Here is a 144,179-nt window from a genome sequence, read left to right as displayed (position 1 = left end):
AAAATTCTGAAACAAATTTCAGTGGTCAATTTCTAGGACAAGGGTAAAAGAATTATATAGATAGGGCTACACCATGTAGCTGCTTACAAATCAGGCACTGCACAATCCACTCGCTGCTGAAAGACTGCAGTAACAATAGGTTTTTTTAGGATTCAGTGGACATGGAACCATTATCAACAGAATTTGTTTAATCTTTCCTGTATGCTAAGTATATGTGCAGAGAATTAAGGAAACATTAAAAAAAAAAAAGGATTTTCTCCGAATGCAAAACCCACAAAAGAGATGTTTCTGAACCAAACTGTGTCCAGAAAGAGTTTAAAAAGTACGATCAGCTCCATTTACAATGGAGGCAGCATTCGAAACTCAGAATGCCTGATTCCCTATTCTGTCTCTTTATATTATGCTGGGATTTGATGCCAGCATTGTAACCACACCGGTGCTGCCATTCCAGCAGAGAGTACGTCATTACAAAAGGAGGCTGCTGTTTATTATAATCCTTTCAGGTAACATTAAAATAGCACAGGTTATAGTTCTTAACCAGAATGCTACCCCAAGGAGGCAATATGAAGACGCGAGGCTTTCTTAGCAAATACCTTCAAGCAAGCCAGTCAAAACAGAGGTGTGATGGCTGTATAACTGGCCTAAATGAAAGCTAGCTGGTACTTGTTTGGGTTAAATGGTCAACTCTCTTTTGTTTCTGTTTTTTTTTCTGCTGTCTCAGCTTAAAGAAATATTTGAAATCTAAAACCCAGAAGCTCTACTATGGCTTTGAGGAACACAAAACCTTTTTATGCAAAATATTTCAAACAGCTTAACTGCAACATACCGCTGGGATAGCATAGGTTTCAGAGTAACAGCCGTGTTAGTCTGTATTCGCAAAAAGAAAAGGAGGACTTGTGGCACCTTAGAGACTAACCAATTTATTTGAGCATAAGCTTTCGTGAGCTACATCCAATGAAGTGAGCTGTAGCTCACGAAAGCTTATGCTCAAATAAATTGGTTAGTCTCTAAGGTGCCACAAGTACTCCTTTTCTTTTTGGGATAGCATAGTGATTAGCACCAGGGAATGGGACATCACCAGAAGTCTATTTGTGGCTCTATCACTGAAACATGCATGACATTGAGCAAATCACTAGCCCAAACATCATCCAATGTGGAGCTCTAAAGTTAAACATACCAATCTATATTTAGATACCTACATTAAAAAAATATATATGGGCCAAGATTTCAAGTGACTACTGATTTTGCATGCCTCAAATTGTGTGCGCTCAACAAACACAACTTGAAAAGGAGTCTGATTTTCAGAAACTGCTGAGCATTCTTCCTACTCTAGTTATTCTATTTACTTTAATCTATTTAAGTATTTTCATAAAGCTCCCACAGTGTGTCATCTGGGCAATACTCCAACAGTTAAAACAACATAAATGTGCTGTTGACATGACCTTACAGTTGAATACATGTCAGGCACATACTCTTTCTGTTGCTCCAGCTGGCATGAAAGTTCTGAGTTATTCATCTTTCAAGTGAATCATGTATAATAGATTCTGGCTGAATAGATCTAAAACCTGGTTCAATAATTGAGCTTTTTATACACATAATAGACATGATATCTTTGTAATCATATGATGGTTGATAGACTTGTGTGGGTGGGGGGGAAATCTATAAATAAACACCAACAAGGTAGAGAAATATTGGTGAGTGTTAAAAGGGGGCTATAACTAATAGTGAAGTATAACCTGGTGTAGCAACCCTTTAAGGCTGGTGAGGGAAGCCTCTGTGGCTAGCACTATCCCATTTGGTGGGTTTTACTTGGGGAACATAGCTGTGGGATATGGGACATGGCAGCTGAAGGAGAGGCAGATGTCTCAATGTAATAAATTGTGATTAGGGAGGAACCCAGACAGCTGACTCTGATTAGGGCCAGACACTAGAGTTCCAGGTATAGGGTAGAAATACGGAGGGATTTCTCCGGAATGTAGTTTGCTGTCAGCTAGCTGTAGACTTGGGTTAGAGCAAGGCATGTTAGTACATGAGGCTACATAAATCTGCCTTCTCCCAGAAGAGAGAACGAGACTAGGAAACAGCCTGAAGGGCTGAGAAGTCTCTCTTCAAAGAAACAGCAAGTAACTCACTGTTTTGTTTGATTTTTGCTCATTTGGATGCATGGAGGCTCATGGATTGCTCTGGTAGGTAGAGTTTTATGGCCAGGTATTTCTGGAGCAGTGAGTTCTAATGCAGAAATACCAGCACACAGAGCATTGGTGAGGAAGATGGCTCTTGCCTGAGGAGAAAAGACATTAGCATCCATCAGTTAATTAGATAAGCCTGTTACACGATTGGCTTGACTTGAAGCCGGAGAGGTTAGGTATAGCTATTCATCGGGAAGGTGCCTTGGTGCCAAGTATAGTCAGAAAAAATTTAAAAGAGAAACAGATAATGGGCTGCCAGCAAAGCAGACGACTACTGATTTCCCTTTAGCATAGGGACAATTCTTTTCAGTTTGATGCAATGAAAGGTGCTATAGAGTTTACTCTTGCTGCCATGGATGGTAATAGGGGAAAGAAGAGGTGGTGGAGGCTGCTCTGCCCTGTGGGGCCTAGGGTGGTGGAGGCATGAGGCCATGAAGGGCACAGGCCTGGCTCCAATGGACACTGTTGGTACAAAAGATTCTGTTGGAACACATATGATGCACAAGCCCACATATAGAACTGACATGGACAAAGACTTGAAGAACTGGTAGTTCACAGAGTCTATTTAGTACAGGTTATGTCAGTCACCAACTGGAGAAAAAAAGATATGTCCTACTTATTGTCATTGGTCTATTGGATGTATGATAATGCTGTACATTTTCTGACAAATTTATAAATGGGTAATGGTGAGAGCTCCTCGATTTCAGTATAGTCTTATAGTAGTCATGGCCTAAACTCCATTGATGTAGACTTTTAAAACTGGATAGGACAAAGCAGCAGACTGCATAGTGTAGGCAACAATCCTGTGTTGGCAGAGGAGTGGATCAGAATACTTAGAAAGGCTTTTTTATCTTTAAATTTGTAACTACAAAAACCTTTCTGAATTTACCTTCCACTCAAAAATAATTTCTCACAGCCTGGGATCTAAATGATCAAGTTAGCTAAGACATAGACCGTCATCCAGTAATGGACATAAAGCACGTGTAATTTTCAGCAAGTGAATCAATGGGGCTACTTGCATACTTTACATTTCACTCTTTTTATGTGCTTTGCTGGATTTGGGCCTCTTAAACTTACTACATCAGAGACTAGAACTACTTCAAAGCTATTGAAGGAGCAAAATAACTTCCACTGGAAAAGGTCAAAACCTAGGCAACAGCAGCTAGGAAGCTAACCATTATTATCATTAACACTGCTGGAAAAACTCATTCCAGACTGGTATCTGGATTTTTACTTACATGGGGAAAATGATCACATTAAATTGTTTCCTAATATTTTAGTCTTTGTCTAAATGAAATGCAATGTTAAAATGTCATCTATATGAAAAAAAATGTGTATGTTAGGGGAACACATTGACAGAATGATATTTCCTGTCTGAAATCCCATGGGAATTCTATTATAACTGAAAGAAAATAAATAGGCAATTGTATGTTGGAAAAAAGTCTTCAGTGTTTTTATTATTTTTTGTTGAGCTGTTTTAATGGATAAAAGCTTGTTAAAGGCTTTGATTGGCACAGAAAAGTGAGTCATTAGCTTATGTATAAGGTTGTTTCTAGATTAAGAAACAACCAACACTTAACACACATTCTGTACACACTTTATTTATTTGTTTAAGAATTTGAGTGGTTTTAGGAAGGTTAAAAAATGGGGCTGCTCACCATGAAGTAATTTCCATTTTCCCATTGGGATAGGATGGTTTCCTTTGGATGCCCAGAGAAAAATTCCTAGCTCTGCCTACTACCAAAACTAGTTCTGCCTCACTTCCCAAGGTAAATTAAGTTCTCTACAATATGTCCATATAAAACAGATTGAGTCTACATAGCTTCTAGACCCCTCTAGTGCCAGCAGTCCTGCTTCCTGTGTTGTTCCCAGTCAGCAAATTCTGCCAAATTCTCCCCTGGGACAACTCCACTGACATTAATGAGATGAGTCACCAGAGATTAATTTGGCTCATTGCTCCCACAATCTATGTGCTGCTGGCAGTGAATAAATTGGTAGCAGAGTAAGGAAAGCCGACACAAGGCCAACTGGGAGTCGGAAAGGTTATAACTGCTGGAGTCTAGGGATGAAGTGGTTCATGCCAGTGGAACACTGCCTAGTTCTATTTGTGTATGAAGTAGTGCCAAGTCATCTTGATGGTATAATAAGGTACTGCTGCCATTAACAGAATCTGCAGGTAGTCCCAGCTCTAAAAGGCAGCAAACAGAACATGCTATTGTGAAACAAGTGCTTTTGACCAGAAATCTATGGCAGGCTTTTCAGGAAAGTTTGCTAAAGAGTTTGAATGGGCCACAGCTGAAATATAAGGCTGCTTTAGCTTCTGGGAGTTGGTGAGAGCTCCCCAGGGGTGAGGATGAGGAGCCCGGGTGGGAAAGACAAGATTGGGAACAAGTTGAAGGGAACAGAGAAAGGTATGTGTCCAGTAGGGCATACTCCCCCCTAAAGCCTGAAATGGAACCCAAGATTCCCAAGTTTCACCATTTCTTCTTCTGCTGCCAGAAGATACCTGTGAAACCTACTGGCAAATTAACTTATCCCCCACTAGTGCTGTCCACATACTGTCTCCTGCTCTTAGTTACTCCATTAGCTCAAATGGCAGATGTCTATGTGGTAGATCTGAAGGTTCCAACCCTGCTGATGACTCACAGGGGTTTCAATATAATGCCACATGATGGAATTTCTACTTTTTCAGCTTGCTTGTAAAAATAACTCCATTAAAAGAACTGGGTTGGACCTATTCTGGGGATGAATCAGGGTTGTGTAGTGAAGGAGGCTGTTGTCTTTAGCATCCCTGCCCCATTTACTAGAGAAGTTGGAAGGTATGTCATCAATGAGGCAGGGAATTGTAGGATGAGAAAGGAGGGTCTCATGGTTATAGTAGTTGAATGCTGCCCAGGAGAACTGGAATCTACCCTGCCTAAGCCACACAATCCTATGTGATGCTGGACAATTAATTTAACCCAAACTTTTCAAAGTGGTCACTATTTGCATGTTCATCATTTTCTGGGTGCCTAAATTGAGACTCTGGGATCTGATTTGCAGAAGTGGTGAGCACTGAACTGCAACTGAAAGTCAATGGGAGCTCAATCTCTTTGTCTCAGTTCCCCTTCTGTAGAATGGGGATAATACCCATTCATCTCACAGAGGTATTTTAAAATAAATTAATTAATTTTTATGAAACACCAAGTGTTACAGAGATGATCACCATAGAAAAGCCCGTGAGGAAATTAATAATTCTGTATTCACAGCAGCGTTTGAATACTGAGCAGACTTTAAGGCATGGGGCTGCAAGCTGAACAATGAGAAGACAAAATACCAAATAACTGCTTGTTAAGTGAGCACTGTGGGAAAAATAGCATGAGATCATGTAATTATTGGTTGTTTAATAATAAATACACACAAAGCAGTGGAAGGGGAGAACAGAATCAAGTTTGCACAGGCAAACTTAATTCTGTTTTTTTCTAAATTTTGAGTGCTTGACTTTGCAACTGTAATGTTCTTTTCATGTAGTTTTTTTCTGTGTGTAATATTATATATAGGTTCATGAAGTGATAAAAAAGGTGCGGAAACAATCAACAATCTACAAATAGTTGAAGGATGTTATCAGGAAGTGGGAAACGGGGAACAATCTATTGTAATACCTGGGGTGTAATGAGACTTAATGGAACAAAATAAAGAAAAAGAAAATTAGACTAAAGCTCTGCAGAACACCCTGAAATTGAAAATAGTCTCTTGAAGGATGTGGTAGAAATCATGTTGCTTGAGACTTTAAAAACTTAGTTGGGTCAAATCACTAGAAAATATCATCTAAGTTCCTAAATCCCTACTGAAAATTAGATATAGGCTCCTAAATCAGTTAGGGACTGTAATGCTGAACACAGCAATGCCTACATACCTTTACCAATCTGACCCTAGTAAATGCAAAGATAAAAGAGAATCAGTGTTGTACATAGCTCTCCACAAAGAAATGCAGAAAATTAAACACGTCCTAGTGAGAGAACTGTTAAGATCTGCGGAAAGGTCTGAAGACTTTTCCCCGTTTTTAAACAGGATAAAAACAAAAGTCACCACTGTTACGAGAGTAGAAAGGTTTGTTTGAAAACATTCACACACCTAGATAAGTTGTTTCCAGATCTCACTAGAAACCCAAAACTAACAGTGATCATATTTCCTGATGTGTGTCCAGAAGTTAGCTCAGAGAAGACCTCTTCTTTCTTAAAGGAACATTTAATTGTTTAGTAAGTAATAACATCCACTGCAAGGTCATAGTCTTTAAAAAAAATAAATTAAAAAAAAAGCCCTTTTGCTTTTTTCCCCAATTAAAAGGAAAAAAGTTCAATGCAACTAAAGTGGTTGTTACAAGATCCCATTTCACACACACATCATGGTAAGCAAAATATGTACATAAAAAAAACCTAAACCACTACCCACCAGGACATAAACATACAACAGCTCTGAGCTCCAGACATTAACAATACATGCTGCCAGATGTATAGATGATATTGTCATTACATATAACCATGACCACCTAGTCCAGTTTGGAAAGTGATTAATGTGCATACCTCATCATACTCCCTCCCCCCATCCAAATTAGGGTGTTCAATTCTGTATTATTTCTTCTGCCCTATCACAGTTTGATTTTTTTTTAATAATGGGGGTGGGGTGGGGTGAGCAGGAGGGGAGAAGAGATGAAAGAGCAGGTAGAAAAAAAATTAAGCCCGCAAGACAGTTTCTCTTTTAACATCTGGCTCTGTGGTTGTCCTTGAGAGGTGTCACTTCAGGATTCAATATGGAGCCAAGTGGCTCCACGGCTCAGAGTTCCAGTGCTTAATTTGTGCTTGGGCTGCGCCCTGGCACCTCTAGGCTTGGCATTCATAGCCCCGGCACCTCTGGGCTCCTGGCCAGTAGCAATGCTGATGCTGGAGGTGGCATTGACTTCAGAGCTGGGTGGCTGGAGAGCAGTGACTCCTGGCTGGGCGTCCTGCTCTGAAGACAGCAGCACAAAAGTAAGGGTGTGACCTTGCACATACAGCGTGTGAGTGGTCACGCTGTGTGAGCCCCGGCACCTCTTTCTTTACAAATTAAGCCCTGAGGATTTCTAAGAAGGCGGCATAAACATATTAGATGGTATCCCAGCCAGTTTGCTTGTGGGCAAGTAAGATATATTGTGGATATCTGCAACCTCTCCATCAAGCTGGATTTCAGGCCTGGCTTTTTTTTTTTTCCAAACACTAAAAAACATGATTTGTAGGGAACAGACATCTAAGTTCTCCTCTCATTTACATTTTTTGAGCCAATGTCCTTACACTGGTGTAAATCTGGCCCCAGGCACTTAAAACTGAGGTTTCAAGCTTCGGTAGCTGTGCGATAAACTTAAAATATTGCAAATATGTTACTGCAGAAACAGAAAGTGATGCCTGTCTTTGGATCAATTGCTATTTTTGGATTTTAACCAAGCAAAATCCTGCATTTTGGAATTTAAATTACTAGAGAAAAGAAAAAAAACCCAAAACTTTCCTTATATACACTGGGCTTAATTCTATGTCATTTTCACCCATGAACTTGTGCTGAAGTCAGTGGGGTTGAATAGGTATCAGTCAGCAGAAGTTGGCCCTGAGGGCTAAATTAGCAGGCTAGATAGTTTAAAAGAACATCAGTTTTCTTTATTTCCACCTTCGGTCCTCAAAACTGGAAGCAATGAGGGGCTGGTTGGCACCATCCCAGAGTACATTATGATTGGTTTCCTCAATATGGAAATGTGTGGCTAACTTTGCATTTTGTTTTTGCTTTTCAACATTGTCTTATTGTTCTCTCCCCTTACACTGAAGCACATTTTGTTCAAACAAAATACATACCGTTTCCCTGAAGAAATAAACCTAAGCACACTCATGAAGAGAGCTATTCATAGTATAGGCTTAGAAGTAATCAAAAAAATGTCCATATGTGTAACAGCAATGACCCCTGAGTCATGAAATTACTGAAGGTCGATACTCCTTTCTTAAAGAGTTTTACAGCACCATGGTTTAAACAATTAATTTCCCCCTTAAATATTGACATGGACATTTATTTTTGCTCATTTTGTTGCAATCCACAGAAACAAACTCACACTCTTCCACTGTTTTCATACCGACCCTATTGATACTACTGAACTAACCTGTGCCCGGTGCACATGGCCCTGCATTTGGAGGCTGCGGAGTGCACAGCCTCAGCAGAAGCCTGGTACACAGACACAGCTCCCCTACTGCCTCACCCCTTGGAGAGTGCAGTGGTCATTACCCTTTGTGATCGGCCAGCTCTCCTCCCCTCTCCACGTTCTTGCTTTCAAAGCAATAGAGGAGAAGCTGGCAACTAGCTGAAGAAAAGAATCCCACTAATTTGACTACAGTTATATCCTACCCAATACACTTAAAACTTCCCCCCTTCCTTCAGAATATGAATTTGTTTCATTCTTGGTTTGCAACAGAACTGGAGAGCAGAAGAGACAGAGAGCAAGTTGCTCTACCATGGGGTCAGAGGCACAAAACCAGCCCAGCGACATAACACATGGCAACACGTGCTCAATATCCACACACTGGTCTCTGTAGTCAGTGTTAAAGGGGCTGTTCTTTGCTGATATTCAGCTCAGCTGGCATGATTTTGGTAGGTCTTACTTTATATTTGGTGAGACAAGGTGGGTGAGGTAATAAGAGGACTCAGGGCTAATTACTGCTGTTTATTGGTCCAGTAAAGATATTACCTCACCCACCTTTTCTCTCTAATATCCTGGTGCCGACACTGCTACATATTTTGTTGTAGGCTAGGAGTCAAACTGTGTCCTTAGTATTAATATCTCTACAATGCTGCTGAGACTTAGATACAATTACACATGTGTACCTGAGAGCAGAATTTTGCCCTATGGACCAGTGAAAGACTGTACATATATGTGATAACCACCATCGTAGCCTACACTGGGAATTGGACAAGGCACCCGTAGAACTGAAAGCTTGAACCTCTACAGCTTGAACTAAAGACCTGGATTCTGGAGCTGGGGGAGGTCACAGACTCATCCTCTGTAGATAATGCACAGAGGGGACACTGAACATGCTGATCAGTGGGTTACATACGCACTACTTTTCTCAATATCTGTTCTGCTGTCACTGAGCTCACAGTTCTCACTAGAACGTCCACCCCACGGCACTGGTAGTGACCTAGTGCTCCCTTTTGTCCTGTGCCATAGACATCTGATGTGGAGTCTCTCTTTGCTCAGGGTGTTAGCCTCTGTTGTCATAATCACAGTCCAGCTATTTGTAATTGGCTACTTGCTTTGAGAAGAGTAGTGGAAATATCCACTGATGGAGATGATGCCTGTGCTAATGTGTATTTTTTCACAGCATCAAGGTTTTGAGAAAGTACCACTAACAAGATTAAAAATGTGAAAAATACCCATATGTGGAAACTACCAAAATACTGATCAGTAATTCCTTTGATGACGTTAGCCTCAATGTCAGTGAAATGAAGCCACCTTTACACTGCCTAGTTTTCTACTTGGATTTCTGTTATTTTGGTGTAAGCAGAGTCAGGATGAGCTCCACCCTAACATCTGGTGGTGAGGTGTGGCAAGTTGTGGAAAAGAACTTCAGGGGCTTATCTCATTTGCATAGGCACACCCACCCCGCCTAGAATGAGGCCATAACTGCCCAAATGGTCACTTTAGCTGTTGTGGGATCCCCAGTGTCTCTGTTATTGGGGCAGGAAGAATAAAGTGTTATTACCCTGATTATGGGAACTGTGCTTGGCCTTTTGTTATGATGGAGGGACTCACCATCAACTAAGTAGCACTCGCTAGGCAAGGGACATGGGAATGGTGACTCGCGGGACAGACAGCAGGTCGACTGTGCGGGTGTTGAGTCTGCTTCAGACATGGTCTAGGACCATGAGGACCAGCAGCCAGTGGAGAGGGCTGCCACTCCGTGGCAGACTGCCTGGACCGCGGAGCTAAGAGCGACAGCTTCCTTCGACGACTTTGACCTCCTCGTAGACAGACTCACCCAAGACCTGTCTGCAGAAACTGCTCCCAGGAGACATCCCACCCATGAGAACGCCCCGCCTGCCCACAGAATGCCTGCTCCAAACCCCAGCACCACCACCGGGGGAACCAGAAGGAGAGGCGCCAACCGCCGCTACGATCCAGCAGCTGCTTCAAGGATCCAGATGCTGTACCGGGCAAACCGCCCCAAAGCCATGAGAGAGATCCTCGACGGGCCCTTGCCCTACTGCACAATCCCACCTGAGCGCCTCTACAGCTACTTCAAGGATGTATTCGACCACACAGCCCAGGATGGCGCGCTGCGCCCTGAGTGCCTCCGCCCCCTGCCCCGTGTCGACGAAGCGGGCGCCCTGGTAGCTGACTTCACGCCCAAGGAAGTGTTGGCCAGGCTCTCAAAAACAAAAAACACAGCTCCCGGGAAAGACGGCATCCGCTACAGTCTCCTGAAAAAGCGAGATCCCGGCTGCCTGGTCCTCGCCACACTCTTCAACCAGTGCAAGCGATTCTGCCGGACTCCCAGCTCCTGGAAGAAGGCCATGACGGTTCTGGTGTACAAGAAGGGTGAGCGCGATGACCCCAGCAACTGGAGGCCCATCTCCCTTTGCTCCACGATGTACGAGCTCTATGCCAGCTGCCTGGCGTCGAGGATCACGGAGTGGTCAGTGCATGGGGGGGCCATCAGCTCCACCCAGAAAGGCTTCATGTCCTGCGAGGGCTGCTACGAACACAACTTTGTCCTCCAAACCATCATCGAAACGACCAGAAGGGCGTGGAGGCAGGGTACGATAGCATGGCTGGACCTGGCCAACGCCTTTGGGTCCATGCCCCACCACCACATCTTTGCCACGCTCCAGGAGTTTGGGATGCCAGAGAACTTCCGCCGGGTGATCCAAGAGATGTACGAGGGATGCAGCACCACCATTCACTCGGTCGAAGGGGAGACTGCCGAGATCCCGATCCGGAGCGGAGTCAAGCAGGGCTGCCCCGTCAGCCCCATCATCTTTAACCTCGCCATGGAGCCGTTGCTGCGAGCGATCTCCAAGGGCGCAGGCGGCTTCAACCTCCACGGCGAGAGGGTGAGTGTCCTGGCTTACGCGGATGACCTGGTCCTGACCGCAGATGACCCAGAGAACCTCCAGCGTATGCTAGATGCCACCAGTCGAGTTGCGATTGGATGGGGCTTCGCTTTAATGCAAAGAAATGCGCATCCCTCCACGATGGCAGCAAAAGGGACTCCGTGCAGGGGACGGAATTCCAGATCCAGGGCGAGCCCATCATCCCCCTGGCAGAGGGGCAGGCCTACCGACACCTCGGCACACTGACGGGTTTCCGTGTCTGACAGACGCCCGAGGACACCATCCAAGAGATCCTATAGGATACCGCCAAGATCGACACCTCACTGCTAGCACCGTGGCAAAAGATAAACGCCCTGAACACCTTCCTGATCCCCCGCATCTCGTTCATCCTGAGGGGATCCGCCGTGGCAAAGGTACCCCTCAACAAGGCGGACAAGGTCATCCGGCAGCTGGTGAAGAAGTGGTTATTCCTTCCCCAGAGAGCCAGCAACAAGCTGGTCTATATCACCCACAGGCATGGCGGTGCCAATGTCCCCCGCATGGGTGACCTGTGTGACATCACAGTAGTCACCCACGCCTTCCACCTGCTGACGTGCCCCGACGCCACGGTGAGGAGCATCGCAGCGACAGCCCTCCACGACGCAACGCAAAAGCGGATCGGTAGAGCCCCCTCCAGCCAAGACACCGCCAGCTTCCTGAGCGGTTCCCTGGACAGCGAATTCGGCCGAGATGGGGGCGACATTGCTTCGCTGTGGTCCCGCGCCCGCAATGCCACGCACCGCCTGGGGAAGCGCATCGGCTGCCGCTGGGAGTGGTGCGAGGAGCGCCAGGAGCTGGGTGTCCTGGTGCCACAGATCAGGTCCAAGGGCAACACCATCGTCACCCCGAGCGCCAGGGGCCTGCTGGAGAGGACCCTGAAGGCAGCCACCCACTCACTGTACGTAGAAGCCCTGAAGCGCAAGCCGGACCAGGGAAAAGCCTTCGAACTGACCAGCAAGTGGGACGCCAGCAACCACTTCCTCCCCGGGGGCGGCTTCACCCGCTTTGCCGACTGGCGGTTCATCCACCGCGCCCGGCTCAACTGCGTCCCGCTCAACGGAGCCATCCGCCACGGGAACCGAGACAAGCATTGCAGGAAGTGCGGCTACTCCAACGAGACCCTGCCCCACGTCCTGTGCAGCTGCAAGCCCCACTCCAGAGCCTGGCAGCTGCGCCACAACGCCATCCAGAACTGCCTGGTGAAAGCCATCTCACCGAGCCTGGGGGAGGTCGCCGTGAACTGCACCATCTCCGGTACCGACAGCCCGCTGCGACCCAACGTGGTTGTCACCAACGAAACCCAGAAAAAGATCATCCTTGTCGACATCACGGTCCCTTTCGAGAACAGGACCCCAGCCTTCCGAGAAGCTCGAGCTCGGAAACTGGAAAAATACGCCCCTCTGGCCGACACCCTGAGAGCAAAGGGCTACGAGGTGCAGCTGGACACCCTGATCGTCGGAGCCCTGGGCACTTGGGACCCCTGCAACGAGCGTGTGCTGTGGACCTGCGGGATCGGTAGACGCTACGCACGGCTCATGCGGCGCCTCCTGGTCTCGGACACCATCTGATGGTCCAGGGACATCTATATCGAGCACATCACCGGCCACCGACAGTACCAGGAGGAGTGAGCCGGCACGACATTGTGCACACACTGTGGGAAAGAGACTGAGAGGCCTTCCCCATCAGACCGTATGAACTGGAACCGTAAACCCGCTGATCATTAAACCCCACCAAATGAGGGTAGACCCATCCCCACCCCCGTATTCACTCACTGTACCCAGCATACTGAACATAGCCGCTGTGTGGATAACTTATCCCATTTCTCGATGTCTGTACTCTGACCAGTTAAACTTTTCCCCCAGTCGGGGAGATTGCAGGTTATTATGTGATCCTTGCTCCACCAGCTCCTAAATCGAATTTTGCACCCCTTCATAATCTGTAGCTTATCCCCTGACAACCAGAAACTTCTATGCTTGAACTCTGTACCGTTCCTTATTTCAACATTACTTCAATAAAATTATTAAATCTGGTGGTGTGGGTCCCTTTGTGAGGGCCTGAAACATCAATTGTACCTCTGCGTCTCTCCACTGTGGAATGTCAGAGCTAATTTTGGGTCTATTAAGAGTCTTGCTACAGGTACTGTGCTGAATTCACTTTGGCCTTATTGTGCACCAGCACTAAGGCTCCCGCTACTATGAGCTGGAATCACTGAGCGCTGGAATCATTGAGCACTGTGTCAAGTAGTGGGGAGCCGGAAGACCTAGAGTGCAGTGGTGCTGTTCATGGATAGGCTGGTGGCGTGTTCATGAGATGGTGAGGTGAGCTGTGCAGAGTGGAGCCGTTCGTGAGACAGTGGAGCGTTCATGAGATGGCAAGGCAAGCTGTGCAGAGCGGAGCCATTCGTGAGATCATAGAATCATAGAATATCAGGGTTGGAAGGGACCTCTGGAGGTCATCTAGTCCAACCCCCTGCTCAAAAGCAGGACCAATCCCCAATTAAATCATCCCAGCCAGGGCTTTGTCAAGCCTGACCTTAAAAACTTCTAAGGAAGGAGATTCCACCACCTCCCTAGGCAACGAGATGCCTAGATCTCTAGATGGCGAGCTGAGCAGAGCGGAGCCGTTCGTGAGATGGCGAGCTGAGCAGAGCGGAGCCGTTCGTGAGATGGCGAGCTGAGCAGAGCGGAGCCGGTCGTGAGATGGCGAGCTGAGCAGAGCGGAGCCGGTCGTGAGATGGCGAGCTGAGCAGAGCGGAGCCGGTCGTGGTGGAGCAGAGCCCTGTGGGGCAGTCAGCTTCAGGACACGTAAGGTGCCCCTTACCTCTTTCCCCCACACCCAGGCATATTTTAGCCAGATTGGGGAGTAACACTCTGCAGATGAACTTTTGAACTCTGGGGCTGGACTTTTTGGACTTTGCGTGATTTTGCTGGACTCAAGAGACGTTTGGGTTCTGTGACTCAAGAACCCAAGGGAAAGGATGTGGCCCAATTTGCTGGGCTGAGTCTTTGTTCATGGTTTGGTTAATGAACACTAGTTGTGGTGTTTCCCCAATTTAATGCTGATGTCGTTTACCTCATGTTATTAAAGATTCTCTGCTACACTGAGACTCTGTGCTTGCGAGAGGGGAAGTATTGCCTCTTTGAGGCACCCAGGGGGTGTGTAAGATTTTCCCAGGTCACTAGGTGGGGGCTCGAGCCAGTTTTGCATTTGCTTTGATGAGAGGGAACCCCTGTGTACTGAACCTGGCCCTTGCTGCTATCAACTTGGCCTGGCGGAAGGGTTACATTTTTGGGGGCTCGTCCGGCATAAGACTGGGTCAGTACCCCTCGCAAGCACATATTAGGTCAGTCATTAAATTGGGAAAACCCAAAATCTGGTTGTTGTTGTTGTTTTGATCTGTTATATTTGGGAAAGAAATTACAGTTTGTATAATGGCCCTACACTTGCTAGAGGATTGGTGCAGGGGGATGAATATTAACCCTAGGAACTGTGTCCTGGTGACCGGGGTGCCGGAGGCTTTCGATGAAGGCTCAATAGAGCCTGCCTTAAGGGCATCCACTGAGTACCTGAGTAAGTGTAAAATACGTGGGCGCATGTTTGTGAGGGAGGACGGAGATTTTGCTGTACTGTGTGAGCTGTTGACAGCTGTGGACCCTCTACAGGTTCCAGGCACGATAGCAGTGGACGATGGTGAGTGGACGGTAATAACTACTGGGAGCCAGCCCTCACCAGCCCCTGCCTCTGAAGTGGAGTTTTTAAAGAAAATGTCGGCCTTTTCGGGGAAAGAGGGGAAGACCTTGGCTGATATGCCTGGTCTGTTGGGCCTTGACCCAGGAGTCCCACCCCGGGAGGCTGCTCCATCACCCGATGAGTGGGTGAAGGCTTTGGGGCAAGCATTAGAGAAGGTTGTGCCACCCCACCCTGAGTCAAGCCCCTATCGTAAACTGAGGTTGTTTTCTGCGGGTCCCACCCCAATACCTGGGGAGGAAGCATTTGAACCCTGGCTGGAACACACCACTGAAATGCTGCAGGAGTGGGCAGGACCTGATGCTGAAAAGAGAAGGCGACTAGTAGAGTGCCTCCGGGGGCCAGCCCTAGATGTGATTCGAACCCTGAAGCTCAGTAACCCTGGGGTCAAGGTAAAGGACTGCCTAGAGGCCCTTGATCATGCCTTTGGGAGAACCGAGGGCTCAGAGGATGTTTATTGCAAGTTCCTCAATGCCAAGCAACAAAAGGTAGAGAAAGTTTCTGCCTATATACAGAGGTTGGAGAAATTATTACAGAGAGCCATCATGAGGGGAGCAATAGCGGTTGAGCAAATGGACTGGACTAGATTGGCTCAGATTGTGATGGGAATTCAATATCAGAACCCAATCCTTCTCCACCTTCGATTAAGGGAGTGCCAAGACAATCCACCGGGTTACTCTCGGCTGATAAAAGAGGTCCGAGAGGAGGAAGAGAGGCAGGCAGCTGGTGAGGTTTGGGAGGTTCAGCCACACCAGGCAACTGCCACAACATCCATATGAACACCCAAGGCACTAATGGTGAATCCTCAAGAGGAACTTACCCAACGAGTGCAGGTCCTGACACCGAAAGTGGCTGAGCTAGAGAATACCATCGATTCAGCAAAGACTTCAGGGTACAAGGAACCCCCCCATTACCACGGTCCAGAAGACTACATTTAGAACCTCTGCCCCAGCCTGGCAACACGGGAAAGGGCAATCCTTCTTCTGCTACCGGTGTGGCCAGGATGGGCACATTGCTGCCAGGTGTCAGAATGCAGAGAATCCCCCGCTAGTATACCAAAAGCTGAGGACCACCTGGGGAAAGTCGGGAAACAGCCCCAGGGCCTGGGAAGGGAGCCGCCTAGGCCTGCAGGGTTTGGAGGCTCCCCTGCGAAGAACCATGCCACCCGAATCCCACTAGGATTGATAGGACCTCGAGCAGAAGTCACTGTAAAGGTTGAAGGGACAGAATGTAGAGCAGTGCTTGACACGGGATCCCAAGTGACTATCATATTCAAGTCTTTCTACCAGCAGATGCTTACGCATCTGCCTATACAGCCCTTGACAGGGCTTGGCCTATGTGGTCTCAGCATGGATGAATACCCGTATCAGGGGTATGTCATTGCACACCTGGAATTCCCAGAAGAGATCGCTGGGGTAAGACAGGAGGTGGACGCTGCAGCTTTAATATGCCCTGACCCTAAAGGTGTCTCTGATGTGTCCGTGCTAATAGGGACCAACTCCAGCCTCTTTAAGGTACTTGCAGATTACTGCAGACAGCGAGCAGGGGACCAATACCTGAATACCTTGGTGATACACACACATTGTGCCGCAGCCTACAGAAAAATTGAGGACGCAAAAAGAGTGATGCCTGATTTGCCGGTGGGAGCATTGAGGTACGCAGGCCCGGTCCCCTTAGTGGTGCCTGCAATGACAGAAAAGGAGGTGATTGTCATGAGTACCTGCCTGAAAGGCAGTAAGAGAACATTAGCAGTGGTAGAGCAGCCGAGGGAGGGCTCCCTGAAGGAGTGCTGGTTCTTAGTGGAGTCATAACCCTACCTGCTGAAGCCCAGGAAGAGGTGACTATACTGATTGTTCATGAAGCGAGTCGTGATATTTTTGTGAAGCAAGGACAAAAGATAGCAGACCTCTTTGAGCCTGAGTCAATTGTATCACCCCAGTGTGAAACTCAAGTTCCGATGATAGACCCAGCAAAGTTTGACTTTGGAGATTCACCAGTGTCCGAGGAGTGGAAAGATCGCCTGAGGAAGAAACTTTGTGAAAGATCTAAGGTGTTCTCACTGCATGAGTGGGATGTGGGATGTGCAGAAGGAGTAGAGCACAATATCAGACTACATGACTCTCGACCTTTCAGGGAGAGATCTAGGAAGATTGCTCTCTCTGAGATGGAAGATGTGCAACATCATCTTCAGGAGCTGGCTGCGAATGGCATCATTACAGAGTCCCGCAGCCCATACGCCTCACCCATTGTGGTAGTCCGTAAAAAGAATGGGAAAATGTGTATGTGTATTGACTACCGCACCCTAAGCAGCCATACTGTGGTCGACCAGTACACTATGCCTCGAGTGCAAGATGCTTTAGAATGTTTGCTGGGAAGCCAGTGGTTCTCTGTGTTGGATCTTCGAAGTGGATACTACCAGATCCCTCTGGGAGAAGAAGATAAGGAGAAGACAGCCTTCATCTGCCCATTAGGGTTTTATCAGTTCGAACGCATGCCCCAAGGGATTTCTGGAGCACCTGTCACCTTTCAACGTCTCATGGAGAAAGCTGTGGGAAACATGAATTTATTGCAAGTGTTAGTTTATTTGGATGACCTGATTGTGTTTGGAAGAACCTTAGAGGAGCATGAAGAAAGACTTTTTAAAGTGCTTGATAGGTTGGAGGATTATGGTCTGAAGCTTTCAATTGACAAATGCCAGTTCTGCAGAACCTCAGTGAAGTATGTGGGTCACATCGTGTCCCAAGAGGGTGTGAGTACTGATCCTGATAAAATAGAAGCACTCACTACATGGCCACGTCTAAGTAACTACAGAGAACTCAAGACCTTTCTTGGATTTAGTGGCTACTACCGCAGGTTTGTGAAAAGCTATGCTACGATTGTAAAGCCTCTGAATGATCTTACCAGGGGACATCAGTCCAGCAAGAACCAATCTAAGACCAAGAATAAGGGGAGGTCCCCAAAGCCTCCTGTGCAGAGATACTATGGCCCCTTTGAACCATTTGGGCCACGGTGGGATGAGAGATGTGAAAGGGCTTTTCGAGAAATCATTACTTGCCTAACTCATGCTCCAGTCCTAGTTTTTGCTGGCCCAAGCAAACCATTTATCCTGCATACTGATGCCAGTTTGGAGGGTCTGGGAGCAGGAAGTGCAAGGCAAACATAAACCTGTAACCTTTGCCAGCCAAGGATTGTCTGATAGTGAAACTCGCTATCCCACCCACAAGCTGGAATTCTTGGCCTTGAAATGAGCCATCACTGAGAAATTTCGAGACTACTTGTATGGTGCTCAGTTCCAGGTGTGGACAGACAACAATCCACTGACTTATGTGTTAACAAGTGCTAAGCTGGATGCTACAGGGCAGAGATGGGTGGCTGCCTTGGCTAGCTATGAGTTCAGCATTCAGTGCCGATCAGGGAGAAGCAATGTAGATGCAGATGCATTGTCCAGGTGTCCGCAGGCTCCAAAAGTTGCTGTGATACCTACAGATGGAGTGAGAGCTATTTGCAGTGTGAGTTGCCGAGAGCCAGAGGCCCGTGAGAGCCTTAAGGGATGTGTTGCAGAAGCTTTGGGCCTGCCCCCTGAATGCATGCCTTCTGCTTCAGTGAACTATATTGCATTGGACCAATCTCCTTTGCCCATGCTCAATGCGGCTGACTGGCAAGAAGCCCAGCGGCAAGATATTGACATTCGTGATACACTACTTGCCAAAAGGGAGGGGCGAAGCCCAGCTGCGGTTGTCCCACCTAACCCAGAGGGTAAACTACTATTGAGAGAATGGACCAAACTAAAACTGATTCAGGGAGTGCTACACCGAATGACCACCGACTCTTTACAAAAGCAACGAGCACAACTAGCACTGCCAAAAAAGTACAGAGCCCTGGCCATGAGGGCCCTGCATGATGACTTTGGGCATTTACGGATGGAGAGGACCCTGGAACTTATTCGTAGTAGGTTCTATTGGCCCCGAATGGCTGAAGATGTTCGCAGGAAATGTGAGACTTGAGCTCGATGCGTTCAAAGGAAAACTCTGCCCACGAGGGCTGCATATCTCAAGAACATCACCAGCAACAAACCTTTGGAATTGGTATGGATTGATTTCTTGTCTGTAGAGGTAGACAAGAGGAATGTTGGGAACATTCTAGTAGTGACTGACCATTTTACACGGTATGCACAGGCATATCCCACACGTGATCAGAGGGCCACCACCGTTGCTCGAGTATTGTGGGACAAATATTTCTCAGTCTATGGATTCCCGGCTCGGATACACTCTGATCAGGGGCGGGATTTTGAGAGTCACCTTCTGAAGGAGGTGCTGAAGATAGCAGGAATTAAAAAGTCTAGGACAACGCCTTATCACCCCGAAGGTGATCCTCAGCCAGAGAGGTTCAACCGAACCCTATTAGATATGTTGGGAACTTTGCGACCAGAGCAGAAGGCAACCTGGAGCCAGCATGTCGCATTTGTGGTGCATGCCTACAATGCCACAAAGAACGATGCTACGGGAGTCACCCCATATCTCTTGATGTTTGGGAGAGAACCAAGATTACCATAGACTTGTGCTTTGGTGTATCAGAAGACGGAGATAGCTATGAAACTCATCAGCAATATGTATCCCGACTAAGAGAAAAGCTGCGGGATGCTTATCACTTAGCTACCGCTGCGGCTCGGAAGAACGCAGACCGCAACAAACATTGATATAATGCTAGAGTGCGTTCGCAGGAGCTCCAGCCGAGGGACAGAGTCCTGCTGCGAAATTTGGGTATTGCTGGCAAACACAAGATAGCTGACAGATGGAAGGCAATACCTTACCTGGCGATGGAAAAGCTGGGAGATCTGCCGGTCTACAAGATCAAACCTGAAAACGGTCCAGGACAAATAAAGACATGCATAGAAACCTTTTGCTCCCTGTGGGGGAATTGGTAAGCACCCCTTATGAGATGGGCCACGACAGGGCAGCTGGGCAGAACAGAAGTGCTAGACCAAAGCCACCATCCAACACAGACAGTGGGCCCCCTGCAGCTAACTTACCCCTATTCTGCACATCTGAGAGTGAGTCTGAGGAAGAAGACACAACCCTGGCGTATCCTGGGATGGAGACAAGATTTCAGTCTCGATCAGCTGAACCAAATGTGAGTTCTCCCTCTTCCGCCCTAAACCCCATGGCAGAATTATTTAGGCCCATTTCTGACACCCCTGTGCTGCTGATGAGACCCCCCTGTGATGACACACACAGGTTATTGGACAGTGGAGACACACAGGTAGAGGATGTCCTGAGCACCTTGGACCCTCCCGCGTTAGAACTAGGAGTGCAGGGGCCTACGCCAGTAGCCAAGGGACTCTCAAAGGAAGCCTCTCCATCCGTCAATCAAGCGGATGTTCCCCCTACCTCAGCAACAGAGATTCTCAATAGACGAGACAGGGTGATAAGACCAGTAAAACGGTTAACTTATGATGAACCTGGGGTGACTAGTGAGGAGCCAATACATTTAGCACACAGGATTGTGGAAGCTAAAGTGGGCTTTCTGAGGCCCTTTGAAGAAAACCAATGAGTTGGTATAAAGGGAGAATGATTTGTCGGGACGCCAAATTCTCGCCAGGGGGAGAATGTAAGCAGAGTCAGGATGAGCTCCACCCTGACATCTGGTGGTGAGGTGTGGCAAGTTGTGGAAAAGAACTTCAGGGGCTGATCTCATTTGCATAGGCACACACACCCCCGCCTAGAATGAGGCCATAACTGCCCAAATGGTCACTTTAGCTGTTGTGGGATCCCCAGTGTCTCTGTTATTGGGGCAGGAAGAATAAAGTGTTATTACCCTGATTATAGGAACTGTGTTTGGAACTGTACTTGCCCTTTTGTTATGATGGAGGGACTCACCATCAACTAAGTAGCACTTGCTAGGCAAGGGACATGGGTTCCAAAACTCTGTGAATTGAGAGAGGCTTGAGACAGGTATTAGTACCTGGTGGTGTGGGTTCCTTTGTGAGGGCCTGAAACACCCATTGCACCTCTGTCTCTCTCGACTGTGGAATGTCAGAGCTAATTTTGGGTCTATTAAGAGTCTTGCTACAGGTACTGTGCTGAATTCACTTTGGTCTTATGGTGCACCAGCACTAAGGCTCCCACTAGTATGAGCTGGAATCACTGAGCACTGTGTCAAGTAGTGGGGAGACAGAAGACCTAGAGTGCAGTGGTGCTGTTCATGGATAGGCTGGCGGAGTGTTCGTGAGATGGTGAGGTGAGCTGTGCAGAGTGGAGCTATTCATGAGATGGTGAGCAGAGCGGAGCAGAGTCCTGTGGGGCAGTCAGCTTCAGGACACATAAGGTGCCCCTTACCTCTTTCCCCCACACACAGGCACATTTTTAGCCAGACTGGGGAGTAACACTCTGCAGATGAACTTTTGAACTCTGGGGCTGGACTTTTTGGACTTTGCGTGATTTGTGCATTGCTGGACTCAAGAGACGTTTGGGTTCTGGGACTCAAGAACCCAAGGGAAAGGATGTGGCCCAATTTGCTGGGCTGAGTCTTTGTTCATGGTTTGGTTAATGAACACTAGTTGTTGTGTTTCCCCAATTTAATGCTGATGTCGTTTACCTCATGTTATTAAAGATTCTCTGCTACACCGAGACTCTGTGCTTGCGAGAGGGGAAGTATTGCCTCTTTGAGGCGCCCAGGGGGTGTGAAAGATTTTCCCAGGTCACTGGGTGGGGGCTCGAGCCAGTTTTGCATTTGCTTTGATGAGAGGGAACCCCTGTGTACTGAACCCAGCCCTTGCTGCTATCAACTTGGCCTGGCAGAAGGGTTACATTGGTGAGCAACTTAAAACAAAAAATATCTGACTTATCTAAAACCTCAGACGGGGTTGTCCAACACCCGCACCCCCGCCCTCACCCCAAAATGGGGCAACTATATATTTCAGTCAAATAATTAGCCCTGTGTACAGTTCCCAAACTGATTTCTCCTAATGGCTGAATGTAGGCTAGGGAGCCAAAGAAGGCATTTATCTAAATAGCAGTCAAGGCATACGATCTATTCATTTCTGCTGCCATATAGGGGCAATTCTCATTTTCAACCACAGTTCAGACACTCTGGTCAAAAGGATTTTTAAAGGGGAAGTCATCAGTTTGTTGCAGGGGGTAACAAGTAATTCAAGTTTACCCTTCTGGACTGGATTTGATTGTGTGAGGCTTCCAAACAAAAGTATATTTCTACCCGGATATCATTTCGAGCTGGCCACACCCTATGATTAAAGTAGCATGGCACTTGATAAAGAGGGCACATTTAGAAGAACTGATGCAAAGATCACAATAATATGGCCAAAAATGTGCCAGAACAGCAGGTAGGTAGTGCAGAATGAAGTGTGAGATGGTAACAGCAGCTACTCAGCATGAGATCATTCAAACACATGCTGTGAAAGTGTGGAATTTGTGTTGGGCCGGATATCAGTGTTGAATTGAGAGACATCTGCAATAACCTCCTTGAGAAATTTAGAAGCTCATTCTCAGACACTGATAAAGCCCAGGTAGTATCATTCTGAAAAAGTGGCTCAAGGAGACCTCAGAAATCTGCAAAATCATGACTCAAGCGCCTGAAACCAACATGCCTCACTAGTGGGAGATACAGCAGATTCCAGAGTCACTCACTCTACACTTAGCCGTGTGTGTACTTTGCCCTGCAACTAGAAATGTACTTCGGTTTTGCCAGAAACAATTGTATGATGGAATTAGTTCCAAGAATTGCTACTACAGCTGCATGAAGAACAGTGACATTTTTCCATGAAATATATATATATATATATATATATATATATATATATATATATATATATTTATAAATAGTGCTGAGGCATTATGGTGATGGGCAATATCCTACATCATTATACAGACATATTCCAAATTTCAGGGAAACATGTTCATGAATAATTGGCATTTTGTGTGCATGACTGTTCAGGAACAAATATGACAAGCAATCTGAAATTCATTTCAGGTTAAACAAAATTATCTTTGGAATGAAAGCAGAATCCCACCAGAGTGTAAGTGATAGCAATCATATTATACAGTGATGGAATAATGAAAAAGTGAAACAACCAAAAGACTAAAAAATTGATTAGTTTCATAATTTTTTCGAGAAAACTTATGAAACTAACCTCCCCCCAATCACAAACAGAATATTTTTCATGAACAGAAAGAGGTATTCTGAAAATTCTCCAAATCCTCATAGTTTAACTCCAGCTTAATCTACTTAGCTGTGTTTGCTTTTCTCTTTCTCCAAGTGGCTGTGGCAGAGAGAGAAAAGGATTTGGTGGTGGTACTAATAAGAGACCAGAAGTAAGAATGTGGGCTAAATTCACCTCCATTATCTTCAGTGGAATTACACGAGAAATGAATTTGACCTTGGTATGTTTTCAATCAGTGTGTACCAACAACAAATTTCTCAGTTGGAAAACATCGACTAACTAGTGAGAAGTGTTTGGGTTTTTTTTTTTGGTTTTTTTTTTTGTCTTTCAGACTACTGGCAAGAGTAAAATTGGTTGGTTTTCTTTGAGAAAAAGTAGGGTACTAAAATAATGCAGGTAGAATTTCTTCATATAGAAAATAGTTAATGTACTAAATGGGGCATCTAGGGCTGCTGTAGCAACAACTAGCATAGCTTTAAAAAAAAAAAAAAGATGATCAGACAAGTATTTGCAGGAAACACTCTTTCAGGGTGCAGGCATTTACTCAAAAAAAAATGAATCAGTCTAGACAGGTTTCTGTGCCTCCTTCCACCAATAGGTTGGATTCCAGTCTTAGATTCATTCTTTTCTACAGCAAGAATGAATCTAAGACAACAAATTTCTATAGTTTTCTTTTGAACTGAATGTGTGGGGAAATAGCGCATATGGACAAAAGTCTAAGATTAAAGCATGAATCTCATTCCACTTCAGTTGTGACTACGAGCAGGGGCTGAAATGAGCTGAAGTCTCTAGACCACAGTGCCTTAATGCAATCATCCATATAGCAAATTACCTGGAATGATTAGATTGCTGAAGTGTACCCATGGGTCCCAACCATTATGCATGGAGTCTCTGTTTCAGATCAGGATGAAAAGAGGAGTTAAAATTAGATAGAATATTACTATTGTGAAGAAAACACCATGAACACTGCAGTATCTAATCCGTGCTCTACAGTTCCTCTATTCCCTTTTATTTTTTTTTAAGTGTTATGTTTCTGAAAGCCTTTTACTCATTCCTTGCACTGAAAGTAAACACAGCTGTAAGATTTTTATGGCCTAGAGATAAGTGCACATTTTTGTTGTTTTGGTATCACAGACTGTTGACTGAATTTCAAAGAGAGCAACAACAGCAAAACAGTGAGCAATTGTTCTGACGCAGGATGTATACTAATACCCAGACCATTTTAGCAAACATACTGGCAACATATTAAAGGGTACAATCTTCTGATAATAAATTTATCACAATTATTTTTAACTGACTATATACCACACATTCCTGTAGACAGATGGCAATACCTAAAATAAATGACCAAGGGCATAGGCACAGATTATATACATGCTTCGGGCCTTGAATATCTATTTACCAAATCAGATGTTGCAGCCAGGTATAAAATGATTAGAGTAGCAATAGCCTCCGTTAAAGCTATATAAATTAATGTAATCATGACATACTTATGCATGTGAGTTTAGAGAGCACACGCTATGTACTTTGCATTAATAGTATGCTGTGTGTTGTAGAATGTTAACAATAGAAGGATAGAGAGACCAGGTAGAGTTTGGACCTATGCAACCAAACTATTGAAGAGATGGTCATGTTGGTCCAGCTGCAGTACTTCTCTGCCATTGGTCATCTGGTATGTGTAAAATGCAGGTCTAATTTCTGCACCGAATTACTGAAAAGTTGTACATAGAACTGGGTAATTGTTCCTAGGATATATTTGTGTGCATAATTACTGGCTTAAGCGAGCTCAAAGTAGATGCACAGTTGCCCAGGCATTTCATACCAGTAACTGCACAACTAACTTGTTTGAAATTCAGGCCCATATAACAAATAAAAGTTTAAAACATCAAACCAGAAAGGAAAAAGAACAGTTTGAACATATGAACACACCTTCCTGGGTCTGGGATTCAGTACAACCAAGCCATAGAATATTTTGTTAAGGAATACTGGAAATCTCTCACCATGGATATTATTTGGCTCACACTCCCTATGATACGTTTACGAAAAAGGTTAAAAAAACCTGAAGACTCAAATTTATATTCCAACCTATTTTTAAACAAATACTTCACAATTCACCTTTATACTACAAATATCTAACAAATTAGAGTTCCTTCGAAACTAAATCCTTAAATTTTGGGCTTTATCATTCTCAAAAGATTAGCAAGTAGCAATTCATTGTTCTGTAAAATTGAAAAGCCTGAATCAGCCTTAATTATGCTTTTACAACTGCTCCACCATAATACAGAGGCCAATCCACCCAGAATAAACTGAAACAAGTCAGCTCTTGGTTGTGGTCTCTGTTTCTGCAGCCCTAGTTCAGATTTCCAGGTCCAGGCAGCTGCACTTACAGGAAGACTTCTCTTTGATGTCTGAGCCATTGTCTTGACATACTTTTCCCTCCAAAAGCTACCTCAAAGTTCTTTGAAATGAAAAATTCATTATTCAAATTAGTTGAATTGGATCAAATGAATGTAACTGTTTTCCTAATAGGTAATACTCAGACGTGTAATTCCATATACACAAATAATGCATTTCCAGTGTGATTCTTGATATGGATTTTAGCATTAGCCCCAGACAGGAGATTGTACATACAACAGAAATGAGATACGTCTGACTATTAACTTAAACATGCCAAAACTTTGAGGGCATTTGGGTCTACGTTCAACCTAAGTATCTGGTCCCTGTCTCCATACTGGGCTCAGCCAAACCCTGACCTGACCATATCCTGAACTTTGGGGAAGTTTAGAACTGTGTCTGAAAGCCTCAGCTGTGGTCTCTGTCTAGATTAATCCATTTCCTTCCCATTGAAATGTAACATGGTGGATGATAATTCACTGAATTTCAGGCCCAGCCAACATTGACTTTAGTGGGAATTATGTAGATGTTAAGTCTGCTGTCTCAGTCCAAGTCCATAGCCAGGAATACTACCTATCCTGGAGAAATGATTCCTGCGAGTTAATTTGTCTGAAGAAAATTAGAAAAAACAGATGCCTTGACATCAATGCACAAACCACCTGAATGACAGCTAGAGAGACTAATAATAATCATGAGCATTTCCTTTGAAAGCCCCCTTCCATAACATCAAGAGGAAGTAATTAGTTAATACAGTTGTAATTTCCTATGAACAATTTGAATAAACCCTTTTTGTTTTCCATGTTTAGAGTAACTAGAATCTGTTCTGAAGCATTTTTATGGGTCTATAGAAGATTTTATAAAAAAGATTATTATACATTATAAGATTCTCATTCAAATATTAACGTGCACAGAATCTAGCTGGAGTCCTATCTTACTTAGCAACTCTCCTACTGGAGGGGCAAACATAATAATAGCAATTCAAGTGGGCAAACAGCAGGAACACTGAGCACACCAAACTGATTACAATAGAATTCCTGCTGGCAGGACAAAAGGAACACAACAAACAAGGCAGCAAAAATAATGAGCTTTTAAATTATAAACAGACTGACAACGTTCTTCTTTAAACAGTGTAGAAAAGTGGATATAGAAATTCAGTTATATAAAATTTGAAAAAAGCTATGAATAAAAACACCTCAGACAAGTTATTATAAAATGAGAGCTGTTTGCTGCACGGTTGTCAATGAAAATGTATTGCTCTTATATTTTTTCCAAAATTAAAATGCTGCATCTGGGGACAGCTGTTGACTGATAAGGAGGGACTGCATGGATTTCAGTAACATTATTTCCTTGTAACAGCATGTAGAAATTAATTTGGTTAAAAGGAAAGACATCAACACAAAATGGAAATAGAATGAATTAAAAGATGTTTCTTCCAAAACACAGGTTTTTCCATTGTTTTTTATCTTTTATTTCCCTGCAGTTTCTGAGGCTGAAATGTATATTTTTTAGACAATTCCCTCCTGTTGCAAATTCAGATAAATCAGATATAATGACAGTCGGAGGCATTAGGAGAAATATTCTATATGCGTTTTGATAGAACATTTCACATTCTGCATCCTATCTTTAAAGGGTTTATACAAGTTGAGTGAATATCAGCCAATACCAGATTTGTCTGGCAATAGACCAATAGCCACACCTTTGCTGTCATTTGTGCACAATGCCTAGGGATTTAATGGCATGGAATACCTGCTGTATATAAAAATCTCATTTTACAACAAAATGAGATTTGGCTATTTTTGGTCACCTGGAATCAGAAAGCAAATCATAAACAAAACAATTTCCCTTATGTTACATCTGAGACAGCTCCTCAAATCTAGATTTGTTTTTTTCTGGGAAGAGTGTGTAGTTTTGTTTTGCTTTGCTTTAACTCACTGAAACTCAATACCATTTATTTGAAATATTCTCCTCATTAAACATTGCCTAAAATTCTGTGAGAACAGGGATTCATTCCCACCATTCCCAGAGGAAATCATAATTATATGTTGCCATGACAAGTTGAACTATTAAGACACTCATCACTTTATAATTCTACAACTTTCTGACTTCAGTTATACTGAATATAAAAAGCTTTGAGATTTAGCAAAGATCTGAAAAAAATATCAGGCATTTAATAATTAACAAAACACAATACATTTCTTTCCCATTCATGAAGAGATCCCCAACTGTGATGGCTTTGATGAATTGTTACATTTGAGACTATCATACTCTAACTTGATCCAATTTCTAGACCTATGAAATGGCATTTATTATTAATTATTATTTTATCTATAAAGCTCACCCCGCCCCCTCCCCCCCATGCATCAAAGGGCTTGGGGTCTACCCAAACTATTTCAAATGAGATTGTAACAATAAATATTTATAAATGTGAGTTAAAACATTATACAATCTTTCACAGAAAAACTACATTAAAAGGAACATTAAGGTAGAAAACTGAAGCATTCACAAAGAATGACTGGAAATGACAAAGTTACGACATGCCCATGCTACTAGTGCCCTAAAGTGTAGCACAGGTCTCCGAGACCCAGCTGGAACAGGTCTACTTGAGCTGGGAATCAAAACCCTCAGCTCCAAGTGTAGACATAACCTAAGTGTATATTTCAGTTTTGTTTTGTGTCTTTAAAGAAAAAAAACACTAATGCCACCACATTTATGTGCTTTATGTGATGGCACGTAAAAGAGGTAGGATGGGTCCTGCCTTCTTATCTATTGTCATGTACACACCTACATGCAGTTTCAGTAGAATGTTGCCAAATTGTGTAACTGTACAACAAAAACCAGTGTGTGCGCGCGTGTGTTTTAAACCACTAACTCAGACAAATCAAAATAGATTTTCATCAGACCACTAAAAAACCCACATCTATGATGTAAAATGTAGGCCCAAATTTCAATAAAATCTCTTCTTCTAAGAAGTTGCAAAAAAATTTACTTCAGCAAAAAAAAGATTTTTGCTCTCTTTTTGCAGCTGAAAGCAACTTAACCATTTTTGGTAAAGCTTTCAGAATAAAACTGGCTCTCCAACAGCAATCATGGCTCTTTCAGAATAAAACTGGCTCTCTAACTGGCTCTCCGACAGCAATCATGCCAAAACTCTGAGAAAGTTATAAGCAAGTGAAAGTGACACATTAGAAAGGAAAAGTGAAAAAGCTTGAGCAATCTGAACTAGAACATAAGAACGGCCATTCTGGCTCAGATCAATGGCCCATGTAGCCGAGTATCCTGTCTTTGACAGTGGTCAATGCCAGGTGCTTCAAAGAGAATGAACAGAACAAGGCAATCATCAAGTGATCCATCCCCTGTCATTCAGTCCTTGCATGTGGCAGTCAGAGGTTTAGGGATACCCAGATCCTAGTGTTGCATCCCTGACCATCTTGGCTAATAGCCATTGATGGACGTATCCTCCATGAATTTATCTATTTTTTTTTTAATCCAGTTACAGTTTTGGCCTTCACAACATCCCCTGGCAATGAGTTCCACAGGTTGACTGTGCATTGTGTAAAGAAGTACTTCCTTTTGTTTGTTTTAACCCTGCTGCCTATTAATTTAACTGGGTGACCCCTGGTTCTTGTGTTTCATGAAAGAGTAAATACTTCTTTATTCATGTTCTCCATACCATTCATGATTTTATACACCTCTATCATATTCCCCCCCTTAGTCACCTCTTTTCCAAGCTGAATATTCCCAGTCTTTTAAATCTCTCCTCATATGGAAGCGTTTTCCCATATCCTTAATTTTTGTTGCCCTTCTCTGTACTTTTTCCATTTCTAATATATCTCTTTTGAGATGGGCAACCAGAATGCACATGGTATTCAAGATGTGGGTGTACTATGGATTTATATAGTGGCATTATATTTCCTGTTTTATTATTTATCCCTTTCCTAATGGTTCTTAACATTCTGTTTGAACCCCGCTGACGTGGAGTAGATGTTTTTAAAGAATTATTCACAATGATGCCAAGATCTTTGAGTGGTAACTAATTTAGATCCATTCATTTTTTATGTACAGTTGGGATTATGTATTCCAATATACATTACTTTGCATTTATCAATATTGAATTTCATCTGCCATTTTGTTGCCCAATCACTTAGTTTTGTGAGATCCCTTTGTAACTCTTCACAGTCAGATTTGGACTTAATATATTAATTATTTTAGTATTGTCTGCAAACTTTGCCACCTCATTGTTCACCCCCTTTTTCCAGATCATTTATGAATACGTTGAACAAGACTGGTCCTAGTACAGATCCCTGGGGAACACCACTATTTACTTCTCTTCATTGTGAAAACTGACCATATATTCCTATCCTTTGTTTCCTTTCTTTTAACCAGTTACTGATCCATGAGAAGACCTTCCTTCTTATATTCCATGACTCCTGAGTTTGCTCAAGAGCCTTTGGTGAGGGACCTTGCCAAGGCTCTCTAGAAGTTCAAGTCCAGCTATAGGCATCACTGTACATTCTGCCTATAACGGAAAACATATCAAATGCTAAGATATTCACTGAAGGCCTGATTCCACACATCGTGGAAGTATAAGTTCCCTTATATGTTTAAGAGTTTTTGGACAGTAGGGCTCTAGTCATGTAAAGGAATCTGCAAAGTGGATCACCATACCCTCTGAAGTCAGTGGAGGTAGCTCACATAAATCCCTTTTAAGATTTGAACCTCAATTTTACTCAACCCATGGAAACTTGCATCAGCATCAATGGGAGTCTATCTGGGTCCAGGCTGAGTAAAAACCATCCTTTGGCAACACAAAGAGTAAAAACCCAACTCTACTAGCATCACTGAGCAAAGCCAGAGAATCCTATAGGGCCAGATCCAAAGTCTACTGAAGTCTACCATATTAGCTTTGATTTAAAAAAAACAAAAACACTTTCAAATACGGGGTGCAGGTGTTATTTGGGATTGGGTAGGTGTGATGGGATGTTCACCCCATGCTAGCCCAAAAAGGGTTAATATAGTCTAAGGAGGGTTAAGTAACCTCATAGGACACACCTGAGAGAGAAAGAGAGAATTAGGCTTGATGACCAAGCACTGATTGAGGATGGAGCCCAGCAAAGCAAGAGCAGGCAGGACTAGAATAAAGCCAGGAAGTTTGCAGCAGGAAGTGGGGCTGCAGTCAGAAGCCTGTAGTCACTCTGGGTTGAGAGAAGGAAAGGAGGAAATTCCGGGGGAGAGCAGCAGCCCTGGGATTCTGGCCCTAAGGGAAGGTTTTATCCAGAGGGGTGGTGGAGCAGAAGCCTGAAAGAGGAGGAATAGGAAAAGGCTCAGAGAAACGGCAGCAAAGGGCAGACCTTGGCCACTGATTCAATAGTCCCTGAACTGGAACCCAGATAGTGGGCTGGCCTGGGTTCTCCTACCAGCATCTGGGAAAGTGGCATTGCCTTGGACTGGAGGACTGCTGGGAATGATACATGGTCACCTGAGTGAGACTTGGTCCACCGGAAGGAAAAACTACAGTAATCTGGCCAGAGGGCCAAGCCATGAAGATGGAGCTCCTTGGGTAACAAAGTGGAAGCACTGCAACTCCTAGAGCATGAGAGGGGTCTCACGTGCAAATGAGACAGAAGTGGGCACCAGACTGGGTGGAGCTACTCCTCAGACATAGCTACAAGGAGGGGCCCCAACGGTGAGCACAGAGCCCTGAGAGACAAGGGATTGCCCGAGGCAGATGCCCAGAAGGATTGCATTCCACAGCATATATAACAAAGTTTAGACCATATCTTTGTCCCATAAAGGCAATGAGGGCTTTGCCTTTGACTGCAATGGGACAGGGACTTTTCTCTTGCTTTTCATGGGCAGGCTCAAAGTATAGTTTCTAGCCAAAACTGAAACACCAGAACTGCTATGAAGTGGCAATGAGCTAATAGAGCTTTTGGGGCAATAACTAGCATATCAAGCATCCTGCGTGTCCATTACTTCCGAATCCCTACACACACAAAAACAGCTTTGGTTTTACATACTGCCTCAAAATATTAGCTTCTTCATAGTTATTTCCGACCAAAATGTCAGTCAGCCCCTTCTTCACACATTGTCCTTGCAGAAATCTGTGCAGTAGAAGTACAGCTAGAGGGTTGGTTGGTTTGTTCTTTTCTCTTTTCCTTTCCGCCCCCCCACCTCCACCCTTCAGTACTGCAGCTCATCTCTACAACCATCTCAAACACAAATATTTAAATCCTGGGACATTTTCCTTTCTGCACAGAGAACAAAGTTAGCAAGGTTATATATTCCATGACACACTCCCTACATACGAATATTGAAAACACAGGAAAAGAAAGAGGACTTCAGGACTTCAGTGATTTCTTAACCAACTGTGCCACCGTGAGGCCAGACAGCAAAAATACAGCTAAAAAACACTAATTTTTGAGGCAGTGTTCTCTGGGGAAAAAAATATATATATTTGGAAGTATGAAATTGTAAAAGTGCTTAAATTTTCCAGAAAATTGTCTCAAATTGAAATATTTATGAAACAGAAGGAAAGAAATACTGTGGCTGAAATCTCCCAATCAGCAGATTTCTGTGAAAAACACAATGTACATTTCAAACTGATTGCAAACATTGGCACATTACATAAAGTTGTAGTGACTTACAAATCTGCAAGAAAATGCAGCTAAGGAATGCCATAGAACTATATGTAAGTTAGACCCAGCACTAATTTAGACTCCCTTCAATTTACTTACACCCATTTACTGATCGTAAGGGAGCCTAAGAACAAACTGAGAAAAGGTATAAGGATTAAATTAATGGAATAGGAGCCATATTAAATTACAGCTCCTTCTAGTTTCTCTGGGTACACTTTACACAAAAACAGACTCCTTTGCACATACAGCCTAAATAGGTCTCAACAAGTCATCTAAGACAATCCACATCGGAGCACTCATCTGATTCACAAAAACCTCCAAAACAGTGATTAGCGTTCCTCATATGCCCATTAATTCTCAGATTCAGATGAAAATGAGACCCTTTTCATTTCTTCTTTAAAGCGAAGCATCAATACTGCATGTGATTGTTAACCTGTGATCCACCACTCTGTTAATTTGTAATGTCACAGCCACAGTGGAACTGATAACATTAAAGAGATTCGCAAAAAGAAAAGGAGTACTTGTGGCACCTTAGAGACTAACCAATTTATTTGAGCATGAGCTTTCGTGAGCTACAGCTCACTTCATCGGATGTATACCGTGGAAACTGCAGCAGACTTTATATACACACAGAGAATATGAAACAATACCTCCTCCCAGCCCACTGTCCTGCTGGTAATAGCTTATCTAAAGTGATCATCAGGTTGGGCCATTTCCAGTACAAATCTAGGTTTTCTCACCCTCCACCCCCCCACACAAATTCACTCTCCTGCTGGTGATAGCCCAACCAAAGTGACAACTCTCTACACAATGTGCATGACAATCAAGTTGGGCCATTTCCTGCACAAATCCAGGTTCTCTCACCCCCCTCCCAAAAACCACACACACAAACTCACTCTCCTGCTGGTAATAGCTCATCCAAACTGACCACTCTCCAAGTTTAAATCCAAGTTAAACCAGAACATCTGGGGGGGGGGGTAGGAAAAAACAAGGGGAAATAGGCTACCTTGCATAATGACTTAGCCACTCCCAGTCTCTATTTAAGCCTAAATTAATAGTATCCAATTTGCAAATGAATTCCAATTCAGCAGTTTCTCGCTGGAGTCTGGATTTGAAGTTTTGGATGTAGAAGCCCTCTACACCAACATTCCACACAAAGATGGACTACAAGCCGTCAGGAACACTATCCCCGATAATGTCACGGCTAACCTGGTGGCTGAACTTTGTGACTTTATCCATACCCATAACTATTTCACATTTGGGGACAATGTATACCTTCAGATCAGCGGCACTGCTATGGGTACCCACATGGCCCCACAGTATGCCAACATTTTTATGGCTGATTTAGAACAACGCTTCCTCAGCTCTCGTCCCCTAAAGCCCCTACTCTACTTGCGCTATATTGATGACATCTTCATCATCTGGACCCATGGAAAAGAAGCCCTTGAGGAATTCCACCATGATTTCAACAATTTCCATCCCACCACCAACCTCAGCCTGGTCCAGTCCACACGAGAGATCCACTTCCTGGACACTACAGTGCTAATAAACAATGGTCACATAAACACCACCCTATACCGGAAACCTACTGACCGCTATTCCTACCTGCATGCCTCCAGCTTTCACCCTGACCACACCACACGATCCATCGTCTACAGCCAAGCTCTGCGATACAACCGCATTTGCTCCAACCCCTCAGACAGAGACAAACACCTACAAGATCTCTGTCAAGCTTTCTTACAACTACAATACCCACCTGCGGAAGTAAAGAAACAGATTGATAGAGCCAGAAGAGTTCCCAGAAGTTACCTACTACAGGACAGGCCTAACAAAGAAAATAACAGAACGCCACTAGCCGTCACCTTCAGCCCCCAACTAAAACCCCTCCAACGCATTATTAAGGATCTACAACCTATCCTAAAGGATGACCCAACACTCTCACAAATCTTGGGAGACAGGCCAGTCCTTGCCTACAGACAGCCCCGCAACCTGAAGCAAATACTCACCAACAACCACATACCACACAACAGAACCACTAACCCAGGAACTTATCCTTGCAACAAAGCCCGTTGCCAATTGTGCCCACATATCCATTCAGGGGACACCATCACAGGGCCTAATAACATCAGCCACACTATCAGAGGCTCGTTCACCTGCACATCCACCAATGTGATATATGCCATCATGTGCCAGCAATGACCCTCTGCCATTTACATTGGTCAAACTGGACAGTCTCTACGTAAAAGAATAAATGGACACAAATCAGATGTCAAGAATTATAACATTCATAAACCAGTCGGAGAACACTTCAATCGCTCTGGTCACGCAATCACAGACATGGAGGTCGCTATCTTAAAACAAAAAAACTTCAAATCCAGACTCCAGCGAGAAACTGCTGAATTGGAATACATTTGCAAATTGGATACTATTAATTTAGGCTTAAATAGAGACTGGGAGTGGCTAAGTCATTATGCAAGGTAGCCTATTTCCCCTTGTTTTTTCCTACCCGCCCCCCCAGATGTTCTGGTTTAACTTGGATTTAAACTTGAAGAGTGGTCAGTTTGGATGAGCTATTACCAGCAGGAGAGTGAGTTTGTGTGTGTGGTTTTTGGGAGGGGGGTGAGAGAACCTGGATTTGTGCAGGAAATGGCCCAACTTGATTATCATGCACATTGTGTAGAGAGTTGTCACTTTGGATGGGCTATCACCAGCAGGAGAGTGAATTTGTGTGGGGGGCGGAGGGTGAGAAAACCTGGATTTGTACTGGAAATGGCCCAACCTGATGATCACTTTAGATAAGCTATTACCAGCAGGACAGTGGGCTGGAAGGAGGTATTGTTTCATATTCTCTGTGTGTATATAAAGTCTGCTGCAGTTTCCACGGTATGCATCCGATGAAGTGAGCTGTAGCTCACGAAAGCTCATGCTCAAATAAATTGGTTAGTCTCTAAGGTGCCACAAGTACTCCTTTTCTTTTTGCGAATACAGACTAACACGGCTGTTACTCTGAAACCTGTCATTAAAGAGATTGAAGCATTTGTAGGACTCAGAGACATACACATGCCAATATTATGTGACAAACTGCCAGAGATCAGAAAAGCTGCAGGAGTGGCATGTTTTTATTTGTACTACAATGTCAGAGGTACATGGTCACAATATGAAAAAGATGTCCCTCAAAATTTTGGAGTATTCTATGCAAAGAGACAATATTCTGTGGTATTCCTTAAACATTGAGAAAGAAAACTTTGAAAAGAATACATAATCATCATTAGTAAATGCAGAGAATGAGCAAAGTGATGGTCAGGAACAAGAAAATATATACCGAGAGTGCTGACAACCAGAATGTACTGTTAGGCTAATAGATGAACAGAAAGGAAAGAACCTTTGATGATACCACCTTACCTGTCAGGGCCTAATCATCTCAGCTAGATAATAAAATATAATCCAGGTGCCATGGACTGTAATTTAAGATATTTGGATGTTGGCCAGAAGCATGAACCAATTGTTCTGTTACTCATCATGGAAGTCCAGAGTAACTATGTTTTACATGACAAGACTCAAACTTCAAAGAAAGATATGGCCCAGATCCTAAAAGAGAATATTTATATAGACATCAATCAGATTATGCCAGTTTACACCAGCTGAGGACCTGGTCCACAGTTTCCATCATATCAATATTAGCCCTCAATATACTCCAAAATGGAGAAGCTGGAAGAGCTGTGTAGACAGGAATCATATATCAGGAAGATCAATTTTTAATAGGGCTGGTTGGAAATTTTCCATTGAAACTGTGTTCATCAAAAAAAATGCCTCAAACAAAAATATTTTTATTCTGAAATTATGCAGCATGGCCTCATATGAGTTGGTGGTTGCTTCATCACATACTATGGTGATAAGTGCAGCACAAGAATTTATACATAGTTTAATTGTATGTTTTTAGAAGACATTTCTCTCTCTCTCTCTTTTTCCTCTTATGCTTATTTGCAGTACATCATTCACAGCCAGTAGATGTCTCACTGGGCTGTTTTGAGTTCCAGAGTGTAGTGCCTTGTAAACAAAGGAAAGAAAGCTGGAATTCAAGCTGTGTGGTAGTCTATTTGTTTATGTCTGTAGTTGCAGCTACTTTCTTTAAATGCCTCCAGTTTCCGATGGACTCTAATTCCTCTTATGATGACAACTACACTTCAAGATGTAGCGTGAACTGTGAAGGGAGATGCCTTCCTCTGGAAACATTAAGACCTATGTAGTATTCCTCCTTCCAGCAACGAAATGGCCTTTGAGAAAGAAGCCAAAGGGGCCACTTGACAATTCTGCTCGCAATAAAGCAGAAATTGGCTTTGTTTTAAGTGGAGTTGGTTTGTACTTGTACTTGCTGTTGGTTGCTTGTTGGCTTGTTTTGGGCTTGTCCCGGTTTTAAGGTAGCTTGTTGCCGCTTTATGAATTTCCCACCGGAGAGCATGATTGGCTCCTGAGCCCCGAGCCCGGCCAATCAGATCAAAGAAATGCTTGAACAGTGATTGACTCCTAGTTGCACAATCAGTTTGAAAAAAAAAAAAAGTTTTATAAGCTGCTGCCGCAGACAGACTTTTTTCTGCAGTTTTCACAATGAACGCTCTCCCCCCTGTGCTAACTAGCTGATTCTTCCAAGCCTCTTGCCTCTTCCTCACTTATTTCAACTTCATCCTGCCCCTCCATGCTTTTGGTTCTCCATTTCCCTAGTCCCCAGTTAATGTAACTCCAGTGAAAGAATTTAAATAGAAAAATCAAAAACCTGTGGAATTAAACATGACCTTTACTGCCATTATTCATCTTTCCCCTACCCTGTGTCTGTCTTGCCTATTTAAACTGTAATCTCTTTGGGGCAGGGATGGTCTCATTCTGAGTTTGTACAGTGCCTAGCACAATAGGGTCCCATTCTCAGGTGGACCATAAGCATCATCGTCATAAGCATAACTACCATAATAAACATGATAAACAACAAGGGACAGTGTCAGACCAAGGCTGATCCCAAATTATTTTATAGAAACAAACTTATAAAACATACAGCCATATATTTCATCTTTCCCACCCATTCTAACAAAAACAGTCTTTAAAAAAATAAAGATTTCTTTCCACGGTTTGTAAGCCTCGCAGCATTGTGCTACTTCATGATCACCTGAAAGTGGGACTGACTATAAACCAAAAGTGAAAGTGACCCACTTATTTACATTGTTCAAACTGATGGAATGCAAAAAGTAAACAGCAAAACAGTAAATTGATATCGTAAAAATACTAGCACCAGAGATTATTAAAACTAAAAGTAACAAAGGTAAAGGGATTTATTTTAACTACCTAGAGCCAAATGCAGCCCTAATATTTCTCCATTAACTGAAGTGAAGTAACACTAGGAATGCCTTTGGTCCAGATTTATTTATTTATTTTTACTTAAAGTGACCGTGTCTTCTAAGGAGGTTGTAATTATTTTAAATTTTGTTAAAATACAGTGCTAATTTCATTTTTTAATATTGGCTTAATAGTTTTTTTTCCCTTGAGTTTTAGGAACTACAAAAGAACCCTTGGCAAGTCAGCTTTAAAATAAAGAACAAATATCTTAAAGCTGGAGATCGATTTATATTTTCTTGGATGTCAGGAATCAGTGACACCAACCTTTTTATGGCCTGTTATAATGAAACAGTCTTCATTAACAGGTCTTTTTTCTTTACTACAAAATTAAACATCCCTTTCCTCCTCCCCCCAAATATAGGTTCTCCCCTTTAAAACTAAGTTGTTGTGAAAAGTACAACGATATTAATTGCCGGTTTTAAACACACTAGTGGTAACAGGAATAAGAACACATATTACAGTTACTGAAAGTAATTTCCAACTATTCTGATGAAAAGGACAGTAAAAGTAGGGCTTTATGCTAGAATCACAAGCAATCATAACATTTTTACGGTTAATGACTAAATCCAGAATTTCTTGTGCCCCTGAAACTACCTTTGAAGTTAACGACAGCCTGAGTAAACAGTGCAGAATCTGTCTCCCACGCTTTTACTTTAATTGAATATTTCTTTAAATTGCTATATTTAATAATAAAGTAATTCTTTATGCAGTAATTCATAACATTACATCACAATTCTTGAATTACTAAATACTATACAGTAATTTGCTTGGCCACAGTATAACTCTAATTAGATGCATATGGTGACATTAGACCTTCCAAATTTAGCAAACTCAGGTTGGTCAGTACTTGTGATGCAAGCATCTAGAATAGCTGCAGCAGACACCATGCTGTTGATTCAGCATTCTGTTTCACCACATGAGGGCAGTCTTTCAGTGGCTACAAATTAAAACACTGACGTTTAGAAGTCATTTTGTACAGTTGCTCTTAGTTACACTGAGTCATTCAATGTCATACATAAATAGAATAATTAAACAAATACAAAATATTAGTCCTGGAGGGAGCCTGATTCAAAGCCCATCAAAATCAACTTTAGGACTCTGTCCATTGACTAATGAATTTAGATCAGGCCCAGAATCAAGATTAATATTCCTGACTTGCATTTTTTTCTGAGCAGCAGTAGTTTTCATTATTGAGCTGAAATAAAGAATATAAACATATTACTCAAGCTCTAGAACATTATGCATCCTTAGCTTGAAGGTAGGCAAGCCAATATGAAATTAAAAAAAAAAAAAACACACAGATAAAGCCAGGATTATGAGTGCCCTGTGTGGGGCTGACAAATGAAATCCACTCCATCTCCAGTTTGCTGCAGGCATTTCCTCTTGGCATTCCCAATGAAAATGTTTTTGGGTTTTTTTGAAAGATTTGTATCTCTCAGTCAAACTCCTTCAAGGCACCATATTAATCTGCCCCTTCCTACTTATCCTTCCTTGTCAAGTTTCACATTGTCCCTACCACCTCTGTTCTCCTTAAGTTCCTACCTTCACTGCCCATTCAATTATCTCCAGCAGTGGCCTCCAAGACTTCATAGCTTGCACAGAGGCCATCTGGATGATCTCCCTGAACTCACCTCAAGATCTCTATCCTCTCCACTGTTAAGTTCTTCTTAAAAATCTCATGTCCGCCCCACTGCCTAGAGTGAATCTATTTGTTGTTCCCTTTCCCCGTTGATCCTTAGATTGTGAGCATCTTGTTAGGGGGCTTATTCCTTCACCCACTTACTTCCCTGGTCCTTCTCGCATGAACAGAGAGCAACAATACCCGAAGTCCAAAGGTGCAAACAATTCGATGTTTATTGGGGTGAACTTCCAGCAAGAATGATTCCAGTTTCCTTCCTTAGTGTCCCCCTTCCCAGCTCTGACACCACAGAGCCTTACCTGTGTCCCTGTTTCCATTCCCCCTCCCTTAGGAAAACATGATTCCAATTTCCCCACCCCCATTCCCTGTTCCCATTTCCCCACACACACACACACACCCCCACACACTCACTTCCTGATTAACTACAGACTACATAGTAAAACTTGAGTTCTGCTTAGCTATACCTTAACCAATCATTTTACTGAAATTTAACTAACCAATCCTAACATGATTATTTAAGCAATTATATCCCACCACCTTAATTAGTTTACACCCAGCAAAATTAATTATACAGCAGACAGGAACAATCACAAAACCAGTCAGAGATTATGCAGACAAACAATAGGGAAATGGGGACTACAGTGATAGAACAAACACAGAAATGAGGATTTCACATCCCAGCTATTGAGAAGTGAGTTCTTGCTAGACAGGATGCTATCAAACTAAGTTTCCTTTTACATCTTCTAGGCACTTCCCTTTCTCTGGAGGCGATAGGCATTATCAGGACAGGATTGTATTCCTAAACAGCCCAATAGCACCTTATTTCAATATGACTCGTTTGGAATGTGAGGAGGTGACCGTTCGTTTACCAGCTTATGGCTGCCTCTGTTGCTTAGCCAAAGGCCTTAGCTTAAGAACAGGGCCTCAGACTGTCACAGTAAGAGAAGGCTCTTACACCGGCAGACAGTGACTTTGATTCTTTCTTTTATACCTCTATAACTAGCTAAGTGAGAAGAATACACCTCCATTTTTAGAGTATAGGCCTTTACAGACAGGCCTGAATATCTACATCCTAACACACCTCTGGGCACAGATCATCCCTTCTTGTACATCTGGATAGTGCCTAGCTAATTGCAGGTGCTACTGTAACAAATAGTTAATTATAATTAAATATTGCCAGTTTTGGCATTAAGTTTTCAACCTGGGAGTGCTTCTACCCATGACTTTTCTTAAGAAAAATTAAATCTTAACTCAGGTACCCATTTGTACTTTTACATGGGAAACTGTACAAGTATTTTTTCAGCTTATCCTTTTTTATTCATAATTTGGTGACATACTGCCAAAGTTGCAGCGGGTGGGGGCATGGATGTTAGGCATCTCCTCATTATATCAAGAGGGATCTGGCAGCTTGTTCTCCATATGGGCCCCAGGGCTCTGGAATGCCTGCCTGCCCCTTGTCTGCAATAACCCAGACTTGACAATACTATAGGCCTACTTTTTTCTTCCCACCTGGTCTTTGAGGAGAATTTTGGAGGCTGAAGTACTGGCCAGTGTGCTAGGTTTTATTTGTATTTAGAGCTACTGCTTAGTAGGATATGGTGAGATGATTAAAATTTGCATTTGGATTTGCTATTTTAAGTACTTGGCAGGGTGCCCAGAACCTCTGTACAAGGGATTTTTGTTGCCCTGAATCAAAATAAAATGTAAAAATACTTTAAGGTTATCTAGTCCAAAGGCTAAGTGATAAATTAGGATAAATTAGGGCTCTTCAGCCATTGCCATGATAGGAGGCCAAAGAGGTCAATCATCCCAAAAAGCTCTCTTGCACCAGCCAGCAAAGTTTCTGCCAGCATGTTTTGAAAGAGCAGAGTGTGCCCTCCTCTCTATATTGACCCAGCTGTCCAGGCTATTGCAAACAGAATATATGGCCATAGTCCCACTCTTTGGTTGGAGCTAGCTTCCAGCATTCCTTGTGACTGGGAAAGTGAGAGATGCAATTTTGACTGGCCCGCATGCAAGCACTCAACAGAGGGAAGGCATTTTGAACATAGCTACGTAGACTAGTCACAATCTAGCCAGTATTCCTCAGACTGTCCCAATTTAATGATACAGTTGAGTAATGCAGCAGTGATGAGTCCTTACATATGTTTGTGCAACACTGAGCATAATGGATGAGTTCCATGAACAATATAAACAAGTAATATTTGCCAATAATTATTCTAACAAGTATCTTACATTAAACATAGCATCTGTAATCCCAAAAATATTCCCAGTCATGTTACAGTCTGATCCTTTAACTCTTTGCACCGACACATTTTTTCACATCTCCTTTCGCCTGCCACTGAGGTGGAACATGTTGACTGTCTACTGCAAGCCTAATACACAACAAGTGATAAGAGCCTTCTTACCCTGGAAACAGGGGGAAATGGATGTGATGGGACCTTAGAACTATTGACTATTTTGAAAGAAGATGCACACACATCACAGTATTTTGGGGAATACAATGTGGTTGATTCAAATTCCCAGCTGATGTAAGTTTACCCCAACTGATGATCTGGCCCACTAATTCTCTGAGGTATGCATGAATGATTTCAATATTAAACAAACCCAGCTACTGAATAAAGTAATTCTAAATTGCTTAAAGAAGGTTCTAGCTTTTGCTGTGGGAACATGATTATATGTTTCTTTATAAAAGGCAAGCAAAAACACTGATTTCAACAAGAATAATAATGCTTATAACAATAAACCTAATGGTTCACAAATGAAGAGCATACTATGAAAAGAAGAACAAGAAAGGAAATAATTTTTAACATTTATTATGTTGAGGTGAAGGGAAAATTACAGGTCATTATATACTGTAAAAGACTAATCAGTTTCTAAGTTTAAATCCCACTCCAAAAGTAGAATTTGAAGTTGGGACACACACACAAAAAAAACCAAAAAAAAAAAACAAAAAAGAAAAAAAACAACCCCAACTGCAAGGTTCTGTATCATATTTCATATATTTGTCAGTCATCCTACTAGTTTTAGCAAAGCCTAGCTATTTAACGGGAATAACGGCCATATTTAAAAGTGAATTTGTATTGTATAGAGGAAATTAATTGATTTTGAACACATGCTATTGGTGTTAAGTCCATAGTTCTTTTGTCTGGGATTAGGTGGTTGAAATCACAAGTATTTAATCTTTCCGATTTTTAAACCAATTTTCATAATTCACACAATTTACTAGAGATCTATAATCAGTTCTGGGGACAAAAAGAAACAGACCAAACAGAAAAGAAAGGGAAAGAAATTAAATCAACTCAGTCTCAGGAAGGTGAATGAACAACATCTGACCTTCTCCTCTTGGGTTTCTGATGACTAGACAGCAGCTTTTGCAGCTATGACCAGCAGCCAGATTCCTATTAGGCTTTAGCAACACTGTGAAAAATCTACCATGTTGTTGGCTCTTGCTACAACATGATATGCTGTGTGCAGCTTGGTTAAGACATTTCACACTCACCAAGTAGAAAAACAACTGTATTATCACAAGAGTTCCTGGAATATGCTTCAGCCTTTCATCTTTGATGGAACTATGTGAGAAGCTGGACTGGATAAGTAGAAGGGACATAACCCATGCAAAGACCTAAAAGGAAAGACAAGAAGCTTGAAACTGGGGCTGTTGATTAATCACAGTTAACTCACACAATTAACTCAAAATTAATTTTGAGTAATTGCAGTTCTAATCGCACTGTTAAACAATAGAATACCAATTGAAATTTATTAAATATTTTTGGATGTTTTTCTACATTTTCAGATATATTGATTTCAATTACAACACAGAATTTAAAGTGTATACTGCTCACATTATTTTTATTACAAATATTTGCACTGTAAAAATGATAAAAAGAAACAGTATTTTTCAGTTCACCTCATACAAGTACTGTAGTTCAATCACTTTATTGTGAAAGTGCCACTTACAAATGTAGATTTGTTTTGTTACATAACTGCACTCAAAAACAAAACAATGCAAAACTTGAGAACCTACAAGTCCACTCAGTCCTATTTCTTATTCAGCCAATCGCTCAGACAAACAAGTTTGTTTACATTTACGGGTGATAATGCTGCCGGCTTCTTATTTACAATGTCACCAGAAAAAGAACAGACATTCACATGGTGACTTTTGTAGCCGGCATTACAAGGTACCTACTAGCTACCTTTAGCTAGATATGCTAAACATTTGTATGCCTCTTCATGCTTCGGCCACCATTCCTGAGGACATGCTTCCATGCTGATGACGCTTATTAAAAAAATTATGTGTTAATGAAATTTGTGACTGAACCCCTTGGGGCAGAATTGCATATCTCCTGCTCTATTTTACGCTCATTCTGCCATATATTTCATGTTATAGCAGTCTCAGATGATGACTCAGCACATGTTGTTCGTTCTAAGAACACTTTCACTGCAGATTTGACAAAACACAAAGAAGGTACCAATGGGAGATTTCTAAAGATAGCTACAGCACTCAACCCAAGGTTTAAAAATCTGAAGTACCTTCCAATATCTGAGAGGGATGAGGTATGTAGCATGCTTTCAGAAGTCTTAAAAGAGCAACACTCTGATGCGGAAACTAGAGAACCAGAAACCTCCCCCCCCCCAAAAAAAATTAAATTAAAAAAAAAAAAGTCAACGTTCTGTTGGTTGCATTTGACTCAGATGATGAAAATGAACATGTGTCGGTCCGCACTGGATTGTTATTGAGCAGAACCCATCGTCAACATGGACTCATGTCCTCTGGAATGGTGGATGAAGCATGAAGGGACATATTAATCTTTAGTGTATCTGGCATGTAAATATCTTGTGACACCAGCTCAACAGTGCCATGCAAACTCCTGTTCTCACTTTCAGGTGACATTGTGAACAAGAAGCAGGCAACATTATCTCCTGCAAATGTAAACAAACTTGTTTGCCTGAGCAATTGGCTGAATAAGAAATAGGACTGAGTGGACTTGTAGGCTTTGTTATTTGCACTTTTTGTACATAATTCTACATTTGTAAGTTCAACTTTAATGATAAAGAGATTGTATTACAGTACTTGTATTTTTCAATTCACCTCATACAATTTCTTTTGTTTTTTTACAGCACAACTATTTGTAATCAAAAATAAATATAAAGTGAGCACCGGACACTTTGTATTCTGTGTTATAATTGAAATCAATATATTTAAATATTTTTAGAAGTTTTCAAATGAATGATATTCTATTATTGTTTAGCAGTGCGATTAATTGTACAATTAATTTTTTTAATTCCTTGACAGCCGTATTTGAAACTGATGCAGTATAAGAGGAATTTAAAGCACCATGAGAGCATGACATGGTCAGGATCATGGAATCTGTGCTTTGTATGAACTGGAAGGGGCATCATCAGGTAAGTCAGAGAGGAGGACATTGAAATGATCCGGGCCTGAAGAAGACTTTTAGCTAAAGGGTTAGAGAGAAAAGTGTGGAGCTTAGATGCTGAGGAGAAAGTCTGGATAGAGCCAGTACATGTGAGGGATATGGAGGAGTCAAAGATAACTCCCAAGTTATAGCACTTGTGGTCATCATGTGTAATCAGCAGTGATGGGAAATGGAGGGTTTCAAAAGAATAATCAGAAGTTGACTTTTGGCCACGTTAAAATAAATTGTGGCAAACCATCCAGATCTTGTGGGTATATCATACATTTTACCTTTCCTTAGACTAAAGGAAAATATTGTCTGAAATTTTAAGTGACTTTGGCACTTGTGGAAGATTTCTGATTGACAGCTCTAGAGCCTAAAGTAGTCTTTTTCGCCAGAAAAGAAATTCAGTTTTAGCAGCAAAGATGCAAACTTGCCCTTCCAGTTCAGCATTGGAGCTTGTCTAAGTGTCAAAGACTAGCTCAGGCTTTGTATCTGTCAAGGTTCCTCCCCCACTCTGAACTCTAGGGTACAGATGTGGGGACCTGCATGAAAAACCTCCTAAGCTTATCTTTACCAGCTTAGGTCAAAACTTCCCCAAGGTACAAAATATTACCCCCGTTATCCTTGGACTGGCCGCTACCACCACCAAACTAATACTGGTTACTGGGGAAGAGCTGTTTGGACGCGTCCTTCCCCCCAAAATACTTCCCAAAACCTTGCACCCCACTTCCTGGACAAGGTTTGGTAAAAAGCCTCACCAATTTGCCTAGGTGACTACAGACCCAGACCCTTGGATCTTAAGAACAATGAACAATCCTCCCAACACTTGCACCCCCCCTTTCCTGGGAAATGTTGGATAAAAAGCCTCACCAATTTGCATAGGTGACCACAGACCCAAACCCTTGGATCTGAGAACAATGAAAAAGCATTCAGTTTTCTTACAAGAAGACTTTTAATAAAAAATAGAAGTAAATAGAAATAAAGAAATCCCCCCTGTAAAATCAGGATGGTAGATATCTTACAGGGTAATTAGATTCAAAAACATAGAGAACCCCTCTAGGCAAAACCTTAAGTTACAAAAAAGATACACAGACAGAAGTAGTTATTCTATTCAGCACAATTCTTTTCTCAGCCATTTAAAGAAATCATAATCTAACACATACCTAGCTAGATTACTTACTAAAAGTTCTAAGGCTCCATTCCTGGTCTATCCCTGGCAGACGACTACAGACAGACACAGACCCTTTGTTTCTCTCCCTCCTCCCAGCTTTTGAAAGTATCTTGTCTCCTCATTGGTCATTTTGGTCAGGTGCCAGCGAGGTTACCTTTAGCTTCTTAACCCTTTACAGGTGAGAGGAGCTTTCCCCTGGCCAGGAGGGATTTCAAAGGGGTTTACCCTTCCCTTTATATTTATGACAGTATCCATTTAGGACTTTTTGCTGAAATAGCCAACAGGAATATCATTTATTTCCATTTACTGTTTGAATGGTCTTGTGGTTAAAGTGCTGGGTGGAGATTTAGCAGATCTGGGTTCAGATCTCAACTCTACCACAGACTTTCTATGTGAACTTGGGCAAGACACTTACTCTAACTCAACTGCCCATCGATAAAATGTGATAATACTTCCATTACCTAACTGTTGCTTGTCTTATCTATTTAGACTGTAACCTCTGAGTCAGGAACTCTCCCTTGCTATGTGTTTATAGCATGTTCATGTTCAATCTTTGTTGGGGCCTTTAGATACTACTGTAACATGTATAGAATTACAGCCCTACATAATTTACAATATTGCAGAAATTATGGATCCTGCAACATTAGGCTTCTGCGGCAGTTTTGATATTAGCTTACTTTGCACAGTCCACAATTTTGCATACATTTTGAGGTTTGCAACATACTTTCCCCCCCCCATTAGTATAGTAGAATCCCATTTATCCAAGCGGATAAACGGCTGGGGCTCGGACCACACATGGCACGGCTCTCGCTGTCAGCCCCATGCATGAATGACTAATATAGTTGCAGCAAAATGTCTGGTTATCAAAAAAGTTAGCATGCATAACATAATACTTGAGTGTTTATATTGTTCCAGTGTTTTTTTCTTAAACAATTAGGTTCTCTGGCTTTTCCAAATTATTTCAATTAATAAAGATCCATTATTACTTTTCCACAATTTTCCATGTCTTGTCCACAACTCAGATGCAATTATTTGACAATCAATCAATCATCCTGCAATTCAAGTAGGGCCTTTATATATAATAAAATCTTAACAGGCAGCAGTACCAGCTCTGCCTAGAATATTAGTTTGTGATGGTGGTTTTATGATGTAGACGTCTATCCACTAGGAAATGGCCTGAGACCACCAAGTCATTTCACACAGGTCATGGAACAGACCTGAAATATTGAAGCTAATGCTTTGATGTAACTTTCTTATGACTAATTACATTTCACACAGTATTATGATAGTCAAAAGTTCTGACATTCCTTTAAATAGAGAAAGAAGGTGGATCACCAGCTTCTGTTGGTACAAGAGAAAAGCTTTCAAGCTTCCACATAGCTCTTCCGTTGGTCGAATAAAATTTATTTCCTCACCCACCCTGTGTCTCTTATATTGTCTTGACCAACATAGCATTGCTTTAAATAGTAATACAAAAAAACCTCATGTATTTTTCCATTTTTTTCCATACAGAAAACATTTTTCATAGCCTACTACTAGGCCAGCCAAATCAATCTTAGTTATCCCATAACTAGTAGGCAGTAAATAGGATAGGATTATTGCTGCATATTATACAAAACATGATCTCACAGTTACCTTGTTCTTCCCTTATTGCATCTAATTGTGGTCTTTCATCATGTGCTAAGATTGCAAGGGGGGTATTAGAGCTCAGTAAAACTGGGGATGGGGTAGTTGGTCATGAAATGTTTGGTTTTCAGCTTATTCAAAAAAAAATCCCCCCAAAAAATGATTTTTTTAAAAAATTTGATTTGTCATCCTTTCCCACCATTAATCCTCCCCCCTCCCCAGAGTGAAAAAACAGATTAAGAAGTGAGAGAGGTTACTTTCTCTAGTTTCATAGAAATATAGGTGGGAAACTAAAAAACAATTAAGAATGTTTTTTCCCCTCCAATAGCACCTTTTAATTACCCCGCCCCCCAAAAAATTCTAGTGGGTAAAAAAAATATATATATATGTTTTTCCCCCCTCATTTTCTTTATTTTTGCCTTCCCCACCCACTTCTCAAGGAGACAAAGGGTGAGGGGACAGAAGGAGGGGTTGGAAAAAGGGAATGTGGAATTTCCCCATAATTTCAAAACAAAAAAGTTGCTTTGTCTCCCATGAATAATTTTGTTTTCAACAAAGCCCTGTTTTTGCCTAAAAAGATTTCTACCAGAACTATCAAGAACTGTTTATTACATGTCTGTACAGAACACAGCACAATGGGACCTTGATGAAGACCTCCAGCTGCTATTGCAACACGAGTACGTAACACTCATAATTTTCTCTGCTTGATTATATGAGGAGATTATTACAAAAGACTGTATTGCAAATCAACCCTTTAATTTTATTTTCCCCACATACATGTGCAATAATGCTATTTGAGTTGCTCTGGTGTTTGGATTCTACAAAGTAGAGATTTCATTTAATTTTGGCTACACCCATTCTTAATTACTATTATAATTAATAGCACTTTGATTCATGGATACATTGTAATCCCAAAAGGAGAGAGAAAATGTTGGTTGGAGAAGATACACCAGTTTGGTAAAGCCCACCCCTCTAGCATTGGTTTTAAAATGTGAAAGGAGGTCCAGAAAGGTTGACATCTACCTCATTTCTCTGCTGTTCACATAGCAGGAGATTGGGAAACAGGGACACTGTGAAATGAGTTAATACAATTTCAAGGTATATTTAATAGTGACATTGGTAAGGAGACAGAAAGACAGCAATAGAAAACCAGGCATAAAATCAGAAGTTTATCCAGTGGACTTCATTGTTTAGAAAGAATTACTATTTCTCATTTACTTTACACAGAGATCTCGCTTACGGTCAATGGCCCTGGTCATGTACATCTGGAGGCATTTCTTCAGCAGAGAATTACTGTCTTGGTTAGGCAAAGCTGTCTTCCAGTTAAGGATAGTCAAACTTACATAGCTGGATTTTCAAGCACATTCTAAAATCTTGGGTTTTAAACTAGGAACAGAATTCAAACATTTTGATGTGCCAATCCCATATGGAGCTAGCAAAATACCAGCTGCTGCTATGTGTGCCTGCCAGTGCTCTCTGCACCTGCACTTAGCAAGTAAAGGCAGCATTTAGGTTCCTCCATTAGCAGTGTTTTATTTAATATTTATTTTAGAGGAAAAAGCAGCTTGAACAGTTGGGGGAAGAGCTGACTTGAAATATTGTAGCAGGTCTTGCACTCCTCACTCACTCCCACTATCTCTATTCCATTCTTTACTCTTAATTCCCCTCCTATGCTGCCTTTTCTCATTGCAGGCCTCTCAGAATAATCTTAAGCAATGGATCTTCTCCCTCTATCACAGCTGACAATGTAGGAAGTGAGTCTGCAGAAGCAGATCATCTTGCCAGGACTTGGAGGGATTGTCAAGTGTGGATTTTATTCTACATGCTTCCAGAGAGAAAAGAAGGCTCTGCAGTGCTCCATCACTTACATTACACCTTTTAAAAAACCTTCTTGGTTGCTCAGGCCTCAATTCTGTTACTGCATCAAAAAAAAACAATGGATAAACATATTAAACAATGGATGGTTCTGCTACAGTGATCAGCAGCAGCCATATCATTTTAGCTTCTTTTCATAGGTCTCAGGAAAGTGTTCCAGAAGAGATGACAATTATTCCCAGCTAAGAAAAATCACACTCAGTTAATACTGCCTGGTAATTAACTACCCTCTTTTGAAGCTTAGATGATACACAGGACTTCCTCCCATGGAACTTCAGCAATGGAGTTCAGACTATTGAGACATCTGGTAGGCAGGAAAAACTACAAGAGCATATGGAATTGGGTGTGAATAGAAATATTCACATCCCTTTTCAGGGACTTTGCTGGATCCAAAATCCTCTCCTCTATTGGAAGACCACTCTGCCATTGTGCTTTGTGTGAAGGATGTACTGAAATAACGGACCTTCCTTAAAGCAGAAGGAAAGAAAGTACAAGGAGATTCATTAGTTCCTGGAAATTTATTTTATGAGGGTTTTGGTTATTTTTGTAAGCCATCTGGTTTATTTTGTGTAAAGTTGGTGAACCCCCCCCCCCCCCCGCCAACTCGTTTTCATTTAAAACTTTTTAAAAGCAGGTTCTCAAAATGTGTCCCAGATTTGTTCTCATATTGCATATTATTTTGGGATATGTCACTTTGACATTTTCTTGGTTTATTGCTGAAATTACTGAGTGAGCTTCCATCTTAAACAACTGACAGACCAGCATTTCTCCTGATTTATCCTTCTTGCTCTTCCTGCATCACATAACTCCCCCCCACCCCAGAACATTTCCATGCTGTACAGCTCACAAGACAACTTTGGAGTAAGCAGTCCATCTTCCAGTCTGAATTGAAATGTAAAGCAAGGTTCCTTAAAGACAATTAATGACATCAGTAAGTTAGCCACTGCTCAAGTACAATGTCTTAATATGGTTGATTTCTCAGAAACCACTACATAACAAAAACATTATGTAACATGATTATTGTGCTGCTTCTGATCTCATTCTTATTTTAAAATCTCGGTGCTCCAGAAAAAAGATAAATTCCTTCCCAAAAATATGTCTTCTAACCTGCCTATTGGTAGAGACTCTACAAATGGGATTTGATTTCAAAATATAATCCGCTCGTTTTAATGAACTTTTTTTTATAATGAACCGGTAGCAAAAAATATAGACGGTGGTACAAGTCAGTCCTTTACAACGGTAAACATTGGATCTACAGAGCTCAGGACAATATGTGTATTGTAAGGACATTCGTGCAGTGTCTTGACAATATACACATTGTTTTCTTTACAAAGGAGAAAAGAAATAGAGCTCTTCAGCCCACTTTAAAAAGGAAGCAAACTGAAAGCTGTTGGGTTTATATAGCATTGCTGAGACAAGGAATGCTGAGTACGTAATAAACTTAGTCTTGGAGTAACTAAGTGCTTCAGCTGTATGCCCAAATTTATAGTCATTGGCTGATTTTCAGCACCTTTTAATGAAATATTTGCCCTGATTGGTGTTTTCCCACATGGTGACGATTCAAATATCTGAAGATAACAGCTGTCTAACCTATAACGAGTGTTTTTTTTTCAAATCACACCAAATATGTGAGAGAACACGAGTCACCAAAATGTTAATGACAACACATCATAAACACAACACAAACCATCCATAAAAGATACAAGTGCTCTCTATGTCCTGTTATTATTTGTTTCTGGAAATGCCCACAGTGTTCTGGGACTTACCAGACATAAAAAGGAGATAAAAGCCCCTGAAATGACAAACAAAACAAACAGATAAATGGTAAGAGAAAGGGATGGGAAAAATTCCACACACCAGACAAGTAACAGGATTCTTAGCCAAATGTTTAGGTCAAAATGTGTTCATAAATATATTAAAAATACACAGTATTATCATACTTAGAATTCTGTATATATCAAGATGGGTGTCAATCTAAATATAAACACACAAATCCAGATGACCCTATGACCATGCCATTATAATTTCTTGCAAACACTGTGGTAATGGGTCTTCAGAAGAGATCTCAGTGGGGACCAGCTCAACAAGAGGGTCCATGTGTAAGGATGGCATAGAAGGAGTTTCAGAGTAGCAGCCGTTTTAGTCTGTATTCGCAAAAGAAAAAAGAAGTACTCCTTTTCTTTTTATAGAAGGAGTTGTGAGTATGTTTGATGGGGAAAAAAAAAATCAGACAAATGGTGTCAAGGCTAGCATCACTAGCAGAACAAAAGGAAGACACAAAAATGAGAGAAAAGTGGACAAGAAGGCAGGAGCAGAATTACATAGGGCCTTAAAGACTCACAAAAAGCTTGAACTTCATCACTGAGTAGGAGGAGACAGTGAAGGGATTCAAGGAGGGTGGTAAGACAGTCAGAGTGAGAAGCAAGGTTTAAGTTAGTCAAGATGCTCATTTACCTGGGCATTTGCCAGTGCTGATTCAAGAGACATCTTTCACCCATCCAAATTCTACACAGAAGCATAGACTTCTATTGGCTTTTGTGAAGAAAGTTCATCAGGTCACTGTGCAATTTTTCAGTTATCCCCAATCAAAATATATACATCTAAAATACTTCATGGGCTACCACTTCCTGCATTCCCTCAGGGATTTTGAAGGACCGCTTCTCTTATTGTGATTTTGTTGGTGACTCTTAAGGTTTTTCCCGCAAAGAAGAGACATACCGCAGAGCTTTCTACTGGATTACAGACTTGCTATGTTTGATAAAAAATAAAATCCCCTTCCAGGGGAATGTATACCACATCCATACTACTTTGGGAAACTGAGGACTTAAATCCTCTGGTTCATGTACGGATCAGAGACCCTTCCATTGTCTCTTTAAGGCATCAGTAAATATTTGATAGATATTTCATTCACTGAGACTGCCTTCAGAGTTACAACTTGAACAGGTAAGAGTCAGTAAAGGCTTTAGGAAGCCTCACTGTGATGAGCAGATGGGGACAAGGTTTTCCCCTATTTTTATCCTGAGGTTCAATTAACTTTTGTAACAGGGTTTTAACGGTTCCCTTAGTGTCAAACCAGTCTGTCCATCTGGAGGTGGTAGGCTGAAGAATGTATGGACTTCATTTTCAGCAGGTCTCAAATTGGGAGGCGATGGGTCCAATTTAAAAACAGCGAATTGGTCAGAAGGGCTAGTCTCTTGGACTCTAAAGAGGACCGATTCAGGCTTGTCTCTGCCTCCCTGGACATTTTAAACATTTATCCTGATGTTAAAGAGTAAAGGGAACAGTGAACCGCAGCCACTGGGAGCTGCGAGTGGCCTTATCTGAGGACGCTCAGATAAACGAAGCGTCTCACAGCCCCCCAGGGGCTTACCCTGAACAAGCCATGAACCAAGTTTGGGAACCCCTGATTTAGAGGAAAGCAAAGTAAATAGAAGCAGTAGACCAGCCCCCAGAATGGCTAGGTTCAACTCCCAGTTCCATCTCATACTTCTAGGGTGATCTTGGCCTAATCTCCCTGTGCCTCAGTTGCCCATCTGTAAAACAGATCTAAATTTGCAATATAAACAAAGGGAATTATTTATATTGCAAATTTAGATTGTAAACTCTTTGAGGCAGCGACTGTACGTATGCAGTCAGATACAGCACTTAGCCCAACAGGGCCCAAAGCTTTGTTGGGACTTCTCAGTGTTACCATAATACTGAAAGTCAATTGTAATGCTTAAAAAAATTATTTAAAGGAGTTTTCTGGTGCATATTTTACTTGAGTCCAAAAATATATGGTTTTTCTGCATTATGTTGAGCTCCTATATTAAGTCATTTTCACTCAGCTGATCACTGGATTTAAAAAACGTGCAGCTTCCCAGCTCATTACTAATATTTCATATTAACTCAAGGCCGGAATGGCCTCGCTGTAACTGAAACATTCTCTCTAATTTTTCCTCTAACACTGCTATTAACTATGCCAGATTTCCATCTAATATTCTTATAACTTTACATGAAAAGATCTGTCAAGATCTTTTAGAATATGCTAATATTAGAAAAAAGTAATAACTTTGTAACTCCTTCAAAGAAATGATACATCACAACATAGTTAATTACAAACAGATGTACAACACCTTTTTAAAATGTCATATCTTACAGCAATTTGAGACCATTGAATAATGAACCACTGAATATCAACTCCTAAACAGAAGCTATAGCCAAAATGAAGGGAAGTATGATAATAGAAACAAACATGATTAATTTCAGAGTAACAGCCATGTTAGTCTGTATTCGCAAAAAGAAAAGGAGTACTTGTGGCACCTTAGAAACTAACCAATTTATTTGAGCATAAGCTTTCGTGAGCTACAGCTCACGTCATCGGATGCATACAGTGGAAAATACAGAAGATGTTTGTTTTTATACAAATCATGTATAAACATAGTTTAGGTGACGGCTAGTGGTGTTCTGTTATTTACTTTCTTAGGCCTGTCCCGTAGTAGGTGACTTCTGAGAACTCTTCTGGCTCTATCAATCTGTTTCTTCACTTCCGCAGGTGGGTATTGTAGTTGTAAGAATGCTTGATAGAGATCTTGTAGGTGTTTGTCTCTGTCTGAGGGGTTGGAGCAAATGCGGTTGTATCGCAGAGCTTGGCTGTAGACGATGGATCGTGTGGTGTGGTCTGGATGAAAGCTGGAGGCACGTAGATAGGAATAGCGATCAGTAGGTTTCTGGTATAGGGTGGTGTTTATGTGACCATTGTTTATTAGCACTGTAGTGTCCAGGAAGTGGATCTCTTGTGTGGACTGGACCAGGCTGAGGTTGATGGTGGGATGGAAATTGTTGAAGTCATGGTGGAATTCCTCAAGGGCTTCTTTTCCATGGGTCCAGATGATGAAGATGTCATCAATATAGCGCAAGTAGAGTAGGGGCTTTAGGGGACGAGAGCTGAGGAAGCGTTGTTCTAAGTCAGCCATAAAAATGTTGGCATACTGTGGGGCCATGCGGGTACCCATAGCAGTGCCGCTGATCTGAAGGTATACATTGTCCCCAAATGTAAAATAGTTATGGGTAAGGACACAGTCAAAGTTCAGCCACCAGGTTAGCCGTGACATTATCAGGGATAGTGTTCTTGACGGCTTGTAGTCCATTTTTGTGTGGAATGTTGGTGTAGAGGGCTTCTACATCCATAGTGGCCAGGATGGTGTTATCAGGAAGATCACCAATGGATTGTAGTTTCCTCAGAAAGTCAGTGGTGTCTCGAAGGTAGCTGGGAGTGCTGGTAGCGTAGGGCCTGTGGAGGGAGTCTACATAGCCAGACAATCCTGCTGTCAGGGTGCCAATGCCTGAGATGATGGGGCGCCCAGGGTTTCCAGGTTTATGATCTTGGGTAGTAGATAGAATATCCCAGGTCGGGGTTCCAGTGGTTTGATTTTGTGCTTTTTCAGGGAGTTTCTTGAGCAAATGCTATAGTTTCTTTTGGTAACTCTCAGTGGGATCAGAGGGTAATGGCTTGTAGAAAGTGGTGTTGGAGAGCTGCTGAGCAGCCTCTTGTTCATATTTTGACCTATTCATGATGACAACAGCACCTCCTTTGTCAGCCTTTTTGATTATGATGTCAGAGTTGTTTCTGAACAGCAGACTGGACTTCTACATAGAGTGCTTCCGCCGATGTGCACAGGCTGAAATTGTGGAAAAGCAGCATCACTTGCCCAATAAACCTCAGCCGTGCGGAACACAATGCCATCCACAGCCTCAGAAACAAGTTCCCAGAAGTCACCTACTCCGGGACAGGCCTAACAAAGAAAACAACAGAACGCCACTAGCCATCACCTAAACTAAAGCCGTCAGCCCCCAACTAAAACCCCTCCAATGCATTATTAAGGATCTACAACCTATCCTGAAGGATGACCCAACACTCTCACAACTCTTGGGAGACAGGCCAGTCCTTGCCTACAGACAGCCCCCCCAACCTGAAGCAAATACTCACCAGCAACCACATACCACACAACAGAACCACTAACCCAGGAACCTATCCTTGCAACAAAGCCCGTTGCCAACTGTGCCCACATATCTATTCAGGGGACACCATCACAGGTCCTAATAATATCAGCCACACTATCAGAAGCTCGTTCACCTGCACATCCACCAATGTGATATATGCCATCATGTGCCAGCAACGCCCCTCTGCCATGTACATTGGTCAAACTGGACAGTCTCTACGTAAAAGAATAAATGGACACAAATCAGATGTCAAGAATTATAACATTCATAAACCAGTCGGAGAACACTTCAATCTCTCTAGTCACACGATTACAGACATGAAAGTTGCTATATTACAACAAAAAAAACTTCAAATCCAGACTCCAGCAAGAAACTGTTGAATTGGAATTTATTTGCAAATTGGATACAGTTAACTTAGGTTACCTTGCATAATGACTTAGCCACTCCCAGTCTCTATTCAAGCCTATTTCCCTTTGTTTTTTCCTACCCCCCACCCTCCTCAGACATTCTTGTTAAACCCTGGATTTGTGCTGGAAATGGCCCAACTTGATCATCATACACATTGTAAGGAGAGTGATCACTTTAGATAAGCTATTACCAGCAGGAGAGTGGGGTGGGAGGAGATATTTTTTCATGCTTTGTGTGTATATAAAAAGACCTTCTACACTTTCCACAGTATGCATCCGATGAAGTGAGCTGTAGCTCACGAAAGCTTATGCTCAAATAAATTGGTTAGTCTCTAAGGTGCCACAAGTACTCCTTTTCTTTTTGCAAACATGATTAAGGAGACGGAGTGATACTGACTAATGAGGAAGACTGGAGACAAAAATTATAACTTTCTATAAGTATTTGAAAGGTGTAAGCACTGAGAAAGGAGAGAAGTTGGGTAGAGTATTCCAAAGGGTGGAACTAGCAGTAACAGGATGAAATTAAGAACAGTGAAAAGTTGGTTGAATAAAAAGAGAAGTTTCTAAAATTTCCTTCTGAATTTGGCTCCCTTTAGAGTCAGCCTTGTAATTTTCGGGAGCATTTTAAGAAGATTTGGTCTCTAAAGTCTTTCCCAGAAATCAATACTCATGTTGTTTAGGAAACAAATGGTTATTTTGACTTATTTTCAAACCTCCACCATGTTAAAAGCACTCATTCTAGTCTCATATTTTGGTAAATTTTGAAGACAAGCAAGCAGACCTTTTGAATCTCAGAATTCGTCATAGCCTGTCCTCTCTAGAATATTTTTATGGGACTGTGGCTGAGTTGTCAAAGAAACCCTTTGTTTGGTGATCAGGTTTAAATCTGCAACTCTAAATGTTGTTTGGGCATTGTCATAAATATAAAGGGAAGGGTAAACCCCTTTGAAATCCCTCCTGGCCAGGGGAAAGCTCCTCTCACCTGTAAAGGGTTAAGAAGCTAAAGGTAACCTCGCTGGCACCTGACCAAAATGACCAATGAGGAGACAAGATACTTTCAAAAGCTGGGAGGAGGGAGAGAAACAAAGGGTCTGGGTCTGTCTGTAGTCATCTTGGCCAGGGACAGAACAGGAATGGAGTCTTAGAACTTTTAGTAAGTAATCTAGCTAGGTACATGTTAGATTATGATTTCTTTAAATGGCTGAGAAAAGAATTGTGCTGAATAGAATAACTATTTCTGTCTGTGTATCTTTTTTGTAACTTAAGGTTTTGCCTAGAGGGGTTCTCTATGTTTTTGAATCTAATTACCCTGTAAGAGATCTACCATCCTGATTTTACAGGGGGGATTTCTTTATTTCTATTTACTTCTATTTTTTATTAAAAGTCTTCTTGTAAAAAACTGAATGCTTTTTCATTGTTCTCAGATCCAAGGGTTTGGGTCTGTGGTCACCTATGCAAATTGGTGAGGCTTTTTACCAAACCTTGTCCAGGAAGTGGGGTGCAAGGTTTTGGGAAGTATTTTGGGGGGAAGGACGCGTCCAAACAGCTCTTCCCCAGTAACCAGTATTAGTTTGGTGGTGGTAGCGGCCAGTCCAAGGATAACGGGGGTAATATTTTGTACCTTGGGGAAGTTTTGACCTAAGCTGGTAAAGATAAGCTTAGGAGGTTTTTCATGCAGGTCCCCACATCTGTACCCTAGAGTTCAGAGTGGGGGAGGAACCTTGACAGGCATTATGGGCCAAGTTTTCAAGAAAGTGGCCTGTGTTGTATATACGTAGTTAATTGGCAGAATGGATCATCTCCATGCTCTGATTATACAGTTTACAGATGCAAAACCCAAAATGACTAAAGTTCTATCAACTATACATGCAGTTGTTTATGCCATATGGAGACCAGGACAAGTCCCTTTACAATACAATTTTGGCCTTATATATTTATTGCAGAAGTTTCATACTTTGTGTTAAGAAGATTCTTATAAATATCTTCCTCCAAATTTGTCAACTAGGGAGTATCTGGGAGCGACCTGCAACTCTCCTGTCTGGACTATTAGGTCTTCTCTCTTGCAAGAGTATTAGCCAGTAATTTTTCTGCATAGTACATTCTATAGACATAAGTACTAAGAGGTTTGAAACTCAAGGTCTCCATGGCTATTATGCCTATGCTTTGAACTAACGCTCAGTCCAGGAAAGATTGATCAGAAGAAATTAATAAGGGTGATGGGCTTAATCAATAAGTGTCTTATAGCTTTCATACATCTTGTTATAATTCAGGACTGTTCACTTCCGCCCTAGAATTGTCTTTGTTTTGTTGAGGCAGTGGTTTGAGGATATAGGGTGTATACAGACTGAATTATGATTATATTTAAACAAATACTGCTACTTTGGATCACTTCAAACAGATTGTTAGCGTTCAGCAAAGAGGACACAGGCATCTTTTTGAGACTACCAGCCTTACTTGGAACTTTATGTGTTTACCGATATCAAAAATATTGAATCAATGCCAATGGTAAGCTGTTGCTTAAGTATGTTCATAGGACCAAGCATGACTCGGACAACGGAGGGTCATTCGTGGGAGGCAGTGGAGGCAAAAGACCTATCTGGCTTTAAGATTAAACTTGATAAGTTTATAGAGGAGATGGTATGATGGGATAACATGATTTTGGCAATTAATTGATCTTTAAATATTCATGATAAATAGGCCCAATGGCCTGTGATGGGATGTTAGATGGGGTGGGATCTGAGTTACTACAGAGAATTCTTTCCTGGGTATCTGGCTGGTGAATCTTGCCCATATGCTCAGGGTTTAGCTGATCGCTATATTTGGGGTCAGGAAGGAATTTTCCTCCAGGGCAGATTGGAGGAGGCCCTGGAGGATTTTCGCCTTCCTCTGTAGCATGGGGCACGGGTCACTTGCTGGAGGATTCTCTGCTCCTTGAAGTCTTTAAACCATGATTTGAGGACTTCAATAGCTCAGACATAGGTGAGAGGTTTATTGCAGGAGTGGGTGGGTGAGATTCTGTGGCCTGCGTTGTGCAGGAGGTCAGACTAAATGATCATAATGGTCCATTCTGACCTAAATATCTATGAATCTATATTCATCTCAATGCTTAAAGCCTTGGGAATCACCCACAGACTCCAGTCCTCAGGACAAGTGGAAAGAATGAAGTGCACCATTAAAGAGGCCCGCCCTCAGGAAAGTTGTAAATCACACTGGCACAGATTGGCCCAAAAAGTTGCCACTGATACTGGCTGCTATTCGCAGCAGCAATAGGCTGAGAGCTAAAATCCAACCATACCAGATCCTCTTCGGACCTGCAATGAGACTGGTCTTTGACCCCTAACAAACCACAAAAACCATGGCGGATTGTCCACCCGGGACTCATGAACACTAGCAATGGCTGAAGCAACAAGAGGATAAAGCTACCCTACAGTACAGGGTGAACCAAGCCAATAAACTCATGCATAAGAGAATGGATGAGCAAAAAGCTGGGGACTCCCACTTATGGGAGCCAGGGGATCAGTAATGTATTTGAAATTGGGCAAAATGGATCACACACTGGAGTCAAAGTGGATAGGTCCCTACTCCATAGCTGATCGCCTCAGTCCTCTCATTTACCGTATAAACAAAAATGGTAAACTGAAGTGGGTTCACGTTTCACAAATCAAGCTGTTTGCATGAACTAATTCTGTTACAACTGTATTTTCAGACACAATGTCCCGATGTCAATCGCACACCAGGACCCGTGGACATGGTGTATTTTTATTGTCATTTTCACAGGATTATTGGGTGTGGGGTTGTGTTGCTGCTGTTCCCCTTGCTGTGGGTGCTTCCTGCATAACAAGCCCTGTCTACAACTTCAGTTTTTTTCAAAGGGCAGTAAGGGAAGAGCGGGATGATGACCCGAGTGGAATGGAGAATGAGGTGGATTAAGATATGCACTCATTATTGCAGTGAGAACGCAGCCTATCCCCAAGGAGATGATGGACAATAACACTAATGCTCTGGGATATCTGAGACAAGATAGAGCAATCCTCACCGCCTTACTGATACACAATAACTTAGGAGCAGACAGCACCCCATGGATCTTGCTACAAGAGCCAAATATTCGCCTAAAATGGGTTGATTTAAGTACTAATCTCACACTGTCACCTTTAGGGGAGGCTCATGTATATGTTGGGGAGGGGGAGTTGGGATTGCAGGTAGATATTCCCGTCCCTGAAAAATGGGAGAAACATGGATGGTGGGAGTACGAACAGAAGGGTATGTGGGGGACACCACATGATCTCAGATTACCTGTTGTTCCCATACATATGGGAGGGATTCGTGAAATCAGGGACCCTTGTGACAGTAATCCTTGTATACTGCCCAGGACACACACCAGCCCTGACATTCCCCGATGGGCGTGACTGGCAATGGGAAAAAACATGTATTTATGAGGAATACCCAGACAACATATGACAAAACCTGCCTTGTTTAAAATCCATACTACCACAGTTAAAAATTTTGTTAAGCCCCCTTCTGGTAGAAGTGAAAAGTGCTATGGATTGGACACGATTGAATGTTTTGAAAGTAGAGCCCAAGTGTACACCTTTTTCACTCCCAATATTGACAGCCCGGATGAGGACGCACAAATTGTCCCTCCTGACTACACCTCATCCCAGAACCAAAAGGGATATTATGGATACCATACTTGGTAGGTTTGGAGCAGGGGCAGGACTGGCCAACTTGGTAGACTTGGAAACTATTAAGCTGGTTGGCATGGCTTCAGGACAGCCTGATAAAAAACAAGTGCATGCTAAGGTAGACTTGGTCCAAATTGGTCTTGGTAACCTGAGAGCCAGATGGAACCTTTGGCAGTGGCTCAACACCACCACCTGGCTAATGCATAAGAAACATTTAGAGATAGGGAATTACACAGCTATAGCTATGGGATGCATGGAAATGCAGGTACTTGCTTTGTCCGCTTTGGAACATGAAATGTTCTGGGTAATATCAGGGAATATTAAGGTCTTAATGCACTTGTTAAAGCAAAGGAAAAGATTACTGTTTGATACCTTTCAATATGAATGGATGCAGTATGTCTCCAGTACGGTGAGACCAGATATTTTGAGTGGAGAAATTATTGTTAAAATTGCACACCAGCGAGCCCTGGAGGCAAAGGTATGGAAGGTTAGCCCACTCCCCATATTGCACATGGGATCATTCTGGCTGCCCCGGATCTTGAACCAGTGGGCTGGGGAGGGAGGAAAGTTATTGGACACTGGAGGCTGTACCGAATGGACTCCTCAAAAGTGGGTGTGCCTAACCTTACTTGTTGCCCCAGAGCCCTGTAGTAGAGATACTTCATTAGGATCATGTATGTGGGATGAAATGGACAATGACACCAAAGTATTGTAAAATGGACAATGTGTATTCATTAACTCGTGGGAGGAAGTATTCTGGGAAGATGGGAGCATTAGTAGTCCCCCAGTAGACGAATATAGGTGTAATGTAAGTACTGTGTTTACTAGATACCGCAACCAAAGAAGTCCCAGCTCTCCTTAAATACCGAGCTGACTGAGTTTTCTGTCAATCTTGGAGTCGAATGGCAGGAACTCACAGACAGCCTGATAAAAAGCAGGGCAGTAACACAGTTCTTAGAGCAAACAAACAACCAGGTGGGAAATCGGACTATTCATATTGTACATGCACATGGGAACATGTTAAGAATTGCAACTGCGGAAAAACAAGTAACAACGTACCACTAGTATGATATCTTTTCTGGATGGTTCCCAACCACCACTGGCATACTGTCAGTAATGCTGCATCCCTTGTTAGTTGTTTTGGTATTGAATTGCATTTGTTTAATTGGAATGTGTGGTATGTGTTGCTGGATGAAAAGAATGTATGCTAAATTGGAGTCACAAACTCAAATTGCCGCCCAGTATCTTCTCCTAAATCGACTGCATAGAAAGTGACACTGACTATTACAAATCTTAGCGTCAAAAGGGGGATTATGTTACCATACCAGAGGATTTCTGTATGATTTTTAATTTTATATAGTTTAAAGATCCCAAAGTAATGTTAAATAGAAGGCCAAACTGCTCAGCACATCCTGGAACAGAGAGTCTGTCCTCAGAAGAGATAAGACTTTGCAAAAACAACTATTCCTCGGAGCAGGACACAGAAACTCCCACCCTTCTCACGTTCTTTATCTTACTTAAGCTGCAGAGAGTCCTGTGGCACCTTATAGACTAACAGACATATACCCATGAAAGCTTATGCTCCAATACGTCTGTTAGTGGATAAGGTACCACAGGACTCTTTGCCGCTTTTACAGATCCAGACTAACATGGCTACCCCTCTGATATTTTATCTTGCTTGTTATGTATATTATACGGTAAAGGAGTTATGCAGTTTAATTACACCCTAAGAGTTGTTAAAGTCAAAAGAGATATATGTTGAAATAAAGCTCGAAAATGCATGTGAATGGATGCTGTGTGTAAATAGAATGGTTAGGAGTTCCAGCCTAAGAGTTACCACTTCAGTATCGATTGGCCGAAGAATGTGCTTAGTGGAGATAACCGGATGACCCCTGGAGGGCAGACTGGAATCCACCCAACAGCCTCAAGGATGGGAGAACCAAAGAACAACATAACATCTGGCAGCACGGTGCTGTCAGGGATGTACCATTTGCTGATTGATTCAGCAACAGCATGATGGAGCCACCTCCACAGACTGGCATAGGAATAAACTCCTATAAAAACAGATCCTAAAGACTAAGAACTTTGAGTCTGGTTCTACAGCTATCTGCGCATCTGACAAAGACTTGGCTCCACCCTCATGCCCAGGTTAGCTGGCCAGTAACTTGGCATGAGCAACCTCTAGGCTGGTAACTATAACAACTTTGCAGAACCTGTATGTGTATGTGTGTGGGATAGTAAAGATGACTGTTTACTTGCTTTGCCTCTTTTGGTATTTTGTGTGAGTACATGGGATAGAAGGTTTATGATTACTTGCCCACTGTGCCTCTTTTTGTATTCACAATAAACGCGGCCTTTTGTCTTACCTCCCTTTTAAAAGATCCTGTTGGGTTTTATTTTATTGGTATAACAGACTGAGTACGGAGGACTGAGGCCAAAATACTCAGTTGGGTGCCCAAAGTTAGACTACTAACTCTATATTTGCAAAAAGAAAAGGAGTACTTGTGGCACCTTAGAGACTAACCAATTTATTTGAGCATGAGCTTTCGTGAGCTACAGCTCACTTCATCAGTTTCCACGGTATGCATCCGATGAAGTGAGCTGTAGCTCACAAAAGTTTATGCTCAAATAAATTGGTTAGTCTCTAAGGTGCCACAAGTACTCCTTTTCTTTTTGTGAATACAGACTAACACGGCTGTTACTCTGTAACTCTAGTTTTGGAGTCGGACACCAAAACAAGACTTTTGAAAGTCAAAGAATCCACCAATACCAATGAAATCAGTGGGAGCTGCTCATGCTCAGTACTTCTAAAAAAGCCATATTTATTTAGAAGCCTAACTTAAATGACCACTCCTGCTTGAAAGTTTTGGCCTTTGAATCTTTACTATAGTAGCTTTATTGTTCTGGAATACATGACAAAAGAAAAAAAGGGTGCAAAGGTAACATCTAGAACCAAATATTTAAATAAAGTACATCATCCACTCCTCAGCATTAAGACAAGCAGAGAGAAAAAAAGACAAGGACTAAACTTAAAATAAATCTGTGCTATCTGCATAAGAATAGAAATCAAATCCCAAGAACAATGTACAGTAAATGCTGACTAATCACAGAGCTCTAGGGAATACCAGAGAGCATGACAGAAAGGGAACATTTAAAGAGCAAAAGAAACTACCTGCACACAAATTTATTTTAAGGTAGGCTGGGAAGGTTTTCCCATTAAAACACTCATTTTTCAATTTCTTGCAACTTTGCCAACTTCAACACTTTGGGCTGAGACCTCCCATCCTGGGTATCTGCCTCAGACTGAATATTTTGGGAAAAATTAATTCAAAATGGTCTGCCTGTTTCTGAGAATGAGGGGGAAATATGTTGCTTACTCATGTTAAAATAATTCTAGTGTGGCCTTATCGTTAGCATTTTGGAGCAGGGACTTGAAATTTGGCAGAGGGAGACCTTTATATCAAGCATGTGCCTTTCACAGTCTCAGTGAAAGTTTAGCCCTGTTATGGACCTTTTCAAAAAAAAAAAAAAAAAAGTTTGCACATGCTTCATAGAGACTGAATTTAAACAGCTAAATTCCCCGAAGATGCCATCTGCACTGGGCATGCTGAAGCCAGGGCTGAGCTGTAGCTCACGAAAGCTCATGCTCAAATAAATTGGTTAGTCTCTAAGGTGCCACAAGTACTCCTTTTCTTTATGAGCAGGGAGACTCTTCCCCGTGCTCTCAATAACGCCCTGCTGGGAGATTCAAGCAACTGGGAGAAGGAAGCTGCCTGATTTGACTGCAGGGAAGCCAAGAGGCTGCTGGGGGCAAAACATGGGTTGGGGGTGGGGAGGGGAACTGACTGCCTTAATTCTGGCATTTCCCACCTTTCAGTGCTTGACTTCGCAACCTCCATAATGTCCTTTTAACGCAGTGTGTGTGTGCGCATGTGTTTAATACAAGGAGTACAGGTCCTGTAAAGCTTAGTGTGTACCACTCTGTGATGAAGCAAGCAGCTGCTGGAAATGAGACAGCCCAAGGAGTATAGCCATTAAAGGGTTAATAACCAAGAGTCTGATTTTTATTAAAATTGAACAAGTTATAAAGTCTCCAGGAGAAAAAAAAGAGGAGGGGACCCAACTGCAGATCAGCTTCCTACTTCCATTTGCCCTGACAGTACCAGAAGTAGAGACAAGGGCATCTTACCTTAGACTAGTATCTTCTTATCTGGACTGAGTTTTCTCTGGCCTCAGAAAAGGCCAGAATCATTTATTGGTGGACACCATTTTGGGTCACACGAGGAGCGTTTGAGAGCGTAACCTAACACAGCTCAACCTACTGCTAGGGCTGCAAGTTAACACAACAACTTCCCACTGAGGAATGGGAAACTACCAAATAGTTGTTGACGTTGGTTCTAATTTAAGTTTGTTATTTTGAGAGTTTATGGGCTAGCAACTGGTATCCAGACTTCTTATTGCCCCTGTCCAGAGGGAGCAAGAGTAGCAAGTTGTTTTAGTGGTTAAAAGAGCAACAACAACATACACTTCGTAACAACTACAAAAGGTGTGTATGTGTATGAAAGCTGTGGAGAAGAGAAGGGATGACAGTGTAGAAAGGTGGAGGGGATTGATTTGGTGACAGGCAAGGAGATGAATCAAAAGGAAGGTTAAAGCCAATGGTCTACATGCTCTACACCTGGTCTCTAAGCTTTAGGACAGTGGCTTTCAAACTGCGGGTCGTGACCCAGTACTGGGTTGCGGAATGTAAAGCACTGCGTTGCAGTGGCTCTGGTCAGCATCGCTGACCAGGCTGTCAAAAGTCCCATCAGCGGTGCTGCCTAGCTAAGGCAGGCTAGTCCCTACCTGTTCTGACACCGTGCTGCACCCTGGAAGTGGCTAGCAATAGGTCTGGCTCCTAGGCACTCCGCGGCGCTGCCCCTGCCCCGAGCATGGGTTCTGCACTCCCATTGGCCAGGAACCGGCCAAAGGAAGCTGGGAGGGGCAGTGTCTGTGGGCCAGAGCTGCTCAGAGCCACTTGCCTGCCTCCACCTAGGAGCTGGACCTGCTGCTGGCCGCTTCCAGGGTGCGGCACAGTCTGCAGTGGCAGGACAAGCAGGAAGCCTGCCTTAGCACCCCCGTTGAGCCACTGATCGGGAGCCCATGCCCCAACCCCGCACCCTAATCCCTTGCCCTGAGACCCCCAAACCCAGAGCCCCTTCCTGAACCCTTCATTCCCAGCCCCACCCCAGAGCATGCACCCCCAGCCCAGAGCCCTCACCCCCTCCTGCACTCCAACCCTCTACCCCAGTCCTGAGCCCCCCCAAACCCAGAGCCCCCCACAACCCAAACCCCTCATCCCCAGCTCTGTTGGGTTGTGGGCATCAATAATTTTTTTCAACTGGGTCATCAGAAAAAAAAAAAAGTTTTAAAACCACTGCTCTAGAAGTTCAGCTTGGGTCAGGACTCAGTGTTGGTTGAGCTCAGTTTTGGGGTAGAGCTGTTTTATACTGTGACACTGAGGGTCTTAAGAAGGGATAACTATCAAGATATCTGTATTTTATTACTGGAACTTTACAAGTTAACAGTTAACTTTTTCGGGGGCTGGGGATGGTGAAGTTAAAATACCTAAAATAGTGTATCTACAATAAATTCCTAATTTCTTTCTGTCCTTCCTCCTGTCACTGGTTCAGGATCTGACCCACATCTCCAAACAAAAAATTAAATTAAGAGAGATTCAATACTTCCATGCTTGACTGCCCATGTGGTTCAATGGATAGGGCACCAGACTGGGACTCAAAAGACCTGGGACCTTTGCCACTGATCTGGTGTCTGAAATTGAGTAAGTCACTTCAGCAGCTCATCTTTTAGATTTTAAGCTCTTCCAAACACCAACATTCCACAAAAAAATGGACTACAGGCTGTCAGGAACAGTATCCCTAATAATGTCATGGCAAACCTGGTGGCTGAACTTTGTCCTCACCCATAACTATTTCACATTTGGGGACAATGTATGCCTTCAAATCAGCAGCACTACTATGGGCACCCACATGGCCCCACAGTATGCCAACATTTTTATGGCTGACTTAGAACAACGCTTCCTCAGCTCTTGTCCCCTAATGCCACCATTCTACTTGCGCTACATTGATGACATCTTCATCATCTGGACCCATGGAAAAGAAGCACTTGAGGGAATTCTACCATGATTTCAACAATTTCCATCCCACCATCAACCTCAGCCTGGAACAGTCCACACAAGAGATCCACTTCCTGGACACTACGGTGCTAATAAGCAATGGACACATAAACACCACCCTATACCAGAAACCTACTGACCGCTATGCCTACCTCCAGACCACACCACACGATTATCTACAGCCAAGCTCTACGATACAACCGCATTTGCTCCAACCCCTCAGACAGAGACAAACACTTACAAGATCTCTATCAAGCATTCTTATAACTACAATACCCACCTGCTGAAGTGAAGAAACAGATTGACAGAGCCAGAAGAGTACCCAGAAGTTACCTACTACAGGACAAGCCTAAAAAAGAAAATAGCAGAACGCCACTAGCCATCACCTTCAGCCCCCAACTAAAACCTCTCCAGCGCATCATCAAGGATCTACAACCTATCTTGAAGGACGACCCATCACTCTCACAGATCTCGGGAAATAGGCCAGTCCTTGCTTACAGACAGCCCCCCCAACCTGAAGCAAATACTCACCAGCAACCACATACCACACAACAGAACCACTAACCCAGGAACCTACCCTTGCCACAAAGCTTGTTGCCAACTGTGTCCACATATCTATTTAGGGGATACCATCGTAGGGCCTAATCACATCAGCCACACTATCAGAGGCTCGTTCACCTGCACATCTACCAATGTGATATATGCCATCATGTGCCAGCAATGCCCCTCTGCTATGTACATTGGTCAAACTGGACAGTCTCTACATAAAAGAATAAATGGACACAAATCAGATGTCAAGAATTATAACATTCAAAAACCAGTCGGAGAACATTTCAATCTCTCTGGTCACTTGATTACAGACCTAAAAGTGGCAATTCTTCAACAAAAAAACTTCAGAAACAGACTCCAATGAGAGACTGCTGAATTGGAATTAATTTGCAAACTGGACCCCATTAAATTAGGCTTGAATAAAGACTGGGAGTGGATGTGTCATTACACAAAGTAAAACTATTTCCCCATGTTTATTTCCGCCCACACACACTGTTCCTCACACGTTCTTGTCAACTGCTAGAAATGGCCCACCTTGATTATCACTACAAAAGGTTTTTTTTTTTCTCTCCTACTGGTAATAGCTCACCTTACCTGATCACTCTTGTTACAGTGTGTATGGTAACACCCATTGTTTCGTGTTCTCTGTGTATATAAATCTCCCCATTGTATTTTCCACAGCATGCATCCGATGAAGTGTGCTGTAGCTCACGAAAGCTTATGCTCAAATAAATTTGTTAGTCTTTAAGGTGCCACAAGTCCTCCTTTTCTTCAAACAGCAACAGTCTCTCACATTGTTAGGAGTTTGTGCAGTGCCCAGCACTCCTTGGTGCCTCTGTTTTGGTTCCTCTACACTATGGAAGAATTAGGACATGGGTTTCAGTTGAGGAAAAAATGGTTTGCCAAATTAGTGAGGGGGAGATTAGTGAGATGAGAGTAGGAGGAAAGGTTTTCTGAGCCTGTGTGTGGGGAAAGTGGGGAACTTTGAGGATTAGGTGGGTTTGAGAGAAAGACAGTCATGACAGAGAAACAAAGAGGGACTTATTTATAGCTAGGGTTGACCAGGACCCCATGACACATTTTTAAAGATGTTAAACATGGTGTACACTAGGTGCTAAGTGGTGTTTAAAGTGTATTAGAACAGTTTTTAAAACCCACCACCACCTATTTTCCTCTCCAGACACAACCCCCGTGTCTGCTTTCAGTCCATCACTAGCCCCAAAGGCAGACCTCCCAGCAGGAAGAGGAAGCCTATCACACCTGCTGCCTATCTACCTTTGTTCCTGTTGACATCAGGAGAATAAGGGAATAAATTGTATTCTTATTCATGTGCAACTTCTAGTAGGTCACATGTTGCTCCAGCTGAAGTTAAGAGAAGAATCTGGCCTTATGGAAAGAGGCAGGACACCATATGAGAGACCCGAGCCATTATTATTGTGTCATGGTAGTGCCTAACAGTGCTGTACAAACCCAGAGGATGACATGGTCCTGCCCTGAAGATCTTGCATCCTTGTTTAGGACAAGATGCAATGAATGGGTTTGACAAACCCTGAGGAGGAGGATAAGGGAAATAGTAATGTATTCATGCAGTGCCATAGGCTGGTTATGTGCAGAACCTGATGGTTTCATTTGGTTCTATTGTGATATTACTTGGAAGTTCTTGTTCTTGAAGATTAGATCTTGATGTGACCTACGTTAGGCAAGTGTAGTGTGTCCTTATTTTCTTTTTGGTAGTTTGAGTGCTGCACAGACTGGATAAGTAACAGGGGTAATGCTGCAGCAAATTCCTATTGTAAATTGTAAGTTAAAGTTTATAATTAAAAAGAAGAAGAAAAATCCACCTTTGTCTAAAAGATCTGTTTGAAAGGCATATTAGGACACTTATTTTCTGTGGATTGAGGGATTTCATGTAGTAGGGTTTGTTCTGTAGATTAAAAAAACCTTTTTCAAATAACTGAATGCAATCTGCTGAGACTTTCAAGATGAACTTCTGTTTACTTTGACACTTTACCTAAGTTTAGGTATCAAAAAGTTAAGTGTGTGTATATAGAGAGAAATAGTCATTTTTTTCTCTTGATTTGCCACCTTATGTAATTACACTATATTGTACTAATACAGAACGCTAATCAAAACAAACATAGAATTTATTTGCGCGTTCTAAACAACTAACAGTAATAATTGTAGTGACTATTGCCTGTGCTTTTATGATTACATTTGCCCCACAACTGGTTTGAAATCTAATACAGATGTATTTTTTCCTAAATATAAAAGACAGTGTTAAAATATTGTCATCATTTTGGCCATTTCAGGAAAGTCTGTATCTTGCATTTAGACTTTATTATACTTCCTCATCATTGATTCTTTTAATAGCCAGCTTACATAGATTCTGTATACATTGAGGGGTCATAATTTAACTCGGGGGCTGATTTTTTCATCCCATTCAAGACAAGTCTACATTTAAAAAAACAAGACAAGTCCACATGTAAAAAAGGAATTTAACTTTGAGGTGTTAAAAAATACTTTTAATTAAGTGGCCATGAAACAGAGCTGTGTATAGTTTGCTTAAAAAACAAACCCAGCAGTCATGATGCTTCTAACAATAAACAACTATTTGAAGTCACTTGCACTATTAACAGCATTCTTTTGTGAGAGTTTGTCTTTGAGACTTTCATTTTCTTTGGTGGAGGCTGAAATAATTATAGAAGTTATTTTGCCTAAAAGATATCAAAAGGATAAAATAAGTTTGAGTCCACTTGAACACTTTCTGCTTCCATCATACGCTCTGTATCGTGCAATGTCTGCATGAGGAGAAAGAGTTCCAGGGAGAGAGGACACAAGGGGATGCTTCTCATCAGTCTGACCACACTGAGCCCTTTAGCAAGCGATGGCAATTTGGCATTCAGTGAAAGCCCGCTCATTTGGATTATGATGAATTTTCTATGGGTGCTGCTAAAACCCACCTCTTGACATTATTCTGCAAGCTGTTCAAGCACCTGAATCAGAGACTGTCTGAAATTTTCAGAGTAGAGAAGAACTAGCTACAGAGTCAAAACAACAATGAACACTCTCTGTTCGACAAGCTGAAATTGATAGTGCCGCATAGCATTAATAAGAGTTCTTTAAAAAGGCAATGTACTCTTGCACAGCACTTCAAAATATAACTGTGACAGTGTCTTGCTGTCCAGCATGAACTGTACTTGCTATATAAACCTTGGGTGTATTCCATGCCTTATAGAGTACTGTAGATAACTGTAGAAGAGTCACTCACCAGTCAGTGCACCTCGTCATGGCCAAGCTGGGTGTAGCAGCCTCTTCAGCTCTGGCGTCCCATGATAATGGTCACTCCAAGTGTGGGACAGCTTACCCCTTTTCTCAACTCCATCCTCCAGCTAGATCACTTATAGTTCTACCCATTCCAGAGTAATAAAGAGTCCAACAAAAGCAGAACTCTAACAAATCTGTCCCAGGCCTTCAGCCTCACCATAGACTCAACAGCCCTTATCCTGCTTTGTGTCAGGGTTTATTTTACCTCTCTTTCTTTGGGATGCAGTAGGAGAACCCAGGACCTCCCTTTGCTCTGGATTCCAGCCAAGGACCCTGTATTAAATAGCCAGGGTCTGCTTCCATAGACTTACTGCTGCTTCTCTAGTCTAGACTACTTCTTCCTTCAGGCTGATGCTGAGTCCCCTAAGGCTCCCTAGCAGCATATAACCCCATCCAGGCAAGACTTTCTCCAACTCTCTGGAAAGTCTCTCCATAAGTACTTCTTCCTGAGAGCTCTTCTTCTGGGGAAGGGATGAAGAGGGAGGAGGGGCCTCTCTCTCTAAGGCTTCTCTCAGCTGTTGTGGGTCAGCCACTTTCTCACAGATGGGGATGTAACTGTCTGCCCATTAACCTCTTTGTGCCTGCTATAGTTTCCTGCTTGCTCTATATGCATTTGATGTACTGGTTCTCTGTTTTGTGGACTTCATAGAAAGTATTCTGACAATGCATTTGCCTGTGGCCTCTCTGCTTGTATTTCTGTTATCATGTTTGTTTCTTTGTTTTTATGTTTGTATTTAATATACATTTATGAAATACCACATAAAATTGGCTTATAAAAGAATTTGGTAAAACCCAGAACTAAGTGGTCTGGCTGAGAGATCAAGGTTTCCTCAACAGATGATCTTAGAACAGGTTTGGAACTGACCAAAGCCAGGATTTCCCACACTTTCAAATTCCTTTGAGGTGGACATGGTGTATCCTGACCTTTTAATGCAGAAAAGGTATTACCCTTCAAGGACTGACCTAGACAAGACTTCCAATATTCTTGATAGAGCTTTCCTAAACATGAAGGTAGATGTACTTTCCCTGGCCTGGACAGGCCAAAACAATAACAAATAGACAAAATAAATAACCCACAAAGCAAATAACAATGCAAGTGTAGAGAACCTAGGCAAACGTCACACACGTAGAGCATTTCTGGAGAGAAAAATTTGAATCAGGACACCTACACCTGAATAAACATGTCAGAGAAGGCCCAGTATGAAGTGAAGCAGTGCAAAAAGCAAAGCAAAAATAATAGGTGGGACTGAGAGCTTGTTCTAGGTGTTTGTAGGTCACTGATAACTCCAGGGCAAAAACAGACTCAATTCAGACCACTACCGGTTAATAGGTGCTTATATACTGCCAGGACAAGCTCATTGCAAATGCCTTAGGTAAACTAGACTATAAAGATCATTTACGCCTGTATAATATATTTATTTTTCAAAAACCATATATTTTCTAAAATTCTGTATTGCTGTCTCAGCACCTGATTCCGTCACCCTTCCTCACAGTACTACTGCAACCAGCTCCATGCAGGTGGACCCCAATGCTCATTGCAGGATCCGGGCCCTACTTCAAAAGTAGTTCAATTGAAATCAACAAGGCTACTTGCAAAGGTACTTCTTATTCAATGTGAGCAAGAATGACAGAGTCTGACCCTTAGCTATTTTGTGTGTGTAGGTCAGGTTTTCTCAGCTATTTACTAATCCAGCAGTTTATATGTCATTTATCGTTTTAAAATTTGTAGTGTACCATGCGCATGCAAGTTGGGAGGTAAATGCTCAGCACCTATGACAGGCCAGATTTTCAAAAGGGCTCAGCAACCAGCAGCTCCCATTGCGACACTTGTGGCCAGATTTTCCAAAGAACGGTGTGCCAACGTACTGAGATCCTTCATGCAGAAATCTGACCACTTATCTCGGAGCCCAGTGGAAGCTGAGCTCTTTGGAAAGTCAAGCCATGAACGTGGTGGTTGAGCTCTTTTAAAGGGCTCGTCTGGCCCTTAGTTGCTACACTGACTGGATCTCTGAATATCTTTAAATGATATCAATAAAGCCATTCTTCCTGTAAATGACTTAAATTAGGCAGGTCTCCCCCTTTTTTTCTTCTTCTTCTTTTTTTTTTTTTGTAATGGTGTATTTTAATATTAATATTTTTGGGCCAGGAACTTTTTCTTTTTTTCTGTTTGGAAAGAGCCTAGTATTTCCAAGTGAATAGAAAAATAACAATAATACGTTACATTTCAATAGCCCCTCTCACTTATAATGTTCCAAAGCACTCAGTGAATCATTAATTGAAATGCAGCCACTTCTAAGGTGTGGCAGGCATTCTGCTCTGCACCGGAAATAGTTCACAACAGTCTTCAGGCAAGGACTGAAGAATAACTGCCCGCAAAGGAAACATCAGTGGGAATTTCTAGGAATGCAGAATGTAATTACACAAAATGGATTTTAGCCAGGGTTAAACCCTGTATCCTTGCAAAGAGATGAGATAGAATTTTCAACAACATGGGAAATATGGGTCTCAAAGTTACATTTCATCTGAAAGATCTGGAGTCAAAGTGAAGTAGAGTTAGAGGGCAGGGGAAACAGGGAGACAGCTCCGCCACCCTCTGCCAAAAGCAGAGAGAGATCTCCCACTCCTAACTTGGAGGTGGGGTTGCAGTTCCCCCTACTGTTTCAATCTACTTTAACCACTGTGAAAGATGGCATCTCCAGCAGCATGCTCCCTTCCAAAAATCCCGTTGGGGCATTGCGTAGCGACTGACTCAATGCCAACCAGCATAACACCTGCACTTGCGGTACTTGTGTTTTCCTGGGACCTCTCCCAGCAAAATCTTGACCAGATATGTTGCTGCTTAGCTTGTGAAATCTGAAGCGCTCACATACCAAGATGATATGGCCACACACTTTTGCATAGGGCAGCCTGTTGTAATTTTTATAGCACCATAGTGGTGCTTGTTGAACTGTTACTCTGCATATGGTATCGGTTCATCTGATCCTAAGCTCTCTATGGAACCAGGTCTTTTTTATGAGTTTGTCATTTGCCATGTAGTGATATGGTGCTCTATAAATAACAAAAATAGAAGCCCCACCTGCTTGTGGATCATAAAATTCCCAAGCCACTTTTATGAAAAGAGGTTTGTCCCGGTAACCATGACCACAGTGCCTCCTCAACACTCCACTCCCACACTGTGCAAGGAAAGGAATGTTGGTAAAACAGCTGCCTTCCACCCCAGAGACAGCTGCATTTCTAGTTAGAATGCTTTATGCACATGACAGGTTTCAGAGTAGCAGCCGGTGTTAGTCTGTATTCGCAAAAAGAAGAGGAGTACTAGTGGCACCTTAGAGACTAACCAATTTATTTGAGCATAAGCGAAGTGAGCTGTAGCTCATGAAAGCTTATCCTCAAATAAATTGGTTAGCCTCTAAGGTGCTACTAGTACTCCTCTTCTTTTTATTCACATGGTTTATTAAATGCTTGGGCATCCTTTTGGATGAATAGTGTTGCACAAGAAGCAACACAGGTGATGTTCCTTCAACATAAAATTCCCTTCCTGGGAGACAGGTGGAGGCTTTCCATGGGGCTGGAGGCACAAACCATGTGAAACAGTGGCACACAAAGCAATGCTGTGCCCCACTCCCAGTTCTTGCCTAGTAGTGAAAGCTTGCAGCTGGACAGCAGACCACAAGGACTTCTCCAGTATAGGGGAGAAGAGCGCTGTTTAGCAGGAGGGCAGGTGCGGCTCCCCCTGCATCCGCACTATTGAAACCAGCTGGCAGGAACCTCCCCCGGCAATCCCCAGCTCCACGGCCGCTCCAGGGCCAGGCGAGGGGAATTCAGGAGGGGAGCGTTCTCGCTGCACGGAACAGCCCATCCAGCAGCACAAGCCGGGGTGGGGGCTCGCAACGGCTAGGCACAGGCGCCAGCCCCACCGAGCCTGCACCCCCACCGCCGGCTCCCGGGGCGTTCGCGGCGCGCGCGCGCGGCACCGCAGCCCCCCAGGTAGGGGGAGGAGCGAGCCCCAGACCCTTTTTGTGGCGGCAGAGCCAGCCCCTCGCCCCTCCCCGCGGCTGGCTGCGGAGTGCAGCGATCCGGGGGAGGAGGATGACTTCATGCCGCCGGAGCGCGCTGTGAATTTGGGAGCTTCAGCTGGTGCTGGGATGCGGGGAGCGGAGTGACAGCGTGAGGCGCGGACACAGACCCCTCACTCCCGCACTGAGCTGCGGCCGCCGGGGGCCAGGCCGGAGGGTCCCCAACGCAGCAGCAGGGCGCGGCGGAGGACGATGCGCTGAGTCGGTCGCTGGGCAGGTGGGTCGCGTAGCTCGTGTCCGCCGCGGCGGAGCGTCAAGCCGCCGGGAGCGGGGGGTGAGGGGGGGACGGAGCCTTTCCGAAAGCAGCGAGCGCGCAAGCCGGGGGGGGAGCCCGCGGCGTGGGCTTGTGGCTCGCCGGGAGAGTCTCCAGCCGCATGGCCCGGCCGGGGAGGGGGGGCTCATCTCAGATCAGCAGCGGTCCAAGCCCGGGCTCCCTCTTCCTGGGTGCGTGACCCGGAGCGCGGGCGGTGCCTCCGGAGGCTGCCGCCCTGAGGCTCTCTCATGCGCGCGGAGGGGCGGCCCCCGGCCGAACGCTCGGAGCCGCTGCGAGGTGCCGAGCCTGGGGGCTTCCCTGGGAGGCGGCCGCAGAAGCCTCCTCGCCGCCCCAGAGACGCTGCCAGGCGTCAGCCCCCGGATTCCCTGCAGTGCCGCCAACGCTGGGCGGGTTTGGCTGGAGAGACGCAGGCTGGCAAGTGTCTGGAGCTGTGTTTGGTTAATTTGTCACTTCCCTCCAGCGAGAGAGAATCCCTCCAACTGAAACATGGATTCTTTTGCGCCAGAATGTGGGATGTTTGATGCCAATTCTCTGCTTCACAGCAGGGCTGCTTCCCTTCAGCTTGTCACAAGCCAAAGGCTCTTGAGTAAACAGTGGGAATTTTATTTACCGTTTATCGAACAAAGAAACTAAAAGTGGAAAGACCTATTGGATCATCTAGTCTATGGCTGCCACAGGTGCAGGATTGTTCCCTTTAGCTGTTTTATTTTCTACTGCTTTCTCCAGGCTGCTTTTAAAATTTCCCCAGTGATAGGAAACAACATCTTAAGGTAGAAGGGTTTGACTGAAAAGGAACCATATTAGATAGAAGTTTATCTCTTGGTTTGAATCCCTAATTTTGGAAAGCACCCATAACCAAAAGCCAATGTAGTAGACGTTACAGGAGTAGAAGTAGTGCCTAAAATGGATTCTGCTGCTCCTTCCTGTTCTTTTATCTTATGTTTTGATCCAGAGCATCAAGGTAAAATGTTGGATACCACTAACAGTTCCTAGGTTCAGTAGAACAGAAGGCTTGGTGAATCGCTAGTTGATCATATATCTTTTGGAAGAGTGAGAGGAGACAGTCGTGTTACCATTAGGTTTCAGAGTAACAGCCGTGTTAGTCTGTATTCACAAAAAGAAAAGGAGTACTTGTGGCACCTTAGAGACTAACCAATTTATTAGAGCATAAGCTTTCGTGAGCTACAGCTCACTTCCTCACCTTTACCATTTACCTTTACCACTTCCTTTACCATTAGTTCAGCCATATTACAGCTTGGCTATTGACGCTGTATCTTGCTTATGGAATACGCCGAGGAGTTCATGTATCATTGATGAGAGAGATTTTTAAGAGTTGAGCCAAGGGCGGAAATCCACCTGGCATGTGCGTATATATATAATTTGTTCTGTTCTAATACCTCAAACAGGCTTCGCTGTACAAGAAAGAGACTAAGACTGGCATGCAGAGACAGATCATTAAACCGGTAACTGGCTATAGGAGCTACTGATTAGCAACTCTACATGGGTTGAAAGAGAAAATAAAAGATACTTGTGGGAAGACAAGGGGGGGGGCGTGAGTTTATATTGAAGGAAAGAGGCACTACTGAGAAGAGGATAGTAGAAGTTTAAAACAGCTGTTTTATTTATATTTTCAAGTGAAAGGGCTCTGGGTTGGCCTGTCTCCTTTTATGTGTTGGTCAAATGATTGGCATGACTGAGGCCTCTAGGAGCTATTGTAATTAGATGAAATGCAGATAAGAAATGTAGGAAGTAACTTGGGTTGTTTCTGCTCTTTCTGGGAAGATGTGGCTTAGCACTGTTGTGGAGATTAGAGCAGAAAGCAGAGGAGATGATGTCAGTAGAAGCAGGAGGGAGTTATAGGACACCCTAGTATGTTCACTGGTTTGGAAAAATACTAACAAAGAATGATTGGTTAATGACCGTATTAAAAATGAATTCAACTGACATAAGTATTGGCTCTGAAGAACCTCCATTAAACGTGACCCATTCGTTTTAGTTTCTAAAGTATCCCTTTTGGAACTCTCATAATAGTAGAGCACTGGTCTATGTCTCTATTTCAAGCCATTGAAGTTGTATTATTTTTTCAGTCAAACTTTGGCTTTTAAAAATGCATTAAAAGTCTTGGAAGTCTATTATGACCTTTTTACGTGGTATTCTGGTTAACAAAGATCATTCTTGATCTTTGCTAATTCCAGAGGCGCACCTGCTGGGGTCATATGTGCTGGTTTCTTCCACAGCTGTCCCTAAGTGGCAAAGGGAAGTATAAAGAGAACGAGGAGTACTTGTGGCACCTTAGAGACTAACAGATTTATTTATTTATCTCTGAGGTGCCACAAGTACTCCTCGTTCTTTTTGCTGATACAGACTAACACGGCTACCACTCCGAAAAGGGAAGTGTGTAGCTAAGCTCACACTCTTGTTGTGTCAGGCCGTGTAGTCTATATTCTAGAGTTCATCTGTCGAAGAGAACACGTGATATTTTTCCATTTTATGTTAAATTATATATGGTGTCAAATGGCATAAGTAGTCCCTTATGTTGCCACAGCATTAGTGCAGTAAATGGAGCTATTTCTGTTTTCTAGGAAAAAAAAGTAATGCTTCTAACCAGTGTTTTAACTAACAGCTAATAAAGCAGGGGTGGTGGAGGTGGGGAGCTAGTGAGACTCTAGCATTATTGTATTACAGACCTAATAAGTACATTCATATCCGTGAGGATGTTGATATTATTAGTTTAGTTTAAAAGTGAAAACTTCATTTGCTTTTATTTGGGTCCTTGGTGCACCTTGCAGATACATGCACAGTGTAATTAAATAAAGTGCACAGAGAGGTAATATTTGAATATTAAAAAGAACTCTAATGCACTTGAAACTGCAGAGATCCAATTTCATTTGTGTTAGTGCCCTACGGTTGAATTTAAGCAACCTCAGTCAGTCTATTCCATTATCTTAGATTTAAAGAGATTGCAGTGAATATTGTTTCATGTTTCCAAATGTTGGCTTGAACTGACAGAAGTGCCACATTCAGAGTAAGCACATAATCTTTCAATTATGCTTTTATTTATGCTTTTGAATCTGCTCATTTTCCTAAATTAGAAAATTGCAGTCTTCCAATCCTCATGTCCTATCATATCAAAGAAAGACCTGAGCTAGGTATAAATCAGCATTTCTCAAATGTGGCCACCAAGGGCTTTTCTTGCGGCCACAGCCTCCTGGGCTGTAATAGGTTGGGGGGGGGGGGGCAAAATAGTGGCCCCTCCCAGTTGCTCCTGGATGCACCACCTTAGTGTTGGCTGCTGGGACTGCCAGCAGGGGTTGGGCTCTGCCCCCCGTTGGAGACATCAGGGGCACAATGCGGGAGGAGCAGGCAGCCAGTTAATTCTTCACCTTCCCGGGGCAGTGGGGCTCAGGCTTTGAGGTGGTGGGGTGGCAAATTCTGGCCGAGGGGCTTCGGGCTCCAATCCAGGCTCTGGCTGTGCGGTGGCAGGCTTCAGGCTCTGGCCGTGGGGGCTTCAGGCTCCAGGACTCTGCTGCCTCCCCCAGCCCCCACCCACCAACCCCCATTGCCCTGGCCCCTGCTGCCTCCCCCCGACTCCTCATCCAGGGCTTAATTTGTCCCCATGCTTGGCAGGGCTGAGTAAGGCTGCTGTGAAAAGTGATACTTGTGTGTTAATATCACTTTTCACAACAGGCTTACTAGCTAAGAATAAATAAATTGCAGTGATTTGCTGTGTATATGTGCATATTTATTTGTTTTTCCTAAAGCTAATTAAGTATTTTAGGGGAAAGTGTGAGAGCAGCCACCAGCAAGAGTTGGTAGCCTCACTCCAAAGCCACCTAAAAATTTGTCCTGAGAACAACTGGTATAAATGGAGGAGAAGAAAGAGCTAGTGCTTTTTAAGATCTCTACAAATAGCTGCTTCAGCACCTGTAAAAATGTTTTTCAATGATATTAAAATATTTACAGTTCACTTAAAAGCATTACTTCAGAATGATGCTAACCTTGATTAGTTACATACTCTAAAGATTGCATTATTGTACTTTCTACACCAAAAAAAGTTAGCATAACATTTCTCAGACACCTAATTTTATAAGAAATACTTGGTATTTGCAAACATAAGGGGAAAATTTCCTTCTGCAATTCACATGGCACCGATCAACTTTAATATCTCCCTCTTTCTGTGTAAGTAGATCTCTTATTAAACTCTGTTTTTAGTAATTCTTGTGCATGGAAGAGCTGTGTGTGCACAGATAGCAGAGTATCAAAGTTGATTACTGCAGTACATTTCATACCCACAGCCAATTAAGTATGTCAATACGTTTTGCACTTCAAAAATTGGGTGCTCAGACCCTGAAACTAACACATAATTAGGCCTGGCAGAATACATATTTTTGTAATTTGATAAATAATATAAATTAAAAAAATGCTTAAAATAAATATTGATATATTTTTAAAATTTTATGGTTGCAGGAAATTATGGGGGGAAGTAAGCAATGGGGGATCGAACAATAATTATTAAATGATGGTAGAAGCTGAGATATTCCTGACCTGCTTATTTGAAGCTCCAATAAAGGATATACGTTTTAAACAGAATGACAAATTCATCTTTTTTTTACTGTTAGCAGCATGATTTTGTATTGCACTTTAGTGGGAGAAATGTGACTTCTCCTATGGAACTATGGTATAGTAAAATATGGACTGTCCTTGTAATGGAAAAACTTTCACATCAAGTACATACACAGCAGAAATGACAAAAAGAGGATAGGTATTTAGAAATGTGGTCACCCGATTTAGCATACTTAGAGCAGAAGCGTTCCTCAACCAGCAAGCCAGAATCTTTAGCCAGACTCTTTGAATATTAACCTGATCCTTAGTAAGTAACGTATGATGTAGTATGTTAATGTTTTATTGTAACTTCATAAAAAAGTTTTTTAAAAATGTAAATATCTTTAAATCACACTCTGATAGGTTCTGAAGCAGCAGTTTTCTTACTTTGCTTATCTGTAAATGTAGATGATTATCCTTTGTGTTTGTGCAGTGAAATTGACGTTTACTGATTATGCATAGGCTTGGAAGGATTAGATTTTTAATGTGCAGAGAAATGGACAAACAAGGCTAGATCCATAAAAGAAATTTAGGCTTAGTATTGCAGTGTCTAGGGGCTGGTCTACACTACAAAATCAAGTCAGCTTAAGTACGTCGCTTAGGGTTGTGAAAAATTTGAGGCACTGTGCAGTGTAATTAAGCTGACCGAAACCCCACATGTAAACACTGCTAGGTCGACAGAAGAATGCTTCTGTCAACCTAGCTACTGCCTCTCAGAGAGGTGGATTTACTACAGTGACTGAAGAATCCCTTCCGTTGCTGTAGTAAGTGTCTACACTTCAGCAGCACCCTGCAGCATTTCTAGTGTAGACATACCCCAAATTTAGGCATTCTGCCATCTAGTGGAATTTACAGTCCTGAGTTAGGCACTCAGGCGCACTATACAAAGTATGGGAAGAGTTAGGCACCTAAGAATGGGATCCACAAAAGCCAGCACGTTGAATGGGGGGAGGTGCCCAATAGGAAATGCCTAGGAAAGGGTTAGATTCTAAGCCCTGCCCCTCAAAGGGACTTAGGCACCTAAGTTTGGGACAGAGTGAGGTGCCTCCCTCTGCTTGGGATTCACAGATGTGAACCTTCAAGTTAAGTGCCTAAGCCCTTTCTTTCAAAAATTGGTGGTGGTGCTACCCCCCTTATTCTTCAGCCCAGAGGTTAGAGCACTCACCCAGGATGAGCGAGACTTGGGTTTCAAATCCTCAATCTACCTGGTATGGAGCAGGATTTGAAGGCAAGTCTTCCATCTCCCAGGTAAGTGCCCTAACCACTAGGCTATGGGGCATGCTGGAGTAGGTCTCTCTCAGTCTCTCCTGTTGAAGTTATTCCACTCCGTATAAAATACTTAAGTCACTGAGCGAGAAGAAGAGTGGGATTGACTCCACAGCCCCGTGGTTAGTAGAGTCACCTGTGAGGGGGGAGATCCACATTCAAAACCCTGTTCCAGTGACTATTTATACACAGTGGAACAGCTTCAAGAGGAGACATTAAGACATACCACACAGATGAGTGGTTAGAGCACTCACCAACACTGGGAGACCTGGGTTGCTCCACATTGGGCAGAGGGGCTGACTTTGTACCTGAAGCTCCCACATGCTGAGTGGATGTTCTAAGAAATATAAGAGGTGTGGCAGAATTCCTCCTCCAGCTATGGTTTCCGTGTGGCCCAATCCAGTAGTCATGCTCTGAGTAGACCTATAGGATCAGGACCTGCAGGTAAGACAGGCAGGGCAATGCCTAGTTTGAGGGTCCCTCTGAGGCTAAGGCTTGAGCTAGGCAGAATTTAGGCAGCTGTGCGCATGCCTGCTGGTAGATTTGCAGATTTTAGGTGCTACGGAACTTTATCAGCAGAAATATAGGCACTTGTGGGTTTAGGCAGCAACTGAGTAGGGGTTTTGAAGATCTAAATTTTAGATTTAGGTGCCTAAAGTCACAATTAGGCCCCTAAATCCTCTTGTGGATCTAACCCAGTGTCACATACATTTCTCCCAAGTGCAAAATCAATTTTTTGCTTGTTTGTTTTGCTGCTGCCACATCTGCTGTGTTTCAGTGCAGGAGCATGTGCAGATCAGCTCAGTCCTCTTTATTTGTCATGTCAGAGCGTGATTAGAGGAAAGACCGGTTCTGGCAAATTATCATTTTCATGTCCTCTCTATGAAACAACCCAACTAAGGTAACACAACATAAAAAAGAAAACCTGTATATACAGGAACTTCCTTTGTTAAAAAACAAAACCAAAAAGCTTACAAAACTGTTTCTATAAAGATAGCAGGAACAATAGAGCAATAATTAAACTAATAAATATCTCAGTTAGGGGTGTTTAATCCTAGTGTCTTGGCCTCCAGTAATTGCGTTCTGCATCCTTAAATTCTTCTTGTGGTTTCAATAAGATACAGTATTCTTCACATTATCCCTTAGATTAATGTAGTTGCTGCATTATGCTACATTTCTGAGGAGGCTAAAATGGTTCCCACATGTCCCTAATATACTTCCTGGGTTAAACTGAGTTTTCTAAAACTGTTCTCCACAAACTCTCGAATAATTGCAGATGAGAAATAAAGTCCCACCCCACTTTCTGTATGTATTTCAGTGTGTCACAGGTACTCTGGTCCTTCCCGTTGTTCCTTTCCTTTCAAATCTTCCCTAAAAGAAATCTTCAGAGATGTTGCCTCTATGATGCTGGCAGACCAGGTGCCTCGCTGAATACTTACAAATGCATTTTGAAATTATTAATATGAGAAATCACTGAACACCAATTTATCCAAAAGTTTCTTTATTAAATCCAAAGGCCAAGTGGTACTTTATGCAGTTGCTCTAAACATGCCTAAAAAGCCTAAATAATAAGCAGTTTACTACATCCAAACAGTAACAAAATATTTATAAGCATTTGATCAATATACTTACAAACGGGCTAAATCCAGGGGTGCTTAGACTCGTATTGGTCAGCTCCAATGATGAACCCTTGAACCCTTTAATACCCTTTAACAAACATATGTCACGGCCAGTTACTGACTTCAGCTAAAAACCTACTTGGAGACAGTTCACCCTTATTTCCAGTCTTAATCCAGATAAGATTTATAATCTCCTTTCCTCCCCTCCTTCTTGCTGCCCAATAGTTTCCCCATTGCACCTGGGTTCACGCAGGCTTTCACACTGGTGTGTGGAGGTTGGGGAACGGCCGTGTTGGCTTGTTTTAAAACAGATTCTGTTGGATTTAAAACCATCTGCAGTCACCCCTGTCTGTCAGAGGCCTTCTTTTTAGAAACTTCCCCTTATCTCATTATTTATTCTTTGAACCTCTCTACTTCATTCCTTTTGGCCTTATAACTCATTATTTCCAAGGCCCTCCTTCTACTTGCTATTCAGGGCCTTTCTTTACAACGCATATATCTATTTCCTTAACCAAACTTAAGCTAACTGTAATTCTTGAATTTTATACTTATCCTACAGCTGGAAACCAGTCTTGCTCAACTATGTGTTAGCATTATCAAAATAGATATTAGATGTTAAGTTGATAAAATTGTGTTAAGTGTTTAGACTTTATAGAATGCTTGTAGGATGCTGCGTGTATTGATCTCTCTTGCCATCTCTATCGCCTGTGGTGTACTGAGTGTTTGCATTGTAAACCTCGGTGGTTGTGTAATTCCCCAAACAGGAAAAGAATCATTAATTAAGGGAAAGGGCTTGTTCTACATGGAAGGTAAATAAGGTATTGCATAGCATCAAAGCAGAGAGGCCCTGTTGATAAATGCCTAATTCCCTTCAGGAAGAAGAGATCTATGCATGAATTAATTCCATCAGTTTGGACTCTGGAGTGGAGGGGATAAAAATCCCTGAAAAGTCTCTCTAATGCTGTTTGGACTTCAAGGGGCAAAAATTCCTAAACATAAGCAAAGAGATCCCCATGCTGCTTGGCATGGGTTAGCCCTGAAAGACATTTTGAACTGACAGTTTTCTACAACCCTATCACCTTTTAGAATACAGACAGAAACTCATTTGCGTATATATGTTTGTCTGTTTTAACTTGTACATAATTATAATTTCTTTTTCCTAGTTAATAAACGTTTAGTTAGTTTATTACAGGAGTGGCTACAAGCATTATCTTTTGTGCGAGATCTAAGGTGCAAATTGACCTGGGATAAGTGTCTGGTCTCTTGGGACTGGGAGCAACCTGAATATTTTGTCATCTTTGGTGTAAGTGACCATTTATTACTAAGTCCAGCTTGCTTGGGTGGCAAGATAGCTGGAGTCAGTGATTAATTTGTGCCAGAGCTTGCCAGGACTGAGCCCTGGCACCTCTAGTGTTGATAGCCCTGCCACCTCTGGGCTTGCTGCATCAGTTATGAATATAAAAAAACATTGCTTGCAGCCTGGCACCTCTTTTATTACAGATTAAGCACTAACTGAAGTGCGTAAGGTGACTGTCTGTGACTCCATGGTAAGACTGTCAGAGTGCTCCAGGATTTCCCCAACCCAGTAACGAATGTGAAATCTAATTATAGAACATACCTCCAGTTTGGGGTGTCTGCCTTGCTTTTCGACCGTCTGCCCAGAGGTTGGCATACACAGTTATGAACCACTCCAGACATTGACAGCATCTCTGGTTTTGCAGGGTTATAGGCTGATAAATCTTCACTATTTCTGTGGAGTGCTTTAAACTAAGTAGCAGGTTCTAAACAAAACTATGGGAGGTGAGATGCAATTGCATCTCAAGCTGTAAGCAAGCATGCCCTCTTCTAGCAGTGTTCTCTCTTTGGCTGTCTTAATCTTGATGGCTCTTTCCTGTTGGCTCTTGTTCTAAAGCCTATTCCAAAAGATTCCTGACTGCATCTGTCTAAGTTACCATGGCAACCCCTAGATATCCTGTAGAAGAATGTCTCAAAGCTACAGTTACTTATATGGTTATACATACTCTTTTTTTTAATTTTATATTTATTTTAAACAGGTGCTTATCTATTTAGTATACCCCTACAGGAATCACCTTAGGGTGAGCACATAACCATTGGGAAAAGAGCTCACCACATGCTGTTTTAAAATCACACAAATGCTTGTTAACTTTCCTCCCCCACATTCCTCCTTCCTTCTTCTTTGATTCTCTTTATAGCACTTGTTAAACCTCATTTGAACTATTATGTATCATATTAGTCAGAGCTTCCAAGAGAGGATGGATGCAGCAGAGGTAAAGCCTTAAGTACAGTCCAGGTTCAAGAATTCCATTTACCTGTTGGTCATTTGGAAGAAACTTCTTAGGCAAACCTTGGCTTTTCTAGGCCCTGATCCTGCAATGAGTTCCACATGGCGATTGAAGCCAGTGGAGCTCCATGTGGCTGTAAAGAGATCTGTCTATCTGAGTTCACTGCAAAATCAGGGCCATATTGTTTTATTTCTTAAAAAAATTATGATGCAGCATGGCTGACAGTGGAAGAATGCCACGAACACAAAGCAGTAAAGTTGATTCTGTGCTTTCAAAAAGTTGCATCTTGCAAATGTATGAAAGCACCAAATATGACCATATATGGACTGGGAGACCAACAGGAAAGTTCTGTCTTAAATCTTTTCATAGTTTTATATCTCTTCAGATGTAATACAATTAGTGGATGATGGCATTCTTACCGAGCTCTTAGTGTTTGTGGGCTGAAATGTGGTGAGAGGAAATACAAAATGGAGCAAGACTGGTTAATTCATAGATTCCAAGGCCAAAACAGAAGATCACCTCTGTGATCATCTAGTCTGACCTCCTGTCTAACCCAGACCATAGAACTATTTACGAAGTAATTATTAGCACATACACGTATCTTTTAGAAAAACATCCAATCTTGATTTAAAAATTTCTGGTGATGGAGAATCCACCACAACCCTTGTTAATTTGTTCCGTAATTAATTAAATAACTGTTTAAAATGTACACCTTATTTCCGGTCTGAATTTGTCTAGCTTCAGCATCCAGCCATTGGATCATATTACACCTTTCTCTGCTAGACTGAAGAACCCATTATCAAATATTTGTTTCCCCATGTACGTATTTATAGACTGTAACCAACTCGCCCCTTATCCTTCTCTTTGTTATGCTACATAGACTGAGCTCCTTGAGTCTATTGCTCAATGTGAGAAATGGAGCATGTGAAAATTTCTGACTTTTAAGGGGCTGACTTAGTGTGTAACACTAAAAAGAAAGCATCACGTCTAAATATAGAATACTGAATTTTAAGTAACCTTTATTTGTGAAGCTTTGTGGAGCCAAAGTCTGACATGAGATGTGTATGGATAATTTGTGATCTGAGGAGGCGGCCTGGCTTGAGAAATAGGCATGATTTCTGTAAAAATAGAGATGGCATGCATTGGAAGCATAAGGGCACCACAGTACATCACCTAGGTAGGTTAATTGTATACAGTAACACAGTAGTGTCCAAACTTTTCCTGTTGCACCCCCCACCCTTACCAGTAATGGAATCTGTCTGCTCCACCCCTCATTACTGCACAGTTGGCTCAGCAGAGGATTGTGGGATGGGGGTGGAGCTGCAGCTAGGGCCGGAGCTAGGCGCTCGCTCCTCACCCCCTGTGGGAGTTGGCCCTGCCATGCGCCCCCCCCCCCCCCGAACATTCCTCCGTGCCCCCCTGCTGTAATATATCAATCACTTTATATAATAAGTGTGGTGTAGGTTAAGAATTAAACTACTAAAAACAAAACCTCAAACCCCAAGCAAAGGGTTTTTTTGTTTTTGTTTTTTAACCTCAAATCGGAAGAAGTTCCAGAGACTTGATGAAGCCCATTGGAGACTGCGATTTTATATGCAAGGTGCTCTGATGCTGTGGTGTTGGGGAGCAGTATAACAACATCAGATAAAAGAGATAAGAGCCACAGGATGCTGGTGTTATCTAAGAGTAAATGGTGATGTGTGTAAGAAATATGAAACTTCCTAGCACACAGATCTCATGGCTGTACTAAGTGTGGTGGTACCAGAGCATGCTCCGAGGCAATGCCGTGGTTCAGCTGTCATGGTGAAACACAGTAAGGCAAAAACCAATAACTGGAGACTAGGATATGCAGATCCTCCATCAGAAATGCTGCACGCCCTGTCATCTCCACATCAAGCCACTATATGCATGAGAAATATGAATGCCCAGAGTACTGCCACGTTTACTTGATAGATATGTAGCAGCAAACTGGAACCCAGATATTATTATGTAAATGGGAACATACATGTGACACCTGCCACACTGCTACAGACACTTTGGCAGCCTTTGCGTACTAACAGACTAGTAGGGTTTATACAGATGACTCTCCACACATCATAAGCCTCCAGTATTGGGAATCTGATTACATGGGTACAGGATATGAGAATGGGGATTAATGGAGATGTTATACACCGTGTCATGCACTAACTGCATTTCAGTTGTACTCTGTATGTGTGTTTGTTTATGTAATTACTGTAAAGACTGCAGATCAAGAACACACATTTCTGTTAGCTTCCAGTTTACAATTTGGGGAATTTAATATTTATATAACACGTTTCATCTTGGAGGATCTGAAAACAATTTCCAGCACTTTGTTTAATGCACAGCATTTTTCATATCTGTGTTGAAAGGTGTCATGTAAATATATTCTCACAGTTGTACAATTAGTAGCACTGTCCTTTGATCTGTAGCCCGAATCTCAAGTGGAAGATATGGGTTTCTAAATATGCTACAGAACATTGACCCACGCTATTCAGAAAAGTCTCTCATCCATGACTGCCGTGCCTCATAAAGGCTATGCTTTAAGGCCATTAATTTATTGTAGAATGCAGCTGTCTGCCTCTGATGCTAGATTCCAATGGGGAGCATGCTATATGTGTGCCCTTCCTGACTACTAGTTCATTTCCAGATTGTCTGAAGTGTTAGCTCTAAATGGATCCCTCTCTGCCTACTTTAGAGGCTGGCTCATTCCTTTTGTGATTGCTCAGCCAAGATGCTTGAGATAATGGTACCAGGTTTAACAAGAGATGCAGCTGATAGCAGGTTGTTCTCATTTGCTTTAGAATTTATTTCCCCAGTGCTCACTTGGTCTGCCAGAGCCTGACTTTGATGATCCTGCTGAAAGATCCTTTTATTTTCCCAGGCTTTTCTGGAGGGAGGTATTAAGCAGGGATCTCACGTGGGTAGCCAGGAGAGTCTTTTGTTGGCAATAAACCATTTTATAAATCAGGTTCTTTTAAATTAGTGTCTCAAAATTGTATACATTTGCTTACGGGGAATTGATTAGCGTACTTGAAACAAATCTAAAATAAATGTCTGGTAATTTATGGAAGAAACTTAAACTCAGCATCGAAGCTGCTTAAGTGTACTATAACTGAATCACAGAAGATGCGGATACCCCTAAATGAAAAGGAAGGCATGAATAAAACCATTCCTGGCAAGACTTTATTCAAGTCAGAGGTGACATTCAAATAGTTCAAAGTAAACCAACAGAAAAGGACATTGACTATGGATGCTCAAATGCAAGATGGAAATTAGGAAGGCTAAGTGGGAATTGGAATAGTAAACTACTGAAAACATAAAATGAGAGGGCTTTAATGTCAGTAGGAACACACAAAATTGCAAGAGTTGGTAATGCTGGATGAAACCCACTTCCACATCCATCAGGCACCACAGGCTAGAGGCACTCAAGCACCAAGGTAGGCACTGATGCAAACAGAAACACTGCAGAAGTGCAGAGGCACCCAAGGGAAAAGCCTTAAAAATTCAACAACCATATGAGAGGCAGAGTAATACCAGGGGAAAAAAAGGCACCTGACAAGGTACAGTTGGGATCCAATGGAGAGCTGGAGTAATGGCCCACAAAGTGCAGTCTCCTGCAGAGCTCTTTTGTTGACTGGAATCAAAAAGCAACTGACATGTACAGGGCAGCATTTTTACTTTGCAGGGATGGTGCATGGCAATCAGTAGGTTTACATCCTACCTTTCTACCACTGTCCTGAAGGGTCCAAACTAACCAAATCTCCCAAAACAAAAAAAATAAACCACCCTTAAGAGCTCACACTAAGAAGCTAAGACTCAGGAATGAGAATCCTATTTATTAGAAAATAAAGGTTCTCCGGGCCACATTATGCCCTAAATGACATCTGCAGTATTGCCACCCCCCAAGCATTCAAAAGTCAGGATCGCTCAAAAAGAAAAAATTGCTTAAAAGCATGATTTTTTTTAAAAGTAAATATGTTTTTAGTTTTTTATCTCGCTTTTCAGTTCTTAGGGTACATGTTCTCATTTTCAAGGTTTTCTGTGCAGCCACATTAGCTACAAATTTACCTTTCCTTTTGAAAAAGGGAGATTTTTAGAAATCATATGACTCCAGGACATGGGACTTAAAGAAAAAACACCAAATGTCATAAGAATCATGATAAAAAATTCCACGAGGTAGCAACACTGGTTCCATCTCATGAGATGTTTCTGTCATCATGTATCTCTAGTCGAAGGATAAAGTGGCTGCAGACATGCAATCCAGGAATTGTGATAGATCCTCACAAGTGGCCGCTGGATTGGGGGATGGCAGACCAGATCTTCTTTCCACCAGCAATGCATCACTTTACCACTTACCTGAACAATAAGCCTGCTTGTGACACTGGGAAATGATTTTGTTAGCAAGGGACGCCATCTCTGCCCACTTGGGAGGGAGCTTCTCTACCAATCGCACTGGTAGCAAAAGTCTGGAGAGACCAAGGTTTTTGAGCCTAACAGCCCCACAGTGGCCAAGACAGATGTGGCTCTTCACTCTGTTTCACACAACCAAGGCAGGTTCCATGGTACTGAGACACTGGCTTCAGACTGTTGCTGAAAACCAGGGTACATCGTTCTATCCCAACTCAGTAGTCTTCATGGGCCATTTTACACAACCTCATGCTCTGGTTAACCCTAAACCTCCAACTACCAGAAGCTGGAACTGGACAACAGGGGATAGGTCACTTGATAATTGCTTTGTTCTGTTAATTCCCTGTGAAGCATTTGGTACCGGCCACTGTCAGACAGGATACTGGATTGGATGGACCGTTGGTCTGACCCAGTTTGACCATTCTTGTGTCTTGCTTGCCTCCCACAAAAAAAAAGCTACTTTATGTGGGTCAAACTAGAAAACTAGCTCCTTCCAAGTACATCTGTCAGCTGTTGTGGCAAGTTAGGCAAAGATCTCTGCAGCCTCTTGTCATAATCAGGTTTACGTGGGGCTTCTGAAACCCCCACATTAATATGGACCCGACAAAACAGCTGAAAACTCATTTTGAACCACTCGTTTCCGGTCATTTCCTGTCTGAAGTGACTTCAGCTTACACAGCAAGTGAGCTTTAGAGACTGATTCACTTTATACCAAGCTTTTCAAGGATAAGTTAGCTCTAAGAACTTCTCTGAGATTGATTTTTGAAGGTGGGATCAAAGTTTGGCCTTCATGACCCTATTTATGGCTCCTCGGTGGGACACTTTTTGAACATTTACAGTGTGTCTTCAGATATAAACACCAAAAGCACCACTCTTTTACCTACTTCTTGTTATTACCGATGAAAGTTGTTGAAATAGCAGAACTGTGTAGTTCCATGCATTTTTGTTTGGCTTGTCATATGACTTACCACTTTCCTCACTTTACTTAAACCCTTTACACCTTATTAAATCTTGTTATTATATTTGTGCCTTGGTTCTTCCAACTGTTCCAGTTTTCTGTGCGGGACAATAACAACTTTGGTTTTTTTTTTACTGTCTGCACTGAACTTCAGTACAAATTTGTCTATTCTAAGTTCAGAGTATTTAGCAAATTCTTTGTCAGAGACCCCACATTACTGTAATGACCTTTGAACATTTGTCCATATGTTTCCTGAAATTCAAGGATGATTAAAGTTGCACTATCTACCCAATTTTTCTTAAGACTAGAATTTCACTATTCTGACATCTGTCTAGGATCAGAACAGCTCAGTTTGGGTGCTGTCTGGTAATGTGAAGAGATAATATACGCTTAAATAGGATACAGTCAGAGAATGATTACTGTCTTTTTATTTATTAAATCTCAAATCATAGAGCATGAGAGACACAAAATGAAAGTGGAACAAACAGCAACAATTATAATTTGATGCTTAAAAAAGGCTCTTGGAGAAAAAAAAACAGCTTTCCACAGTAAGAAGCTGTAGATACCCATTTTGTTAAAAATTATGGGTAAACTGCTATTCTTTGACGTCATGGCCTGAATTCTGTCTCAGGGACTGACTAGCATGTTTTATCCTTCAGTGAGAGGAGCTTTTGCATCCCTATCTTTTTCAGCATTTAGCATCTCTGGCTCAGACTTCTCCACCCCTTTTTTTCAAAGGCCTGAGAAGAAAGTCAGGCTCACATCATGTGTAGAGGGGGTGAATGTGCGTGTGTGCATGCTACGTATTCATATCTATGGCTTATCTTTGTGATTCCTTTCAAAACTATGTTAAACTAAGGAGCAAAGGCTTTGCAATATCCTCTAAAGAGGATCCCAATGTGAAAACATGGGTTTTATTTAGCTTCCTCCCACTTAGGCAGTTGTTGTCTTGTCTTCTCATTTCTTCTCCTATCTTGATGAAATTTCTGCACTGTTTTTTACGACCTGGGCATCTTTTTTTTTTTTTTAATTTGGATCATTGTTCATTTTGTGTGCCTTTATGTAGGAAGGCTTTGATTAAATACATAAAAAATAGGTTCTCAGACCAATGTGCACTTGCCATGTGTACATTTTAAAGCTATCTCCTAACCTCATTTACACTGGCACACATCACCCTGTGTCTCAAGATAGACTCAGGTTATGGACTCCGTGTGTGCATCAAGATGCACAGCCATGTCTCTCAATCTCTTAGGGCCAAAGTTTTTCTTGTGAAATTAGCAGTTAAAAAAGCAAGCTCCTCTCCCAGAATGTGAGTATGTGGGTAGAGGCTAATGAGAATTTAGATCCTGGACTTTATGCATTGAAGGTGATGTCTTGAGAGACAGCCAAAAGCCTTGGTGTGGTTTATTTCATGTGAGACCGATATCTGTTATCCTTTTGTGGCCTTAATTTATCAAATATTAGTGATCGCTGAAATGTGAGGTCTTGCTTTTTTGGCTCAAAGCAATTTATTAAAAATGTGTCTAATACATGCACAATATTAAAAAAACAATAAATCTGATTCTGGTCTTCTACACCAGAATAAATCCAAAATTAACTACATTAACTTCAGTGTAGTTACATGAGTATAAAACTAGTATGAGATCAAAATCCATACCAGTATGTAGTCAAGTGAATAATATAAAGGCAGTCCTTGGACTTACGACACAATTGGTTCCTGAAAATTGCGTCGTAAGTCGAAACGTCGTAACTCGGAACCGCAATCCACTCCTTTGCGGGACCGAGCGTCGTAAAGTTGAAACCAGTTGTTGTAGTCCAATCAGGGTGTTGATTTAGAAACAAAGTAAGTGCCATTCATCGTAAGTGGAACGTCATAAAATCGAGGACTGCCTGTATTTATTTAAAAAAAAAAAAAAGATACCTCACAAGTATCCCAGTGGAAGATGTGAGGTTTTACTCTGTGCCTAGAGGGCCAGCAGACTGTGACTTTCAGGTTAGTGGAGACAGCAAATTGTAGAGTTAGGAGCTCTTCTTTGGGGTATCCGTGAAAACAGAATACATGTTCAAATCTAAGGACTTATAGCAGATGCTACATTGCTGAACTGGGCATCTGGATTGGCATGCTAAGTAGAGAGGCAGTCCATCAGATAATTAGAACCTTAACCATATATATGTATATGTACATAATTACCTGCAGCAATCCAAGTAAGATAGAAGAGAGACCAATTTTCGGATATCTTTTAAGAATGCCCTATGATAGCTTACCAAAGCATTTCTTTGGCAACTGCAGTTGCCAAAGAAATGGAGAGGCTGATCTAGAGGCACACTCAATAGCACAATAATGGCTGAAGTGGCATTATTGCATTTGAATATAAAAGACCTGGAAAAACAAGCCCAGGATAGGGATGGTTAGTTCAGTTTGACTTCTGCCTTTTGCACCTCGTGGTGTCAGAAGAATGACGATGAACTAACTAGGGCTAAATTTTTGAATTCCCCCAGCACACAAATGAGAGTCTGGTTCAGTCTTAAGCCCTGCTATGATCTCTCAGACAAGGCGAACACAGCAAAATCTGGTCTTGGAAGTTCTGTGCAAATAACATCACCTTCCTGACCTGCTCTCATGTTGCACGAGTACCTGTCCAGAGCAAGCCTAGCTAAAGCAGAGCCAGCTGAACTAGCTGAATCATCCTACCAGGACTCCGATAGACAGGCAAAATTGAAGGCTGTATCTATGACTTAATGTAGATAACCTCATTCACCACCAACCATGGGTTAAACAACATAAACTAAAGAGTAGTGTCCCTGTCAGCCAATGCCCTTTGCATTGGCAATGTTTCTACAAGACTCTGTATCTTACATCTGAGTATGAAATATTATTGTCCAATTTCCCATCCCTGACTTTAAGACAAATACAGTGTCCCTTTCCCAATACAAAAGGCAAACTGCAAAAGTCCAGCAGAAGGTGAAGGCACCATTAAGAACCTTGCATCCTCAAGGACACCTACACTCGAAATAAAATGCTGGAAAACAATAATCTCCTCCTCAGCCTTTAAAACCTGGCCATGGTAAGGACTCTTGCTTTTAAGGCTGCCCTCATTTCCCCACTCCAATGGATAATGTGAGCCGATGCCAGGGAGCAGCCTCTGCTTGACAGTATCAGTAAGTTCCCTTATTTGCGATGTTCTGATCTTATAACAACTATAACAACAACGGAAACGTTTCAAAACCTAACCCACTTACAAGGTATCAGTAAGTGAAGGCTCCATGCCATGCTTATATCAAAAGTTAGACTGATCTATATACCAGAGGAATCTATGTATATCTGCAAAAAGAAAAGGAGTACTTGTGGCACCTTAGAGATGAACAAATTTATTTGAGCATAAGCTTTCGTGAGCTACAGCTCACTTCATTGGATGCATTCCTTAAATGGCTTGTCTAGTTTTTGTAAAGTCCAGCCACGAGGAAGTTTGTGTGGAAGGTTGTTTTTTTATGAGAGTATCCAGTTTTGAGAGATCATTCTTAATCTTTCCCTGTTTGCTGTAGAGGATGTTGATCAGGTGGTTCCACAGTTTCTTTGAGAGTGTGAGAATGCATCCGATGAAGAGAGCTGTAGCTCACGAAAGCTTATGCTCAAATAAATTTGTTCATCTCTAAGGTGCCACAAGTACTCCTTTTCTTTTTGCAGATACGTCTCAGACTAACACGGCTGCTACTCTGATATATATCTAGAGTCTGTTCATCACCTATCATCCCATTCCCCCCCCCACCCCCAAAAAATAAAATACCCTGCAGATTTGAGAGAGCGCAAAAGTTAATGCCAATAGATGGCCTCTTGAGTAAGAGTCTTGTACCCAGTTGTTTTAGGGCAATGGGCAGCTAGCTTTTCTGAAGGCTGATAACAAGTCTCTTCAGTAATGGTCCCAAGCTTTGTACGCTGTCTTGTCCGTGAGAACTGATATAAATGTCTGTTTCACTTAAAAACAACGAGCATAAGCCAAATAAATTTGTTTCTCTGTGGTGCCAGGTGCCACAAGGACTCCTCGTTGTTTTTGCTGATACAGACTAACACGGCTACCACTCCGAAAAATGTTTCACTTAAGTCCATCAATAAGAACCAGAAGAGAAGGCATGTTTGCCCACACTCTTCTACTTTCACACTATGTCCCCAGTGCTACATTACCATGCAATTGCTTTATATTAAGAACTTTTTCAAATAGGTGTAACGTTCATTCTGATCTTGATGTGCTTCTGTACACAAGGACTTTTTCACTAAACTGAAGTTCTTTTTAGTCTTACAACAAATGCTATAAAATTACCACGCAGAGTGTTTTTGTGTGGCTTTCTCGTGAGGAAATCAATCCAGGATTATAACTACTAATGCCTATTGTTAATAAACATTTACCCTGTTACCTATAAATTACATTAAATATATATAATTTTTTAAAGACTTTTCTTGTTCCTAGGAAATGCAAGATGTCACTAGTTCAGGATTCTTGATTTGTGCTGGAAATGGCCCAACTTGATTATCATACACATTGTAAGGAGAGTGATCACTTTAGATAAGCTATTGCCAGCAGGAGAGTGGGGTGGGAGGGGGTATTTTTTCATGCTTTGTGTGTATAAAAGATATTCTACACTTTCCACAGTATGCATCCGATGAAGTGAGCTGTAGCTCACGAAAGCTTATGCTCAAATAAATTGGTTAGTCTCTAAGGTGCCACAAGTACTCCTTTTCTTTTTGTGAATACAGACTAACACGGCTGTTACTCTGAAACTTGTAACAGATTGGCATTTTTTGTTAAAGGAAAAAGATGTATTACAGAAGTGGATGAAATGTTATTCAAAGCACTTCTTTTGATATATAGACTGTGAATTATGTTTAAATATTACTTTTTACTTTCAAATATATCTTACCAGGCTTTTGCAACACTGACTGAAAACTCTTTGGGGCAAGGATCATCTTTGTACTGTGCCTAGCACGGTGGCATCCTGGTCCATGATTGGTATTCCCGTGTGCTCTGACGATACAAATAAAAAATAAATACAGAAGACTAACAGGTGTTAAGTAAAGAAGGATAAGCATGAAATATAATCAGAAGCTTAGTAGAGAATGGCATTTCTGAACCAATTGCAGTAGTGATCAGAGGTCTGAGAGGGATCGTATGCTATCCTGGCTGCATGGAAACTCAATGTAAAAATAGAAAATAATTTCCAACCTGTTCTTCTAATATTTATTTAACAGTCAGACTTTAACAATTTTCTCTCTGATTTGAATAAATCAGGATGGTGATTAGTTTCTCAATGGTGGCAGTCATCTTGGGGTTTGTTTTTTATTTGGCTCCTGTCAAGGTTCCTTCCCCACTCTGAACTCTAGGGTACAGATGTGGAGACCTGCATGAAAACCTCCTAAGCTTACTTTAACCAGCTTAGGTTAAAACTTCCCCAAGGTACAAACTATTTTACGTTTGCCCTTGGACTTCCACTGCCACCACTAAACATTTATCTGGGTTTATTTTTATTAGTAAAGCGTTGTTTGGAAATGTCTTTTCCCCCCAAAATCCTCCTAACCCTTGCACCCCACTTCCTGGGGAAGGTTTGGTAAAAATCCTCACCAATTTGCCTAGGTGACCACAGACCCAAACTGTTGGGTCTTAAGAACAATGAAAAAAACATTCAGTTTCTGAAAAGAAGGATTTTAATAGAAGAAGTAAAAAAGAATCACCTCTGTAAAATCAGGATGGTAAATACCTTACAGGGTAATAGATACAAAACATAGAAAATCCCTCTAGGCAAAACCGTAAGTTACAAAAAGACACACAGACAGGAATATCCATTCTATTCAGCACAGCTTAATTTCTCAGCCATTTAAAGAAATCCTAATCTAATGCATATCTAGCTAGATTACTTACTAAGTTCTAAGACTCCATTCCTGTTCTGTACCCGGCAAAAGCATCACACAGACAGACACAGACCCTTTTGTTTTTCTTCCTCCTCCCAGCTTTTGAAAGTATCTTGTTTCCTCATTGGTCATTTTGGTCAGGTGCCAGCGAGGTTATCCTAGCTTCTTAACCCTTTGCAGGTGAAAGGATTTTTCCTCTGGCCAGGAGGGATTTTAAAGGGGTTTACCCTTCCCTTTATATTTATGACCGCTCCAAAAAGCTAACCCTAACTGAAAAATGTTACCATGAAAAATGTTCAGAACAAGTTCTTGTTTGTTTGGTTTTTTTTTAAACCTTTTGTACTCTGATTGCAAGGCTGAACTCAATGACTGACTGTTTCATTGAAATTATTGAGGTTATCATGAAGAGGGCATTCTTTTTAGGATTTCACCCATGCTTCCAAAGAACTCTCTCATTGCATTGTCAAGTTTTGTCAGGACTGAAAGTTTGTACACACCCAGCTACCGCTTTTGTCTTCAGATTGCAAAAGATAACCACCATCTTTGTGTTTGTGGTGAATCTGAGTCAAGCTGTACATATTGCTTCTTTCTTTTACTTTGGCTATATGTACACTTGCAGAGTTTTTGCACTGTCAGTTGCAACAGTGATCGTGAACCGGTGAAAGAAAAGCACTGGTTTGTGTACTCACTCACTTCCACAGGCGTCAGAGAATGTTTACATTTGCAGGACTTCCATCACTGATGAGAGCAGTGCACTGCGGGCAGCTATCCCACAGTGTAGCTCTCTCCATTTTGACGATAGGCCTTGTGGGGAGGGGGGTGCAGTTACTGGAACTGATCAGTGTTTGAGGAGAGGAGTCTGTGCAGGGATCCGGGGCATCCTGGGTGCCTGCACAGCCTCCTCTCCCCAAACACTGATCAGCTCCAGTAGCTCAGCATTGCTCCAAGTAGGGGATCGGGAGCAGGAATTGTCACCTGGCCAGATAAGTAAGCACTTGCCAAGAAAACAGGAAGGGGAGTTTCAAAGTTCTGGGGGCTTTACAGGGGGGAGGGGTGGATGTCTGTTTACCTGACATCAGAGCAGCAGAGCTACTGGCCAGAGTGCTCAGCTAGGCACTGTGGGATATCCTCAGGAGGCTAAAAGCTGTGTAAACAGGAAGAACGTGTCTTCACTTGCACATCATTGCAAAAGCATCACCTGTAAGAGCTGTATGTCTCTTGTGGAGGTGGTTTTCTTTTTACGGTGAAACTTCTGAGTTTCACCGCAAAAAGTCATTAGCAAGTATAGATGCTCCCATGGTTTTTGTGCAAAAAAGGGACTTTTTCCACTCTAAATGGCAAGTGTAGACATGCCCTTAGTCTGTAAGTTTGGGCATCAGAGTTGAAATAGTATACTCCAGACAAAGGAGCTGTTTCCTTTACCTAAAGATCTACAAATGAGTACATGTATGAATGAAATTCTATATTATGTACATAGGGTGAAATACTGTCCCCTACTAATGGTAAAACTCCCATTGACTTAAAAGGGCTTAATATTTCCTTCTTAAAGTAGAAGAAGATAATTGAAGTTTTCAAAACATTGTCATGCAAGTTGTTTAAAAAAACAACAAACTGGCATTATTCGCCATTTGCTGTACATACTGCATCATTCCATCAATACTGGCTGTTTCTTTTGTACAGGTTTTTTGGGGTGGGGTTGGGGGGTTAAGTGCATATGTCAAGAGACGTGCGTTCAGCTATGCATGAAATAGAATAATTGGTGAAATATGCAGTGTTGTGTGAATCTTCACCCAAATGTCAGTTCAAGAAACCAAGTTTTCCACTTCATATAACCTTTCTGGGCACTCCTTTTTATTTTATTTTATTTATTTTATTTTTATTTTGTTTAATGCAACATGCTGGCTTTTGGGGAGGGGAGAGAATCGCAGAATACAGGAGAAAGAAGGGGTTGCTAAATGCTGACGGTCAAATTAAATATTTCTCTAATGTGAAATAAATTAAAAGGTATTGTGTGCAAATTGCCTGCTTGCCTTAAAAAGGAAGAATTACAAAAGACGTGAATGTGAAGCTGATCAGACTAAACTTCAAGAACACTGTTTTCTGAGCTCTGTTTCACCCACATTGTCCTCAGATACCTTTCCAGGTGTTCAGAGACTCTATGGGTGAATTTTAGTTGTGGCTTAACCATAAGCTATGTTGGTGTCTATAGTTGAGGAGTAAACAAATGATATTCCATATGTCATCAAAGTACCAGTACCTCCTTTTTGTCACTGTTTTTCATTGAAAAATACAGGTAACTTCAATGTACATTTGGAAGAGACTTTGAAATACAGCAACAACCTTGTAAAATTCTGCGCAATTGTTTGGGAGGAGGGGCAGCGTGCTTATGGTTTAATTTTGTAGACTGGTCACTATTATGGTAGGAATTAGTGGAAGAATAGATGTTGTGCCTGTGATGGTAAGTTTTAATTGCAGCTATGACTGCAAAACATATGTGCACACTGTGTAGACAATCAGTTCCATGCTGGGCTCCACACTTTAAGAAAGAGACAAATTGGAGAGAGTCCAGAGGAGAGCAACAAAAATGATTAAAGGCTTAGAAAACTTGACCTATGAGGAGAGGCTTAAAAAAACTGGGCATATTTAGTCTTGAGAAGACAAGACTGAGAAGGGACCTGATAACAGTCTTCAAATATGTTAAGGGCTGTTATATAGAGGACGGTTATCAATTGTTCTCAGTGTCCGCTGATGGTAGGATAAGAAGTAATTGGCTTAATCTGCAGCCAGTGAGATTCCGGTTAGATATTAGATAGTTTTTCCTAACTGTAAGGATAGTAAAACTCTGGAGTAGACTTCCCAGGGAGGTTTTGGAATTTGATCACTGGAGGTTTTTAAGAACAGATGGGACATACACCTGTCAGGGATGGTCTAGGTTGACTTGGTCCTGCCTCAGCACAGAGGGCTGTGCTTGTTGGCCTCCTAAGGTCCCTTGCAACCTTACATTTGGAAACTTGGCCTGTCTCTTTCTAGTAACAGAGAGAGAAAAACGGATTAAGTCTTTTCCTTCTCCCACACTGTGCAGTATTGTTTCTTCAGAGTGAATGAAATCCTGGCTCCTAATCTGCTATGATACGAAAGATGTTATAACTTCTTTACTATAATGTAAAGTACTTAGGAAGTAGCCTGTGAGGCCTGCAAAATTGGCAGGTATCGCCCCCCCCAACTTTTTCAGATGTGAGAAACCTAGAAATGTCAAGGCTAATCTCAGCTTTCAGATAAACAACAACAAAAAATGGTTTCTAATTCTTTGCCATGTAAAGATATAATTGAAATGTTGTTTTTTTTTGTTTTAAAAAGGCTTGAGTTGCAAGTCTGAACACCCTCAGAGAGTTTTTTGGCAGCTATGGAAACCATGGCTATAGGTCCCTTGCTCTTCAAGAGAACCCAGATCAGCTTAAAGAAAAGGAGTACTTGTGGCAGCTTAGAGACTAACCAATTTATTTGAGCATAAACTTTCATGAGCTACAGCTCACTTCATCGGATGCATGCAGTGGAAAATACAGTGGGGAGATTTAATATACACGGAGAACATGAAACAGTGGGTGTTACCATACACACTGTAACGAGAGTGATCAAGTAAGGTGAGCTATTACCAGCAGGAGAGGGAAAAAAACAGACCTTTTGTAGTGATAATCAAGGTGGGCCACTTCCAGCCGTTGACAAGAACATCTGAGGAATAGTCGGGGTGGGGGAGGGCATAAACATGGGGAAATAGTTTTACTTTGTGTAATGACACATCCACTCCCAGTCTTTATTCAAGCCTAATTTAATGGGGTCCAGTTTGCAAATTAATTCCAATTCAGCAGGTCTCTCTTTGGAGTCTGTTTTTGAAGTTTTTTTGTTGAAGAATTGCCACTTTTAGCTCGTAATTGAGTGACCAGAGAGGTTGAAGTGTTCTCCGACTGGTTTTTGAATGTTTTATAATTCTTGACGTCTGATTTGTGTCCATTTATTCTTTTAGGTAGAGACTGTCCAGTTTGACCAATGTACATGGCAGAGGGGCATTGCTGGCATATGATGACATATATCACATTGGTAGATGTGCAGGTGAACGAGCCTCTGATAGTGTGGCTGATGTGATTAGGCCCTATGATGGTGTCCATAGATATGTGGACACAGTTGGCAACGGGCTTTGTTTCAAGGATAGGTTCCTGAGCTAGTGGTTTTGTTGTGTGGTGTGTGGTTGCTGGTGAGTATTTGCTTCAGGTTGGGGGGCTGTCTGTAAGCAAGAACTGGCCTGTTTCCGGAGTTCTGTGAGAGTGATGGGTCATCCTTCAGGATATGTTGTAGATCCTTGATGATGCTCTGGAGAGGTTTTAGTTGGGAGCTGAAGGTGATGGCTAGTGGCGTTCTGTTATTTTCTTTGTTGGGCCTGTCCTGTATTAGGTAACTTCTGGGTACTCTTCTGGCTCTGTCAATCTGTTTCTTCACTTCAGCAGGTGGGTATTGTAGTTGTAAGAATGCTTGATAGAGATCTTGTGGGTGTTTCTCTGTCTGAGGGGTTGGAGCAATGCGGTTGTATCGTAGAGCTTGGCTGTAAACAATGGATCGTGTGGTGTGGTGTGGATGAAAGCTGGAGGCATGTAGGTAAGCATTAGCAGTCAGTAGGTTTCCGGTATAGGGTGGTGTTTATGTGACCATCGCTTATTAGCACTGCATTGTCCAGGAAGTGGATCTCTTGTGTGGACTGGTCCAGGCTGAGGTTGATGGTGGGATGGAAATTGTTGAAATCATGGTGGAATTCCCTCAAGGGCTTCTTTTCCATGGGTCCAGAGGATGAAGATGTCATCAATGTAGCACAAGTAGAGTAGGGGCATTAGGGAATGAGAGCTGAGGAAGCATTGTTCTAAGTTAGTCAAAAAAATGTTGGCATACTGTGGGGTCATGCGGGTACCTATAGCAGTGCCGCTGATTTGAAGGTATACATTGTCCCCAAATGTGAAATAATTATGGGTGAGGACAAAGTCACAAAGTTCAGCCACCAGGTTTGCCATGACATTATTGGGGATACTGTTCCTAACAGCTTATAGTCCATCTTTGTGTGGAATGTTGGTGTAGAGGGCTTCTACACCCATAGTGGCTAGGATGGTGTTTTCAGGAAGATCACCGATGGATTGTAGTTTCTTCTGGGAAATGGAGAGAATACTTGCCTGTCTCACAGGTAGCGTAAAGAGCTTTTGGATCCTCTACTGCAGAGGTCAGCAACCTTTCAGAAGTGGTGTGCCGAGTCTTCATTCATTCACTCTAATTTAAGGTTTCGCATGCCAGTAACAAATTTTAACGTTTTTAGAAGGTCTCTTTCTATAAGTCTTTAATATATAACTAAACTATTGTTGTATGTAAAGTAAATAAGGTTTTTAAAATGTTTAAGCAGCTTCATTTAAAATTAAATTAAAATGCAGAGCCCCCCGGACCGGTGGCCAGGACCTGGGCAGTGTGAGTGCCACTGAAAATCCGCTTGTGTGCCGCCTTTGGCACGTGTGCCATAGTTTGCCTACCCCTGCTCTACTGGAATGTTTTATATAAGCACTTGCATATCTGGGACTTAAACAATAGTAGCAGGTGTGGGGGAGCACATTTCCCCCTTCTTCTGCTAAAAGCATAAGGAGAGCTCACCTTCTTCTCCTTGGCTTGGGTAAGCAGTGCCCCCCGCCCCACAGCTCCCCATCCTACTGGCTTGAAAGCTCATCTTCCTTTTTCAATCTCCCTTTAGCCTCTGTATGTTATATAGGGGGAAGGAGGTGGAATCAGAAAGATACTGCTCACCTCACTCACCTCAGTGAAAAATGTCCCTGGGAGTGGTACTTGGAACTCAGCCGCTACGCAGTAGGGCCATCTCAGCCTCCCTGCTGGCTGCCTGCGGCTGAGACATTTCTTCTGTTGAACAATAAATGTGATCTCTAGCTGGGATGGAAACAGCTTATTGGTATAATAGGCAATGTTGTCTAGAGAACTGAGCATGGAACTGTGACAAGGACTCCAGCATTGTAACAGCATTTCTCATCTTGACTAATTTGGTGGCCGTATTCAAATCCATTAATCTGAGGTTTTTAGGGCCTGATTATCCACTTTCTTTCACTTTCTATAGTCACTGATGCCCGTGCAAAGTCACAGTAAGAAATGGTAGCATTTTACTCTCACTTTCCCTTTATGTAAATGATTACACAAGATGCAAGGTAGTGAAGAATCAGGTCTATTGACTGTAAAATAGGACAAGGAAGATGGATGATTGATTAGTGTGTTTGGCTTAAAAAACAAAAGTTGCAGAAATATTAAAATTCATCAGAATGTATATGCTGCATTCTAGCCTGGCTGTCTCCCCTCAACTTTGCTTTGACTTTACAACATAAATAACTTCCTTTTTAACTGCAATTTTTTCTGGTATGTCATTTCCTAGATGTTTTTAGGTTAAAAAAAGATACAAGTGTACATAACGCTATTTGTTTTTAATAACCCCTCCTCTTGCCCCTGCAGGATTTGAACCCTGAACTTTCAGCACTATACAGACTTTTCTTACTGAGGCTACAGGACTTACTATATTAGCTGGCAATGAATAGGAGAAGGCTGTTATCCTAGAGGGGGGAGGGAGGCTGTGGGAGGCTGGTCCTATGATCTGGGTTGAGAGGATTGTTGAGGGAAGCCTGGTTCTCTTTTGATAAGGGGAGTTGGAGACTCTCCTTTCCCATAAGGTGCCTCAGGGGGTGAGGAATGGATATTGAGTCTGGAGGAGTGAAGTTGCAGGGGATTACAGAGCCAAGGTCTCAAAACCGAAGAAATGCCTGATTTATGGTTGCCTGGGCAACCTTAATTCTACTGCCTTGTGGTTATGTTATGATAAAGTCTTTTTAGTTATGTGCTCTCACACGGTTTTTTTCCGCAGTTTCCCTGTTTTATTCAGTGTTCAGGATGGATACACAATGAGGCAAAATTAAAGATGTATGGGGAACTGTACATTTCCTAACTTTCATATGCTTAATTGTGCATCCTGAATAACTAGGTTTTTAATGTAGATTTTTTTTTTTAAAATAAAATGGGGGAAGGTTATTGTGTGTCGTCTTGTGGTGTTTTCAGCTTTAAACTCTTCTTAACTTTCTAAGGTGAAGATAAAATCCATTGATGGCATGATCCTTGATAATAAGTGGGAGCTGTTACAAGGAATTTCTTGCTACTGCTTAAGGGATCGTTCTGCAGTTCATTAAGCTAATCCGTGAACAATCAGTATTCCCTTCAGCACTCTGAAGGCCACTGATGAGAAAGGAGGTTGGTGGAGGATTGGAGATGAGCCCAGAACTCTGTTGGGGATGGTGGGGTGCTGAGATAGGGGGCAGAGATTCAGCCAGGAGGAGAGAGATTACAAGATTAATTGTGCATGGCTTTGTGTCTGAAAATTTGCACGCAGGGCCATTTCTATGATGGAACTGGGATGGCAGCTGCCTAGAGCAGTAAGCTCTGCAAAGCTAATATTAGACCTATCTATGTGAAAAACTGGAGCCTTTGGACCAAGTTGAACCCTGATCAACTCCTACTGAAATCAATATAAATTGCACTCCCTTAGTTCAGGGCTGAATTTGTCACAGGGCTGAATTTTGTCTTTTTCAAAAAAGATCTGTTTTTAGCTATAGTTTATGGTGCAGGATAAATTCTGCTTATCCCCAACAACCTTTATTCTTTGAAATGGGAAACATTTAATTAGGGTTGGTCAAACAGTTTGCGCCAAGCTTGAAACCCCATGTGATTTGGGTGTATTTGAGCCTTCTGAACCATAGCCATAATTTACGAGTTCAGGTTCAGCAGTATATGCTAGAGAGCTAGTGCTATTGTCTAAGTCAGGGGTGGGCAAACTTTTTGGCCCAAGGGCCACATCAGCGTTGCGAAACTGTATGGAGGGCCGGGTAGGGAAGGCTGTGCCTCTCCAAACAGCCTGGCCCCTGCCCCCTATCTACCCCTTCCCACTTCTTGCCTCCTGATCGCTCCTAACTGCCCCCCCAGGACCCTACCCCCATCCAACCCCCCTGCTGCCTGTCCCTTGACCCCTATCCACACCCTCGCTCCCTGACAGCCCCCATGGGACTCCCACGCCGATCCAACTTCCCCATCCCCTGACCGCCCTCCGCCCCATCCAACCGCTCCCTGTCCCCTGACTGCCCCCGGGACTCCCTGCCCCTTATTCAACCCCCCACCCCCTTACCATGCTGCTCAGAGCAGCAGGAGCTCGCAGTCCCGGCTGGAGCCAGTCACGCTGCCCGCGCTGTCTGGCAGGAGCGGAGGGCCAGAGCGCTGGCAGCGTGGCGCATTGAGGCTGTGGGAGAGGGGGGACGACGGGGGAGGGGCCGGGGGCTAGCCTCCCTGGCTGAGAGCTCGGGCCGGGCAGGATGGTCCTGCGGGCTGTAGTTTGCCCACCTCTGGTCTAAATAAATCCATCCAGAAGAGAGAATCTCAAAGTGAGACAGCTCAGAAGGATTCTTCAAGCCCTGTTTGACTGGAAAAGAGCCCTAAAGGAGCCACACTGACTTTAAAAAACCAAAATACTATAAGTTGCTTTTTTTAATTTGTTCATCTGATGGGTGCACTACACCCTCCAATCCAGCTGCCAATATCCTCCGGTGAGTCAGGTAGCCAGCTTCTTATGCAGCAGTGGGGCCCAGAAATTCTCTGCTGTAACCCTTCCATTTGGTAGGGCTCTGACTCTGAAACCCCAGAGTGCAGAGTGTATTAGGGAATCTTCCTCCCACAAACGAACTTTTGGACCAAAAGTAGCATCTTTCTTACCACTCTGAAAGATTATGGAGAGGAGGGATAGGCTGCTAACCCTTCCTGTCCATATCCTGCAGTAGGTCGGAGAAGGAAGGACTGTGGTAGTTTAGATAAGCTTTTTGATAAATTGGTGCAAGCAATTAACCACAAAGCCTAACCACATTAATCCTCTTATTTAGGAACGGTAAATCTAAGTCCTAGTCTCTATGGGCCACATTTTCAAAGGCTCCTTAACCCATTCTCCATTTGCACGTGTGCAATTGCTTGTGGGGGGGGACAGCCATCATCTGTGTGCACAAGTTATTGCATATGCTATTTCATACATACAGATAATGACTGAATTTTCAAAATCTGACTCTCTGAGACTGCCTAGCAAAAAATCAGCGCACAAAGTTTCTTCAGCTAATTCTTGTTGTTGTAATGCACCTTTGAAAGGAATCTTCAGAGGCCAAGATGGAGAGCGTGGCCTGTATAAAGATTTTGGGCAACTGTTTCTTGGCATGAATACAAAATGCCAATTGTGCACAGATGCTGTTTTAGATAGCCCATCTTTTAAAATGATTGAGAAGTTATATAAAGTTATATAAAGAGAAGTTATAAAGCTTGTCAGAGACCAGGGTGCTATGTGAGAATCAAGGTAGTTTTGCCCAGTTGGGGTTGTGTTGTGTTTTTGTTTTTTTTCCTTCCTTGCACCCTATGTCCCTATGACCCTCCTCTTGTCTTCTAAATGAAACATTACAAAAACTATTCTGTTTAACAAAATATGTATATAGGCTCTGAATTTTGCTGAAAAGTGGGACAGTAGCCATACTTGAAACTCAGTCTTCAAAGCACAGAATTAGCACTGATTCTCTGATAAGTCTCTCTCTGTTTTGTCATTCCTTTTAATATGTTTCACTTCTGGTATCAGACCTTCCTATATTGTTCCTGGCCCTAGCTAGGGCATTGTGGGATTTGAACCTCCGGCTTCAATTTTCAGGTTGTCTGACCTGGAACAACAGTGAGATCAGTCAGCAGTGGAGCCTTGTATTTCTGTATCTGCCATGTATTACAGCATTGAATTAACTTAAACAGACCAAGAAAAAACACATGCACATCCCTGCCCTCCCAGACAGTGGCACTAAAAGTTCGTGGTGAACAAAGCGCCATGGGGGGGGGGGAATGAGCAATTGACAGGGCAGTGCTTCTCAAGAGCTATATGAAGGAGGTTGCCTCAAAAAGCAAACACAGCTGGGACAGGAGGGAGTAGTAGTTCATGACACTTGAACTGGTGCTTTGCAATGAAAGGAGGAGATCAAATATGTCAAGCTCTATGTCCCAGATCACTGAAACCAGCATATTCCATACTGAGTCGCAGCATGGGATAGTTGCAGAAAGAATTGGTCTGCACTTCAGTTGTGATTATTTTGATCTTCAACCAGGGATCTTTTCTGATGGTGGTATGATTCTCTGCTAGGCAGTGCTTAGGAGAACAATAGACTATAATAAAAAGACTCCACCCCCTCTTTTTCTTTTCATATAGAAATATGTGGCGTTCCTACTTACACTTGCCAGCTTTCCTCTAAAGAGACGTGGTTATCGGGGGTTATGTACTTCTCAGAGCTTACCGTAGAAGGAATGCCATGAATTTTGCAAATACTGGGGTCATTATTTTGTTATCTAGGATAACTGGCAAAATTTTCAGAGTGACTACTGCCTACTATTATAGTGCGAGCCTTAGTGTTCCATTAAGTGGTAAAATATTCTTGCTAGAAATGGATCTAAAAACCAGGCATGTTCTAGATAATTATTATTTCTCAGGAAGTCCTAACTAGGCTAAACTGTTGCTTAGCAACAGAACCAGGCAGACTTGAGAATTTTAAAGCAGCCAGTGAACACATGGGAACAAAAGACAAAAGTGATTGAAACTTTGCAGATGTAAGCCTCGGACTAACAGGGAAGTCTGAGTTAAAATGTGCACTGTGTGTGTGTGTATGTGTATATATATATATATATATATATATTACACAATCATCATAGGATCCTGGATTGAAGAGATGTTACTAGGTTACATAAAAGCTAAAATACTGTCAAAATTGTATAGTTTTATAATTTCTAAAGAATATTTGGAACAAAATCAGATTATTTAGTGACTTAGTGACTGGGGAAACCAATGCAAATGTGAAGTAGAAGTTAAATGCCTGCCACAGAAAAATTGCATAAGAAACTTTCTACCAACACTACAAAAAGGAGGATTCTAGGTGGACTCCTCCTGAAGGCCGAGACAGACTGGAATTCTACATAGAGTGCTTCCGCCGACGTGCACGGGCAGAAATTGTGGAAAAGCAGCATCACTTACCCCACAACCTTAGCCGTGCAGAACACAATGCTATCAACAGCCTCAGAAACAACTCTGACATCATAATCAAAAAGGCTGACAAAGGAGGTGCTGTTGTCATCATGAATAGGTCGGAATATGAACAAGAGGCTACTCGGCAGCTCTCCAACACCACTTTCTACAAGCCATTACCCTCTGATCCCACTGAGGGTTACCAATAGAAACTACAGCATTTGCTCAAGAAACTCCCTGAAAAAGCACAAGATCAAAGCCTCACAGACACAACCGTGGAACCCCGACCTGGGATATTCTATCTACTACCCAAGATCCATAAACCTGGAAATCCTGGGCACCCCATCATCTCAGCATTGGCACCCTGGCAGCAGGATTGTCTGGCTATGTAGATTCCCTCCTCAGGCCCTACGCTCCCAGCGCTCCCAGCTATCTTCGAGACACCACTGACTTCCTAAGGAAACTACAATCCATCGGTGATCTTCCTGAAAATACCATCCTGGCCACTATGGATGTAGAAGCCCTCTACACCAACATTCCACACAAAGATGGACTACAAGCCGTCAGGAACACTATCCCCTATAATGTCACGGCAAACCTGGTGGCTGAACATTGTGACTTTGTCCTCACCTGTAACTATTTCACGTTTTGGAGACAATGTATACCTTCAAATCAGCAGCACTGCTATGGGTACCTGCATGGCCCCACAGTATGCCAACATTTTTATGGCTGACTTAGAACAACGCTTCCTCAGCTCTCATCCCCTAATACCCCTACTCTACTTGCGCTACATTGATGACATCTTCATCATCTGGACCCATGGAAAAGAAGCCCTTGAGGAATTCCACCAAGATTTCAACAATTTCCATCCCACCATCAACCTCAGCCTGGACCAGTTCACACAAGAGATCCACTTCCTGGACACTACGGTGCTAATAAGCAATGGTCACATAAACACCACCCTATACTGGAAACCTACTGACCACTATTCCTACCTATATGCCTCCAGCTTTCACCCAGACAACACCACACGGTCCATTGTCTACAGCCAAGCTCTGTGATACAACTACATTTGCTCCAACCCCTCAGACAGAGACAAACACCTACAAGATCTCTATCAAGCATTCTTACAACTACAGTACCCACCTGCTGAAGTGAAGAAACAGATTGACAGAGCCAGAAGGGTACCCAGAAGTCACCTACTACAGGACAGGCCTAACAAAGAAAATAACAGAACGCCACTAGCCATCACCTTCAGCCCCCAACTAAAACCTCTCCAACGCATTATCAAGGATCTACGACCTATCCTGAAGGATGACCCAACACTCTCCCAAATCTTGGGAGACAGGCCAGTCCTTGCCTACAGACAGCCCCCCAACCTGAAGCAAATACTCACCAGCAACCACATACCACACAACAGAACTACTAACCCAGGAACCTATCCTTTCAACAAAGCCCGTTGCCAACTGTGCCCACATATCTATTCAGGGGACACCATCACAGGGCCTGATAACATCAGCCACACTATCAGAGGCTCGTTCACCTGCACATCTACCAATGTGATATATGCCATCATGTGCAAGCAATGCCCCTGTGCCATTTACATTGGTCAAACTGGACAGTCTCTACGTAAAAGAATAAATGGACACAAATCAGATGTCAAGAATTATAACATTCATAAACCAGTCGGAGAACACTTCAATCTCTCTGGTCATGCGATTACAGACATGAAAGTTGCGATATTACAACAGAAAAACTTCAAAACCAGACTCCAGTGAGAAACTGCTGAATTGGAATTCATTTGCAAATTGGATACAATTAACTTAGGTTACCTTGCATAATGACTTAGCCACTCCCAGTCTCTATTCAAGCCTATTTCCCCTTGTTTTTTCCTACCCCCCCGCCCCCAGACGGTCTTGTTAAACCCTGGATTTATGCTGGAAATGGCCCACCTTGATTGTCATACACATTGTAAGAAGAGTGATCACTTTAGATAAGCTATTACCACCAGGAGACTGGGGTGGGGGGAGAGAGAACCTTTTGAAGTGATAAACACCCATTTTTTCATGGTCTGTGTGTATAAAAATATCCTCACTGCATCTTCCACTTTTATGCATCCAATGAAGTGAGCTGTAGCTCCCGAAAGCTTATGCCCAAATAAATTGGTTAGTCTCTAAGGTGCCACAAGTACTCCTTTTCTTTTTGCGAATACAGACTAACACAGCTGCTACTCTGAAACCTGAGTTATTATTGATGATCTGAACATTCACCAAATAATTCACAAATGAAACATTTATGAATGTGTATGAAAGGGTTGTGGTTTAGTGACTGAAGTATAGTCTCCTCATCCTTTAATTTTGGTTTTAAAAACTACATGGCTCCATTCACCAAAATTATACTTGTAGAGAAATACCTTAATTTTATGGATTTCCAAGAAGCATTTCTCTTTGTAAATGCTGTAAATATACAGGTCCTCTTGAGTGTATTCTTGGGGAAACTCCTTATTAGCATGCCAAATATCAACTATGAACATAAGAAACATCTTATGTCTGCATAAAGTGATGGAGAATTTCCTTTCCCAAGTTCGCAAAAAGAAAAGGAGTACTTGTGGCACCTTAGAGACTAACCAATTTATTAGAGCATAAGCTTTCGTGAGCTACAGCTAATAGCCCAACTTGATTGTCATGCACATTGTGTAAAGAGTTGTCACTTTGGATGGGCTATCACCAGCAGGAGAGTGAATTTGTGTGTGGGGGTGGAGGGTGAGAAAACCTGGATTTGTGCTGGAAATGGCCCACCTGATGATCACTTTAGATAAGCTATTACCAGCAGGACAGTGGGGTGGGAGGAGGTATTGGTTCATATTCTCTGTGTATATATAAAGTCTGCTGCAGTTTCCACGATATGCATCTGATGAAGTGAGCTGTAGCTCACGAAAGCTTATGCTCTAATAAATTGGTTAGTCTCTAAGGTGCCACAAGTACTCCTTTTCTTTTTGCGAATACAGACTAACACGGCTGTTACTCTGAAACCTTCCCCAAGTTGTAATTTATTTTATTCAAAGGTGTGTGAGGAAGCAAATGAAATGCCTCCTCCTTGGAACCCACAGCAGCTGATTATTTTGCTGGCAAACAAGCCCGCTGTCTCCGATCCTAGTAGTTTTTGCCATTGTTCCTTTCAGTGCCCCAGATGAAACAGCTCTTCTGCTCTTGGTATTGCTACACATACTTGAATGATGAATCAAAGGGCTGATCTGTGTTTTTAAAAGGTCACCAAATGCCATCAGTTGCTTTATGGCACTGGAGTGTTAAGGGGGAACCTGTCCCAAAGACATTTGGTATGGAACAAATCCTGTACTTCTGTAATAGCCCAGTATATAGTTAGGCATGAGAGAAAATGTAAAAGCACCAAGAAACTGGAGTGTTCTTCGCATTTCACATTGGGTCAATAAATGTATCCAAGAGGCCATGCTTTAATAATGCAGAACCATTGCAGCTGACAGTTTAGGATATCTGCAGAATATATGTCAGTTTCAAAATTAGTTCCTGCACACAATGGGGTTGAAACTGTGCTAGACACCAGACTGTGGCCAGCATAGCTTCCCTGACCACTAGGGACAGGTCTGTATGTCTGAAAATCAACTAGAATTATAGAAGTTCTAGATACGCTTCCTATGGTGCATTTAAGGTATCCGGGAGGGAGAGTGGAATTCTGTAGCATGGTTTTCACTCTAGACAAAAAGGAGTACTTGTGGCACCTTAGAGACTAACACATTTATTTGAGCATAAGCTTTCATGAGCTACAGCTCACTTCATCGGATGCATCAGAAGTGAGCTGTAGCTCAAGAAAGCTTATGCTCAAATAAATTTGTTAGTCTCTAAGGTACCACAAGTACTCCTTTTCTTTTTGCAAATACAGACTAACACAGCTGCTACTCTGAAACTCTAGACAAAGAAACTGCAGGAACCTTGCTAGTCGCAAGTCACAAACATGGTTATGGTGCTATAATTTCAACCCTGCAAATTACAAACCTGAATTGTTGTTGTTGACTGTTCTAACTTGCACATTTCCCCCCTCTTAAAATCCTTGTCAATTTCTTCATGAATTGACCTTTTAGATACTGCACGCCTACAGTCCCCTTTGTCAATCTTTGCACCATTTTTTGGCTCATGCCCCCCTATTGACTTTGCCATTTTTCTGATACACTGTAGGCCAATTTCACAGCATGAAGGCATCTGGCTTTGTTCTCCTCCTTATACTGGTGTAATCTGTGAGTAACTCCACTGAATTTAACAAAGAGTCCGGTGGCACCTTAAAGACTAACAGCTTTATTTAAGCATAAGCTTTCGTGGGTAAAAACCCTGTGCCACCAGACTCCTTGTTGTTTTTGTGGATACAGACTAACACGGCTACCCCCTGATACTTGTCTCCACTGAATTTATAATGCACTTGTGAGAGTTGCTTAGAAATAACACCAGTGCAAGTGTGAAAGAGTCAGGCCCATTATGTCTTACAGAAAATATGCATTGTGGTTACTTTAATTTTCTTTGTGCATAGCTGGAAAGAAAACTGAGTGAAAGCAAAATATATGCTATTAGTGCCATATCTCAGTCCCATGACCCTCAGTGAAAAACTTCCTTTATGACTTCAGTGGAAACAAGATTTGGCTCTAAGGACTAGATTGTGTCTTCTAAGCAAAGGCCCTTTTAAGGGCCAGACAGAATCTGATTTTTAATAAATAAGGTCGAGGATGTTGATGCAACCTTTTAATATAATTGTAATTTGTAAATTTAGTGATGTGTAACCTTAAAATGATTTTCTATGGTATTAGACTTCTAAGTGAGTCCTCTACACAGATTACCTCCTCTGGCTGGCATGATACATAGTTAAGAAACGAAGAGTCTCAGCAGTATTGTCTAATTTCTTTTCATTAGCTGTTAGCTTTATTGACATTTTAAGCCAATGGAAAACATTAGCAAGATTATCTCATATTGATTAAAATAAGCTCACACAATTAATGCATGCTAAATCTCTAATAAGGTATCTGTAACTGGATTTTACAGAAGTGAAAGAATGAAAGAGATGGTGTACGTTCCTTGGGTTGTCAGCAGCATAAAGAACCTGAATTAGAACTCTTCGTACAAAGTGCATTTCTTTGTTAGAAACTACAGCAGCTATAATAAAGCATTTAGAGAAGTTGAGCCTGCATATCCCTTAATTCTGCTGAACAGAGGTTGTCCTGCACCATGGAGCTATTTCTTTAACTACCCCCCCCCCAAAAGAAATGCAGTACAAAATGTACTATCTATCTTTCACGTGCTATCTCTGTTTTAATTATTCTGTCACCTGTTAGCTCATAAAAATAACTGTTTCCCCTGTTGTCTAAAGCAATGGTTCCAACCTCTCTAGACTACTGTACTCCTTTCAGGAGTCTGATTTGTCTTGTGCACCTCAAGTTTCATCTCACTTAAAAACTACTTGCTTACAAAATCAGACATAAAAATACAAAAGTGTCACAGCACACTATTACTGAGAAATTGCTTACATTCTCATTTTTACAATATAATTATAAAATAAATCAATTGGAATATAAATATTGTACTTACATTTCAGTGTGATACTTGAGCCTGTTTTTTCACTTGTGAGCCTTGTCTGAAGCCCGAGCCCCAGACAGTGGGGCTGAAGCATGCTTTGTCTTTGCCCAAGCCTTGTCTGAAGCAGCGCCCCCTGTGGCGTTGGGCTCTGGGCAGTTGCCCTGCTTGTCACTCCCTAATGCTGGCCCTGCACTTGTGATCCCCCTAAACATATCCCGTGACCCCTGCGGCCTTGAAGCTCCAGGTTGAGAAACACTGATCTAGATGAGTTGAATACCTGCTGGAAGACCTTTGCATACCCCCAGAGGTACATGTATCCCAGCTGAGAACCACTAGCCTAAAGTACTAACACCTGTGCATTATATATCAGAGAAATATGCATCTACAATTACAAAGATGTAGACCACATAGAAAAGGTTTATTGTAGGTAGGTATCGATTTGCAGAATAGCGGAAATCCAAGATGAGAGACAGGAGTAAGATCTGTTTGGTTATCTAGTCCCTGCCGGTGCTGAATGCCTCCACGGAGGGAATGGAAAATTCAGATGGCAGCAGTTGATCTAGGCAGCTGTTTCATTGCTGTTCTAAGATTTCCTTTGGTAAAAGGCATTTAGAAACTGTTATGCATGGTAGTGGCTCGAGATGATTTGGTTGTCTGCTGCAAGTTGGCAATTGGGAGAGGTCCCGGACGATTGGAAAAAGGCAAATATAGTGCCCCTATTTAAAAAAGTGAAGAAAGGGAACTACAGACGGGTCAGCCACACTTCAATCCCTGACAAAATCATGGAGCAAGTCCTCAAGGAATCCATTTTGAAGCACTTGGAGGACAGGAAGGTGATCAGGAACAGTGAACATGGATTCACCAAGGGCAAGTCATGCCTGACCAACCTGATTGCCTTCTATGATGAGATAACTGGCTCTGTGAATATGGGGAAAGCAGTGGATGTGATATATCTTGACTTTAGCAAAGCTTTTGATACTGTCTCCCACGGTATTCTTGCCAGCAAGTTAAAAAAGTATGGATTGGATGAATGGACTATAAGGTGGATAGAAAACTGGCTAGATTGTCAGGCTCAAGGGATAGTGATCAACAGCTCGATGTCTAGTTGGCAGCTGGTATCAAGTGGAGCGCCCCAGGGGTTGGTCCAGGGGCCGGTTTTGTTCAACATCTTTATTAATGATCTGGATGATGGGATGAATTACACCCTCAGCACACTACACTGTGGGGAGAGGTAGATATGCAGGAGGGTAGGGATAGGGGCCAAAAGAAATCAGGTGAGGTTCAACAAGGACAAGTACAGAGTCCTGCACTGCTAGAGGCTGGGGACCAACTGACTAAGCAGCAGTTCTGCAGAAAAGGACCTGGGGATTACAGTGGATGAGAAGCTGGATATGAGTCAGCAGTGTGCCCTTGTTGCCAAGAAGGCTAACGGAATATTGGGCTGCATTAATAGGAGCATTGCCAGCAGATTGAGGGATGTGATTATTCCCCTCTATTCGGCACTGGTGAGGCCACACCTGGAGTACTGTGTCCAGTTTTGGTCTCCCCACTACAGAAGGGATAAATTGGAGAGAGTCCAGCAGAGGGCAACGAAAATGATCAGGGGGCTGGGGCCCATGACTGACAAGGAGAGGCTGAGGGAACTGGGGTTAATTAATCTGTAGAAGAGAATAGTGAGGGAGGATTTGATAGCAGCCTTCAATTACCTGGTGACAAAACAAGGAGCAATGGTCTCAAGTTGCAGTGGGGGAGGTTAGATTGTACATTAGGAAATACTATTTCACTAGGAGGGTGGTGAAGCACTGGAATGGGTTACCTAAGGAGGTGGTGGAATCTCCATCCTTAGAGGTTTTTAAGGCCCGGCTTGACAAAGCCCTGGCTGGGATGATTTAGTTGGCGTTGGTCCTGCTTTGAGCAGGGAATTGGACTAGATGACCTCCTGAGGTCTCTTCCAACCCTAATATTCTATGATTCTAAGTTACAAAAATATTTATTGTAATGTTCTTACAACCCTTAAAAAGACCCCAGAACCTTGGTTAGGTTTTGTACCACAGAACTTGCCTTGGTCTAGTTCGTCGAGGGTAGTTAGTGTCGATACCCATTATGACACTCCCCAGGGTTGTGAGGTACCACCTTCTCTTAGTATGGGGGAGCCTTGTCTCAGCTCCCTGACTTCACCAGCCATGGGCAACACAAGCACTCCCCTCTTAGCCTGCACTGGTTCTGCTGTTCCCCTGCGCGTTCGTGATAGGCACACTCCAACCCCTGAGCCCTCCGAGTATCTCCCTGGAGTGTCCGGCCCCCTGTCCACTGGACTTTCACAGAATCATTGCTCCCAGAGGAATAGTACCCCCATAGCTTACCAGTTCCACCGTAGATCACAGCTCTGCTTAACACTCAGCACTTAGATAGGTTTATAGTGAAAACAAGCAGATCTTTTATTTAAGAAAGAGCAGAGATTCAAATGATGGCAAGTAGAAATACTGGTAACAAAATGGTTACATATAAAATAAAAACATAACTCACATTCTAAAACCTAGACTTGCTTAACTAGTTCCTGTCATGTCTTATAGAGCCAAAGCTCAGCCAAAATCCTTCCGGAATATTACAGCCAAGCCTGGCTGTAATCTTCTGTTCGTAAAACAAGTCACGCTGTCCTCTTGCCTCCTCAGTGGAAAGATGCAATGGTGCTACACTGGTCTCCCAGATATACTCCAACCATCCACTGTTTTTATTTTAAAACAGGATCGCCTCCTACTGTTTTATTTATTTCTGTATATTTCCTTTCTTGAAGATTTCACAGTCTCTTGATTAGCATTCAGCTCAGCCTGTAGATAAGCTGCCATTGTGAAGCGGACAATACAAACTTGACCAGCCAGAGAGATAAGTGTCTCTTCCTGTCTACCTGACAGGAACATTTTTTCATCTATCTTAACTTACATACCTAAAGAGCCTCATTTTTCAGTATAGACACACAGTTCCTTAAATATTATCCATACATACATTTTGCAAATATTATGATGACCAGTGGGCTAGGCTATTAACTCTCTGCAGAGACCTGGCGAATTATTGTTCATACATTTGACTTGGGGAATCCCTGTTACAGTATATGGAGACCAAAAACTGATGATAACTGAAAAAAGGAGACTTTTTTTTTTTATTCCGGTACAGGCTCATGTAGACAACTAAGTAGCATCCCTTTCCGCCCACTCCCCACCCACTGGAGCATCCTCAATAATGGCCTTAAGGCTTCTAACAGCAAATAGCTATTCTCACATTGGCCACCAGGTGGCAATATGCATAACAAATACCTACAACATTACACTCCTCCTCCTTTAAATTATTAGTAATAATAAACTTAAAACATTAACATTAGGGCTGTCAAGCTATTAAAAAAATTAATTATGGTTAATTGTGCAATTAAAAAAAATAATTGCACTGTTTAATAATAGAATACTAGTTTTATTTAAATATTTTTGGATTTTTTTTACATTTTCAAATATATTGATTTCAATTAAAGCACAGAATACAAAGTGTACAGTGCTCACTTTATATTTATTCATGATTACAAATATTTGCACTGTAAAAAACAAAAGAAATAGTATTTTTCAATTCACCTAATATAAGTACTGTAGAACAATCTCTTTATCATGAAAGTTGAACTTACAAATGTAGAAATATGTACAAAATAACTTCATTCAAAAATAAAACCATGTAAAACTTTAAATCCTACAAGCCCACTTAGTCCTATTTCTTGTTCAGCCAATAACTCAAACAGATTATTTACATTTGCAGGAGATAATGCTGCCTTTTTGTTCACAATGTCACCTGAAAATGAGACCAGGCGTTCTCATGGCACTGTTGTAGCCAACGTCGCAAGATATTTACATGCCAGATGCGCTAAAGGTTCATGTGCCCCTTCATGCTTCAGCCACCATTCCAGAAGACATGTGTCCATGCTGATGACAGGTTCTGCTTGATAACAATCCAAAGCAGTGTGGACTGATGCATGTTCATTTTCATCATCTCAGACAGATGCCACCAGCAGAAGGCTGATTTTTCTTTTTTGGTGGTTCGGGTTCTGTAGTTTCCCCATTGTAGTGTTGCTCTTTTAAGACTTCTGAAAGTATGCTCCACACCTCATCCCTTTCAGATTCTGGAAGGCATTTTAGATTCTTAAACCTCGGGTCTAGTGCTGTAGCTATCGTTAGAAATCTCACATTGGTACCTTCTTTGTTTTGTCAAATCTGCAGCGAAAGTGTTCTTAAAATGAACAACGTTTGCTGAGTCATCATCCGAGACTACTATAACATGAAATAATATATGGCAGAATGTGGGTAAAACAGAGTCGGAGATGTACAATTCTCCCGAAAGGAGTTCAGTCACAAATTTAATTAACGTATTATTTTTTTTAATGAGCATCATCAGCATGGAAACATGTCTTCTGGAATGGTGGCCAAAGGATGAAGGGGCATATGAATGTTTACCATATCTGACACGTAAATACCTTGCAATGCCATCTACAAAAGTCCCATGCGAACGCCTGTTCTCGCTTTCTGGTGACATTGTAAATAAGAAGTGGGCAGCATTATCTCTTGTAAATGTAAACAAACTTGTTTGTCTTGTCTTGGTGATTGGTTGAACAAGAAGTAGGACTGAGTGGACTTGTAGGAGCTAAAGTTTTACATTGTTTTGTTTTTGAGTGCAGTTACATAACAAAAAAAATTGACATTTGTAAGTTGCACTTTCACAATAAAGAGATTGCACTACAGTCCTTGTGTGAGGTGAACTGAAAAATACTATTTCTTTTATCACTTTTACAGTGCACATATTTGTAACAAAAAAAATATAAAGTGAGCAGTGTACACTTTGTATTCTGTGTTGTAATTGAAATCAATAAATTTGAAAATGTAGAAAAACATCCAAAAATCATTAATAAATTTCAATTGGTATTCTGTTTAACAATGTGATTAAAACTGTGATTAATCATGATTAATTTTTTAATCTCCGTTTTTTTGAGTTAATTGCATGAGTTAACTGTGATTAATCGACAGCCCTAATTAACATTATAACAACAAAACATCCTAACTAAGAGGTTGGGATGGACTACCTAATCTTCAGGCAATTGCAAGGGATTATTCTGCCCTTTCTAGCGTAATTGTCTTATTGCTACAAGTCTAGTCTGTCTCTAAGTTTGGGAGATCTTCTGGAATGGTACAGTGCAAATACCTGTGGTCTGTGATAAATTGCAGGTGCAGAAGAGTTTTCTGATAATAAAACGGTCTCTGCAGGCTTAACTTCCAAGTCCACTGTAGTGGTTGGTACAGAGTCCTCAGCAATCTCACTATTTCTGGATGCAGCAATTGGATAGTCTGACTCCATAACACCTGGTACCTCAACCTGTCTGAATGAGAATTCCTAACTCCTCATGGTGCAGCAGGCAACCCTTATTGTGATGTCTCCCATCTGGTAAATCAGTCACCCAAGAAAGTGGTCCTGCCTGTGCTATGATGTGACCTGATAATTTTTGCAGTGACCCTCACTGATTAAGAGTATGTACTGCATTACTTACACCTCATATATCATCATCATAACTCTTGTGCTGTCTGCTTTTCCCTCGTGTTAGAAGCTTGATCTGAGTGAAGAGAGTCCAGATTGTATTCTTAGTTTCCTTCCTTCTGAAGGTGACTTTTCTGTTGTGGTTTGTGGTGTCATGCAATACTGGAAAAGAAGCCTGGCCAGCTTGGCTTCTATGCTATCATACGTCATCATCTTCATTCTCTCTTCTATGATTTGCACAGCCTGCTCTGCTAAGCCAGAGGTTCTAAGACTGTGGGTCCAGACCCCAAAGTGGGTGGTGACCCCATTTTAATGGGTCGCCAGGGCTGGCTTAGACTTGCTGGGGCCCGGGGCCAAAGCTAAAACCCGAGGCCCAGGGCCAAAGCCCGAGAGCTTCAGCCTGAGGCTGCAGGACTCGGGTTATAGGACCCCTCTGCACTAGTGAATAACAAGTTTAGCACCACCAGTCTACTTACTGGAGATATGATTATCTGGGACCCTAATAAGTACACATCCTGGACATTTAAAGACTCCTTTTGAGTGTAATAAGGTTGGATTTCTGTGCTTACTCTCTCTGTCCAGTGATTTCTTACCATTCTCTTCACTCAAGACAATAATGAGTCTTTTTCTTTTTATCTGTGCTGTGTTGATTAGAGAAGTGGACAGTAGTTCAGTAAAGAGGATGGTTTCTGTAGGTTGAGGTACTTTCGATGGGCTATCTGACAAAGGAAGTCTACTCAGAGTATGTGCATTACCCAGTGCTTTTCCAGATTTATTATCAAACTCCTAGCCATAAAGTGATAAGGTGAGAGACCATCTCTGAATTCTGGCAGATGCCATAGGTAAGGCTACGTTTTAGTCACGGGTATTTTTAGTAAAAGTCATGGACAGGCTATGGACACTAAACAAAAATTCACGGCCCGTGACCTGTCCATGACTTGTGCTATATATCCCTGAATAATCTTGAACGGGGGTGGCCCGGGCTGCAAGTGCTCGAGGGGGCCTTATGGGGCCTCTAGGGTGACCAGGTGTCCAGTTTGTGATCAGAACACCCAGTCGAAAAGGGATCCTGGCGGCTCCAGTCAGCACCATTGATGGGGCCGTTAAAGCTCTGGTCAGCGGTGCTGCAATGCTAAGGCAGGCTAGTCCCTACCTGTCCTGGCACTGCGCTGCATCGTGGAAGCGGCCAGCAGGTCCAGCTCCTAGGCCGGGGGGCCATGGGGCTCCGTGCATTGCCCTTGCCCCAAGTACTGGCTCCGCACTCCCATTGTCTGGGAAGTGGCCAATGGGAGCTGGGGAAGCGGTGCCTGCGGGCGAGAACAGTGTGCAGAGCCTCCTTAGTCCCTCCTCTTTCCCCCCACCCCACCTACTAGCGCCAGACCTGTCTTATAGGTAAGAGTGGGAACCTCTTTAGCCCAAAAACCACAGCTAGCCATTCTCATTCTAAATGGGAATACTTTTTTTTTTTTTTTGCTGGAACTAGTGACCTTGATATATAATTGATAGGACACTCAGATCCATCTGACATTCAGTGAGCTAATACCACTTCTTGCTTCCACCCCTGCGACATGATGAGATGTCACAAAACAGTACTATTTCTAATAAATTCAACAGTTTTGATGGCATTAGCGATTTCTTTGCTTCTGCAAAAGCTATTTTTTTGTTTTTGAGCCCATTGGAATTTTCTCCTTTTCTGTAACAGTTTGTGTAATGGAGCCAATACAGATGCTAAGTTGGATAAAATTTAACCATAATAATTTAGCAGGCCTAGAAAGGATTTCAGTTCGGACACTGACTTTGGTGGTGACCTTGGTAATGGCCTGTACCTTCTCCTCTACTGGGTGTAAGCCAGTTGCATTAATTTTGTGTCCCAGCTAAATGATTTAGGCAGCCTGACAAATATACTTTTCCTCCTTAAGTTGCATACCTGTGTCAGCCAATTTTTGCAGTACCCAGTCGAAGTTCCTACATATCACAACTCCCTATCTCCTTCTGATCAGGTCCCCTTGTCCTCTACATGTCATGGGCCATGAGTTAGTTGTCCCTTTTGAGACTCTTTTCCAAGTCTCCATAGTGCACCCTTTTCAAATGAAAGGCTTGTGCCTCCATTTCTCTTTGAGGTAGAATCCAACTGCTTTTCAAGTGGATCTCCCAGGTTACATCAAGCAGTCCCAGTAGGCTTGACAAATGCAAGAGTTTCCCTTTGGGAACCTGTGGACAGTAACCGTTTGCAGTGACACAGAAGCAGTTGCTTCAAAACAAAGTATGATTTATTTGCCACAAGGTGCATAGCACTCTGAGAAATGGATTTAAAACAACAGAGGTTCCTCTGACAACCCATTTTGCTCTAGCTCCATAGCAAGTAACGCTTCATCAGTGCTACTTAACATTTTTATCAGTGATGGAAGAGAACGTAAAATCATCACTGATAAAGTTTTTAGATGAGACACAAATTGCAGGAGTGGTCAATAATGAAGAGAATGGGTCACTGATTCAGAGTGATCTGGATTGCCTGGTAAGCTCAGTGCAAGCAAACAATATGTGTTGTAACATGAGTAAATATAAATGTATACATCTGGGAACAAAGAATGTAGGCCATTCTTAGAGAATGAAGAGATTCCATTCTGGAAAGGAGTGACCCCGAAAAAGATTTGGGAGTTATGGGAAAAATCAGCTGAACATGTGCTCCCAGTGTGATGCTGTGGCCAAAAGAGCTAATGTGATCCTGGAATACATAAACAGGGGAATCTTCAGTAGGAATAGAGAGGTTATTTTATGTCTGTATTTGGCACTGATGTGACTGCTGCGGGAATATAGTGTCCAGTTCTGTTGCCCACAGTTCAGGAAGGGTGTTGATAAATAAGAGAGGGCTCAGAAGAGAGCCATGAAAATGATTAAAGGATTTGAAAAAAAGTCTTATAGTGATAGACTCAAAGAACTCAATCTTTTTAGCTTAACAAAGAGAAGGTTATGGGGTGACTTGGTTACAGTCTATAAGCAATAATTGGGAAAACAAATATTTAATAATGAGTCCTTCAATCTAACTGAGAAAGATATAACACAATCCAATGGCTGGAAGTTGAAGCTAGACAAATTCAGATGGGAAATAAGGCATAAATTGTTAATGGTGAGAGTAATTAACCATTGGAACAAATTGCCAAGGTTTGTGGTGGATTCTCCATCACTGACCATTTTAAAATCAAGATTGGATAATTTTCTAAAAGCTCTGCTCTAGAAATTATTTTGAGGAAGTTCTATGGCCTGAGCTATATATTGGAGGTCAGACTAGATGATCACAGGGATCCTGTCTAGCCTTAGAATCTATTAGTTCATGTGGGAAATATAGTCACAGAGGCTTCCTGTTGACTGGAAAAAGCTTACAGGGAGGCTGAATCTTCACTGAATTTTATTTTTAAAACATAATTGTACAACTCCTCTGTTTCTTGCATAGTATTAAGGATAGGGTTTTATGTTCCTATATGAAAGCTGACTATAGATCATTATTTTTCAGTGATGTTCAGATCATGACACAACGTTTACCTGCCAAACCCTGAGAATTTTTTTTTAATAAAGCTGAAAAATCCCCTCTTAATTCTCAGCTGTGTGTGTGGAGGGGGAGAGCAGGGAGGATTGTGTCTTGTGAGGTTTTATATTCCAGTAATTTTTAGTGCAAACAAAACTACCTCTTCCTGCTACTGGTAACACATGCCAAATCCTACACTGAAGACACTCTTCACAGACTTGTTGGATTTTTGTCTTCATTTTGTTTCTTTTCTTTGTGATAGTAATGGAAACGCTGACAAAACATGGATGTGATGCAATGGCAGGTTAAAAAATAATAGACTTTCCAACAGAGGGTCCAGTTCCTGAAATACGTTTAATTCAAGAACCAGGTGTACTACTGGTCTGGGTAGCTTCTGGGCATAGATTTTTAATGTGCATTGAAAAGTTGTCTGTGTTATGTGGCATAATTTTTATGCTTTCACTTCCAGATTCTTGAGAACAGCAGTAAAGTCACTGGGTAAAATACTGCCCCTTTAAAGTCAATGGAAGGTTTTGTCATTGACTTCAGTGCAGTCAGGATTTTACACTGCGGTCCAACTAAGTGCCAGGCTGTGTTCCAGTTTTCCCAGTAGAACCAGATTGTATTGGAGAAAGAAATGTTCATGGAAATGTAACACACATTGCTAGGAAAGCTTGGGGATACAATAAAAACTGTATATAAAAGGGTGATGAATATTAACCCATAATTTGGGCTAGTGAGATCAAAGGATAGAAGCAGAGAGACTTATCAAAAATGTATTTGAAGGAACAGCAGTGGAGCACCTATTCTGTGCACCTGCGAAGGTGTGTTGTAGAGGAGTTCCTCTTCTGTTCCCCCAGCAGATCTTAGCAAGTCTCCCCTTCTGCCAGAATTCCTGGGGGTCTGATTCTGCTCCCTGTGACATTCAGTTGCTCCTGTCAGTTTCAGTAGGAGCAGGCCCTGTGTGTGGGGGGGGGGGGGAGCTGTTGTTTCCAGAATTTCAGGCGACGGTATGTGAGCATTCTGTGGTTGTAGTTTTTTTTTTATATCCATCATATTCAGTAGACTTGTGCAGTAGTCTTAATTTAATGAGCTTTAGTTCCCCACCCCAATAACACAACTAATCTATAAACCGTACAATTAGATATATTATGCCCCATCAAATCTTGAGCTGTAACTTGATCATACTGTGGAGAAGAATGGAAGAAAGATCACAAAATCTGAGCTTGGTTCAGAGAGGTCATCTTTAAATTAAATGTTTTATAACTGTTAGTAGTTTTAGGAAGTATAGGGTGGGGAGGCAGGGAATGAATTAAAATAGTTCACTGTAAATTAACCTGGAAGACTTTAAATCATGAAAATCTGAATTTGAAATGGTTTTTGAGTGACCCCCTTGTTGCAACTGTAATGATAAAGTCATTACCAGTCTTTCCATGCTAAAGATTAGAGTTATAAAATATTTTAATTATATTTTTATTATGTTTTCAATATTTTGTTAGTAATTGTTGTTATTGAATTGAGTCCAGCAGAAAACGTTACTGAAAAACATCAGGAAATTCCTCAATAACACTTGGTAGCTGGTTATTCATAAACATTTCATCTTTTTTTAAAGAACCTTTAAAGTTAAGGGATGAAATTTTGGCCCTATTGAAGGCAATGGGAGCAGAATGAGGATTTTATCCAAGGAGACCGGGTTAATGCAGTTAGTTAAGAAATTAAAATCCTGTTTCATGAAATAGTTTATATACTAAAAGCCAGATTCCAGTCATCCCAAAGAGAATGAAAAAAAGGGGTTTTAAGAAGGAATGGTAATTGCTTCGTGGTGGTTGCACTAAATAAATCGGGTTTCTGGGCATCAAGCCATCACAGTGAGAGAGGATTTCTTTGGTGACGTCAATGAAATTCCATATTTAAGGAATAATGTCTCATGATTCTGCCTAAAATGCCAACACAAAACAAAATTGTGTTTCAGTGACATTAAGGAGATTATACTGGCACAAAAATTAGAAGTTGTCAATAAATATTGCAGCATATGTGTTAGGAAACCAAGCCCATTTCTGTGGGTTTTTAAAAAAAAATCTTCCCAGGAGTACTTTTATTACTGTTATGGCTAGTTTATATATAAGAAATATATTTTCAATATAATACAGTAACTCCTCACTTAACGTCATCCCGTTGTTTCGTTGTTGATCAATTAGGGAACATGCTCGTTTAAAGTTGCGCAATGCTCCCTTTTAACAGTGTTTGGCAGCTGCCTGCTTTGTCCACTGCTTGCAGAAAGAGCAGCCCATTGGAGCTAGCTTGTGGGGGCTTGGCACCAGGGTGGACCGGCAGCCACCCTATCAGCTCCCCTAAGTTCCCTGTACAGCAGCCACCCAGCAGGCTCCCAGTTGCCAGCAGTTCAGCTGTCCCTCCCCACACGGCCCTTTGCAGCTCCTGCCCTCTGCCTTGGAGCTGCTCCCGGGAGCCTCCTGCTTGCTGTGCAGGGAGCGGGGGAAGAGGGGTGCTAATGTCAGGGTGTCCTCTGCTCCCCACTCCTTTACCCCATCTCCACGGAGCAGGGAGGGGACACGACAGGGCTCAGGAAAATGGGATTCGCTTAACATCATTTCGCTTAAAGTAGCATTTTTCAGGAACATAACTACAACCTTAAGCAAGGAATTACTGAATGTGTACATTTTAAAATGCGAATTCAGAAGTGTTCATGTTATATGCCTTGTGAGATATTCCTGATGAGATGCTCCAAAAGGAGTTCATATTCTTTGTTAGATACCCTAGAATAACATGGAAAACACTCCTGAATTCTCTGTAATATAGTATATATTTATTTTATTTATATGGATATATAAAAAAGAATATGATGTAGTCATTACTCAAAGGTTCGCTAGGAAGGCTTTGAGCAGCCCACTACTGTTCTGCGTCCCAATAGCACGCAACATTCCCCTACATACCAGGGGATTTTTTTTAATTTCACTTGCTGCCAAACCCCATTAATATCTGAACTTGTGAAATGACCCAATACCTGCCATCAGAAAAGAAGTCTTGTCACTGTGTGAGCTGAGCATGTAATGGTAAATAGGCCCAATGGCCTGTGATGGGATATTAGATGGGGTGGAATCTGAGTTACCCAGGAAAGAATTTTCTGTAGTATTTGGCTAGTGAGTCTTGCCCATATGCTCAGGGTTTAGCTGATCACCATATTTGGGGTCGGGAGGGAATTTTCCTCCAGGGCAGATTGGAAGAGGCCCTGGAGGTTTTTCGCCTTCCTCTGTAGCATGGGGCACGGGTCACTTGCTGGAGGATTCTCTGCTGCTGGAAGTTTTTAAACCACGATTTGAGGACTTCAGTAGCTCAGACATAGGTGAGAGGTTTTTTGCAGGAGTGGTGGGTGAAATTCTGTGGCCTGCGTTGTGCAGGAGATCAGACTAGATGATCATCATGGTCCATTCTGACCTAAATATCTATGAATCTAAGGGGTTGAAGCCACAAGCACTCACCAGCACCTGAGTTAGGGGTCACCTGAATACCACCTGGAGGCAGTGCCTCCTAAAAGATGGGCTGCTTGCTCACACCTGGGAGAAACCTGCTGAGAGCAGAAGGGCTCTCTGGCAGTACAGCCAGGATGGTGGCAGACTAGAGAAGCTTGCCAGACTTTAGGCAAAGTCCCTCAAAAGAGGGAAGGAAAGAACCCTCTACCAAGGGCACCTGTGCTGCAGCCCCTGGAACAAAGGCTGTAGGAACCCTGGTAACTAGGAGAGAAAAAGATCTAAGCCTGGCAGGGTAGAGGAGGATTATTTATGGTACCCCACTGATCAGGGAAGGAACCTTAGTATCTGGGAACACAACCAAACTTAGACTATGGAACTAGACTGACCTAATAAAACAGATCTAAGAAGGGAAACATAAAATAAACTATTGGGTTCATGTGAATTGATGGAGAACCAGGAGAAGAAACTGAGGTTAGGGTGGCAGTTGCCATGATGTGGGAGTGGCCTGTTCTAACCGTACTCTGCCACAGGCTTGGTGTTTCAGGGTTACTGAATGCTTTCCGCTTCCATTGGGTTTAGGAGTGCTGAGTACCCGCAGCCCGTACTGAATAACTATTTTATGGTTAATATGTAAATAAGGACCTTGTAGTCAAAGCCAATCCAAGGCCTGGTGTAACTCAGTCATACTGGGGAGAGGGATGTACTCCAGTTACAGAGGTGAAATAAAAACTGTGACTATGTATCTCCTGACACCTAATTCCTGGAGTGGTATGGGTGTTCACGTTGGAGGAAACCACCTCCCTATTTGTTGTCATCTAGTAGATCTGGTGGATAAAGGCCCTCTGAAGGAAGGAAATAGGAGATCCTTGGATTCTGCCAGTATGAGCTGTAGATCAGTAAATCTGGCAAAGCAGGAGGCTCTAGAGTAGTACCACTGTGAAAGATAGCCACTTGTCACTAATTTCTTCCCCGACAGACACATCATCCTGATTTCTAAACTCTGAGGGAAAGTTAAGGGTAGCCCTTTAAAACTATGAGCCATGTTGGCTCTAGAAATTGCCATAACTGGTGTGGGGGGTAAGGGTATTGCAAACACCTGGGGTGAAACACAGTTGAAAACGTTCTAAATGAAATTGAGCAATAGTGTGTGCTTCATCTATTTGTGAGCAAATCCACTGTAATCAGCAAAGCAGTGTACAGCTTTCTGCAGAACGAAAGAATGCTCCTTCTGGCAGTGTGATGCTGCTGCACTTAACAGATTAAGGCAGCATCCTGGCAAAAGTAATCGTCCGGTTTTTAACTGTGATGATGAAGCATGGTTGCATTGGTGAATTTGAGATCATTGACGATCACAGAGCTGGGAAAATTGTTGTTAATCTCACAGGCAAACTGAGCAAGTGTGGTGTGATCAGTCCGAGATTTGATGTTCAGTTGAAGGACCTGGAAAAGTGGGAGAACAACCTTTTGCCGTCACGTCAGTTTGGGTACATAGTGCTGACAACTTCCGCTGGCATCATGGACCATGAGGAAGCAAGGCAAAAATACACAGGAGGCAAAATCCTGGGATTCTTTTTCTAAAACTTGTAAAACTGGCATACTAATGGTTCAAATGCGGGGGGGAGAAACAATTGCTGTGTAGACTTGGAACTAATGCTATATTAGCATCAAAATTCAAGCTATTTGTTTTTAAGGAGTGGCTCCTGTGGCTAGACACTTACTCATTGGCTTTGCACTTAGTCTTCTAGAAACCTACCCTAAATAAAAGGACCAAACAATTATTACTTGAGTAAGTTGCATTAAAATCAAGTAGTAAATCTGTCTTCTGGTCATGTCAAGTTTGACATGTTTTGGAGGAAAGCACAGGCAAGTTTGAAGTCTTGTGTAGGTTTTTAACCTGACCTGTGGCTGCTAATGACACCATTATCCTCATCCTCTCATCCCCACTCTATATACTTTTAATCCATTTATTTATTTTGTTTTTAAAAAACATATTGGCAGGTTGGGGCTGAACTAAGTAGTAAATTCGGTAAGTTAGTAAACTGCTTCAGTGTTTCACATTGTTATGAGGAGACAACATATTACAGGAATCAGTACATCTGGCATCCTGGCATGGATTATTATGAAGCCCAAGAAAGCTTTGGTTAACTGAAAGGCGCAGCACCATTTTGCATATATCAGACAAGCCTGTGGACACACTGACCTCTTTTAATTCCCTCTTTCTTCACAGCAGGTTTCTTGTTTCATGGGTCTCATTCCCAGGAGTGAAATGATGTCAGCCATTCAGCATTTGGCGTGTGACACAGTGTCACTAGTTCATTCTCAGAAGCTTCATAGTCTTGAAATTCTTTGTGGATAAGTCACTCTTACAATGATATTCAATATGGCTATATTTAGCTGGATAGAATATTGTACCTCACCCCCTTTCCCTGGCTTCTCAAAGAGCTTGTCAGTAGATTCAAATATGGCACACTAGGCTGATTAACTGACTCTGGCTGAGCGAAGATGGAGGGAGCTAAGGGATTAAAACAAAAGCAGGGCAGGAATGGACAAGATTTGTGAGGATAGTGTTTGTTTTTAAAATGAATGGGCATTTATAAGACCATGAAAATACAGGGTTTGTTAGAGGAAAAGAAGTTGAATCTCTTTTTGTATTCTAAAGGATTGCATAAATATTGGTTTTGGCTTTTAGGAAATACTTCATAGTGTGCATTAGTAACAGATGCTTTAGGTTAACAGTAATATGTCAATGAAGATTTTATACGTACTTGGGAGCCTTTGGCATCAGCTGCTGTAACTTCAGCTATTGATAGAGTTAAATCTTAACACTGTATGTGAATATTTTTACAGAGACGGAGCATACGCTGTTTCCTTTTTGACAATGTCATTTTTCTGTAATATACTAACCCAGTGAAGCTCAGCTCATACTTATCTGTTCTTCATAGCTTCTTCGGCACAAGGCAGTTAAGTGAAATGCCTGTGGACCCAAAGAGTCAGTTGCATTTAAGATCTTCCTGGTATATGATTTTTGTGCAACCACTGAACTACACCACCTGATTCAATCTGCTTGTTTTCTTTTAAGTCTATTGCAGCCAGGGAGGTGGCAGTAAAAGGAAACATCTACAGTTATGCTGTTACCTGCACACTCTAGGGCAGCAGTTCTCAAACTTTAGCAACCCGAGGACACCCATTTTCATTTAAAATTTTTCAGGGACCCCAAACCCCCCCGCTCAGCCCTTGCCCTGCCCCTTCTCTGAGGCCCCGCCCCTGCTCACTCCATCCCCCACTCCCTCCCTCTCCCCCACCCTCGCTCACTTTCACCAGGCTGGGGCAGGGAGTTGGGGTGCAGGCTCTGGGAGGGTGTGTGGGTGCAGGAAGGGGTGAGGTGCAGGCTCTGGGAGGGTGTGTGGGTGCAGGAAGGGGTGAGGTGCGGGTTCTGGGAGGGAATTTAGATGTGGGAGGGGGCGAGGGGTGTGGACTCCGGGAGGGAGTTTGGGTGTGGGCTCTGGGCTGGGGCAGGGGGCTGGGGTGAGGGAGGTAGCGCTTACCTCGGGCGTTTCCCAACTGGCACATCCTTCTGGCAGAGGCTTCTAGGCAGGGGAGGGCAGGGGGTCTCCTCGCACTGCCCCAGCCTGCGGGCACCGCCCCCGCAGCTCCCATTGGCTGCAATTCCTGGCCAATGGGACCTGCGGAGTCAGCACTCGGGGCGGGGGCAGCACGGGGAGACCCCTTTGCCCCACCCCCTGGGGCCGCAGTGACATTGCCTATCCTGGAAGCAGCTGGCACGGAGCCAAGTGCCCTGCTCCTACCCCTCCCTCCCAGCACCTCCTTCACAGCAGTTCCCCAGCATGAAGGAGGCACTGGGAGGAAAGGGGAGGAGTTTCTCAGTGGGATCCGCGGACCCCCTGAAGTACCCTTGGGGACCCCCAAGGGTCCATTGACCTCAGTTTGAGAAATGCTGCTCTAGGGCATCAACCATTACCCTTCCATAGCTCAAGACATAGCCTTACACTCTGTGGGTTTGCAGGGTCTTTTACCAGTGAAAGAGCCTTACACAGTGATATCCTAAATCTCTATTAACAAACACCAAAACAGAATGTACCCGCTAAACATACAATGCTCACCACTCCCAATAACTTTTCTTACTGGCCAGTCAGGATCAGGTCATCTGGGGACTTCAGCTTCTGCACAATATAGTTGTCAGGGTGTTGAGATCTGGCAGCTCTGATCTTGAGCTGAGTTGGTTCCAAAGAACTTTCTTTTGGACCCCAGTTTATATAGTGAAACTTGAGTCCTGCTTAGCTATACCTTAATCAATCATTTTACTAAAGTATTACAAAATAATTCCTTGACTAATCCTAGCATATTGCAAAACAATTCTTCAACCAATCATACCCATCACCTTAGTTGATTTATACCTTGAAAAATTAGTTACATAACAGAAACAATCAAAGAACCAGGCAGAAGCCATAGAGATAAACAATAGAAAAGTAGGGACCATAAAGGCAAAAGAATAAAGTAGTAGAGATTTCACACCCACAACTGTTAAGTGATTCCTTGCCAGACAGAATGCTATCAAACAAAGTTTTTTTTAAACATCTTAAGATTTGTTTCTTTATCTGGTGATTGGTGGGTGCTATTAGGGCAGGATCTCCTTCTTAGCAGCCCAGTATTACATTATTTTACTGTAATTTAGAAGGAATGTGAGGATGTGACTTCCTGCTTCTTGGCTCCTGGCTGCTGCTCTCCTAATATGGCTGCAGAAGAAGGCCTCAGACCTTACAGTGCAGAAAAGGAAAAAACCATGTATGATGTGACAGTTGAGTTCAGCCCTATGCAAGACACAGAAGGTAGTCCCTAACATGTAATCGAAATAGACAACATAAACACATTGTGATATCCAGAGGATGGGTCTATCTTTAGGTCATTGTTTACCCCCCGAAAAAAGTCTTGGTAATGGATGAAAGTGGTTTTTGCTGTGTACATTTTCAGTAAATAACCCTTCACTCATTCCTGTGGAATTGTTGACATACTTTCACCAACTTAACAAGGTTTAAATTGGCATCAGGGACCCAATTCTTCCTTTGGTGGCTTCACTGGAATAGCTGGAATGTAAATGAGGGCAGAATTTGGCCCCATGAGTGTTACCTTTGGTCAAAGCATGCTCTACTCCTGAGAGCATTCTGTGCCAAAAATTAAAAATTCTGCTAATTTCATTTGTCAAATAAATGTAGAGGTTCCAGCATGGCATTGGGGAGCACAGGCCACTGGCTGCACAGAGGTTGGAGATCACAGTGCAGCTTCTGTCCCCCGGCCCCAGGACACGGACTCAGCTGTGAGACTGCGCCCAACCCTGGTACAGCACAAGGACTGACCCTGCCCCAGAAACACCCCATGGCCCTACCCCTCAATGCCAGGTTCACCAGGTGTGGGCAGGCAGGCTCAGCAGGACAGGATCCAAGTGTGGAGGGGCTTAGTGTGGGGGGATCCAGGTATGGGTTGAGAAGGTTCTGTGGGGGGCAGTCTGGATGCTGGTGGCTCAGTGGGGGATCCGGGGCCAGGGGGGAAATCTGGATGCGCAGGGGCTTGTTGGATTGTTCTGGATGCAATGGTAATGGGACTCTGCGGGGGAGTCCAGGTGAAGATGGTTGGGGCTCGGTGGAGTGGGATCTGGGTGTGGGTAGCTCAGTGGGGTGGTCCAGGTGCAGGGAGAGTGGGGCTTGGGGATGGAGGTGATTCTGGGTGTGTGGAGGGGATGAGGCTCAGTGGGAAGGTTTGGGTATGAGGGGGTCTGGATGCATGGGGGTTGGGCGGATGGGGGAGCAGCTCCCTGTACAGTGATCCCTCCCACTGCAGCTGAGGAGCAAGGGATGCAGGAAGCATAGGGGGAGGTGGGGAAGTTTGCAGCACTTCCTACAGCCAGGGGAGAAATCTAGGGGTGGGTCTGACATGGTCCTGAAAGCCATGCAGGGGAAGAGGAAGTCCCGTCTTCCCCAGCCCAGCTGGGACTAGCAGCCCAGTGCAGGGTAGGAGCCACCAATCTGGTCTTCCCTAGTCGCGCCCCTTGCCCCAGAGTGATTTACCTCTCTGCTGGCTGCCCTGGGCACCCGAAACATACTGCTTGGGGAGGGTCGCATGATGGTTCTTGTGGCTTCCCTTTGCATCCCTGTCAGAAAGTCATTTTTCTGCAGGGAAGCAATCAAATCTGTGGAGGACGTAAATTCTGCACATGTACAGTGGTGCAGAATTCGCTCAGGAGTAATGCTACCCTCTTCTTTGTGGATCTTGGTGCTCCCTTTTCTATCAAGTACTGGTGTAGCAGACATAACTTTTCTGAAATTTCATTAATGAAACCTACCTGTCTAGATCTCTGCAGGAAACTTTAGGTGAGCATGCTAATGGAGTTTGGGCACATAAAAGAAATATGATTGTCAAAAGGAAGCCTACAAATGGTTTTTCAAGAACATTTGTAATAAAATTCTCCTGTAAAGGGAAAGGAGAGGAGAGGTATTGAACCACGAGGAGATGGTGCAGATCAGATCCTCAGTAGGTGTAAATCAACATAGCTCCACCGACTTCAGTGGCTTTATTGCAATGCATTCACTTTGGAGCTGATACCACAGCAAAGCAAATTTACTTATGAAGCCCTAGTGGTATATACAGTACCAACATTATCAAACCACAATCTCTCCACTGCCGAGAAGAACGTTAAACATGCAGAAACAAAGCAGAACTTCACTAATTCAAACTCTGTTAATCTGTGTACTTCGTATTTCATGCAGAAAAGAACTCTTTCCAACTCCCACTTTCCAGCAAACACTATATAGCAGAGTTATGTTACTAAATTTATCATTAAAAAAATGCACTTATGACTGTATTCTGAAATATTCTTTCACATATTTAAACTACAGTTGTAAAAATAGTTTAATAAAGAACATTTGTTGGACAACATCCTTGCACTTTTTATTTTTATTCATTTTATTCTCTTAATTTGCCAACTTCAGTAGTTTGAGGGGTCTCTGTGTTACTTCTGTAAATCCAGCACATTTTAAAGGTTTCATTTTTCATGATCGGAGGCATCTAGCTGTCCTCTTCTGTCTCCCTGTCCTTTTTGCCTTTCCCATGTTTTAAATATGGACCTTTTTCCTGTTCCCTATTTAGGTACTGCTATGTGGATATTTGTTAGCAATGACTGATGTGGAATCTACATATGCAGATTTTATTGCTTCAGGAAGAACAGGTAGAAGAAATGCGCTACATGATATCCTGGTGTCCTCTACAAGTGGGAACTCTAGTGAACTATCTCTAAAGTTATCAGAACTTGATATAAACAAAAGAGGTAAGCACTTGTATTCTTTTATTTCAGCTGTTTACAAAAAAGAAAACGGAAGAAATGAGTACTTTAGTAAATCTGGTTGGCGCACACACACACTGCTCCCCATGGGTGAATGGATAAACTCCAGCCCTTCATCTGATGTTGCAGAATCAGTGGGTTTTGCTACTCATACAGAAGCTCAGATTTAAAAATGGCTTCTCTTCCCAAACTCGACACACAACAGAAATGAGTAGTGATTTTCTACAGTGCGTTGGAGCTGGTGACCTATATAAGGGTTTTGCTTACAGAAGATCAAATAGTCTTTCCATTGTGAAAAAATAAGAAGGTTAAAAGTCAGTTCAGAAGGTAACTGTAAATGCCTTTATGGTTGGTTTTTAATGTGGGGTTTTGTGTTTTTGTTTTTGCGGGGAGGCTTCGTCTCCAGTGTTTGGTTATACACCCACTCTTGCCTCATTGGAGGCTATGGGGTAGGCTAGTGGACACAGCCTAGGAGCCAGACATGCCTGAGTTGTTCAGTTGTGTATGTTTGTCTTTGTGTTTTTTAGTCTTGGCTCTGCTATTAGTACAGTGTGCGGGCTTGCACCAACTCATTTACGCTTTCTCTCTGCTTTTCCAACTGTATACTGGGAATAAGACATTCCTATCTAAAAGATTATTGTGAGCAGTAATTACTATTTGTACAGCAGTTAAAAGACAGTGATACTCATGTGATTATTCTTGTTTTGTTTTATTTGAAGCTTCTTTTTCTATTGACACACACACACACCCACACCCTGTAGTAAATACTGACATTTCTTTCCTTTGCTTCTAATAGCCCTGACATAAACCTATACTTGCTCCATCTGCAGCAGATTGTTTGGCCCTAATTGGAGGAGAAGACAATGGGTCTCAGAAAGGACAGGCCAGTGGCAAGCAGTAGCTTGAAGGGCCCCACATGCTGTTTCAGTGGGAACAGAGAGATTTGACAGTTTCTCTCTCCACTGAACAGATCGGCATAGAGACTGTGGAGTTTGTTTGTTTGTCTTCCTGGACTTGTGTAAAAAGCCATCTTGTATCCTTAGTAGATCCACCTCCAATGCAATCGCCATATACAGCCTTCTGGGGCTGTATACTCAAAATTCCTACAGCTAAGATTCAACTTCTCCCCTTAAACTGTCTTCCTACCATAAATTTACATTTTACAAAACTGCAATTACACAGTCAAACTTCAGTGTTTTGACTACGTTCAGTATCTCTTAATGATGAAGGAGCAATTACTAGCTAGAGTGACTTTTGTGATCATTCAAAGGAATTTGATTTAATTCGTGTTAGCATATTTATCACGTAGATACAGTAGGCTTTGCTGTGATGAGAAGGAGACTTAAGATCCTGAATCTTCATAAACCCTGGGAATGGCTAAATAATGATTAGCCTAAATTTGATACATGTTTCAAGATTATATTTAATTTGTCTGAGACCTCTCTTGCAGCTTATGTAAATGCTAATAATTTCAGACAAGTTTTCAGAGCAGCCCATAAAATCTTATAAGGTTAACAAGGTACATGGAAATGCCATCCTACCTCCTCTTAACAATATATCCAACTATGTAGTTTAACCTTCCGGATTGGGAATGGTCTGGATTTTTTTGGAGCGTTGTTCTCCCCCCCCGCCCCCAACTGATTTTACAAAGTGAATGTAGTTCTTTTAAAGGTGCCAAATCAAAAGTCTCAAACTGAGGTCTTCTGCAGTGTCCCTAGCACTGTTACACCAATGGCAGAAAAGGATGCCCCACCAAACCTGTGTCAGGGTAAGAGAGTAGATCACTCTCCAGGCCTGTCCTGTACCTGGTGCTGCTTGCCAGTTTTGGCAGCTTTCTGATGTAGACACCTGTTGGTGAGGAACAGACTGACGTTGCCAATGTACGTGCTGCCAAAAAGGTGTCAGACTATTTGTGCTGAACGGTGCTCTTATTAGTTAAATTACACCAATATAGTGACAAACTCAACTAAGTTGGTAGGTCCAAAATTTGACTCTCATCTTCTACTTCATATTTGTTTGCAAAAGTGCACATAATTATGTATAAGGCTATTCCTTCAAAACAAGTACTCCAGTACTCTCTAGTCAAAATAAATCAGCTGTAATGAGCAACTTCCTAGTGGGCATATTTAATGAACAGTGTATTTAAAATAAATACATACTGTCCTTTTTTGCAGCAATGTGACTTTTATTCCTGTGGGAGAATTGCTTTTCAGATTGGATAAGTATGGAAACCACAACAGGAAACTTGAGATATCTGTGCCCTCTGTAATGGCTGACAACAGAGAGCAGGGTTTTATACTTGTGTGCTCTTAGAGAAGTTGTTAGCTCAGCAGCTAAGCTTTCACCTTGTCAAAATAGATGATGAAACCCAATTTGAAGCATTTGTTTAATTCAGAATTCAGTACAGACTAGCCCAGCGCCTGATTTAGCAAAAGTGACCCATATACCAAGGTTAAAAAGTAGAGTGAGGGATGTTGGTTTATGAGATTAGATGGATACAAATTGCTCAAGGGGAAAAAAGTTATAGGTACAGTATATGCAGTTTTGTCAGAGAGAGTAGGGAATAGAATTGGCAGGTGAGAAGTTGAGAGGGATGCCTCCTTGTGAAAACTGAGAGGGTCCAGGCATCTCAGAGTAAAGCAAGACTGTTGATTTAGGCAGAGCAATACAGAATTGGAATGATAGCTTAAGTTTGGATCAGTAAAAATGAGTAGAGGAGAAGATAAATTTTGATAGGATTAAGTCAGTGATATAACCTCTGGGAGAGTTAATGGACCATAAAAGACCAAGAATATCTGGAAGGGAAAATAAATTAGAGATTGATCAGAGAGGTCATTGGCAGTAATATTTAAAGTATTTCTAGTGTTGCCAACTCTCACAATTTTATGGCAAGTCTTGTGATATTTCATTTCTTAAAACCCACCTGCTGGAATCAAAACATTGCATGAGAATCTCTGCAAATGTGTGTTTTGTTTTTGTTTTGTTTTTTTTCAAATAAGATTCTAGCCCTTATGGTTTCAGGAAAAAAGCTTGAAAACGTGGCCCAAGAGCACCGTGGAACCTCAGGTTGTTTCTATTTACTTTCTGGTTTTTAACATTTATTTTTAAGCCAATCATGATTTTTGGATGTAATACCATATTTCACTCAATGAGTCTCAGAGCAAATGTCAGTGGCGGCAAATGCAAGACAACTGGTGTTATAGATTGGTCAGTGATGGAATGACTTGAGAAGAATCCTTAAAGGAAAGTTCACTCCTGGAGCCTTAACATTGCACTGTGCTCCGGAATCATATGCAGGAAGCTATTCCTCACCACAATTCTCCCTGCAGGTCAAGAGAAATATTAAAGCTCCAGAACTGTTCACTGTGTGTGGAGTGGGATGAGCCAGAGAGGGCACTGAAAATCAGATTTTACAGTCACTTTTGTCAATATATATACTAGAGTGTTCAAAAAGATAAATGGGAGGCTTTGAGGCAAGGAAAAAGTTCAGAGCTTTCAGCTGGGAAGAGGAGACTTACTTTATCTTCAAGTAGGAGGTGTCCATATGCAAATAGAATCCCTATTAATTGTTTGGTCATTGATAATGGTGGGTTAGGGAAGAGCGGACTGCAGGATCTGAGGAATTGGTGCAATGCAGATACTGGCAGGTGTTCGGAGAAAAAGGATGGCAACAAAAAGTATTTTTTTAAAAAGTATTATCTATAAGTCAGCCCGTAATTAATAGAATAAGCATCAGTGTTAGTGAATGCATCCAAATAGCAACCTCCCATGCGTTACCTTTGGTCAGGTTGGTAATTATCATTATTGTAAATTTTCTTATCAACAGGAAGTTATGAAAAGTTCACCCTTAATAGCTGATGCTCTGCATGAACTTGGTATTTTATTTATTTGTGCTGTGCCACTGCATATTCATAGAGAAGTGAATGGTTTCATGAGTGGGTGTGTGCATGAAGATACAGTTGCAGATATTCAGTGTCACTTGAATTAATAAAAGATTATGCATAGATGGTTAAACCACAATATTTTTTTTACCTTACTATGTTCAAATAGTGGAACGGCCTACAAAATAGTCACAGGGTGTACTGTAATGTAATGCCCTGCTGGCTGTGTGTGGCACTGCAGGCACTCCCTTCCTCAGTTTCCTCCCCGCTAGAGTTTGTGGCTCAGCCCTCGGGCTGGCTCACTCTGAGTTCAATCCCCTTTTGAAGTAATAAGTCCAAACAAAAGTCCCAAAGAAACAAAAGGATTCTTCTGGCCTTCAGGGCTTCTCCAATGCCCTGCCTCTGGGCCCTGTTCCCAGTCCCTTCTGCGTTTTTGTGTGTGTGTGTGTCTGTCTCTCTCTCTCTCTCTCTCTCTCTCTCTGGGATAGATCCCCAACTTCCAGGCTCCTTCTCTGGAAGTCCCCTCAGTCTCCTGCAGACTCTCACTTTGGGCCTTCCATAGAAGTCTGTCTACTATCTGTTGTTCCTCTTTACTCCGGTATAGAGCCCTGCAGTACCCAGCCTCCTGCAGACCCTGGCTCTCTGCCTCCCACAGAAGGCTTCCCGCCCACTGTGTTTAACTCCCTAAACAGAGCTTTGTCAGTCTTCTAATAAGGCCCAGGTGTCCATAAACTACCACCTGACCCTCCTTAGCCCCCAGGCTGGAAAGCACCTAATTAATTATGGCACAGATGTTACTGGCCCATTTCCCCTTAAAGGGGCCATCACCCTGTGATAAATGAAGGGCGGCGGGGGTCACTCCCTTTTATGGACGGACAGCCAGCCATTTAGTTATAAAGTCCTTCTTGGTGGCTGTTCTCTTCTCGCTTTACCTCTAAAGGGTTAAAAACTCTCCCTGGCTAGATAAAAGAAAAGGAGTGGGCACCTGACCAAAAGAGCCAATGGAAAGGCTAGAACTTTTTAAAATTGGGGGAAAAAGCTTTCCCTTTGTGTGCTGCTGTTGTTCTCCAGGAAAGAGGGGAACAGGGAGCAGTTATGCTATAAGCAGCTTTAAGCCAGGTATGATCATAGATCATCAGATCATACCTAGAACACTTATTTGGAACCCCCAAATGTGTGAGTAGATCAGGAATGTTTAGAAAGATGCAATTACGTTTATTTCTGTTTATTTCTTAGGGCTAGTGGACTCTTCTGTGCTAAACCCAAATGCTTTTGTTTTGCTGTAACCTTTAAGCTGGACCTCAAGAAAGTTATTGTTGATGTTTAATTTTTGTAAGTGGGTTTTTTAAATCTAGCAAAAGCCTAAGTTCCAGATGTGTATTCTTTCTTTTTGTTTTTAATAAAATTTACCTTTTTAAAAACAGGATTGGATTTTTGGTGTTCCAAGAGGTTTGTGCATGTTTTTTTTTAATTAGCTGGTGGCAACAGCTGATTTCTTTGTTTTCCTTTCTCTGCTTTTCTCTGGGGGGGAGGGGGGTGAAAGGGCTTGAGGGTATCCCACAGGAAGGAATTCCCAAGTGCGCCTTTCTGGGTTTCAAAGGGGTTTTTGCATTTGAGTGGTGAGAATGTTTACCAAGCCAAAGTCAGAGAAAAGCTGTAACCTTGGGAGTTTAATACAAGCCTGGAGTGGCATGTATTAATTTTTAAAATCCTTGTGTGCCCCCACCTTTGCACTCGAAGTGCCAGAGTGAGGAATCAACCTTGACACACCCTGTGACAATGTTTAGATGTTTGAGGCCATAAGGCCTTATGATCCTCTAATCTGACCTAAGCATGACTTGGGCTATAGAATTTCACCCAGTAATTCATGCATCGAGCCCTATAATTTATGCTGTAATTCAATCTTTAGAGTACAAGTGACAAATAATCCACCACTTTGCTTGGTAAATTGTTTCAGTGGTTAACTACCTTCTTATTCCAAACTGAATTTGTCTAGCTTCAACTTCCAACCATTGGATCTTGTTATCTAGCGGCTAAAAGAGCCCTTTCCTATCAGATGTGTTTTGCTCTTGTAGGTACTTATAGGCCATTATGAAGTCACCTTTTAACCTTCTTTTAGATTAACTAAATTGACTGAACTCCTTAAGTCTATCACTGTAAGACATATTTTCCAGTCTGCAAATCATTCGTGTGGCTTATAATGAGACAGTAGAAGTAGTGGCATATGTGGAGTAGAAGCAGAAGTAGAAGCAGAAGTAGTGGCATATGTGGAGTGTGGTCCGTGGAGAAAGTACTACACATAGTGAATTAATTTAAAAAATAATTTTACCTCTATTGTTTAATATGGTACTTTTCTACCATAATTGTATAGCCCACCAGAGAGCTGTATTTAGGCACAGTACAAACAATGATTTTCTTATATAGTCAAATTAACATGGTAAAGAAACCTGGAAAACTGTTAACATCTTTGTTTTAGTAATCTTAATGTTACTTGCAATGATAGACGATAACTGTTCAGCCAGAAACAGGTTTGTCAACATGTCTTTAAATATGCAGTCTTGATATTTCATCAATATAGGGTATCGTTAAAGCGTATTTGAATTAAATGCACCATTATTTTGTCAACATCGTAGTTCTCCTTTTGACTTTATTTCTCAGATATCTTCTGACACTTCTTAAATTTTGAGAGACCATGGGGGTGAGGCAGTATCCTTTTATTGGACCAACTTCTGAAAGCTTGTCTCTTTTACCAATAGAAGTTGGAGCAATAAAAGATATTACCACACCTATCTTATCTCTCCAATATCCTGGGACCAACACAGCTACAATAACACTGCAAAATTCTTAAATTTGGCAAAGGATAAAATTTTATTCCAGGAGCAAAATACAGATCTAGAATGGATCAGTCTGAAAACCGGTTAGTTTTTTCCCCAGTCATTCCCCTCCTTTGTTTGTTCCTTGCAGAAGGCGAAGGAGATGCACAAAGAAACCCAACTGAACAAGCAGGGGAGGCCCAGGGGGAAGCAGCGAAACAAGAAAGCTGACATCCAACTTTGACCGACAGGAGCAGCTGCTGGATGTTTGCAGACTGCAGGAGTTTACTGGAACAAATTTGTTTCCATGAGCAAGCTGGTGGAAAAGAAAATGGATGCATTTCACTGCTGGAACCTGCTCAACATAATGCTAAAAATGGGGACACAGGCTGTGACAGCAGACAGAATTTGTTCTACCTCTGTCATTAGCAATGGTTGAAACGTTATTAATCGTGGGACATTGTCATCGGATGGATCTTTTCATAACAACCACTTGATGGGAATGCTTGTAGAAAGTAGAACAAAATAGATAATTCTTGTAGCAAATGGTCTTTGAACCATCAGAGGATTTAATTGTGTTCTGTGGCAAAGGTTTGAGTGATCCTCAGAGTTTAAAATTCTCTGGCCAAAGTGATCACCTAGTAAAAGAACTGTGTAGAAAGCACTGGTTTTAGAACTCTGCATCTGTGATTTACAGCTCTGTTATTTACAATGTTTTGTATTGTACTACTTAGACGCTCCACCCTGCCCTGTCTCAAATGCTTATGAAGAATATTTCTGTTACTGTGAATTTTTCTATCACTTGTTTGAAAGGGCTGTTTTTTTGCATAATGTGGTGGTGTGCACATGACAAATTAAAATGTCAGCTGCTAAATTGATTATGCCTAAAACTATTGACTCATCAGCACTCCAGTTTATTACTAGATGAGCCTTCAGAGTGATTCACTAATGTGAATATTCCCTCAGTTCGGTATGTCTTGTATCTGTGGTACAGTTCAGCCACTTGACTGTAGTTCGTTGCAGATCCGGGATTCAAACTGAATCTTTACATTTTGTTTTTTCCCCTATATTTTTTTCTTGGATTTATAAATCTTTCTCTGGGCTTTTTTAAAAAAGAAGAGAAAGTCCAAACATTTTATTATTGTTGTTTTAGAGTAAATGTATAACCTGTATGGTTTGAAAAACATTGATTTGAAAATAATGAAGCCCATGGTGCTGGTGAAGCTGTGGTTCCTGCTGTTAAACCTAGCTGTTGTCTACATGAGAGAAATTGACCAGCCTGACTGTTCCAGAACAACTGTTCCGGAATAACTATTCTGATATAATTGAAGCTATTCTGGAATAACTCCCCTCTGTGGACTTTCATTCCAGAATTAAGTCATTTTATTCAAAAATAACTCCTCTGCTTTTGTGAGAAGATTAATTATTTATTTTGGAAGAAAGTCACTCTGACTCCAGAATAATACGTCCACCTGGGTAAATTACTTTGGAATAACTATTCTAGAATAAGATATTCTGCAGTAGCTATGATGGTCAATTTCCCCTGGGCAAAAAAGGCCAGAGATTTACCCTAGTGCTTAGTCTTGGGGCAATCCCATGTCTCCCTGATCTAGGTGAGTGAGAAGAATGACTACTACTGTGGCACCTGCATTTGCACCAATCACAGGGTAAAAAGAGAAGCTTTTTTTTTTTAATAGGTGGTGATGTCACATTTTTTCCTTTGGTTTCAAATGTTATGCACTTTTTAATGTTTGTAAATTCTTACTGATTACTAGTGTGATTGCTTTCTGGTATATTACTCATCAGTTAATGAAACATTATTTACTGTTACGGCCACGGCTGTTGTTTCTACAATATGTATCATGATACTTGTCACATGGAATTTTTTGTGAGATGTGTAAACTCTCTGATCGGTATTATGAGCTCATTTATTAGTGTTAATAAATAACAAACCAGCAGTTTGCCTGTGGTTCATTAGCACAGTCTGGCCCCTTTTACCTCCTGTTGTCTGGAAGTTGGATATCTGGCTGTCAAACTCGTAGCATTTCTGGTGCCTGCAGGAGTAGCCTGTTTCCTTTCAAGCTAACTGCTGATAAACTCATACTAATTGTGCCTTGATTGGTTTCCCTTGGCGTTCCTTTGAAGAAAACTAAATTGTCGTTCAAAGGTTTCCCCTCATTTCTGCATCAAGACTTGAAATTCGGAGGGGGGAGCATGATTTTCCACTGTGGCATGAAACAGTTAACGTCATCCCAGCACTAACAGTGCAAAGAAGTAAGACTCTCTAGTTCCCAACAAAACATCATTTTGCTATTCCCTTCCTCCAGATTTACAGCTGTGTTGGATATTTGCTAGGAAAATGACATCAAGGAGTACCAGCAGGAATAAATAAATATAATGCATTAGCCCAAGTGTTTTGTCCTTGCTTATTTTCTCCATTTTTTCCCCCATCTCAGTATGTTTTCCTTCTTCAGTCTCCTATTTCATGGACTAGAATTCCATTTTCTCCTTCCATCTCTAATTCGTATTTGTTCTTTCCCCTTTATTTATTCCCGTCTTGCTGTGCTTCCTATGCTCATCTTTCTTAAGGGAAAAATGGTACCTTTCTTGTTTTTCTAAGAACCCAGTTCTGCTGCTTCTACACTGAGATGGCACTGTACTATGTTTTATCGCAAGAACTCTACATATAAGTTGCTTCTCTCTCTAGCATCAGAGTGCCTCAGTTCAAGTTTCCACTTAACTTGAGGAAGGGTGGCAGAATTGGGCCCTAAATATGCAATTCCATCACTTCTTGGCTGTCTCTAAATCCCCACTGCCCTATCCTCTGTCCTTTACCTTTCCCCATGCCTTATTGTCTCATCTCTTGTGGGAAAAGTCCTAGTGAGTTTGGGAATTTTAATCCAATATGATTCTATAGAAATTACTCTAAAAACCTAAAGGATGTAACCAACATGGACTTAATAGGGTGACTTAAAAATTCTGTAGAATGGCTACAACTGTTAAGGTGGGCTATTCCGGGGGCTCTTTTTTCATAGTGTTCCCTTCCCTTATCCCCTCACATTTCTGTCCTTCACACTCTTCCCCATATTGTCTTTGTTGGTCCTATTAACAAATGGAATACTACATTTAGTGGTGGCTGAAGTTGTAGCAGGACATGATGTAGCTACCAAAACCTTTAAAAGCATGGAAATCAGAAATTAAGGGAAACACTTGTGCATTCCTTTCCACCTTCGTCTTGCCTATGCTATTGATAACACACTCTATAAGGCTTTCACTTCCATCTGCAACAGATACCAGAAAAACAGTAAGAACCCTTACTACATCATACTTGCACTCTAATGTCAAATCTTAGCAATGATCCTTGAATGCTTTTAAATCAACAGATCAGCACATCTGACTTGCACACATTCCATGCATCTGAATAGTCATGCCATAAGTATGCTAGGGGCACTGTTGCAGGCAATGGGAAGGTGGAAAGGAATGAATAAGTCTTTCCTCTAACTTATTTCTATGCTTTTAAGTTTCTGTGTAGGTGGAGTATGTTCTGCCACAAAGGACACATCCCACAGTGTTTTAGATTTCTTGCAAAAGAAGAACAAACGAAAGTGAGACAATCCACCAGGAATAAAATGCCCAAAACGGGTGATTTTAAAACTCTTCAATATTCTCATGGTATCAATTCCTTTTTCATCAAACCAGCATGAAAATACTGCTCAAAGTTTCTATTCTATATTTTGGTGTTTGCCATTTCAGTGAGACTGTCACAGAATAAAGACTTAAAGCTCCTGTTAAAAGTGAACTCTGTAACACCGCAGTAACTATGGTGCAGCCACTGTTTCACCTTGACATTGGTCCCATGTGTTCTGCCTCCCTTACCTGGGTATGCTGCATTAAGGTTTCTGGCCCTTTTTTTGCTCCCTTGTTCTGTTCTATTATGTTCTCCTTCCTGTCTTTTGGTTTTGTTTTTTCCATGATTCCCCCATCTCCCTCTGAAATAGGAATCTGTGATGCATTGGTAGAGATGGGGGCTGGATGACTTGACTGGTCTCTTTTTAAACTGATTCTCCACCTTCTTTGTAGTGGGAGGAGAATGCTGTACTAGCTCCTTCTTGTGGCCTGTACACCAGGAGACATGCTTTGACGTTTCCCCACAGGGTGTGGATATGAAGGAGCTGGGACTCAGGGGAGCATGAGGTCAAGTAATAGATGCTGTGGTCACCAAATAGCACACACCAGCAGCTGGTAGGAGGGCAGCTCCTCTTAATGATATCCTTATTAGGGCCTTATGCAGAAAATGATATTCTCCAGAGGCATAGTGGATAGTTAGTGTGAGAGACTGACAAAACCGTGTAGTATCCTGAACAAAACTTAAGGAATTAAGATAAACTTTAGTGAGATAAGTTAGCCCTTATTGAATAAGGCAGTGGTTCTCAACCAGGGGTATGTTTGTCCCGGGGGGTGTGCAAAGGTCTTCCAAGGGATACATCAACTTATCTAGATATTTACCTAGTTTTACAACAGGCTACATATAAAGCACTAGTGAAGTCAGTATAAACAAACATTTTATACAATTACTTTATACTGCTCTATGTACTATACACTGAAATGTAAGTCCAATATTTATGTTCCAATCTATTTATTTTGGAATTATATGGTTAAAAATGAGAAAGTAAGTAATTTTTCAGTAATAGTGTGACACTTGTATTTTTATATCTGATTTTCTAGTTTTATGTGAGGTGAAACTTGAGGGTACACAAGACAGATGAGACTCCTGAAAGGGCTACAGTAGTCTGGAAAGGTTGAGAGCCACTGGTATAAGGATTAACACCTTCAGGGTACATCATATTCAAAATCCAATTGTGTATGTGGTGTATGTGTTTTCACCTTC

General features: G+C 42.2%; 1 protein-coding gene across 1 annotated transcript; it reads left to right on the top strand.

Annotated features, from left to right (window-relative positions):
- Window positions 1–74,405: 74,405 nt before the first annotated feature.
- On the top strand, window positions 74,406–141,702 carry PKIA (cAMP-dependent protein kinase inhibitor alpha). Its single transcript, XM_084618632.1, has 3 exons — window positions 74,406–74,807; window positions 132,405–132,582; window positions 139,443–141,702. Exons 2-3 carry the CDS (start codon window positions 132,432–132,434, stop codon window positions 139,520–139,522), a joined length of 231 nt encoding a protein of 76 aa, XP_084474758.1. The 5' UTR covers window positions 74,406–74,807; window positions 132,405–132,431; the 3' UTR covers window positions 139,523–141,702.
- The last annotated feature ends 2,477 nt before the right edge of the window (window positions 141,703–144,179 follow it).

This window comes from Lepidochelys olivacea, assembly GCF_965140295.1.
Source record: "Lepidochelys olivacea isolate rLepOli2 genome assembly, chromosome: 2".
NCBI classification, from domain to species: domain Eukaryota; kingdom Metazoa; phylum Chordata; order Testudines; family Cheloniidae; genus Lepidochelys; species Lepidochelys olivacea.
Note: the sequence above shows the minus strand (reverse complement) of the source record. Positions and strands in the feature narration are given on the sequence as shown.

Excerpts from the sequence above, each read along its gene's own strand:
- PKIA (XM_084618632.1), top strand. The coding sequence starts at position 132,432 with ATGACTGATGTGGAATCTACATATGCAGATTTTATTGCTTCAGGAAGA. Across the intron at positions 132,583-139,442 it reads ACTTGATATAAACAAAAGAG|AAGGCGAAGGAGATGCACAA; the intron begins GTAAGCACTTGT and ends TGTTCCTTGCAG.